Here is a 144,179-nt window from a genome sequence, read left to right as displayed (position 1 = left end):
GAGAAACCATGAGTTACTCTATGAGACGGTACAAGTTAGAAAAGGCCGAGATGGAGGTAAGGCAAAGGCTAATTATTGATCTGGAAGAAAAATTGGTTCGGGCAATAGCGGAAACTTGCACTAGCAAAGGCTGCGGCAGGGGATATTATTGCCGCTAAAGCAGCAGGAAAATATTTGGCCTGGAAACGGGTCCATCATGAGTTTAGTGAACAAGTGGGGCATATCTTAGCTGTAAGAACCCAACAGGCAGCAACTAGAGGGGATATCTCTGAGATTATTTCAGAAGCAGGGGTGGCCGCTACCACTCTAAAGGATATCTGTAGGGTATTTCAAGACTTTTATCAAAATTTATATAGCAAGGATATAGCTGTGGACATTAAGGAGATAGATGAGTATTTAGGATTGGCCCTAATTGAGAGATTTTCTGGGGAGGATGCCACAGCTATGGAGGCTAGTTTTTCTATTGAAGAGATTCAGGGGCAATTAATGATTTACCTATGGTAAGGCAGTTGGGCCAGATCTTATTCCTCTAGAATTTTACAAAAAAATCTTTCCATATTTGAGGGAAGATTTGTGCTATGTAATGATCCAGACCCAGAAAGGACAAACACCCCCACAGTTATGGGGAGAAGCCACTATGGTTATCTTTTTAAAGAAAGGCAAGCCACCCACAGACCAAGGCTCATACAGGCCAATTAGTCATGAATAGCTACACAAAGATGTACTCTAAGATTTTAGCTAACCGCCTCAGTTCCACAATAGGGAAGGTGATCTCACCCAGACAACATGGGTTCATCTCAGGGAGGGGCACGGCAGACCATATTAGGAGAGTTTGCACTTTATTTGATGGCACCGCAGCCTCACGAGACCCTATGGCTCTTATACTGCTTGATGCGGAGAAAGCGTTTGATAGGGTCTTGTGAGCCTTTCTCTGGTCTGTATTGGAGAACTTAAACATTGGTGCAGGGTGCATAAAGGCAATGCAGGCGCTGTATAGGAACCCAAAGATTAGACTTCGAGCCATGGGAGAACAGAGTGACCTAATTAACATCAGGCGAGGAACCCGACAAGGGTGTCCCTGTTCTCCGCTTCTTTTTGCTTTTTATATTGATCCTTTTATCAGAAGAATTGAGCTGAATAGAACCATCTTACCGATACAACTGAATGTGTTTGAAACAAAGATCCTAGGTTATGCAGACGACCTGGCAATCACTTCTGCAGATCCCTCCTCTGCCCTGGATGAAATAGAACATGAAGCGGATCGCTTAGGGGCAATCTCGGGCTACAAGCTAAATCGTGGCAAGACGCAAATTGTGGTCACTGATAAAGTTGGCCTGGTAGATCCCAGAGTGACAAATTCCGCCTCGTATCTAGGGGTAATTATAACATCAGATCTAACCTGAATAGTGGAAAAAAACCTAGGCCCTGTAATTCAAAAGTCGAAAAAAGATCTAGACAGAATGAATAACTTACATCTGACGATGGTAGGGCACTGCAACATTATCAAAATGCTATTTCTCCCAAAAGTTTTATACTTATTCAGGACGATCCCCCTGAAGTTTGTCAATAACTGGTTTAAGGAGATGGAGGGAGTTGTCAACCGATTTATTTGGGCTCAAGGCAAAACGAGAAGGGCCATTAAATTCATGTCCCTTCCTAGGGACAGAGGGGGCTGGGCAGTACCTGATCTAAGGGCATACTATTGAGCCTCGGTTCTCCAATATATGCGTGGGCTTTTGGGTGGCATGGTCATTGATCAATGGAGGGGCGGCGAGGCCATACCAGATGTATATGAGCTACTATTAAATGGTGAAGCCCACAATTGGCTTTTAAGGTTTAGCGAGGCAAGCTATTATAAAAAAGTCAAGTTTAAGACGCTGGGAGCAGCTATAATGGTTTGGACTTCAATTCGGAAAAAGTTGCGGTGGGGAGAATGAATTAATATACTCCTTTATTTAGGAATCCTTCTTTACCAGAGGTTTTCCATGATGGTGTAATGAGACGATGGGATGAGCTCGGAGTCAAAATAATTGGTGACATTACTGATTCTGATCGCATAATTTCTTTCGAAAGAGCACAAAATCTCTATAACTTGGAGCGCAGAGAATTTTTTAAATTCCTGCAGATTAGGTCGGCCTTGGCAAGGAAACAAGGGGGGAATATGGCATTTGAGAAAGATGCGGTTATGGAACGACTGCAAGATCCAGAGGGGTGCTCAATTACACAGATCCATAGTGAACTCAATCAGTTTAAGAATGATGATCTGGAAAGAGTCTCAGAAAAATGGAGGGGGAAACTGAACACTGAAGGGAACGAGTTTGAAGCTTCGCTTAAACTGGGGTGTACGGTCCTAAAGGTGGCGAACCTTCAAGCTCAACATTTTAAAACTATTTTTGAATTATATTTTACACCAGCAAAAATAGCTCGATTGGGCGGGACAAGTGGAATCTGTTGCCCGCGTTGCCAGAGTATAGAAGCTGACACGATCCATATGTTCGCCTCATGTCCAACGTTGGTCCCTCTGAAAATGGCAATAGAGCTTTTTATGGGACGGACTTTTATTATTATTATTATTATTATGTTTCTTATATAGCGCCAGAATCGACCCCCGAAGGGGTATCTCTGCGCTTGCCTTGGGAACCCGACCTGGCTTTTCCCTGTGAGATAGCCCCTACAGGGCATCCCCAAGGTGAAAGCCAGGCATCCCGCCGCGGGTGGGCCGTTGTGGAGATTAAGCAAGCTTAATGCCCAGAGTTGCAGAGTGTGAACCCATGATTAGGTCAGGCACCGAAGTGAGAATTATCGAGTCCATGGACATTTGAGCTCAAGACCCTGCCGCGTTGGGAATTGAACCCTGGTCCCGGGTCTGACCTCTGCTTCAGGGTCTGCCTGCTCTAACCAGTGAGCCACACTTCTCCACTTTGGGCATCCAGATAAGCCTTACTAATCAATTAGTGGTCATGGGGGTGGCCAGGGATGGAGCCCTCGCAGTTCATCATGAATTTGTATTTCTGGCAATGGCTATTATTAGGATCTGCGTAGCTGCAACATGGAAAGACCCTAATCCCCCTACGTTCCAACAATGGGTGTCACAGCTTTTAGCTATATATAGTTTAGAAAAAGGATGGAAAGCAAGGCAGCTAGGATGTGTATCTGGGCTCCAGTAATAAATTGGAAACGCAGGCTGGAGAGAATCTAGCTACATATAGCTATAATTAGTACTGTAACATGATTATGATGTATGATGTTTTTGAAGGGTGGGAAGGATGGGAATAGGGTATTATATACAGTGAACCTGGGGGATTGCTGATTTTGCTTTTTTTCCCCTCTCTCCTCCCATTAGTGTGCGAACTGTATTTAGTATCTATTTTCAACTATATATGATTATGGAATCATGGTGGGAGACTGTTTTGTATGCTATGAATTCCCCTGCTAGTTTTATTTTTTCTATTTGTGTGTATTACTGAATTGATTAATTGATGAGGATTAATAAAAAATATATATTTTTTAAACTGTGCAGTTCATTTAAGATCATCTTAGTCATATACTAAACATTTAGCTACTATGTCTCAAACAGATGAGAATATATATCACTCTCCTTTGATACAAAAAGACAAGCAACCTATTTGCTAGCCAATTGTTTTGTCAATTCACATTCTGTCAGCAATAATACTCGTGGCATAACTTGCTGACACTGGCAACGAAACTAACAAATACATCATGTATAAATAGTATGTGTAAATGCTTGCGTGATAACTTAATTCAATGATGTTTTATAAAGCTTAAAAGTGGCTCGCAGTTTTTGATTTAAAATCATATATTTCATTTTATCGATGTTTTTGCTGTGCAGAAGGTCTCGAAGCCTTCCAATGGTCAATGCAACAATGTCATTTATGTAGCAGTTAAAAAGTGTTGGGGCTTAGACACAGTCCTGTTTGACACCTCAGTCGATTGGTATTTCGGTTGTATGTACCTCTCTTGTGCTGTATCCGATTCTTGTGGTGTTACCAGAATGCAGAGAAATTAAGAGTTTCAAAATGTCATCAGGGATGCTCATTCTATTTAAGATGTGCCACAACGTCGGGTGATCAACTCTATTCAAGGCTGTTTGAAGATCTACAAAAAACAGGTAAAGAGGAGCACCCAACACTGTTTTGCACCCCTGCCCTAGTGGTGTTTTGCTGGGGCTGCCTTGGACATTGCCTACCACTCACCTTAACTTCTGGAGGCTGGCTTGCAAGTCTCTGTACTGTACCTGAATGCCACATTGACTTTTAATCCCATTGGATAATATTGCAGCTTTTTGAACCTTAAAGAATTTCTATTTAAAAACGTACTTACCTGAAAATATTTCTTCTGATGCCTAAACATATATAAATATACGTTCTTTCGATAAATTGGTCTGGAGCTCCTTATTGAGTTGTGTGTCTCATTTACTGGCCAGTGTGTATAGTTTCAGCTGTCTTGCACACCTCTGTAATAAGCCGAAGGCTGCTCGACCACACTATCCCCTAACAGAGCACCTTGGGATTGCCATTGCAAGCCCCATGTCCACTCATAAGAGAAACACTGGACTCTTTACACAATATATCTCATTTTGATATTTCATTAAAAAAGCCATATTTGGTGGTGCATTTGTGGGATACAAGACTTGACATCTGCTATACCACTTGGTTAATAAGTGATTCCACTAAGAAATCAAAAATTAGCGCAAAACTTTTTTTGTTGATTATGGGTTTTTTCTAAAATGGTTTAAATTAACAGTTAAGGCCTTGTGTTAAGTCTCTCAGTAAAACTGTTTAAAGGTTTAAAGATGTAAAGTAATTAAGGCCTTTAGAAAGTACTTAGCATTTTTTGTAAGTTCTTAAAAAAAAGTCCCCAACTACTTTTAAACCATGTCTGAGGCAGGGGCTTCTCAGGAGATCAACCTGCTACCCTATCAGCACCTTAGGGTGCCCCAACTTAAAGAGCCCTGCAAAGCATGGAAACCTGCCATGGGGCCTAGACCCACAAAAGCCCATTCAGGAGCAGTTGCCGGCAGAAAATGACAGGACTCTGGAAAGTAAAGGAGCACCCGCTGGGGTACAGGATGAGAACCCAGAGGTGGATGATGTTGATACAGACTTCACCACTACCCCTTCAGAAAGCAACTCCATGAGAGCACTCCTAGTAGTGCACCAGAAAAGATAGATACTGAAGATGCAGATCTTCAGAAACTAGCCAAGAGAATAGCATTAGAGGGTAAACTCCTTGCTATAGAAAAGGAAAGAGCTGAGCTAGGCCTAGAACCCATCACTGGTGGCAGAGAAATCATAAATAGGGAGAAGAATGAAGCTTTCAATCCTAAAATCTCCAAAGAGATTGTCCCAAAATACTCAGAGGGTGAACATTTTGGCAAATGGTTTACAGCCTTGGTGAGAGCTTGTAAAATGAGGCAACTCAACAAGATATATTGGGGCTCTCTTCTCTAGGAGCTGTTCTCAGGAAAATGTAGGAATGGGTTCCTGGCACTGAAAGAGGCAGATGCTGAATCCTGTGACCTCATGAAGGAAACTCTGATGGAAGACTTTGAACTCACCATTGAGGAATATAGGATCAGGTTCCGGAAGACTCGGAAACCCTGAGTCGGACCTGGGTAGAGTTTGTAGACTTTTCAGTGAAGACGCTAGGTCGCTGGTTGACACGTAGCAATGTGCACAACTATGTTGGGCTTTATCATTTTATTATGAAAGAGCATCTGTTGAGTAATTATGTTCCTGAAAAGTTACATCTGTACCTGGAAGACATAGGTTCACTTTCTTCTCATTAGATTGGGAAGAAGGCAGACTACTGGGTCAACACAAGAATGACCAAAACTACCACTGGTGTAGCACTGAGGGATGTCTCCCTATGGCGACCGAAAAACTGATATCCCCAGGGAAATACCTGACTGGTGAGACATTCACAGTCCTCAATGCTGATAATCAGGCTAAGTTACATCCAATGGCAATGATGTCCTTGGAGTGGGGAGGGGTAACTTGCATAAAGAGGATGGTGGTATCCTCTCCTATTCCTATAGAATGTCTGCTCAGCAATGATCTGGATTCCACAGCATTGTCTGAGGGCAAACAAAAGACCCATGCAGCTACGTTAGCTATACCTAGTGGCTGTAAAAACAAAGAGCACAATGCAAATCCCATGGTGAAAAAGAAGAGTTGGAGCCTGGAATAATGGCCCAACCTTCCAAGAGAAAAGGCAAGAATACTGGGAAACCAGCTTCTGATCAGACACAAGCTCAGGTCCCCTCTCCTCAGGGAGAAGACCCGTTATCCCCAGAGGGAACTGAGCCCCAGGAACTTGGGCCTTAAATGACACAGCTTCCAAACCCCATGGGGGGCCCTCTAGGGAAGATCAATCCCAGGGACAGAGGACCTGCCCCTCTCTTGAAAGCCTGAGATAGCAAACTGCCAATTAGAAAAAGGAGATGCCAGTGGCTCCTAAAGAACCTGTTGGGAGGTGGGACTCCTTTACACTGAGGCGAGAGACCCCAAACCTGGTGAGTGGTAGTGCCTCAGCAGTATAGAGAGTTTCTCCTAATATTGTCTCATGACATCCCCTTGCTGGCCATTTTGCCCAGGCCAAAACGTGGAGTAGGGTAGTCTCAATTCTACTGGCCAGGTATGTCCGAGAAAGTGAAGGAGTTTTGTAACTCCTGTGCCAACTGTCAAGCCAGTGGCAAGGACTACCACTGCTCCTGCAGTACTTCTAACTGTGGGTGACGTGACCGGTTTGCTAGGGTTTTTGGGAGGGGCGTTCTCCAACAGTTAGACTGCGGTAGTTCTATCGGACGTTCATTAATTATTCATAGGCTCCTGGTGGGGCTGTGCAGAAACCAGTAGACGAGATTCGAAGTTTCAAGCATAACGGTCATTCATAGGGCGTTGCAGTAAGACATTTCCTGCCTGCTTCTGCCACTGCTTATATCTTTATAGCCGAGAGGTTTTGTGGAGGTGGCTTGGGGTTTGAGTGATGAAGGGCGAGGGATGGGGCATCAAGAGGAGCAGGTGTCTATGAGTGGAGGAGTTACATCCGCTCTGGGGAATCGCCTAGAGCAAAAACACATGGCTTCCCTGCTCAAATTTATGTGATCTTAGGCATATATTTAATATCACAAGAATTTTTAAATGCATTATTTCAGAATACCAGCTGCACAAAAACCTACTGTGTTTGATTTAATAGACCTTAATATTGCTTGATAGTAATGTGGGATGCAAACAGGGTTCACATAACAACTGTCTTGCTTCTTATTTTACTAATGGCACTGTCGCCAGTGTAGGGGCGGGGGAGAAATGGTTCTAAATCCATGTTTAAAAAAACTATCACTTTTAATAAGTACTTATCAGTGCAGCACTATCATGTGACCTATTAATGTTAATATAAACATTTTCAAGGTGCAGATTGTGCATGGGCTCTAAGAGCTAAGGCAGAACCTTGGCTCGGCTGTCCGTGTTAATTTGTGGTATAATCACCTCTGGGTTAAATAGGGAGTAAAAGAAGTGTCATATGAGATATCATCACCAGGCACATGTCTGCATGCAAATAAGGGAGGCTTTTGCTGCTTCTATGTCGTAGCTCTAAGGCTTTGAATATATGTTTTATTATTAAAAAGCCAGAATGTTTTCTTTCTCCATTTTCCTCTTATGCATTCTCTCTCATTCTTTTTCAATCCTAAAATTATTCCTTGTTCCCTCTTTTGTTTTTGCATTATTTTCTTGCTTTTTCCATTACCAAGATGCTTTTCTCTCCCTTTTAATTCTGTTGAAGTCGTATTCATTTCGTTCAATTTCCTTAAAGTAATCGTTTTGTTTTGTTTAGCATTCGAGATCTCGGTTTATGTTTCTCCTTTGTTTTACATTGTGTTAGTATCTTCAGGCTGTCCGTTCAAATAGTCAGAGGTCACGGCCGACTAAGTAAATGAAAAGTTCTTTATTGAGACCCTTTCTGAGTGTCCCAGTAAGCGCTAAGCAGAGCGATATGTGCATTCCTATCAGGTTCTTGGATCGGTGCGCTACGGCTTCTGCCTGCTAAAGCCGAGGTTCATCTCTCTGAGGTGGGCAGGGCTGCCGTGGCAGCGTCAGAGCTGTCCAATAGGCAAGACCTCCAGAGTCTGCCGAAGAGCACCGCATACACGATCTGGTGGGGGATACCAAATATTACACAACGCCGGCACCTTTTGGTTTCACCAGGATCTTCACTAACTGCTGCCTGGACGTCATCACAGCTTGGGTTTCACCTGGGTCTTCACTGACTGCAGCCTGGACGTCATCACAGCTTGGGTTTCACCTGGGTCTTCACTGACTGCTGCCTGGACGTCATCAAAGCTTGGTTGTGCTTCCCACAGCATAGAGCTTTGGTTTCGACAGAGGACTGGCTCCTCGTTCTAATCAAAAGCCATAAGGTGTTGCTCTAACCCAACTGTGTCCTGTGTGAAGAAATAACCTTTGTAGCAGCAGATTTGGCTAACCCTAGTTCACACTGAGAGACCGGTCTGCCTGCTACTCACTTCCTTTGCGGGTGAAGGTCTTGTTTTGCAGGTTTGTGGATCCCCAAAAATGTGGGCGATACCAGCAAACTATGGGTAATGTGATGGGTTTGCTAGGGTAGGTGGGAGGGGCGTTCTCCAACAGGTAGACAGTGGCAGCTGTATCCGGCGTTCATTAATAAATAGGTTCCTTAGTGGGGCTGTGCTGAAACCAGTAGACGTGAGCATAGCGGTTGTTCATAGCGCGCTGCAGTGGCGCAGTAAGACATTTTCTGCCTGCTTCTGCCACTGCTTATATCTTTACAGCCAAGAGGTTTTGTGGAGGTGGCTTAGGGTGTGAGTGATGAAGGGCGAGGGGTGGGGCATCAAGAGGAGCAGGTGCCTGTGAGTGGAGGAGTTACAGCAGCTCAGGGGAATCGACTTGAGAGTGAAAACACATGGCTTAAGCTGCCTGCACTTTCCGTTCTGTTCAGTTGGGCATATGTGAACAAAATGCCCATTTATCTAGTTTTTAGACTCTGTACACTGCAGCATTGCTATCTCGTTCCCATTGTATGTTTTATGTCCCCTAAACCATGTAGACATGAGCTAATCCCTGATTGGCATATTTAATTGTGCTATAAGGTAATGGTATATGATGTACAAACTACACCCATGGCATGGAAAATAATTAAATGTCACCTGTGAACTGCAGCACTTTTGTGCCATTCTCCATTCTGACAAATGAACATATGGCCTCAGGCCTACTAGTCCAGCCTGACTGCTGTAGTCTAAAACCTACAGTGCAACCAGTTAAAACAACCACTTTTAACAAGGACCCCCCCCCCCCCCATCCCTTTTAAATTTTAGTAAGTTACCCCTGGATATGCCTTATAGCCCACAAGGTATTTAAAAGTGAAGAGTAGAGAAAAGGAATGTCCCTACAGTGAGTAGGAGTGCAACCTGTCCTATGTAGAAAGCCACAGTACAGATAAAAATACTAATAATTCTATTTCAGGAATGGGACCAGCCCTAAAAATAATTAAACAAGTATTTTTAATATTTAGCAAAAATCCAATTACATTTTGAAGTATTTTTTTTTTTATTTATTTCTTTATTTCGGCCAGTTTGGCCATAAAAGATACATATGTACATTAAAAAACAGAGGATCATAGCAACATACATACAACAACACTTTAAGACAGTAAATTTAAAATATAGTACAAGGAATAATTTTTACCTCCTCAATTTAAAACACATTTCATTTTGGCTACAGATTTTTGTAAGCATATACAGAGGTCCTACTCAGAGTATCTGACCATGTTTACTGCGAATAATATGCACAGAGTAGAGGAACCTGCTTATACTAAATACAATAAACTGGGTTGTATTGCTTTTTATAATCCTATATGCTGTAGAACAGGATCTGGTTCCTAAAAGAGTGCACATGGGTTTTAACCATTTCTTTCGAGCCTTCGAGTAAGCACTACATACAAACAGCATATGAACCTCATTCTCCATACAGGGGCTTAAGCACATGGAACAACACCCGCTTTTGACATTCAGGTCTCCCAGTGTTTTCTGTGACCAACGTTCTGTGTTATAGTTCAACATGAGGATCCCATATCTGAACTTCAAATAAAGGGACTTTGCAATAGGTGGCTCTATTTCATCCAAAAAGGATTCGAAGCGGAATTCATCCTTAAAGGATAAAAAATGTTGTATTAGAGACCCAACTCTACTTCCATGTACGAGCTTGTCACTCATGTGAGACCAAAAAGCTTGTTTTACTATTGATTTAGAAAAAGCCGGTAGATTATCAGGATTCTCCCACATTGAGTACAGGCCCAAAAGAGTGAACCATTTTTTGATATGCGCAAGCCACTGAATGGAGTTAAAAGAATCAAGATTCAGCAATTCTTGAAGGCCATTTCTGTACTCTAACAGTTCTGGGGTAGTCCACAACCTAACCCAAAACATTAATGGTCTTATAATGGCAAAATAATCTGTTCTTTTAAAGTTCAAATCAAGCTGGAGGGGTATTAAAGGTGTACTATTTGGGACCCTTACAATGGCTCTCATGAATTTATTGTCCAAACCCTGAAAGATATCTCTTGCCCAAGGTCCCCATATCTCCGCTCCATACAACACAGCAGATTGGATTTTGAATTTAAAAAGTTCTAAAACAGGGGTTACACTCTTGCTTGTGCTGGCGTTCAATCTACATATAATTGGTTTAACGTTGTGGGCATTTGATATCTTACTTTTCTCAATTTGGGCCTTCCAACTTAGTTTTGAATCAAGTGCAACACCCAAATAAGAAAAGTTTTCCACAATTCCTAATTTCTGGCCATTCAAAGTCAGGAACCCTCTGTCCGGTTTGCTGGGATTTAATGCCATACATTTCGTTTTATCAGCATTTATTTCCAAGCCCTTGGTCATGCAATATCGGCTAAAGGAGTTTAAGAGTGCCTGGAGTCCCTTCTTTGTCTGGGATATAAGAATGGTATCGTCCGCGAAGAGCAACGCAGGCACCCTCTCTCCATTGAGCTGCGGGGAATCATTAGTACAACCATTCAAATAATCGGGAGCATCATTAACAAACAAAGAGAACAAGGTAGGGGCCAAGACGCACCCTTGGCGAACCCCACGTTCAATAGGGATATTACGCGTCAGTTCTCCATTTGGACCCCACCTGATGTTTGCATAGTTTCCCGCATGCAGCTCGACTATTTGGGCCAAAAGACACCCTGGTAGGCTTACTTCACTTAAGGTCTTCCAGAGCAAGTTGCGAGGGACAAGGTCAAATGCAGCTCTCAGATCTACAAAAGCTACGTACAAATGACCTTTCCTGATATGCAGGTACTTCCAGATCAAACAACAGAATCTAAATATTTGATCTATGGTACTGGTCTTGCTCCTAAAACCAGCTTGGAATTTCGAGATTATTTTTGAATCCTCCAGCCAGTCATTAATCCGAAACAATAAGTGTTTGGCATAGAGTTTTTGCAGGGTGTCCATTAGACTAATTGGTCTATAATTAGAGGGTACCAGTCTATTCCCCTTTTTGAAAATCAACACAACTTCCGCTGCACGCCAACTATCTGGAAAGCGACAGCTTGTAGACAAAACATTAAACAAACGGTTCACATAAGGAGCCCATACCTCAATATCATGTTTATATAGATCCCCCGGTATTTTATCAGGGCCTGGTGCTTTAGTGTTTTTTAGTTCATTAATCGCCCTTATTGTTTCCTCCAGTGTAAAATCAAGGGGTTCAATAGGAGGAGGAGACCATGGTATCTTGTTATCATCGCCATCATATTGTTTGTAAAGGGATGTGAAGTGGGTCACCCATGTCATTTCATCCAAAAACGTGTCTTTCACAGCTCTGTCTGCGTGCCCCTCATTTGCCACCAGCCTCCAAAAACCAACATTGTCGTAAATTTTTGCAGAAATTAGCATTTCAGCCCAAATCGACTCTTCCCATAGTCTTTTAGATGTTTTTTGGGCACATTTATATACCTCCCTTGCAAGTTTGACTCCTTCTTTTGATTTGCTCTTAATAGCAAGCAAGAGGTTTCTCTTAGCCAACCTGCATGAGTGGTCGTACCATAGTTTTCCGTGGCTTCCCACTCTTATATTTTGTTGTTTTTTCCTTGGCATTTTTGACAAGCAAGTTTTTAGTTCACTAAAGAAAGCATTGTGAAGTTCGACAAAGTGATCAAAGTGGACAGGTAAAAAGGATTGTCCAGCTATAGGTTCAAACGTTTTCTCAAAGAGAGAGTACACCGATGCTAGGGCCTTGCCATCAGACAAAATATAGGGCCATTTTACTGCACGTCTATTATTATTTATGTGTACCTCCTCACACACTTTGCCATTGGTGGTCTCAGTTGATAAAATAGCTGGGTTGGCAGTAATATCACTAAACATTTGCACATCAATGTAAAGTTCTAAAGGATAGTGATCACTTTCCTCCCTACTTGCCACTTTTAGGTCAATCAAATAATGCCAAATACTAAGTGAAACAAGTATGAAGTCTAGATTGCTATTGGATTTCGCAAAAGTTGGTTGTTTAGTCAAGTCCAAAGGGAGGCGGCCGTTACATGCTCTAAGGCCATGATCTGCAGTTAGCCTTAGCAGCTGGACGGCCAAAGTAGAATACTTAACAGATTTTGAGGTTTCAAGCTGGGGAATTTTGTACACTTGGTCCTCGTCCTCAAAAACATCATTGATACCAGAAACGGGTTCAAAATTACAATTTAAGTCGCCTCCCAAAATTACCGGAGTATCTCCAACCACCTTTTTCAGAAAGAGATCCAATGTTTCCAGAGTAGGTGAGACCTTGGAATGGCCAATTGGTCTATTGTAGACATTGACAATGTAACATTCATTTCCATTTGAGGGTACAACTTTTAGGGCCAGAATGTCAGGAGTTCCTGTATCAATAATTTCAACCCTCATGACCAAGGAGATTTTAAGCCATTTTGAAGTAGTTTTTAATAAGTATTAAGAAAAGTTACTTTTAGAAAGTCAGCTTTCCCTGCCTTAAGTTCCTTGAGGCTACTTTGTATACGCTCTCCAGCTTCTTCGAGCCTGTACTTGGCCTGAAGAAGATGCAAATGATGTGTAAAATTCTCACAGGAACATATAATAGGCTGACCTGAATGGGCAAGGGTGACTCCTCTGAACGCCACAGAATATGTAAAGATCAGGCTGTGGGTATCCTGCAACATCTGGCTATCAAATCTTGTTTCACATGTTTGTTGAGCCAAATGTAACATTTGCGTTACTTGCCTTCTGCGCTGTGCAGCCTTCTCCACTAGTCCCGCTCTATATGTGCGCTTGTTAATGTATAAAGCTTCTGCAGTTCCAACTTCTTTGTACTTTCTCTGGTCACTGCTGCTAAGTGCTGACTGGATGAGCAGAGGGATTGCTGGCATTTTCTGTTATGTAAGGATGGATCGGACCATAGTAAAAACACTCCATTCCCCTGCAAGACACATCCTACATATTGTTTAATTTTAACAAAAATTCAGATAATTATAAATGTGCTTTAAATTATCTTTATTATGAGCACACGCGTTCTGTACTTTGAAATCGAGCTGCTACTAGAGTGAAGCTTCCATTTAAGAGAATCCACACCTTTATGCCCAGTAACATCCTCCCGCACAGCGCTGGTCTATTGTAGCGAATCAGCCATTATGAATCACAGTAAACATTGGGTTGCACAAGAAAAGGATAGCAATCCTCCCATGAATCATGTTGCCACAATCGACAACATGATGTTGACAAGTCAAAGTCTTAAGGTGCTCCACCTTGGTGGCCAGTTACCTATTTTCTCTTGCCAAATAGCTGCTGAAGGACAGTCATTTCATTTTCATCATTTCCTACACCAGAGGAGTCACATTCCCATGTTAAGACCTCCGCCCATTGTCTATCTGACACCAAGCTGACCCATGGAAATGGCTTACTTAAAAGTTTCGATTTGGCCCTATCCATTTATTCCTGCTGGAATGGCCTCAAATCCTGTATTATAACCCAACGGTGTGGTGAATTCTTGTGAATAATAGAGCTTACGTTTCCTCCAATGTCCTTTAGGCTTTATGGTGTTAGCGTAACGCAAGAGCAATGCAATCCTTTGACAAACCTGTGCCTCGATTTTTAGAACATGTTTTACATCGGCTAATTCTAAGTAGGGATCATGTTTATTTTTAGTTTAGTTTACTTTTCCTTAGTTTCATTTTGACTATAGGTATCCTGAATAAATTGTTCTTTGCAGCTCTTTTGGAATGCAGCAGTTTTTTGCGACAAGGATTTGTTTTTATTTCTGCTTCACATAACATTAGTATTCAATGGATGTTTCCATTTACCTATTCTGGTTACTTTTGAGTTGAGTATTCATATTTCTTAACCATACCTTGCATCCGTTCCATTTTAAGTCAAAGTGCCATGTTTTTAAAATTGTTCTTTAAAACAACCTAATTATGAGTGTGTTTTAAAATCACACTTTCAATGGGTTTCATCTTCAATGACAGGTTTACATGTTTTAAATCGCATTTAACTTGAGAATTGAGCCAAGTTTGTGTTGAAGAATACTTCAAGTACCTTTCGGAATATGAGGCATATCCAGAAGAGAATCAGCAACACACTTGAAAACCAAACAGGACTTAGCACAGGTGAGTAATGGATACTTTCAAAATGCCAGACTGTTCAAGGTAATGCAGTTCTGCTTGAAATTACCATTGGTACAGGTTTGTATCACTTTTAAATGCAGTTTGTATCTCACAGTAAATAATTTGAAATTAGTTTTGAGTTACTTTGGATTACTTGGAGTACTGAGGGTGGTGTGCCTACATACCACACCCTAAGATTTCTACATACAAGGTAAGTACGACTATTTATACTGTGCAATTGAATTCACTTTTCTCCATACATTAGCAGTTCAACACTTAGAACAACTTAAAGCCCAAAATGTTGTAACAAGGGTTCATATGGGAGAAAAATGCTTATTGGTTTTGGAGGTAAGTACGCTACTCACAAGGGTGAGCTTTTGGGGGTTACGACCAAAGTTCTCCATGAAGATAGGGGGTTCCTCTTTTTGTTTGTGTTTCAGCAGAGAAATTTGGCATGGTGCCGTATCCTACAAAGGTATACAAAGTCCATCAATTTTCAACCACGTCTTGAAAAAGAATATAGAGTAATTGCAGATGCCTCAAATAACTGTACTTGTGCAGCTTATTGATGACCTACGTGCAGCATCAGAGACACAAAAAGCTTGTAAACAAGATTCCATTGCTTTGAGGATGTCGGGATCCCGTGTAGGACGAGCTTCCAGGTTGTTTGCTGGTGGCATGGTTTGACGTAAGTGTGACTAGAGCCAACACCCTTTCCTACGGTGTCCAAGAGGCACAACTAAAGATAGTTCACAATTGTTTCTTTCACAGAAGGCTGGAAGGTTGCCACACTGTGAGTATACGGTGTGGTTCATAATTGACACAGAGTTGGGTGCACCTTACAGTGTGCATACCCCTCGGGTCAAAAGCACTAGGTCCTGATGAAAACCTGGTAGTATCACGCACAGGTTGAAACATGTAGGCCACCACAACACAATCACGTTTTAGACAGAGACACCTTGGTCAATTTAACTCCAAGTTGGTGTCCCCCGCTTGTTTTTAAACATTGTCTTGTTGCTCCATATTAAACTTTTAGGGAGTTAAATAACAACAATTTGTAACCTCACCTTTTCACTCACTTCCACCACTGTTGTGAAGAATCCTGCTCCACTGTAATCAGGTATTGAAGCACACCTACTCGAGTGGGACCCCAATGATGAAGCATGTCACCAACTAGGTTGGTGAGTGAGGGGTCTTTTAAAAAAGGAAGTTTTTCCTTTTTTGGATAGTTACCTTCTCATCTCGTAGATATTTTATATCAGCGGGATTACTCCTTTCTTTTTTCGGTACTCATACCCCAGGGGGATTGGGAGTAACCCCATAAAAAAAACACCCTCTCTCTCTTTTTGTCTTTATAATATGTTTACAGATCGTCAGTATGACTTTTGCGATGCTCATGATTTTGGGTAATTATGGTCACAAAGAGGCTTCATGAACTCTTCAGGAACCCCAATTAGAAATGAGGTGCAGGTGAAAGATTTGTTGGATGCTCTTCAGTTGCCAGTCGAAATTGCAAGTGTTAAATGTGCAGCTCCTCGGAGTGGAAATGGCTACATAGCCATAAGAAATAGGTATGCTGATTCAGTAGCATGGTATTGCGCTTTGTTGACCTGTACATTCAATGGAGCTTTCACATGTGAGTCTGAGGAAGACTCTGTGCTCATAAAGGTGACAGTGATACAGCGGGACTCCAAAAATAATTTCTAAATCAACATCACCATTTCCCTGAAACCTCCGAATACGCATTCATTCACTAGTGGGGCCCATAACACTGCACACATTCTCTGTTCATTTAACTCGACTTCAGGGATTGGTAAAACTACAAAGGAGTCATGCTGTAACATTGGCGGAGTGTCTAAACCTATTTGTCAATTTATTATTTACACCTATAATTTTAAATGATTTACCATGGTTTTCATCAAACACCAATTTTATTCAGACACACCACCATAGGGGCAATGGATCTGCTGGAAAGAAAAATAGGCGTAGGAAAAACTACAAGACCAGCTTTTAATCTTCCATTTTCCTAATTTTTATTTAAAGCAAACTTTTAGTATGTCTGACATTAGGGCATTAATTAATTCTTTATTCAGTAAAAATCTTAAACTTTATTTCAAAATGATCATTTTATTTAAAAGCTCAGAAAATAGACATTTATTTCAGAATTCAGTAAAGTTTAGCAATGAACCGATAGTTCCAAACTCATTCTCTCCTAACATCCCTAACTAAAACCCTCATCTTATCCTTTAGTCCTGCAAAGAAAACAAGCAATAATCAAAGAGTTCTTACATCCAGGATTCGATCTGCATTCCGACAGCACTTCGAGATGAAATCGAAAGGAGGGACCCTTTTAAGCAAAATCAGGGGGTTTATACACTAATTTTCCTAACTAAATCTATCTAAAAAGTATCTAACAACACCAACTCCGGTTCTGATTGGACAAATTTGGGGTAGATGAGCATTTCCTCATCATTACAGCATCAATTTCACGGTGAATCAGCAGTTTCATAAAGAAGCATTGTTTAGGACAGTCTTTGGCCTAGTCACTTCCTTGACTTGCAACTTTAGGTTTCGTTCCCACGTTCAGAACATTCGAATGTCCATGTTTTCGGCAACCATCCTGTCTTCCAGGGTAAGGTAGCCTTGCACCTCCCATCCGAGCACAGGCAGTTCACTCTCACTTGAAGGCTTTAGGCGCGCATGTGCAGTCCAACACTTGCTCACAGTTTACCCGAGCAGCCATATTTTTCGTAGGCCTCAGAGGCCACTTTTGGAACGATCATAGAAACAGACACAAATTCATGTTAAATATGGAACTAAAGCCCTTCTGTTTACCTCCCACCATACTAATGTTTCCCCATTAGTTATTACCTAGCAGGTAAGCAACATAAATGCGTTTTATACTTACATTTCCGGCGACTTTCTGACACAAAAAAGTGTACAATAAGTACATTTAAGCTGCGTTTATTTATATTTAAGCTACGCATTAGTTCACATCACAGTAACAATACATATTAGTTAATTATATTGCTTCATGCAAGCAGAATTAGTATTCCCGAGTGTATAAATGTATGCAACTTATTCTATGGTTGGTTAATTTTCCACATCACACTATTATTAAATATTAACGTTATGGAACATTGATTTCACAAGGGGTACACAAAATTTAGTTTTTACCACCTTTCTCCATCAATTTCCTCATCTGGTGATCCTATCACCAAACATCTCTCAAAATTTTGGAAAATTTAGCAGAACATTATTCGAATTCTTCATATTAGTATAATCTACACTCTAGTAACTTTCTCCTTTGATTCTTTAAACATTTTCTTATGTCTTCCATTTCTATTTCATTCTTTTCTCTTTCCCTTGCATTTAGTTCTTGAATTGTCTTCTTTATTGCCTTTCTAAAATCTCTCCTACCTTTGAATATACGGCATAATCTTATCAGGAAAATCACTATCACTAAAATTGTTATTGGAATTAATATTTTACCTATAATTGAACTACCTATTTCTTGGAACCAATACTGAACTGCTGTAAAGCTTCTACCTAATTTTTCAAGAACATCTTCAACCTCCAGTGGTTCAATTTCTCTATGTAAATCTGTAATATTTGTAATATACTTCTCAATATTTTGACTTTTGTCTGAAATATAAATACAACATTGTTGCACTTTCAATATTCCATAGACTCCTCCCTCTTTTGCTACAATTATATCAAGGGCAAGTCGATTTTGCATTACCATAGCTCTCATAGCAACCATGTCAGTATCAACCATCAGGAAACCTCCTGCAGTGTCTGTTGACAGACAATCAACTATTGTGGACAATTTTCGGATTCTATTTGCGTTAAACTAAATTCCCAATGCTGGTATTAGTGCTCCAAAAACATCATCTATTATTACCAACACACTCTCTCTTCTTTTTCGACTTAAGACTTTGCCTATTTCTTGCTTTCCATTAATACCTCTATCTACATGAAAAATTTTAGGAAAGACCAAGCCCACATAACAGGTCCCATATCAATGGTCAGGTAACCTATAGTAAGCTTTGTTCCCACAAATGAAGTATATACCTGGGAAAACAGGGTAATTTCCTCCTTTAAATCCCCAACCCCTAAAATTCTATAGGTATCTTTACATTGACTTGCACCCACAAAATAATTGTCATACAAAGTATTCCCCCTAACATTGGAGTATCTATGTTTATTGCAAAAATCACAGTTGATGGACAGAATGCAGAACAATGTCTTACATTCACCCCAGTACAAAGATCTGGGCCTAAATCCATCGTTTGCACTCCACACCACCCTAGGTCAAACAATGGCTATATGCAAATCAGCCTTCACCCTGTACCTAATGGGAACAGTCCAGCCCGAATTACCAAGCATTGTCTTTCCTAGACCGGAATCAAGCATCCAAGGACCGGTTTCTGGCTATCAGCCTTCTTCAGCCTGGATCTCACGTCTGAGCATACCCAGCCCACTCGGGGTGAAAATTTCAAAAAACACAGTTGTCTATTCTAATACAAAATTTCCCTAACATTGGAGTATCTATGTTTATAGCCACATTTACATTCTTATCATCAAGATTCTCATCATTAAATGTCCAGTATTTAGATTTTGAATATTTTATTTTCTCACTTTGTTTGTAAGCAACCCTTCTTTCCTCAACCATATTCAAGAACGTTTTCTCTTCAACTCTCATTTTACATGTCAAATTATTATGAAAAGTGTATTCATGTGTCAATTCGTCTAATACTAAGAAATACTCTCCCATCTCTTTTGCAGGTTTCTTTTTGTTCAATGCACTATCAATTTTTAGTTTAGCAAAAATTTCATCCACATTGGAATAGTGATATTCCAGTTTCCCGGTCTGATCAAAAAAACTTGCGATTACACTACAGGTTGCACCATATGTCAGAGGAAGGTGGTGCTAGGTCACCCCTTCTGACACTGATGCTGGCAATTTTACACAAACATAGCAATCATCAACATTCATAGTTTTAATATACTCAAGTAATAACCTTGAAAACGTGTTCTTTCTATAGTCACTGAAGGACTTATCCTGATGCATCTCTGGTCTATACACATGAGTCTCATGAACTTCTACTTTCTCATTTGGCCTAGTTGAACTCACATTTGGCTTTAATTTTGTTAAACTATCTTGAAAAGGAATAACAATAGCTAAAATTATCCCATAGTATTATCAATAATCCCATACATATTGAGCAACATCTAAACCATTTTCTAAAAATAGAACATTTTGTTTTATGGTTACTTACGGCCATTTTCTCTAACACAGTTTCTTCGACCTAGTGTCACCTTTAGATTCCACAGCACATAATTCACTAACAAGATTTCTTCGACCTTGTGTTAATTCTATTCTAAATTACACTATGGTTAATTTTTCTAACAGATTTTCTTGGACCTTATGTCAACTTTGACCTCTTCTATATTTACAATATCCGTCTCACAGGACTTCAGATTTTTCATTTATTATCATATACTTTGAGCACCTATCTCTTTTCTCTAAGTTGACTTCTTTACTCACTTTTCCCAATCATTTTTGGGTAATACAGGTTTTTCTTGACTGCTATTAACTTCTTCAATGGGTGGCAATACAATGTATGCCCACTCGGGTGATTTATACTTCTGGTTTGGTCGTCTTACTCTTTTTGGCCTTTGGACAACTTCTATTTTCTTTCCTAGTGTTTCTTTCTGGCTAGTGATCTCATTCACTTGCTCTTCTGGCTCTTTTGCTTTGTTCACCAATTTGAATCTCAATCCACCAGCTTCTTTAGGCCAATTATCTCCTTTACAGACTTTCTTATTCTTTGGCTCTATTGTGTTATGCTCCACTCTCCAAGCTCTTTTCCTTGGGCTTTTTCTTAATGCAGTTTCATCTGCTCTGTCATCAGTTTCACTTTCAGTTTCTTCAACTGTATTGTTGATTATGATTTTCACAATGTCTTTGTCTTCCTCAGGTTCAGCTTTCTTTTCTGTTACTCTGTTAGGAACACCTTCATAACTGGTACTTGGAATCTCATCCTTATTGTGAATTACTTCCTCTTCCACAGGCTCAGGATTTCCGTTCCTGCTTTCAGAGTTTTCAGATTTCTCTTCAGCTTTCTCCTCTTCAACAACCTTATCTTCGCTTTCTTTTGCGCCTTTACTGGTGTTTGCCTTTACCGATTCTCGATCTTCAGATTGATCTTCAGAATCTGGTATCTCCACAATCTCCCTTTCGCCTTCACCTTCAGACGCAGAACTGGCTTCTGATACTTCCAGATGTCGACGTTCCTGTCGATCTTCAGTATCTGGAGTTCTTTCTGGTTCAGCTTCAGAATCAGTCAGTTGTACTTTCGCCGTCGTACGGGTATTCAGGTGCAGGCACACAAATGGTGTGGCTCTCATGCAACCACCTCTTCAATCCAGCACACTTGACTGCAGTAGTACTGACCAAGACTACCTGGCGTGGTTTCTGCCACCGAGGTACCAAACATTTTCCACTGCGATGTACTTTCACTCAAACCCAGTCTCCAGAGACTAGATCATGAGCTGGATTTTTCTCTTTGGAATTTGACTCAGTTCCCACCTGGTGGAGCACAGAAGGTACCACATCAGACAGGTTTTTGCAGTAATCCAGTATGATGTCATCATTAATTGTCAATAACTTATCAACAGGTACATAGGCCTGCTTCATCACCCTGCCCATCAAAATCTCATGTGGACTTAGTCCAGTTTTCCTGTCAGGAATGCTACTCAGTGCCATCAGGACAAGCGGCAAGACATCTGGCCACTTAAGCCCTGTTGCCAAACACATTTTTGCAATTCTGTTCTTAATATTTCCATTCACCTGCTCCACTACCCCTGAAGCATCAGGTCTGTAAGCACAATGCAGCTTCTGGCAAATGTTCAGAGCTTCACAGATCATTTGCATTAGCTCGTTTTGAAAATGAGGTCCGGAATCTGATTCAATCGATACTGGGAAACCAAAACGTGGTATTATCTCTCGTGAAAGCCGTTTGGCAACAGTTATCCCATCATTCTTCCTCGTGGGGAAAGCTTCCACCCATCGGGAGAACAAACAGATCATTACAAGAATATACTTAAGCCTATTGCAAGGGGCAACTCCACAAAATCCATCTGAACCCTTGTAAATGGACCACCCTCCCGTCCTATGATTCCCAAACTTACAACAGTTCTCCTGTTTGGATTGAATTGCTGACATACCAAACACCTTTGGCACAGACTTTCAGCAATCATACTGAGCTTGGGGTTGTACCAAGTTTGTCTAAAAAGATGAATCATGGCATCTCTTCCAATGTGGGCCTGACCATGGTACATTCGGGCCATGTCTGAGATCATGCTATCGGGCATTACTGGTCTTTCATCTTTGTAAACCCAAATTTCATCTTCCTCTCTCTGTCTGCATCCTGCTTTTAGCCAAATACATTTTTCCTCGGCTTCTGCCTCTTCTTGTATCTGTTTCACTTCCTGCCATGTCTCTACTACAGTGGTTAGCATTAAAGGACTCTGAACATTAGCTTTTCTCGATTGATTGAAATTAGATTTTTCGCACAATGCCTTGCAATTGCATCCACATAATTGTTTCCACAAATTATATAATCCTCACTCTTTTTATGTGCTGAACATTTTACTACAGCTATTTTCTCAGGCAGATGAATTACATCTATTAGTGTTTTCACATATTCAGCATTCCGGATAGGTGTTCCTGCAGAAGTCACATAACCTCTTTGGGACCAAAGCTGTCCATTATCATGAACAACTCCGTAGCCATATTGACTGTCAGTCACTATGGTTACCTTCACCTCTTTCCCAATTTGCATGCTCGTATCAAAGCAACTAACTCCGCTACTTGAGCAGATGAATTGCTTTCAGACAAGATGCTTCCAACACTTCTGCCACCGTACAAATGGCATAAGCAGCGCTTAAAATACCACTCTCCGTTCTCAGGCATGATCCATCCACAAACATCACAAAATCTGATTCAGGTAAAGGTTCATCTCTGATATCTGGTCTGGGTTTTGTGCAGTAATCAAGAACATCCAAACATTTGTGATCAAGCTCACCTTTCACTTCTGCTTCAATAGTGTCAGGTAGCAATGTGGAAGGATTAACATTTACACATCTGGTGATTGTCACATTTTCAGCTCCCAAAATTATTTTCTCATATCGGGTCATTCTGCTATTGGTCATATACTGTGTTTTGGATCTAGTGAGGAGAATCTCCATAGAATGAGGTACATACACCCTCACAGGAAATCCCATCACTATTCCTTCACTTTGCTCCAAGCTTACACTGGTGGCTGCTACTGCTTTCAGACATCCTGGTAAAGCTTTTGCAACAGGGTCTAAAACAGCTGAGAAATACGCAATTGATTTCCTCAGTTTTCCATGCCTCTGAACCAATACTGACAATGCACATCCTTCTCGCTCACTGCAGTATAGTTCAAATTCTTTCTCATAATCAGGCATTCCTAAAGCTGGTGCTTCACACAGTTTCATTTTCAGCTGTTCAAAAGCTTCTATTTCTGTTTTGGTCAAACCTATGGGGTCACTGATGTCTGCTCTTGTCAGTCTCTGTAATGGTTTTGCAATCAATGAAAATCCACCAATCCACTGTCTACAATAACCTACCATTCGCAAGAACATTCTTACCTGTCTTTGAGTTTTAGGTGGCTGCATTCATTGTATCATTTTGATTCTTTCTATGGTGACTTGTCTGATTCCTTTAGCAATCTTGTGACCTAAATATTGTACTTCGTTCTGACAAAACTGCAATGTTGATGGAGACACTTTATGTCCCTCTTCTGCCAAATGATTCAGCAATGCTACGGTGTCAGTTACACATGCATCCTTTGTTTTTGATGCAATCAGAAGATCATCAATGTATTGTACCAACACAGACTCTCCTGGCATGCTCAAACTTTCTAATGATTTCTTTAGCAGCTGATTAAAAATCGATGGACTCTCAGTGTACCCTTGTGGAATTCTACACCATGCTAGGATAGGGTTCTGGAATCTGAACGCAAAAATTGGTTGACTTTCTGGATGCAATGGAACAGTAAAGAACGCATTGCACAGGTCAATCACAGTATACCATTCTGCATCATGGGGAATTTGGTACAGAATTACTGCTGGATTCGGAACAATCGGACAACATGGGACAACAATTTTATTAACCTTTCTAAGGTCCTGTACAATTCTAAATGTTCCGTTGGGCTCTTTCAATCCCATGATTGGTGAATTACAAGGACTGCTTTCTATTTCTCTAAGTATTCCCTGCTTAATCATTTTGTCAATCACTGGAGTTATTCCTTCAATTGCTTCTGCAGTCATTTTGTACTGAGGAATATTTGGATAACTTGCACCTTCCTTTAATGTGACTCTTTCAGGATCAACACCTTTCATCAATTCTATATCCTTTCCAGTGAAATCCCATACTTCCTCTTTCACTACCTCTTTTAGTTCAACAGGAATCTTTTCTCGGTCAAAAACAGGAAATAGCTTGCTCTGTTCTGCCTCCATCATGAGCATTGTCATTTTATACAAGCTATCCTCATCTGGGGTCTGCAACTCTATGCCATCCGGTGAACAATATATGGCACAGTTCATCTTGCACAAAATATCCCTTCCTAACAGATTAACAGGACTACTATCGCACACCACAAATCGATGCATATCTTTGAAAGTTCCAATTTCTATTTCAACTGGTTCTGTCAGAGGAGTTTGTATTGGTCTATTAGCTACACCTACAGCTTGGATGCTCTCTCCCGAGAGAAGATGATTTTGAATTTCCACTGATCTAACAGTATAACCGGTAGCACCAGTCTCCACTAGGAAAGTTATTTCTACATCATTTACTTTTCCGTTGACAAATGGACCAGACTGGTCTACCTCAAGAGTGGCTCCAAGCACTTACTCTTCTTCCTCTCTCAGGCACCGTCAGAAAACAACTTCCTCCGACTCACTCCCAACTTCCCCTTGCAACCAATACTGTGAACTCTAGGCACTCTTTTTACCTGTTCACCTCCGCAGAATCCTGTCTCAGCACTGTATTTCTGCTGATTTACACTGTATGGGAGTGGAGGTTGCGGCACCTGACTGTGCTGAGTAACTACCTGCTGCTGCTGCTGCTGCTGAGGCTGCTGCTGATTTACCTCAGTCTGCACCTGTGGATTCAATGGAGCATTTTCCACATTAACTCTCGGCGGACATTTACACTCTTTCTTCCAATGCCCTAACTTACCACAATTAAAACAGGGGAACTTCTTCTTCAATTCATCAATATTTCCTACTAACTTAGGTTTACCCTTAAAATTTCCTTGATTCCCTGCATTCTTACTCTCCATTTGCGCTACTTGTTGTTCCTCTACCTTTACTTGTGCCCACATAGCTTTCTCTTTCAGCTTTTTCTGCTTTGCATCGATTTCTTCACTGCAATATTTTGCCTGTCTTAATACTTTGTCTACTGAGCTTGACTCCCATCCTATCATGCTGTGTCTAATCATGTCTGAAATTTCTGGTCTCAAACCATAAACAAATCTGTATATGAAGTGGCTCATATCCTTCTCATGTAGTTCAATTTCAATTCAATTTTATTGAGTATATGATTTGGAACTCCATAGAGATCCACATATAACAAAATGACAAAAGAGCAGTATGAAAAACAACATTTTTAAACCAGCTTATTATTGACATGGTATAACAAATTTTCATGCAAATCATTTAATACAATTCTAAAAAGCACTTAAAAAATTTAAAAATTCTATTGCAAAAAATTTCATTGGGAGGACAGAAAATAGCGTCAATGAGAGACCTTGCCGATAAAATGCCCAATTGTATGCATACTGGTCTCACCCACGTGCAACGATAAGCCATTAGGGCAGGACAGACCAACAAAACATGTACAGTATCTTGGACCGAATTATTACAAAAACTGCATATGTTGGAGATACCGTACCATTTGGCCAATAACTTATTCAAAGGAAGGAGATCCTGCCTTAAGAGTAGCCAAAAACGGCGCAAACCATGGGGCATGATCCAAGAGGCATAAGGTTGTAATTGTCTAAATAAATATGAATTAACAACTTGAGTGACCCCCTTCTTTAAAATGGTAGAGTTGCGATACCTTTCGAAGCTTAACTTCCATGTTGCCTGTTTTAATGTGGTTTTTAGCTGTTGCACAGAAAGGGCAAAAAGGGTTGCTTCTTCCAGATCCAAGAGTGTAATAGCCTTCCTAAAGTTCTTTATGAGTAACAAATACTCTTTTAGGGGGCCCATTAACTCTTTTTTGATGAGAAATCTTAGTGTGGCCGGATTTCCCTTAATCAAACAGGCAACCCAGCGAATCACTCCTGCCAAACCCTGAACCAAGCTACTTCTTAAGCCAAATTCTAATTGAAGGGATGCTGCAGTGCAACTGTTATTGACTGATGTAAGATTTCTCAAAAGGGAACCCTCAGTAATATCCAAAAAACCCCATTCACCTAAATCAATGAGTTCTATACCGTAAAGCAAGGTTGCAGGGATTTTTGCCCGGAATGCCTCTAAAAGATGCACGAAATGTCTCTTACCGGTTGATTTATATAAGGCTCTCAGCCCATTTCCCTGCGACTTTGCTTTGCGGGAACTGTTATCTATATGGGGTTTGTTACTCAAGTTCCTACTAACTATTTTACCTAAAAATACATATGATTGTACACTTTCCAATTTTTGACCTCCCAGCTCCCAACTAATGTGACCCAATTTCTGTTTTTTCCTCTCCTCCATACACATTACCTTGCTCTTAGAAATATTTATTTTCAGATAGTGTGCTTCGGAGAATACGTGTAGGGCATGCAGACGGTTATTGAGGCCTTTCGGGGTAAGGTCTAAGACTAGTATGTCATCTGCATACATTAAACAAGAAATGTATGTGTCTCCCAAGCGCGGAGCAATACCTTCACAGAGGGATATAGTGCGGGGAAGGTCACTAACATAAAGAGAAAACAAAAGGGGAGCTAATAGACAGCCCTGTTTGAGACCATTGGCAGAGGGGATGGGCTGGGATAGACCCCTTTCTCCCCCCAATAGTACTCTACACCAAGTATTGTCATGCAAGTCCTGTACCAAGTCTAGAAGTCTGGGTGGCATACCGAGAGCAGATAGTTTTTTCCACAGCAGTGGTCGGTCGACCTTATCGAAGGCTGTGGAAAAATCTATAAAAGCCACATAGACTCTCCCTTTTCTGGCTCTAATATATTTATCGCTTATTACCTGGAGGGCTGTTAAATTTTCCATAGTACCGTGGTTCTTCCTAAAACCAGTCTGTTCAAGTGGGAGTATGTTTGAATGATCCACCCAGACATTTATTCGCTTCAGCAAACATCTTGTAAAGACCTTGCCGATTGCATCCAACAATGCAATCTGGCGATAGTTTTGGGGTGACAGGCGATTACCCTTCTTAAACAGTGGAACCAGGATACTTCCCTTCCAGGAAGGTAGAACATTGCCTCTCAGTAAGCAAATATTAAATACGGGACAGAGTAATTTACTCCATTTGGCCCGACGTTGCTTTAGTATAGAAATGGGCAATTCATCGGGGCCCATTGCCCCAGAGCGCCGCATTTCTCTGATGGCTAGGTCTATGTCTTTTTCTGAGAATAGTACCAAGGGCAGACTAATCTCCTTTGGCCATACTTGTGGGGCCACAGAACTGTTACTGGCATAGAGGGTAGAAACAAAGTCCACCCATATTTGTTCCTCAATTGGGATGGGGAGAGGTCTTGTTCTCAATCCACACCCCTCGCCTATAAGGGACCAAAACTACCTCATTTCACCGTTAATAGAGGCTTCTCTTATTTTTATCCAAATGGCATCCTCTTTTTCTTTACGTATTGTGGCCAACAACCTTCTCCTTTTCCTTTTTAACGATGATATTGTTCGTGCTGTATCAACAGACCTAATTAAATATTGAGCCCTTACTAATTTGTTGATTTCTATATTGAGCAATCTCAGGGGGCTTGGGAGTATTCTAGCAGACTTTTTCTTACTAGAGTTTTTAGCCTCCGCTATTACTGCCTTCATAAACCGTACCAGGAAGGAAGATCATTTATTGCTACATCGAGCATTCCCTCCAAATTTCGTTGTGCTCTTGCATTCCAATGACACCTTCCAGATTTAACGCCGAAGTTTACCCACTCACTATTTAAAGACCACTGATCACATTTAGGAGGCTTTACTTTCGCAGAATTTTGTGGTCACTGAACGGCGTTTCAATAATGCTAAGATCCTTCAGTAGCTCAAATGAGTGAGTCCCCACTATTACATAGTCTAAAATCGATTCACCCTGATAGGATTTATGCGTGAAATTGGCAGGGGAATCTGAGGGGAGTCTCCCATTTGCAATAATTCCATCCATATCTGCCAGTTCATTTAAGAGTAACTTCCCTCGTTTATTTGTTTTAATATTTTCGGGGAATAATGCCGGAGGAATATGGAGAGTTTCTTCTTTGAATTTATCACGAAATAAATTCATGCTTAAATTGCAGATTTTACAATTTAAGTCCCCTACTAGGATTATGGCAATCGTGGGGTCTTTCTCCCTGATACTCTGAAGGTAAGAAAAAACCTTTTTCAAAGTTACATTAAAGCCAGCTTCCGGTGGAACATAGGCATTCATCAAAACTAAGGGTTTAAAAACTTCAGTGTTGCCACGGCTGAATAGAGTTACTGCTTGGAAAAGATTGCAGGGGTTCATATAGTGGGCATAAATCCAATTTAGTTGGTTCGATAAAAGACAAGCTATCCCCCCACTAGCATGTCCTCTCTTATTAATGGTGGCGCTGCCTTCCAATACAAAATAATCTTTCCCTACCTGAATTTTATCTGGGCACCATGTCTCCTGGAGGCATATTATGTTTGCCTCCAGAGACAGGAGGAATTGCATTTTTTCTGGACTATTTTTTAAACCAGCTGTGTTCCAAGATATTATAGACATCTTGTCGCTAAAAATGCGAACTAGACATTTGGTTGTTTGGGGGTTTTCTTGCAAAAACTCCAGGTAGCCAATTCCATCGATGGCTTTTATCTCCGGAATCAGGATGCCGAGATAGCAAAGGCGGAATAACATAGGACACTAAACAAAGGTCCTTAGACTTGCATATTTTTAAATCCGCAAGATCACCTGCCTGTTTTGTGCTACCTGTTGCTGCTTGCAGCATTGAAAAAGGAGACCTTGAAGGGATTAAAGGTTTAGAGACTCTATTTTGTCCAGTGTACCCTAGCAAGGGGATTACATCTATCCCTCTGCTCTGGAGGTCTTCAGAACGTTGCAGGATTAAATTTGCTACTAGTTTAGGCTGGAATTTCACCCTAGTTATCATCCCTATCTCGGTCTTTAATATTAATACCTTGTCTAAATCAGCAGATTGTATTAGTGTCAAATTAGCCGATTCTTGGAAGTATTTAAGTAAAAGAGATCTATTCAGAGTGCATTCAGCATCAAAAAGGGGGGAGAATTCTAGCCACATGGTGTCAATGCTTTTCTCCTTAGTTTCTTTTAACGAAATGCCTCGTGTGACTGCCCCCGCAAAGGATGTTGCTAAGGGATTGAGAATTGGAATTACATGTCCGGAGGGGTTGTGCTCCTGTCCCAGAGGTATCGAGCTAATAGTTCCAATTGTATCCCTATTACAATCAACTGATTGGCAAAAGTGATTTGTAACAGTTGTTATAGGAAGGAAAGGAAAGGGAGTAACTGCTGGAGGTGCGGCCGAGGGCGGGGAAATGATGTTTTCCATTATGTTCTTATTTTCAGAATTGTTATCATTTTCAGCTGCCGCCTGGCGTACCTCTTTATTCGTAGAGGAATTAGGGTGTTTTCTAAAAAGGATTTTCCTCCGCCTATTTTTTTCTATCCGTCTTATTAATTTCCTCTTATTCCTCCCATTCTTTTTAGGATTCTCTAGATTCCCTTTGTTACTATTCTCCTCTAAGACAACTGCCTCCCCATCTCCCTCTCCTTGTTGCCTCTTAAAAATCGGAAAGAGATCATTCCCAGTTTTTGGGGGGGACTCCCCTAAGAACTTTATTTCAGAATCAATATCTATTGAGCAATTTAATGGAGGAGCTCTCGAGATAGGGGTTGGGTGATTAGAGCTTGAGTTGGCTTCCTCTTTTACCGTTTTTGACTCATCTTGGGCTATAGGAATCAGATCCTTTGGAACTACATCATCTAGTGCCATAGGGGCCTGCTCCTTTGGGACTACGTCCTGGACAATGTCCTTCTCATGTCGATTGCCCAACAAAACTTTCAGGATTTGGGTCACTGTTTCTAATACACAGCCCCCCACAAATGTTTCTAGTAATTGCAAAATAGACGACAATAAGTATTCTAATGAAGAAAGAGAATCAGAGATAGGTTTGTCCATCCCATGGGGTTGAAGTGCGTTTATCCCAGTTAGATTTAGGTTGGGACTCATTGAAAAGTTTGAGCGTTAGGTCTTAGAGGGGGTACTACTATAAAGATGGAGGCCTGCTTGGGTTGATGTTACCGGTGTTTTTAGGTCAATCTGAACCTTATCTAGATCAGTATCTATGTATCTTTGACAGAGTTCCTTATCTAAGACCATAGGGGATAGGCCATTATTGAGAGAGCCTCTCAAAGGTGGGGCATTCAGTGTGGGGTGGTTGTCATCATGGGGAATTTTCACATTATGCGAAAGATCGTGTTCTATCTCTTTCCTTGTTTTTATAGTAACTTCTGGAACTAGATTAATATTTTTTTCCTTTGTGGAGAACAGAGGAGGTGAAAAACTATACTCAAGGGGTGTAGGTTCTGCTCTTACTGCAACTAAACAATTATCCACGTTTTCCTTTCTGTTTATAGGCACCGCTCCCTTTGTATTCGATAGCATATCTGAATGATTTGCCTCAGAAGCCTTAATATCCTCAAATATGGTATCCACCAGTATGGCTTTATTCTTACCCCTTTCCCAAAGATTAAATAGCTGACAAGTGCCTTTCAAATGGGCAGCCTGGCTAGTCTTATTTCGAAGGGGGTTCGATTTGGTTTTTGAGCATGTCCTTCCTACTAATATTCTCCCAGACCTTAATTTTTTTGCCATCATCTCACTCAATAGAAATAATAAGAGACAATTAAGGAAAAAATACTATTCAACATGCACGAAGTACAAATACTGCCCCTTTGATCATATGGTTAAAATGAAAGCAGAGGAAAGTAAAAAACAATCAGACTATATCAACACAGCACATATAGGGATCGTGATCCCCCTTATTCTTTACCCATAGAGGGCTTAGGAGACGAAAAAGAGAGCCCCTTCCCAACGCCCATAAGGGCCAAAGTCAGGAACGACCCTAGTTCCCCTCCAAAAGCTTTGTTGGGGGGGTGCAACAATATTAGAACATCCTCAGAGACACTACCCCCTTCCCAGGGACCTGGGCGATTCAGCGGCGGCTCGTGTACCACCACCAGCTGACCCCCGTCTGGATACCGGGAAAGGGGAGGGGCAAGGGGGGTATTGGCAAATAATCTATAAATACCGTATATCCCGCTACGTGAGATGAATATGTTGTGTTGGGATGTTGGGGGACTGGCCTAGCCTAGCCTTCTCGTGCCTCTGAGGGCCTCAGAGGGGCTGCCCTTTGCCCGGGCTTCGCCCCGAGCTCCGTCCCGCGCGCCTCCCGCTGCGCGAGACGTTTGCACTATTTTTATCCTTTCAGGCGGGTGGGCGTTGCCGCTGCGGGAAGAGGCTGCAGGTGTGTTGGTTCGCCTCGCAGTCCCGCAGCGGTGTGGGTGGGGTCCGGGGTCAAGCAGCTGCCCTGGAGCGGGAGCCGCGACCGGGAGACAGCAAGGCAGAGTCCGTCCAAAGTTCCGCTGGTGAGAGCGCCCAATCAGGTCAGCAACACAAATCCCCAGCAAAGAGAAGCACTAGCGCAGCGAGTGCTGCGAGATTAAATTCTGGAGCCAGGCGGGGGGGCGTTGCCGCTGCGGGAAGAGGTTGCAGGTGTGTTGGTTCGCCTCGCAGTCCCGCAGCAGTGTGGGCGGTGTCCGGGGTCAAGCAGCTGCCGTGGAGCGGGAGCCGCGACCGGGAGACAGCAAGGCAGAGTCCGTCCAAAGTTCCGCTGGTGAGAGCGCCCAATCAGGTCAGCAACACAAAGCCCCAGCATAACCACTATACTGTTTAAAGACTAACAGCAATATTTCATAAAATGAATGTAGAGATTATTTTGGCTCTTGTGTGGTCCTGTCTATTTTTTCCCAATCGGTTTCTTTTGGGGGTATCTTATTTTTCAGCCATACTATCACTTGTTCATACTTTCGCATTGCATCTGGTGATGGAGCTCCTGTTACTTTGTCTCTAGGAAACTCTTCTCTTGGCCAGTCTACAGCTATTTTACATTCTGTCCATAAATCTGCTGGCACAACTATGTCAAAGAATCCATCCAAATCGATCCATAAAACTTTTGACACTTTTACAAATCTGTCTACCTGTCGATACCATTCTACTGGTTTCTCTCTCAACCTAGGGAAATCATTCGTAAATGACAATATGTCTTGTCTACTCCAAGGAACTTGTACATATCCTCCTCCAGGTATCTCTCTCACATGGGGGAACTCAGTTATCACTGCCTCCTTTTTCCCTGATCGGAAAAGCTAATGTGGATTTATCATTATTTTCTTCTTTCTTCTTTGCCCACTTAATCCTCCATTTGCTCACATCTCGCCATTTTCGCAACAGCACAATCAATTCTTTTATTTGTGCTAGCCTCCCAGCAGTATTCATGTTCTCAATGTCTTTTTCTGCAAAATCTACTCTATATGATTTCTGCAATGATTTAAATTTTGAAAATTCCACTCCTAATTCACTTGCTAATTCTTCCAACTGATCATACACTGTTTTGGCCTTCCATGTTATGCTTTTACACATAAACATAAGTTTATCATCCTGGTACGTTTTAGTCTATCTGTTCCAATTGTTCCAATAATTAATTCTTCCATATCTACTTTTAGTTTTGCCACATCCAGCACTTTTGATTCCTTGTCTTTTAATTTTAAAGTTTTAATCCAGTCACTTAATTCTTTTTCTGATGGTCCTACACGCGTTTGCGTTAAATCTATTTTATCTACACTTTTCTCTTGAAGATTTAGATTCTGCCCCAATCGGATATCTGTATGATGGACTCTGATTAAAAGTCAATTCAGGCGGATTCACATTAATATTTCGCCTTATTTCAGATAAATCTGGATAAATATGGTCTTTTACTGCCTGTTGTCTGTTGTAACGGAATTGTCAAGCTTGGCTCTTTTATTCTTTGATTTTCGAACACTGGTATTACAGGCCCTATCGTTTCAGGGACAGTTACTGCTTCCATGTTTTTAGTAAGGTTCTGAATCAGTTCATGTGCAGAACGTTCATAGTCAGAAATATCTGGTTGCACATCTCTTCTGTTTTTATTACTTCGCACAGTTTTGTGCGAATCATTCATTTGTACAGGAGTACCTGTAATTCTAGCTTCCACAATTGGAGTACTTGGAATATATCTGGTTTCTACTCTATCTGGCACATCTTTTAAACTTGAATATTGTTTCGGGGTTTCATTATTTCTTTCATCTGCTATTGGAGCATTTGGAGTAGTCCATAAAGAACCTGGTTGATATGGGGGTGGTCTCCTATTTAATATTTCTTCTAATACAGCATCCTCTGGTTCACTCTCACTATAACTTTGGTTCGCTGTCTCTACATTCTTTTTCTTTTCTGTACATTTCCAACCATCATATTCATCCATTAATCTAACTGGATACATGCCATCACACATATTACCATTTCTCCATCTACGCATTCTACTCTCATGTGTTTCTCCCCATAAATCTCGACCTCTACCTCTTGGTCTGATATGCCTGCTTAACCTCTCGCTCTCCAACTCATGCATCTCATCTTCCAACTCAACCAGTGCTTCAAATTGAGTCGGTCTAGGTCTTGGCTCAAGCTTCATCATTTTGTCTCTCAAATTTCTTAAAATTGCCAAATCAAAACATCCACCTTCAGGAAAAGCTAACACACCATCATCCTTGGTATACCTTGCCCAATTCTCTAACCAAACGCATGTATGGTAACCATATTTTGACAACATGTAAGAAGCGGGTGGTTTTGGTGGAGGAAGTATTTTTCCTTCTCTTGTCACAATTTCCTTATCTTTTGCAAAAACATTCTTTAATTTCTTAAACCATGAAGGTTTCTTCTTTTCTTCTCCGTAATAGTAAGACATTTTTCCAGTAATTCTCTGTCTTTCAAAAGATCACGTACTTCCCTGTATGCTGTTTTGCAACACCAACCAATCACAGTGCGGTTTACACTAGCGTACCAATTAGAACAAGATAAGTCTTCTTAGTGCTTAACCAATCACTTTGCTGCTTTTTCATGATGAGCCTATCAGCTCCGACTCTGTCTTGGTCACGAGGACCAATCCCAGCGCGACACTTTTGTCTTCACCAGCGCTCCGGCTTCTGCAGCGCCGACTGACCCCTCATTTACAGGGTTTTTTCAAGAAGCCGTATTTACAAGATATTTTACAAAATCAGTTAGAAACTTACAGAAAACAATACCATTCGCCTGTTTCGCTAATAAAGTGATAGCATTTTTCTCAATCACTCAAGTATTCTGTATGTGGAGTAGACGACGCTTATCTCCAAAGAATTTTAGACTCGTCGATAAAGTAGCACTACCCTCTTCCTTACCCTTTCTATCAGGCAATAACGAAATTGTTTCTCCAGGAAAGCACATACAGAGATCTTTTTCACCTCCTTAGAGACAATCCCAGAGTTTCACCAGAACGCATATTGCAATTTCATTTACACGCGTTCATACAGAAATCCCCACTCATATACACATGAACTCTGTATTTCCAGTAGGCAGCGCTTACCTCTAGCCCACCACAGAGTTCCTCTTTCGTTATTAAAGTAGACGCAACTCCTTTACCCTTCTATCAAGCTCGGGTTAAGTCCTACTACTCTCCCAGCAATAAGTTTTAGTCAGAATACACAATGATCCTTATACTTGAAGGCTAAGATTTTATAGACTGTCCTCACTATACATTTATCCTTTCATACCTAATGTCCCTAAACAGTGATATGCAACGATACCACTGCAGTATACGACCGTACTACTTCTTTCAAACAGACCAATGCACTGTGCAACTTTACTTGCCACACTTCCTCTGCCTGCAGACAGAGGCACTAGCTTCATGCAACACTTGGAAGCTTTTTCTGAACTACATATAACGTGATACGAACTCAACAGATGCTAGTTCTAATTCTGTACATTTTAAACTCTATATAGTGCTTTATACATAATCCTAGCTAATTTCCTTAGCAACCACTACTCTGCTACCAAGAAATAACTGATACAGCGGGACTCCAAAAATAATTTCTAAATCAACATCGCCATTTCCCTGAAACCTCTGAACACGCATTCATTCACCAGTAGGGCCCATAACACTGCACACTATCTCTGTTCATTTAACTCGACTTCAGGGATTGGTAAAACTACAAAGGAGTCATGCTGTAACATTGGCGGAGTGTCTAAACCTATTCGTCAATTTATTATTTACACCTATAATTTTAAATGATTTACCATGGTTTTCATCAAACACCAATTTTATTCAGACACACCACCATAGTGGCAATGGATCTGCTAGAAAGAAAAATAGGAGTAGGAAAAACTACAAGACCAGCTTTTAACCTTCCATTTTCCTAATTTTAATTTAAAGCAAACTTTTAGTATGTCTGACATTTAGGCATTAATTAATTCTTTATTCAGTAAAAATCTTAAACTTTATTTCAAAATGATCATTTTATTTAAAAGCTCAGAAAATAGACATTTATTTCTGAATTAAGTAAAGTTTAGCAAAGAACTGATAGTTCCAAACTCATTCTCTCCTAACATCCCTAACTAAAACCCTCATCTTATCCTTTAGTCCTGCAAAGAAAACAAGCAATAATCAAAGAGTTCTTACCTCCAGGATTCGATCTGGAATCCGACAGCACTTTGAGATGAAATCGAAAGGAGCGACCCTTCTAAGCAAAATCAGGGGTTTTTATACACTAATTTTCCTAACTAAATCTATCTAAAAAGTATCTAACAACTCCAACTCGGGTTCTGATTGGACAAATTTGGGGTAGATGAGCATTTCCTCATCATTACAGCATAATATTCACTGTGTTTCAGCAGTTTCATAAAGAAGCATTGTTTAGGACAATCTTTGGCCTAGTCACTTCCTTGACTTGTAACTTTAGGTTTCGTTCCCACGTTCAGAACATTCAAATGTCCATGTTTTTGAAAACCATCCTGTCTTCCAAGGCAAGGTAGCCTTGAACCTCCCATCCGAGCACAGGCAATTCACTCTCACTTGCAGGCTTTAGGCGCGCATGCGCAGTCCAAAACTTGCTCACAGTTTACCCGAGCAGCCATATTTTTCGTAGGCCTCAGAGGCCACTTTTGGAACTATCATAGAAACAAACACAAATTCATGTTAAACATGGAACTAAAGCCCTTCTGTTTACCTCCCACCATACTAATGTTTCTCCATTAGTTATTACCTAGCAGGTAAGCCATATAAATGCGTTTTATACTTACATATCCGGCGACTTTCTGACACAAAAACGTGTACAATAAGTACATTTAAGCTGCGTTTATTTATATTTAAGCTATGCATTAGTTCACATCACAGTAACAATACATATTAGTTAATTATTTTGCTTCATGCAAGCTTTCTTTCTTTTCATTTCTTTATTTCGACAATATTGTCATAAAAGAGGTCACATTACAATCAGCAATAAAATTAGCACAATCCATTTCATTTCAATACATTAGGAAGCTAAAATTACGTCATGTCCATTGGGCAATTTCATCACAATAAAGTATAAAAACAATAGAATCGATTAAAAACATAATCAGCAAATAGCCCCTCCCTTCTCTAGTAGGTATTCAAGCTCCCTAGATCTGTACATGTGTATACTATATCCCGTTGAGACAAGCATTCACATGTTTCCTTCTAATGTTCCACATGGCTGCTAAAAATTTGGTTACAGCAAAAACAATTAGAGGAGAAAGATCAGTTTTCAATATTCAATAAGATTGGGAGCATTGCCTAATCCCCAGGTTTTTACAGATTGGAACAATCCACTTTTTCCTGGGGGCCTGGTAGGTGTGGCAAAAGAACAGAGTGTGCAATTCATTTTCTGACTCCGCAGAACAACCTGGGCAATATTTAGGGGTAGGTGGGCACCATTTGGACGTGAGAGCTCTAATTGGCAAAGAGCTGTATCTCCATTGGAGATACAGCTTCCTAAAACCAGCTGGACTAATATCATCGAATACACTCTCAAATTTGTAATGGTCTTTCGTTGTAAAAAACGTGCTAGACAGAGTTCCCATTTGGGCATTCGATGAATGAGCAGATAGATTATATTCATAATACAAGTTAACCAGCTGTTTGCACGATAAGCTTCTACAGGCTTGTTCCGGATTAATCCACATAAGTGGGCAGCCTAACCTATCAAATTCCTGTCTTATATATTTTAGCCAAGGAAGTTTCCAAGCATCCGGCAGTTTTAATACCTCCACTAGTTCTTGCCTATAGTTGCTAAGCTCTGGGGTTCTCCAGAGTCGCCTCCAAAAAGTTAGAGGTTTGAGGCCCAGTTCCTCTTTTAATGGTCTAAGGCCCAGGTCCAACCTGAGGGGCAGCAAAGGTGTACTAGATGGCAGTGATACCAACTGCCTAAGAAACTTATTTTCCGTGACAGTAATTGCAGGAGCACCCTGACTCTACGGACTGCGAAGTCTGCCAACGCCTGAAGCCGAAGTCTCGACGGGAGCGCCGTATGAAGCTTCTCTCGGCACGGCATTCCCGGTCGGAGTTGTCTCACCCCCGCCTCTTCATCAATGGCAGGTCCCTCTACTGTCTGGTTCCGCCGTCGATCACCCTTTGGGGCCCGGGCAGTAGTTCGCATCTTGGTAAGTCGAGGCGCTTGTCGCTGAGGTCTACGGCCTCCCCCCCCCTGTTCTGTTGTCAGGGGCACTGGTTCCCGGAACATTCTGGACGTGCGCTCCATACAGTCGCCCCCCCCTTCTATCTGCCCTTTCCAAATTTGGGCGCCAAAACGACGCATGTGGGCGCCGATTGTGCATCATCAGGCGCCAACTGGGCTGCATCCGGCGTCATGTCGGCGCCATTCGGTGCTGAAACTATGACAAGCTCCCCTTCCGAAGAAGGAGGAGACGACGGCGAGGCAAGCTTTCTGCGCCGCCCCAGCGCCGACTCTGCCTCATCCATGCATTTTTGTGCATCCTGATGTGCAGGGGTTTGTGTTACAGACTGCCTTTCCTTCCCTGCCCCTTCCAACGCTTCCTCCCTCTCTGGGGTCCAGATGGCTTGAGTCATGGGGAAGGAACATGTTTGCATCCACTAGTGCAGCTCTACGGTCCTTAAATACAGTGTGTGTTTTGGATCGGGCTACCTCCGCCCTGTGGTACTCTGCAGAGTCTTTGCTTTCTGCCACCTCTGAAGGTGCTTGCGTTGATCTCCTCCACCTCCTCCTGGATGGCCGCGACCTTGCCGAATTCCCAATCCGTACAGCCTTAGATACTGTGGATTCTTTGGGCCTAGCTATGGCGGGCTCTGTTGCCTTATGGCGTCACGTTTGGTTGAGAGATAGCGTCTTCCCTTAAAATATCCGGGAGCGACTGGTTAACTTAACCTTTGATGGGGTTTTGCTGTTTGATGCTCAGGCCGAGTCGGCGGTTCACCGATTCCTTGCGGGCTTTCGTCCTCCCACTTAGGTCTTCCTATTCCTCTCTTCCGTGGTGGTACTTTTTCATTTTGCATCCTTTAGATGCGCTCCGTGTTTAATATGGGCAGTGAGCCTTACGTCTCCCTTTTTCTGTAGTCAAGGGTGATTACCCTTTTATTGGCATACCTTGGATGCCTGTAAATTTGGGAAAATCATGAAAATAACTATATACACTGATAGCCAGTATAGTTATGGGGTTGTGCATGACTTTGGCCAATTGTGGCTGCAAAGAGAGTTCCTGACTTCTTCAGGTACTCATATCAGAAATGGAAATTTTGTGCAAGAATTACTGGAAGCAATCCAGTTACCAAAAGCATTGGCAGTGGTCAAGTGTGCTGCTCACAAATCTGGCGATTACAAAGTGACAGCAGGTAATCGATATGCTGACCAACTGGCCCAATATTGTGCTAAATACAAAATATCAATCAATACAAATTGGGGGTAAGCAGAAACAGCTGCCAACTTATGGTGTTTGAAGACATAAAAACATGGGAAGAACTGAGAGATTTACAGGATGCAGCAGAACCAAAAGAAAAGGAAAGGTGGAGAAAATGTGGTTGTCGGAGGAGGAATGAGGATGGTGTTATTGTTTACCTTGATGATACGCCTGTGTTGCCAGACTGCATGCTTGCTCCTATTGCTAGATTGATACACAGAGATACCCATATAGGAAGAGATGCAATGATTCATGTTTTTAGACAGACATGGCTCAATTCGAAATTCAGAAACATAGCAGAGGCACTCTGCCAGAGGTGCTTAATATGTCAGCAATTTAATCCTGGAAAGAAAACAGTAGTTTTACCAGGTACAATTGGAAAAGCAGAAGGTCCTTTCATAAGATTACAAATTGATTTTATTCAGTTACCACCCTGTCGAGGAATGAAGTACGTCCTCGTCATTGTGTGCCTATTTTCAAAATGGGTAGAAGCATATCCTGCACGCAGAAATGACAGCATCACTGTAGCCAAATTGTTACTGAGGGAACTAATACCTAGGTACGGTTTTCCAGTCACAATTGAATCAGACAGAGGTGGGCATTTTCAAAGCGAAATAATAAGACAAATCTGTGAAGCGTTCAAAATCACGCAAAAACTGCACTGTGCATATCGCCCAGAGGCTTCTGGAGTGGTAGAACAACTGAATGGCACAATCAAATCAAGATTGGGAAAATGTGTGAATCAACTAAAATGGAGTGGATAGATGCTTTGCCCTTTGTCTTAATGGGAGTTAGAAGTATTCCAGACTGGAAGACAGGCTTGAGTCCCCACGAGATACTGATGGGAAGAGCAATGCGGCAAGCATGGGTGCCAGGACACAAACTGATAAACATATCTGATGATTTGGTGCTAAAGTACTGCAAGCAACTGGGTGACCAAGTGCGTTCTATCTCTCATCAGATTGGAGAAGACGCTGTCGCCAGACCAGCAACTCCAGCCCATGACTTGAACCCTGGTGATTGGGTTGTAACTAAGAAACATACTTGGAAGAGTTGCCTTACACCGAAGTGGGGAAAACGAAGACAGGTGATTCTCGTTACCACAACAGCGGTGAAGTGTGCAGGTGTGCCACGGTGGATCCATGCCAGCCATACAAAGAAAGTGACAGAAGAGGAAGAAGAAAAAGAAACTGAGGCTAAAGGTTGTGCAGCTGAGGGGTCTCCTAAAGATGGTCCTGAAGTAGCTGAAGAAGAACAACCGAGCTCCAGTCAAGATGATTGGGTCGTAGTAATCCACCTGATTCTAGATCCAATAAGAACCAGAAGACAAACCTACTTAGATAGAGAGTGGGATAGTGAGGATGAGACAGGAATAGAAGGAGATAATCAGATCATAGAAATCCATGTCAAATCTGATGATGAGGAAGGCCAGGTAGGGACAGAGCAGGTTATCGACACTCCTCCAAAAACGCCTGAGCCTGAAAAGGGACAGATAGAAATTAGAACAGAAGTTCAAGCGGAAGAAAATCAAAAGTTCGAAGTGCTTGAACAGGATCAGATAGATATAGATACATGTGTTCAGGAAGAAGAAATTGAAACAAAACAAAGCCAAATCCAGCATATACCTGAACAAGGCCAGCTTAGTGACCAGGCAGAAGAAACTGACCTAAGACCTGGAACTAGTCAGACAGGAAGGGAAGAAGAAGACACAGAAGCAAATGTGCCACAACTGAACGAGAATAAAAGAGCATTTGAAGAAAGCCAAATTACAGTGCCAGTTAAAAGATTCAAGAAAAAATATAGAGAACCAAGATTTGTCAAAAGGCTGAGACTGAGACTAAAAACTATCGACGAAGAACTTGAGCAAGAAAATCAAGACTCCAGCAAAGCTGACCAGTCTGGAGCAAAGCCTAAGAGAAGAAGTGCCCGAATAAAAAGACTAAACAACAAGTATCAGAGTCCTGAATGGAGTTATCTGGTGTTGGAAGACTTTGAAAATCTTGAAATAAGTGACGAAAGTGATGAAGAATTGATTGCTGATCAGACTGACGAAGAAGTGCAACTAACCTGAAAGTTATCCTGTGTAGGCAACCTGTGTAAAGTTACAAAGAGGGGTTGAAGCTTCTTTTGAGCTAAAATGTCTGTTTCTACTGTGAATGGAAGGCCAAGGCGAAATTGTTGTAAAACATGCTGTAAAGTATGTTTGTGTAGTGTAGCATTAGTACTTATACTATGGATAGGACTAACAATTACTATTTCTTACATGATGCCTAAAGATACTAATTTGTACCCTACTAGATCAGTGACAAAAGACACAGAAGAGCTGCAAATGAAAGATACATCACAAAGAGTAGAAACACAAGGGAAAACACTTAGCCTTAGACAAACTGGAATGGACTTAGATGGATCAGATGAGGAAGGACTACATTATCACAGAATCAAGAACAGAACTCATTTAAATGTTTTTGCAAACTTGTTAGTACACTACGTAGAAGCAATGGAGATAGAAGACTGTTACGTCTGTATGAAGCTACCTACTTCAGTAGCTGAGGGTGTGGCCTACCATCATTTACCACTAACCTATGGAATTTCCTGTAGTATTTTAGCTAGTTTATTCTATAAAAGAGGACCGTTACAGTACTATTACTCTAACTCAGACGTGATATTTTCTGAACTTCCTATACGTGGAAATCTGAATCCTGTACATACTAAAAGTAATGTAACACGTTATATGGGAGAATATTTTCTAACCATAGGTACAATAGATTTAGGTGAAGCACATAGAGATAACTTAACATGTTCATTACATGAACAAGAGAAAATTTTTCTAAATATGGCAGAGAAAAGAAGAGAAAGTTTCCAAAGAAAAGCGAATGATAAAAGACAGAAAACTCCTAAGTGGGCTGAAAACATGGGGAGCACCTCAAATGGTGGAGCAAATGCTGCGTTGTTACTGGATTTCGAAAAGAAAGGGAAACTTTGTCTTCACAGAGAAAAGACTAGTTATTATAATAACATATTCATTGGTTCCAGTGAATGCAAACACAATTACAAGGTGATTGGAGGTTGGGGTTTCAAAAATGGGTCAGAACCTGTGTTTCCTGGAATTTATTATATATGTGGAAACAAGGCTTATTTCAAATTGCCAGATCACTGGTATGGAAGCTGTTATTTTGGAGTTGTCTTCCCAAATATATACCATGTGAATGAAGTCGCTGGAAGCAATGAAAACACTAATGGATTTGTGCGTAGTAAAAGAGAAAGTGTAGGAGAAATATTAGGTGATATATTTAGTGCATTGATACCTGCAGTGGGAGTAACTGAATACACACAGAATTTGCAAATTGTCTACAGTGGTAGATCGGTTATCAACTGACACTGCTGCAGGTTTCCTGATGGTCAATACCGAAATGGTTGCGATCAGATCTATGGTTTTACAGAATAAACTTGCTCTTGACACTCTATTGGCAAAAGAGGGCGGAGTCTGTAGAATGTTGAAAGCGCAACATTGTTGCACTTACATTCCTGACAAAAGTGTTGAAATTAAGAAATATGTGAGAAACATAACTAATTTGGAAAAAGAGCTCAAACCACTGCAGGTTGATAGTGCCTGGAAGAGACTAACTGATGGTCTCTCCTCTGTAGGTAATTGGTTTTCTAACCTAGGAAAGAGTCTAGTGAGTAAAATACTGATGCCAATAGCGGGAATAGGCTTATTCGTGCTCATCATGATAATTTGCTGTAAATGTCGAAAACACAAAAAGAAGTATGCTGTGAGTAAGAGGGGAATGGAACGAAATGTTGATGAACTTGAATTAGAAGAGCTGAATATTCAGATTTATAAAAGGGTGAAAAATTCTCATCCAAATAAAGATGCAGAGAAAAAGCTGAATACAAAGTTTGAAGAAATTGAATTGGGTGAAATGTGAAAAGTTGGCATCTGGTTCCATTAATAGTGATGATAGTAAATATCATCTAAGAGGGGATTGATGGAGCAAGGATTCGCACAATAAGCGACTTGCTTGTATTCAAGAACCTCGAATAACCCTAATTAACTAATCAACCTGTTTGTCTTACTAAATTTCACATTTCTACACTACATGATGTGTCCCAGTAAAGCTTGCCTATGTGTTTACTAATTGTAATCCGCTTGCAGTAAAATGGCCGCTGCTACGCAGGAATTTAGTCGTAAAATGGCCGCTGCTACGCGGGAATTTAGTCTGCGCATGCGTCGGTCATACCCATGTGACGTGACGTACTCGCAGTTCTGGTGGGAATTTGTTGCTCATGCGCAATACAGCTAAAATGGCTGCTTTGTGTTCTCACATGCTCTGAGCTTGCATTGCCGCTTTTGCAAAACTGTTTGTTCTGCACTTACTCATAACGCTATAGTTATTATAAAGTAAGGGATATAGTATAGCCAGTCATGGTATACAGTGTAATCTTTTATTCTGTGTTTCTAAATTGTTTTCGCTTGCTTTTCATGTATCGTATTCTTTGGGCCTGGGAAGTGCTTACTACCCCATCTTGGAAGCCCGTATAGTACCTGTCACGTGATGGGGGAAAAGAAAACCATGCAGCAGTGGAACCCAGCCAGCTGGCAGCCTCGCCCAAGATGCTCCTGGGAATCGACCTGTAACCCAGCAGGACGAAGCTGAACTGTACCTGAATTTGTTACATTTGTAATAAACTGCTGTATACTCTATTGTTCTCCTTAAAACATATGCCATGGGAAACTAGAATGTAAGGGGTGGGTACGAAAACTGAATATTAAGCCTGAGAAAGTCTAAAATTTAGGTGGTGTGATGACTTAACCTCCTCCTTTGTCCAATCAGAATTTGGGGATCCTTACACTTGCAACATTTGGGGGTGGTACACTGACCCGAAAAACAGTATAACTAGCCTAGGTTTAGCTAGAGAAATTGTCCGACTTGTCCGAATAGCTGACCTGTCAGTCACCCAACGTACTCTATAGGTGACTGATACAGAGAGCTGCGGAGCACTCTGTCCGAATTTCCACAGACCTACTCAGGGTTTTGGGAAACCTTAAGAGCTGGCGAAGCAGTTTGCTGGGAGGTTTGAAAACCCAATCGGGGTTATTGGCAGATTCCTTGCAGAGAGGGAGTAGCGCATGCGTTGCAACCGAAGCTGCGGTGTTGGTCGTACCCTTTGGTGAACCCGGTCCGGATCCAAATTCTGGGGTTATCCTGTTCTGACTGTCCTTGAGCTGTACCTGTTTGCCTACTGGCAACCTAAGTCCTTGAGGGTCCTTTCCCGTCTTTCCAAACTGCCCCGTGGCCAGGGTTGGTCTTCACTCTATCCTAGGTAAATATAAAGTCTGTGTGGGTGTTAGTTTATCTAAGCTTCCTGTCCTAACGTCTCGAATAAAGCACAATTGCATATGTTCCCTTTTCTTCCCTGTCTCTATATAAATGAGATTTTCATGCATTATTTGTCTATTAGCATGTTCCAATTTTCTACCTACCTTTAGTAAAAGGCTAAATCGTTTTCTTATATAGTCTATGTTCCATTCTTACCCTCCCTATAGAAACTAAGCACATCTGGATAAACCAAATTTCATAAGTTTCATTTCCTTTGAACTTTTAGTGAATTTCGAAAGTCTACTTTGATTAGCATGTTCTCTTTCTTTACGCGCCTCTAGAGAAGTTGTGAAAGTCTGTTGATCTAAAATAGCGTGTTCCTTATTTTCTCCTTCCCTTTATTTTTCCGATTTCTAAATGATTCTTAGCCTTATTCATAGTTATACAATATTTCTAATTCTAGTTATAGATAGTTTGATCTGTGTTAATCTTTTGCTCATGGCATATGATGAGGATGATGATTAGATAAAGGTTTTCAAAACTTCCTGAGTCTGTGGTTATTTTAAAAAGTACAAACATTATTCAATTTGTATATGTTTTTTGTGTGGTCTACTTATTCCACAGCTAGCTCCTTGATCCATTGTGATCTTAGGTACCTGTGACGAGGATTGGTAAGTCAGGTACACGGGAATAAATAGAAAGGAACTGAATTGCTGATAGTAGAGTGTAGGTTATCCGATTAACGTGTAATGAAAATATTTTATGGGCCCAAGTGTGCATATTTGGTAATAAAAATTAGTCGGGTGACCTGCAAGCTCTATCAGCGGGATCTCTGCTGCTGAGGCCCTGTGTCTGCAGCCGCCGCCGCCCCGAGCGTGGGATACCCCTAGGACCGAGCTCGGGCATGGGTTCTTGGGCACCTGTAGCATGATCCTCCTCTCATTCGAAGCTTTGCGCCTCCAATAAGCTAGCTCCGGTCCCCAACCGTCTTCCAGCCCGTTGATGCTGTTGCTGTACGCGGGCCGGTCACCGTTTCTCGTGCCCACATTGATTTACGCCTTCACTATCACAGAGTTGCTCCATCTCTCCGTTACCACCCGAGTCCAAAACCCTCGCCAGTGCGCACCCCAAGCCTCCAACAGATGCCAGCGTTGATCTCAGCGTGCTTCCAGCTCTCCGGGAAGGTCGCAGTCTCTAAGGAGATGTTGATGATTTTCCGGAGATGGGGTGCGATGGTGGTGCAGGCTCTGTTGAAGATATGGTGTGTGCATGGATCTGACTGAGATCCGGAGTGGATGGAGTTCATGATTTTGATGGTGTCGTCGTCGTTTATGTTGGCCCAGGAGAGCAGGGGGTCGGTGCAGATGGTGGCAATGGGGACAGAGGTCTCAGTGGTTGTCGGGGTGGTCGTGGCGTTGAAGCTGTCATGTATGTCTTCCCTTAAAGGTCGGGACCACCGTGGCTGACAGATACTCTTCTCTAAGTAAAAGATTAAAAAGGTTTACTTCTGAGATTAAAAGGTTAAAATTATCACCTTTGCTAGTATGCTTGAAATGAATCTGTTTCTTTTCTCTGGCTGGGCCCGGTCCCTTTCCTTAGCACAGGTGTCGCAAGGATGTAGCTTAAAATGTCCCACTAACAGAACTATTGGTGAGTAGGACCACTCTAACATGGTCTTTTCATAAAAACCACTAAGCTCTGTCTCCAGGAGTATCTTAGAAGAGGGCGAATTGTAAACATTAATTATCAGGATTTTATTATAATGGGCGAACGAAAGTAAAACTCCCAAAATATTGCTAGACTCAAATGTTACCAATTCAGTAGTACACTCTATTCTCAGGCTTATAAACGTTGCCAAGCCCGCCTTAGCTCTCCTAAATAGGGACAGCTCCACCTTAACCTGGAAAGCAGTAAACCCATCCATAAATAGGTTCCCATCTGCATCCCACGTTCCTTGTAAACATACTATCCCAAAAGTTTTGCAATTATCCATCCCTCGATTATCTGCACATATATAGTGTGTATTCCTGCAATATTCCAACTTAATATGGACATGTTATTTGTATCCTCTTTGTAGGTATTCCCTCCCCTGTTACCCTCCCTGTCTTGTTTTGGACAATCAGGGGCCTATCCACTGTTTGTTCTGACTGTGATGGGTTACTCTCTTCACTGGGTACTCAATCAGTACCCAATCATTCATCTATTCATGTCTTTAAACATTCCAATCAATAAAGACGCGAACATATTCTGATGCATGGTCACATTTCTGACCCCTGGCTTGGCCCTTGCGACCACAGACACTGCATTTATGACCCCGGGCAACAGAGAAGGCTAAGGCAATGCCAAGAACAGAAAAGAGGGTGAACTGTGCTGTTATGTGCACTGTTTACTTTCTGCAGCTCCAGCTGTGATTTGAGGCATTCAACTCTTAGCTGGGTAAAACAAAAGTCTGCAGCAGCGCAAAGTATACTCTGCTGAATAAAATGGGAAAAAACACTGTTTCTCATTTTTATAATTGCGAACATATAGTAAATTACTCTTTTGAATAAAAATCTCACCAATATGCTGTAGTGAGTTATAGTTCCTCAAAAGTGATGGTAATCAAAATGCATTAGAAATGCTAAGAATCAATTTACGTCAATTACATTGTACACATCGGTCCACATAAAGAAATACTGGTGCGTTTTTCTGTAATTTTCCATTACCTTTTATGCTTAAGGAATATAGAGAGAAACTATTAATCATGAGTATGAGGTATAAATAACACGGCACTATATTTTCCTCCTTCAATAAACACATACATTTTTGTGCAATAGAAGAATAGATATGTGTAATTTTTCTATCATGTGAGTACCGAGTTTAAAATGTAGGGTGTTTTTAAAATGGACATTTATTGGTGTTAACTTATTTATCATATAATTTGCATGCACGAGTGTCTTAACTTCAGCAATGTCAGTTAATGTGATGACATAGAGATTAAGGTCATGAGCCCACGTCCTGGGCATAGGGTCAGATTATATGATATCACTTCCTGTGATGTCATTGGTTCAAATGGAAGTTATGTGATGTCATTTACGCATCCGCTTAAACTGGCTGCATTTTGGTCAATTGACACCCATGTTCTGACATACCGATTTTACAATGCTTATTCACTACTTATTTCATCACCCACTTCTTCCTAAATCCCGTCCTTCCCATTACCACCCTCATTGGGAGTATGGTTTTAGCCAAATGTATTCAAAGCGAAGCAGTTACTACTAATTACGACTGTCACCACAGCCATGGCAGTGAGTCCATACATACTCACCAAGGACCAACTTACCCACCCACTACCCTTACACAGTCCACGTCACCATCCATAGACTTCACAACTGATTACAACCTACAGTATCCCCCCATAAACACTGTCCGTGAATACCTAATAAGTATTGCTGCTTGCGTGTGTTCGTAGCACTCAGAATGAAACCTTATCGTCATTGCTTTAGATGTTCCAAACCTGTCACGCACAGTCCCCCTAAAATTGTCAGCCCACGCCCTTCTAGAAGCATGTGACCAACAGCACACCGATAATGTAACTGTGCAACAGGTATACATGTGACAAGCTATTGCCACCGACCTTCCAAAGATGGCTTCTTCCAGTGTCCAACCCTCTTCTTCCTTCCTCTATATTGATTGGTTAAGTCGTCGGGTCTGCCGCTGCTATTGGCGGAGCAAGGGATTGGGCCACCCTGCTGCCGGTGTGGAGGTGGCCGTTTTGGGGATGTTGAGAGCCGTCATGTCCGAAGAGGCAGCAGCGGCGCTTAGAGCCGTAAGGAGCAGGGTACAAGCGGCGGAGGCCCGAAGACCGCGGGTAAGATATTGAGGTGGCCGAGGGCCTGGGATATGGGTAAAATGGTGTTTTGAGATATCATGGGTTATACGTAGTAAGAGTTCAGGAGTAGTGGGGGCGGTGAGATCCGAGAGTTATAAGCAGCGGCCGTAGTGCGACCAAGCAGAACGCTAGTAAAGTGTTAAATGACTTAAGATACTGGAGGATAAAGAAAGCCCTACGGTATGGCTGTTAGAAAAGCTTTAGAGCCAATGAGGCGTAGCCACCATGTTTTGTACTTTGGAATACCTCCTACCTTCCTGCCAGCAGCCGGGGTTATTCCGGTGAAGAAGGCGGGGTGATGGGTGCTTCCAAACTGACAAGTGGGTTCAGGCCTAGCATGGCACCTTCAGCTAGTTGTCTTTTTAGCTAATAGCACTTTGCATGCTGGGATATTTGACAGCAGTGGAAAAAATGCACACATGCCAATAACCCTATTCAGGCGGGAGACTCCCGCTTTTAAAATAAAAATGGCTTTCTTTTGAATGTCTCCTGGCTGAAATCGACTGCTCCAATATAATTCAAAGGAACAAATGCATTCTCCGGATTTTTTTATTTTTTATTATTTCAACCGCCCACTTTCCTTTTTTTAAATGTTGACACCTATGAAAATGCAATATACTGTTCGAAGAAATAGTGAATACTGCGGGGCAGATTTACAATAACTGGCGCATCCCCAGAGATGCGCCAGTTATTGTGCGCCACAGCTCCGCCAAATGCGGCGCACCATGGGGCAAAAACGGCACAGATGCGTGACGCATCTGTGCCGCAAAGGCGGCGCATTGCTGGAGTTGCGTTGCAAGCGCGATGCAGCTCCAGCAATGCACTGGGGGGCCATATCTGTCCAATGCTGCGTCAAGCCTTAAGCCTGCTTCAAGCAGGCGCAGGGTTTTGACGCAGCATTGGCCTAAAAGTGCCTGCGTGAAATCTTGTAGATTTCACGCAGGCACTTTTGCGAGGCGCACCTGCCCCGGAACGCCCACCCTGCGCCGGAACCCCCACATGTGGAGCAGGGCTTTACAACGTGACGCATCTGCCTAGATGCGTCACGTTGTAAATGGGTCGCAGGGATGCGCCACGTTTACGCCACCTTTGCGTGACGCAACAGCGGCTTAAACGTGGCGCAAATCCCGACATAATCTGCCCTTAGGGTAGTGGTTCCCAATCTGTGCGCCGCGGCACCCCAGTGTGCCATAAAAACTACCTAGGGGCGCCGCACACCAAACGCACAGTTAGGGAACCAAATTCATTTGTTAATCCCGTCCTATCAATTGTACTTGTTGAGAAAGTCCGTGATCCACAGTAGCAATGCACGCCTGTACACAAACAGGGAAATACTGCTGCGGGGCCGCCGGGTTGTGCCAGAGTCACTCCTAGTGTTTGTATACAAAGCTTTGGTGGCAGCTGCTGCGGGGAGACCTGGGCTGAACCTTGCAAGCTGGGGTTAAAAGAGCAGGCTGAGTTGATGGAGAAAGAAGCCTGGGTGGAGAGAGCGGCTGACAGCAGAGGCTTTACAAGGGGAGCAGGGAGGAGGCGCAGACGTCACCAGTGGAAGCCTTTACTGAAGTGTTATTACATGTTCTGAACACAGTGATGGCAGCTATGGTAGAGCTGGAGACTGGATAGTGTGTTTGGGAAATAAACCCTGCCTTTAAAGAAGCCTTCAGTGTACAGCTGCTTACTATTGACCTGTGTTTTTATGAAGAATTCTTTGAAGCTTAACGATTACATAAAAACTGGATTAAAACACTGATTAAAACACTGACTAAAGTACTTCATGTGCACAGATTCGAAGAGGACAGACAGGCACGCCCCCTCCCCCTCCACAGAACTTGTTGGGTACACAAAGATGTTGGTTGCAGGCACCTTAAACTCATGTTATTTTAAATTGCAGCACATTTGCAACATTTAAACATGCAAGAACATATTTACTACCACATTTGTTCTTTTTGCAAATTGAGTTGCAGCAGTTGTATATAGATCCTGCAAATGCCCACTATTTAACAAAACAAGCATTTACAATGCAATGGTCTTGGCATCATTAAAGGTAGAGCTATTGGCATTGCTCATGAAATTATTTTTTTCTTTAAATCATAAATAAATGGCATTGTCATTTACATTGCCAATAGCTTAATCGTTAAATAAATGGCATTGTCATTTACAATGGGCAACTGCAAGACTTTGTTTGTAATGTAAGCCATGCTTTCGCAGTACTGTTGAATTTCATTATCCTCGCCTTGTGCTATTTTTCAGCTGCATATATGGAAATCCTTATAATAAAAAAATTACCACAATTCATTTAAAGTGATTAATATATGTAGTCAGTGGCATTGATCCAGCCCTTCTTTGGACATATATAAACAAATCAACTACCCAAGAGCGTGGCCATGTAGGGATTACTGAGTTAAGCATACTGCAGCGCTTTAAAATCTGAGTTCAGTTTGATGAGGATCCAGAGAAGGGATGGAAGAGGTTAACTGCATGATTGCGGGGAATTTATGTTTTGTTTTCTTGAGCTCAACCAGTTATAATCAAGGTGACACAACCCAACTTTGAGTCCTAGCATTACTCAGTGGAGCTATAATTTGCTGAGGTGTAGGCTTGGGGCGTGAAAGAAAAGTCAATATTGAATGTGACTCCCAGGTTGAGGCGAGTTTGTACTGGTGCCAGTGGCATGCTCCAGGTAGTTGGGCAGTCGAAAGAGTGGAGCAAAAGATTTGGAGTCTTAGGATAGGAGATTTTGATCAATAGCAGCAGGACAGGGTTTCTTGCAATAATTTCTGAACACGTGTTAGAGCCCAGAAACTAAAATTCTTTATAAATGATGACTCAATCTACTATCACACTTACCAATTAATACCAGGCCCATAAACATAGTGAATGAGGTGATTGGATTCTATATGTTGTGTAACTTTTAGCAATAAACTATCTACAAAAACAAGTCCAGCTTGTCATTTTGAAAAGTTTTTTTTTTTTAAATTCATAAGTGAAAATCTTTAATAACTCACTTTATTAAAATCAAACATTTAGTTTTATTAATTCAAATCACATTAATCATTGGCACAATGTAAGCTGTCAGAATTAATCAAAAATGACGAATTTAAGAAATCATTAGCTTTTTCTCCAAGTTAATTTCCAAACCTGAAAGGGAAACAAATAATAAACAGTTGCATGCTTACACTCTCCCAAGGCAATCCGACAGCGCTTCGCCCCTCTGGAAAAGAACGTGCCAAACCCCACAAGAGAGCCAATTTTATATCATTTTTCGCTCTCAAAACTAACTAAATGTTATTATTTTCAAAAGTTCAGCACTGTGATTGGTTTATGGCCATCAGGCCACCTCAGCTACCAGTCCAGAGAATATGCGCGTCACCATGCCATTGTCCATCTAAAGTGACAACGACTTCCGAGGCATTTGCAACAAAAAGTTGCCAATCCACTTCCACCAGAGCTCGGCAGATTCACGCTTGTCACTTCCTCGGCCTTGAATAGGAACATCCAGAGCAGTCCATGAAATAAACTCCATTTAAAAAGTCTTTCTTTAATAAAAAGTCTGAGCCACGAGAAGAAAGTTCAATAACCTCTTGCAAAGTTTTTTTTTTCTTTCTACGTGCAGCTTGGCTCAGCTTCTGCTCAGTTCAGGCCGACCAACTTTACTCCAAAGCAAGAACTAGGCCTCAGCTCACTCTTGAGCTATTATTTAAACAAACACAAAAAGAGTGATTAATTCAAGTAAAGCAAACCCTTGTGTACCACCCAGTCCCTTATTAATTATTAATTAACCCACTAATAAAAACATTTAGCAGAAGCAAACATTTAAAGCAGCACATAAAATAACCACCATTCTTCATGTAGTCCAGCTTTATGTTTCTGAAAGAACAAAAAGATAATTAAATGATACACAGACAGACAATACACAACATAAGACTTACATATAAGCACATATAAAAGCACATGCCATGAATGATCAGCTGCATGTTAATGGTGACAAAGACAATAGGACAAACATAATAAACAGGACAATATTAATAATGTGTTACAAAAACAGACTTGCAAATGCACAAAAGCACATATAATTAGTTTCCCGCGTGTTCATGTGTGGTGCAAACTTAATCTAGGTTGGATTAATAAAATAAATCATGCAACAGTGCATTAATTAATCAGTTAATGTTATGGGAAATTGAATCCACAAGCCAGAATAAAATATTTTCTGCAGCCTGCTTTATCACACGCATTAGACAAGCCAAAACTGGATGAGCGCCCAATACTCCCCCTTGCAGATTAAGAAGTAACTGGAGATTGAGTCAATGTATGACATAAGAGTGGTAGGTTTAGAATCACTCTCTTGTCCATTTATATAGTGAAAGCAATATGTAATATCCCTGGTGAAAAAGTGCGAATAACCCTGAGATGCACAGGTCGATAATTGAATTTGAATGCAATATTATAACTGCTGACAAACACGATTATCAAATTGCTTGCCAACTGGTTTGCCACCAGTAAGAGATTTATGTACAAAAAGGTTGCATAGAAAACCGCGCATTTGCAAAAGGTCTAAAAACAGCTGCCTACTGAAAAACTAGGCAGGTCATTATTTACAGATGTGGTGGGAAAGCAGTGATTGAAGTCATTGTGACTCACAATTGGAAGGGGACGCCATTTCATTCCAGGTCCCAGTCAGACGGAATAATTAGAATCCCTTTTGGGTAATGGCACGGATGAGCAAAATTCAATGGAATGGAATGCTTCCCAGAGTCCCAATGGTTAAAAATCAATTGCTCATTTACAACTAGAAAATGAGAAGTCCTTCTAAAGCTGTAACGTTTTCACTTTTTCCAAATAGGTCGTCTGGTCAAAAAGGAACAGTGCTTAAAAGTCACTTGCTAGGTTCTCTTGGTATTCGAAGACCCACAAAGCAAAAGAAAACAGAGCATGACTTTACAAAGTAAATAACATGAAAGCAGAACAGGATGTTCCCACCAAGAGAAGGTTTTTTAATTAGCAGAAAGTAAAATTTTAAATTGGAACGAGGAAAAAATAAAGACTGTGTACCTTTTTTCACAAAGATTTAGCAATAACTTGAAACAAAAAACAAAAGACTCACCCATTGTTATTCAACGTCTTAAGGATCTCTTCTTCTCAAGTGATTTCCGATAATTCGATGAAATGGGCGAATATCGACCGAAAGTTATCCATTTAATTGGTTAGGACTCGCCGACTGCCCTTGCGAAGACACGCTGGATCCCAAAAGGTTGAAATGTGAAGCAAACCAATATTTACGTTTCAGTTCACAGGGTGTAAGGCGGGTATGATCTGTACAAAAAACAACTGTATGAGAGGGTCTATAGGGGAAGCAAGGTTAGGGTATGATCTGTACACTTTTCTCGTCAGGCAGGTTTTGACTGAGGTTTGCAATTAAACCCGATATTGTGAAATATAATTTACAAAGCACTGAAGCTAAGAGCAGCACAGGCAATCTGGCATACTTCGACCAGATGTGAGAAAAAAGAAGCGTAGAGAGGCGTGCCCTTTAATCTGGCCTTGAAATAATAATGTTAGAGAAGCTGGTCTGACATGAGCTGGGAAGGGGCTAATAAAGTAAACAAAAAGTGCACGAGAGTGTCTGTGGAAAAGTTGCAGAGAGCATGGACCTCTTTGGAGAGAAACCGGCGTTGCTGTGTTAACAACACTGATTGACAAAGTAAACAAGGAGCGACTTTCACAACGGGGAAATAATGTCCGCTTAGCAAAGGAGCGAACAGATCGCCAGGCTTCTCGTAGGGAGGGAGGCGAGGACAGAGCAGCGCCCGCTCGGTGGCCCGGCTCTCACGGCTCCCCAAGGCCCGTCTCGCTTCCCAGCAGCCCGGGCTCTCAGCCCTGGCGACGTCATCAGCGGGAGGGGGAGGGAAAAAGACCTCACTCCCAAAACAAACCAAACCCTTACAAAATGCTGCCCACCGATTGTCAGCTGCATAATGCAACCCAAGCATCAAAAGATGCATCTATGCACAAGGATTTCTGTTCACCTTGCCCCCCCAAAAAATGAGCAGTATGCATGATACAAGAATAATAAATACTACCCACAGCATGGTAGTACAAAGCTTCAAACATCAAACCAACCCATATCACTCAACCAGAGACTTTCCTTCTAGTTAAGAGCACAGCAGTGAAGAGACACTTTTCTTAGAAAGGTTAATTCTCCCAACCCGAATTTAAAGGACAACTCAGCAATCCCTGCTGCATGCTGTGGGTCAATAAAGTGCAGCGTCACAGATCTGTGCAAAGCGCCGTTAGCAGTGCTGCTAGAAGGCAACGCTTCAACTCGTGAAGTGAAACGTGTCTTCATGTATTGGAATACCATTACACAGAGGTGCATAGTGAGCATAGCCCCCAGATGGAAACCTAGAGAGTGCATAGTGGGCCTAATCCTGGATAGAAACCCAAGAGGCTCAGTGTCGGATGGAAGACACTACAGTGAGCCCAGTGCCTGGAGGCCGGATAGACCCCTACGGAAGCACATAGTGATCCCAGTGCTAGATGGAAACTTAGCACAGAGCATCCGAAAACAAGGTGTTTTAAACTAAAAAAGTACCAAGAACAGTATAAAAACAATATGGATCAAAGTTCCGTTTTTGAGGCTACAGGTTAGGCCCAGCATCGGCTCCCCATGTTCTTGGCGAGCGACTCCAAACTACTAAATATATTACCAAGTCTCTCTTTGAATGTCATTCGTTTCTCAACTACTCCAAGCACTGAAGAACCACAAACTACCAATGTTATGCTCTCGACAAAACATTCTTACTCCGCGTTTGTCACCACTTCTTGCATGAACCTCCCGCCTGATTAAAACACATTTTTACCTATTAAGCGCACCCTCCCACATGAAGCACAAACACCAAAGAAGCCTCACTGCTAAGGGACCTTACGCTCACAGCTATTGGGGTGCTTGCTGCGGAGCAAAGACTGCTGGATCGCGCGGCTCTTGCTCGAGGCTTCAACGATAACAAACAGCACTCACCGACTGTTTAGGGAGGAGGCGGCGGCTCCTCTGCTGCGGGCAGGGCTGCTAGGCTTCTCCGGTCAGCGGCGGCTGGGGACGGGCTTCTTCTCCTTGCCGGGCAGGAGCGCGGGGAGACCTCCCGCCCGCTTCCTGCCTAGCCCACTGTACTTCCGGGTCGCGGCTACGATTTTCGGATGTCCTGGGCTGCGGCGGTAATGCGGGGCTGATGAGGGGTAGGCTCCCTCTTTAATTTAAATAATCAGCGGGGTGAGCACCCGATGGGGGGATCTCCACGCCGGGACTTCTTCTGGCGGCGGCGGTGGTCGGGAAAAAATGGCTGCCTCAAACCTTCCGAAATTTTTCGGATTCGGGGGCGTGGTTTTTGTGCCCTGAGTGACAGACGACGTCACAGGGCTAAAGAATGCAAAAAATCACGCCCCCGAATCCGAAAGAGACGGAGCTTCGTTGGAGGGACGCCTCTCTCCTCCAATGGCTGGCCTCCTTTTAGGAAGCCAGCCAATGGAGGAGAGACTGGCGAGGGAGGCGTGTTCCAAATCCCTACTAAGAAGCATACGATCTCCTCCCGGAAGCTGGCAAGCCAGCATTTCCGGTCCTCGACCGAAAAAGGCACTTTAAACAAGAGTTTTCCCTTTAAAACGAATATGTTTAAAATCTTATAGTTTAAAAACAGTACTGCTTACTGTTTTATATTTGGTAATTACATGCTCATTCATTTGTGGTCCAAACTTGTGCCAGTACTGTGCTTAACCTACTTAGAGCTGGAGCTCTGCGTTATCACCTGAGCCGTTTCTGCAGGGGATCACTTTCTGTGTGTCTCTGGGTCACAGCTTTTGCTTCTCTCTGCTGTATGGGCGACAGTGCCCCTGTATAGGTCCTACCAATCCTCTTGCAGTAACACCACAGGGCAGTGAGTACCTGACCCAGATAACAAAGAAAACTACGGAGAATATGTCCTGGCAGCATCTTGGTAAAGTGAGTAACGCACTGCACTGGACAGGGATCCCCACCCGCCCAAAAAAAGTAACATGAAGGGGAGCCGCGGCCAACGGTCAACAGGTCAAGGGAGCCGGGGGTCAAAAAAGTTTGGGAACCACTGACTTAGGGGTTCGCATGTGATCTACGATCATCTATCTGGCAGCTCTTGGTACAAAAAAAACGTATGTGTATTGTATTCTTGAGGCTGCGTTTAGTAAAATATTATGTTGTGAATGGTAAGCGAGCAATAGTATTTCAGCAGCTAGTTCTGTGCATAGTAAGCGAACAGGTCCCCCTGACTGGTGATACATAAACGAAAAGATGTGAAGTGAGGTGCATGACAATAGGGCAGTAATACAGGGAGAAACAAGACACATATTTCCAATTCTTCACTGAGCAGAAGTAGAAAGACTGACCTAGGGGATGGATGTAGGAATTAGGTGACCACAGGGAAATAAATGTGGTTAGGCATGTTGTTTATTTCAGGAAACTTGAGGATCATGGCTTAAGAGGTAAATTTTGAGTGAGGTTTTGAAATCGGCTAGGGATCGTGAAGTCCGGTTATCAATCCTGGGCTCGTTTTTAATTCATACTGTGTATAATCTAGGTACAGTTTTACCTATCGATCATTTCAATCTCAAAATTGCAGTAATGAGCACTGCAACAACAGAGAGGCTGCCCCAATGGTTAGAGCGGCAGACCCTGATGCAGAGGTCTGGCCCGGGACCAGGGTTCAATCCCTGCCTCGGCGGCTCTTGGACTCAATCTCCCCGGACCTGATAATTCTCGCCTCGGTGCCTCTAATCATGGGTCCCACTCTGTGACTCTGGGCAATAGCTTGCTTAATCTCCACAATGGACCCAGCAGCGCGTGGATGCCTGGCTTCACCTTGGGGGTGCCCAGGAGTGGACATTTCACAGGAAAGCCAGGAAGGGTTTCACAGCAGTATGAATACAGCGCTATGAGACCTCAGGGTAGAAGTGTGCTATATAAATACAAACACATTTACATTTACAATCCAAAAGGAGAACAGCACTCTGTGCAATGTATCAAATTGCTGGAGCAAAGTTACCCACAGCTCTCAGAACTCTTTTCCATTCCCCTGACACTCTGGCTCCTGCATTTTTTCTGCATTTCTGAAGCCTAGAGCCCAGTAATGGCTCTCCAAATGAGAAGAGGTACGAGAGAAGGAAATATAAAACTTATTCCCATTGTAATATATCTTGTACTGTATATCACAAACTCAGAAGTACACTCAGGCCCTCACCTATGACCAAGGCATCGAATTGTGTTTTCTTCATCTGCAATATTTGTGCTGTATGGTTGGGAACACCTCTGCAGTGTTTTTCATGTAAGGCAACGGTGACGTTATCTGTCGTTGTTATTTTCTCCCAAATTATATCAGATACCCTGCACTGCTCTCAAGTTCCATGATATAAGCATGAGTTACAGTTTCATAGTGTGTTTTCTTACCGCCAGTCTTTGTCAATGTTGTGCCTCCAGTCTGTCCTAGAGCGCTCAGGAGTTGCTACAGCTGCCTCACGAAACGGTCTGCCATCTTCCTTACATTTACATATCCGAGTTAAGTTCAGTGCAATGTTGGAGTAATTTGCAAACCAGGCATACTCCCGTTTGTCGAGAGAGTAGAATAGTTGTTCTGTCAAACCATTTGGAGAAGTGCATGCCAACCTCCGTTTTTGTGTTGTCTCAGAATTTGGATTAGCAATTGTGAGGTGTCGATTTTTTTTCATGTGTTCACTCTTTTTGTTTCTGTGCATCCGTTTTTACTTCAGTTTGACATAGTAAATATTTTGTTGGATGATTAATTAAAATGTTCACAATAATAAAAAGAAACATTACAATGTAATAAATATTGTAAAGCCACAGTGCAGTTAGAGTTGTGATAGAAGAGGTAACACGATTATTTGCATTAGTTGATGTTGTGCCCTTTGCTTCAACCAAACTTGTGTAACCACTCGACTGGAGTACATCATTACACATTATCGTGCATCATTTTAAGCAGCAGTCAACAAACAGATAGTGTCTTTCTAGGGAACTATTTGCAAATGTGTGGCCGTCGGTTTGGCCCAAGGTGCATTGATTTTCCAACACCTTTTGTACAACCACCTGTTCCATTTCACTTAGTGCAAAAATGGCAAAGAGATAAAGGGTAAGATCAATGTAAACTGCTGGAGTTATGGCAGCATGTCAAGCAAGCAGTAAAATACAAAGTTTTTCGCTAAAATACTAATATTATGGCAGGATTTCAAGTTCAAACCATGGTGCAGCATGTTTAAGGTGAAGAAATTCGTCCAACACCTTTCCTACAGCCAACTATTTCACGTCACTTAGTGCAAATATGAAAAAGGGTTAAGGTGCAGGGTTAGTTCTAGAACACAGGTGTTATGGCAGCATATCAAATTCGACAGCCAGTTTTTACATCAGCTGTGACTGCAACCTATTGACTTGACCAAGCCGCAATGGGTGTTGTTTGAAGAGTATGCAATATTTTTTTCTAAATTAGCAAAACTGTTTGAGTCAATCAGCTGTACGCTGGTTCCCTACTCAGCTGCCAATTTTACACATATGTTAAAGATAAAGATCTAATATGCACTTTTAAAATTAAAACCTGTGTGCGTAGGCTCCACAGCTTTCAAACAGTAAGGTGCCAGATGTTCCACTGTTAAAGAAATGTAACATATACGTTTTGCATGACAGATCTATCAGAACCAAATTTGCAGTGTACAAATAATCCAGACTGAAAAGGTTACAGATACATGTACTCTTTGACCTTTCATGAGAGATGATTTAATAGCTTCCTAAACTAATGCATTCACCTAGTGTGTACACTGTTGTTCTAGGGATGTGGGGGGGGGGGGCCCAAGGGGGGATTACTGTGTACCTGTCCATTGTACATTTTGGAAAAGGTGATGGACAGAGTTTCTGAATGATGCAGAATACTCCTACCCAGTCAAGAGATCAGGGCTTGATCCATCACCGTTTTTTAGCTCACTGCACCATCCCAGCTCAGAACCTGGCTACATGCATATTAGTCTGTTCCTGTCCCAGTGCATGATGGGAACAGGGCAGACCAAACTACCAAGCCAATTCTTCACCAGAAAGGAGACAAGCTACCGGGGACCGGTTTCTGGCATTTCAGCCGTCATCGGCCCGGCTTGCTTGAATCCTGATGGTGCAATGAGCTAGGGATTCACGTCTGAGTATACCCTCCCACACTTAGTGTGGATAAAATCAATTTTGTCCATTGTAAATACTGTATGTCTGGGTACGCCACAACCTGTAACACCCTCACTCCCCTAGAGAGTAGGAGAAGGTAGACTATTGGGTCCGTTACTGTGCATGAGACTTGGTCCTAAAACAGCTAGGGAAAGGTTTTCTTATATTTTTGTTCAGGAATCTGAACTTGGAGGGACATGGATGTATATATGATCCAAAGGACTGACCCAGGTGGGCAAAGCATGGTCCCACCCGTGGGAATATTTAGTATACTTGCACCCTCTTCAAAATGTATTATATAGATCACCAGAAATATTTTGTTCCGTGAGGCATTATCCTAAACCAGGACATGCATCACACTAGTCTCTAAATAATCTAGGAAAGTGTATGGGATTTGCTAGGATTGGTTTCAAGAGCACTACCAATATAAATTCATTACCCTTTAAAACACATGGTTGATCCACTGGCAAGAAGAAAAAATTATAAGTCCCGTATTTATGCCAGGACCCGTGGGTTGAGTTGTCCACTGCTTAGATGTACATTTCTGCCTCCAGCACTTTTTTCCAGATCTGGGAGAGCACATTTCCGGAATGTGTAATACACCTCTCCAGCAAAGAATCCTACCTGAAAGAGAAAATTGCTCCTAATAGGGGCTGCTGTAGATTTGCAGAGTTCGTATCTGCTGGTGACAACATGCCTGCTGTTCCCTTTACTGAGTTACCTGGGACTGAGAAGAGCCTGAGATCAGAAGGAACTCCTGCTCAGAGAGGCTGAAACACTGACTGGCTTCCGCTGAACTAGCTGTAAAAGTATCTGCAAACTTCACTGACATTTTGTAACATATCCCTTCAATTTTAATTTGCAGATCACCAAGATAGCTCCTTGTGGGCCCTGCTTTTATGTTGTATCAAGTCATGCCAGTGAACTAGTATCAACCGACCACTCGCTGCGAGAGGTACCTTCACTCAATTGCTTCACAGTATCTCATTAAACACTGAATCTTGGAGCCTTCCATCATGTCACCAAATGCAAATCTGCTGCTTGATGTTTATTGCAGGAGTGTCAGTCCTGATTTTGACGTGTTTTTGGGCAGTCTAGGACGTTCTCCAATACTTTCCTGCTAGGTGAAATAGTGTGGTTAGACATACAGAGTTGATTCAAGCAGTTCTTTTTCAACCATTAAAAGGCCATGGATTTGGTTATCCATTTAGATTTTTGTTGACTTTTTGCAAAATTGCCCCAAGCATGTTTTCATATTTTTCCCAATTTTAATTCATAGCTGCCAAGGGACTATGAGTGACACTTTCTCGCAAGCAAAATCAAGCAATGAAGATGAAGGAAATATTAGAAATTACTTCCCACTGAGCAACAAAAAGCTCTAATTGTATCTTAAAATTGCTTCAAGGCACCAGAAATGGAAGGACACTAATGGGACACAGACTGCATGAGAGCAGTGCTTAGCAACAGAAGACAGGCCCTATAGGTGCTCAGAACATAATCTCAGCCCCACCATGCAGATTATGCAAAATTGGTAGTGAGTACGCCAGGTTGACTGGTGATGGCAGTTGGTCAGAGAATTGCTGCTGGAGGAAGTTGCAGGATGTTATTTAACTGTGTGAGAGAGAGCCCTGTGATTAGTTTGTTGTGTCTCTCCCTGCACAGAGAAAATGGATCTCATCAGCCAGTTAACTCATTTTCTGTAGTTAGGGGGTGAGTGCTCTGGTTTCTGGATGTTATGGGCATAGCAGACAGGTTTTCAGTTTGCCCATGTGTGTCATTTATAGGCTTTCAGGGTATTTATGAGTAACATTTCACTGGTTTATGTTTGACACTTTGTAAGGAATTAAAGAAAGCTATCAATAGTTTTCTTCTTGCAATTTTACATTTTTTCATAGCAACGTCTTATAACCAGCCCTTCTCATAACCCATTGCCTGCAGTGCAAAGTAAGAACCCGTTTGACAAAAGCTTCACCAATATTCCTTCTCCTTTACAGGCCCAAAATATGTTAACTATCTTGATAGCTGTAGAAGTAGTTACTATTTTAAAGCAGTGCCACTCATTAAGACCAAGTCATGAGATAACTTAGTTCCGATAATACCAGTCTTTGATTATCCTAATGTCCCAAAAAGTGTTCTTTTGGACAGAAATCAATTCTGATTATTAAGGAGAACCCCCAACCATGGTATTACGTTTTAAATTCTGGGTATTGTGTTTCTCCAGACCAATCACTATAAAACTATACGGGCTACTAGTATGATTGTCATGTGACTCCTACACCCTGTAGCCCTTCGTCTTATGTAAAATGTTCTATGCAGTGATTTACACACATATTGATTGTCTCTGTGTAATGTGTGTGATGTAAAGTACTCTGACACCCTACAATGGTACGAGTGGTGCTGCAAATCAAACTAAATGCATCTGAGAGAAAGTGGTTATGGAGACTTGGGGGCACAGTTAAAGGGTGGCAGTGAGGGAATCCATGGCAGAGGTGGTCATTGGGGGGCACTAACAAACATTAATGCACAGGACACCACCAGTGCTATGGCTGGCCCTGCCCTTGAGGCCAGTCTGCCTCACCCATAGGTACCTCCATTGGCCTTGTTTCAGAAGTAGTAGCTGCAACTCACCAGGGATTGGTAATGCAGGATTTGCATGCACACCAAACTAAGTTCGCAAACTTCACAGACTCCCTGCTTAATTCACAAGCACTTTTAACATGTGCTGCCTGCTGTGGGGCCACTGGAATTAATTATGCAGCAAAGGATGACAACATTATGCCGTAGTGTTGACTAAATTATGCATTAAAAAAAGGCTGCAGCGTAATGCAGTATATTTTCAGATATTTTATTATTTTGACGTGTGTACACATGCTAACAGTCTCTGGAAAGATGTTGCCTTATTAGTACCAGTGTAACATACAAACACAGCAGTGCGAAAGGTGACCAGTCAACCTTTGCAATAGGCCATCCACTCTGCAGCAACACAAGTCACATTTTATATTAACTTTTGATATGTTTGAGCTACAAACAATTTATTAGTTTAAATAATCAGATCATGCAGCAGATCTTGCATTATGAGGCAAATATGGCAGAGCATAATTTTAGAGGAAACATTTGCAAGCTAGGATATTTTGCCATTCATGTTTGAACTGCTGTTGTGGAAAAAGGGAGAAGTGCTGATGACAGAAACTCCATGGCTCAGAGACAAATGGCTTGTGTTTCCACATTTTATCGTATTTGGTACATTCTGTGATTAGAAGCATATCCCACTTTGTGAATATATTTCAATGTCAATAACTCAGTATAACCTTAAATAATCATGTGTATCCATTGGTTGATTAAACTGGGCAGTGAAATGCCAAACAAATACTAAAAATTGGGATGTCTGCGCATTCTGGTTACACCTCTGGCTCCAACCACAGATCCAATCCTTGGGTTATTCCCGCCTTCGGATTCTCCGCCCACTGTTCCCCTACTTTTTTTCCCCCACTTCGACCACTGTGTAAGACTCAGTATCCCTGGACCTGTGATGTGCCGCCGCTGCGGGCCCCGCAAGTGCCACACATTTACGGTGCCGGGCTTCCGCATAAGGGAGCTGGCCATTATTGTATCCCTAAACGTGCACATGTTGTCAGTTTGACATTGATTACACGTATAGTGACTAAGTTTCTTTTCAAAAACATAGCTAACATTTGGACCTATACATTTTATTTTGTATAAATTAATTGAATGTGTGTAAAATTTAGCAATGCCCGGGGAATTCTAGTAAAGGGAGCACCCATTGGCGAATCACTAGTGTGTGTGATTGCTGCATTATTTCTTACTAACTTTGACGCTGTGCTTTAACTTTGGATAAAAGTTATCATGAATTCTAGCACCAAGAAGCCAATATTGGTAAATATGTGTGCTACAAATAATCCCTAACATACACTGTGCATACAGTATATTTAATCTGGTGCTTTAATCATAGGCTGTTTTAAAGTATTCTGATGAAAATCGAATCGTGCTGAAGACAGCCTAGATTGGTTTTGGATCGAGGACCCGGAAATATGCACACCTAGCAGGCGGAGATAAACCACCTTCTCAGAGAGTTTAGCATTTTCCCTACAGGTGGTGTTTGTTGGCCTGTGGCTGGGTCAGTCGCATGTCCTGGATGCCTGGCATTTAATTGAGTCTATCTCAGTTCTGCGCACCAGTGTTTCTTGTGCCACACCTGGCACACATCATGTCGGAGATGGTGATGACGTTAACATTTTGCCCCCCCCTGGAAAAATGCGGACGCCCATGGCCCTCGCCTGACTTCCCTGTGGTGCCCGCCACAACGAAAGCAAAGTCCTCTAGATCCATACCCGCTTTGCTACACAGCGGCTGCGAGGCACTACAGCACCAATGTATGTGAGCAGATACGAGTAGGCCCAGGTGCCGGCCAGCTCGGAAACCAATTTAAACACTTTGGGCCAAGTGAGCATTTCCTTGCACCCCGGCCCAGACAAGAGGCAGGCTGATTCGGACTACCTGATAGTTCCGACACGCTTATGCTGCAGACTCTGGATTCACGTTGTTGCGGAGGACGGGGGCTCGGCTGATCTCAGGAATTGTTTTTTTTTATTTACCACTCATGACAGGCTGCTCTTCTACGCAGAATTACCTTAGACACAGTACGATTAACAAATAAAGCCTGAGTAAACTCAGTGAGTGTCCTGGGTCACTCTCGGCTCCCCGCCGGTCTGGGCTGGCAAGTAGTTGTGTGAAGGTGGCACGCCCGGGGTTATTGCAGCACTGCGCACCACAGAACCAAAACAGTCAGCCCTGTGCACATGGCGAGGACTGACTCAGATGAAGTCCCCGCCATTCTACCTTACTTAGTCTTCCTTCAGACGGGAAGGACAGTGAGTAGTGCATCACATCCGGATTATAATCCATGTGACACAGTGACTGACGGCCAATAGTATCCACTGCTGAGAGGGCAGGCCCCGCTCCCCCATCGGTAATTGGCAGCAGTGAGTCTGTAAACCATGCGGCACCACTCGCCAGATTTGTTACACTGTAGCGCTCTCAGCCACACCAGGGCTGAGAGCAGATCATTGCTCAGTCTTTAACTATTTATGAACTCGCCTCAGCAAGCAGCTGCGGGCAACACGCCTTTCGGAGCAGCAGAGTTGGGGCACAGGTGACGCCGCTGGCGCGCTTGTGAGTGGCTGCTAAAATGCGTGACAATGCATTTCAGTGCGGTGATGCGGAACACCGCACTGAAATGCGTGAGCGTCACAACCGTTGCGTGATGCTTGACAGGACTGTTAATTGTATTGGTATTTGGTTATCTGTAGTTCATGCACCTCCTGCATTTGTTTTGTTACAGATACCGAGTTAATTTCATGGGGAGGATTGATTGGAATTTGTGGAAGCCCAGTCCCATTAAACATTGAAATAATGGAATCTTTCTTTTCTTGCCGAACATTCTTATTTCCTACGCAAATATTCCAAAGGACATTAAATCACTACTTAACCTTCTGAACTTGTTTGATTAACAGATATAATTGGATGAAAGTTCACAACATCTGATGGTATTCATCATCATTGATGGTCCATTCCAGTTCAAGCATATCCCAGTTGGCACGGCAAGCCCATCATCCATGCTTCAGTATATCGCGTTGAGTCTACTTGGGAGCCAATAAGGCCCAGTGGTGTCCAAGGATGTTATTTTAAGTTTTGGTAAAGAGGGAGTATACATTTGATGACCCTGACAAATGCTGGAAAACCATAGTTTTATGTTTGGGTGGGGGGTGGACGCAGATTTGCTAAATGGAAGGTTGAATATACGGATCACTTTGTTTAGGAAATGAGAATGAAGTGGCTGGGGATCAACAACAGCCAGGAGTTTCTCAGATTCCGAGCAGTTGTACTAGCGATGGCGCCAGATTTTTCGGGGATTCAGGTGATGGACATCATCTTTGAGCAGCGTTGCAATAATGCCTCTGGGTCAGAAGGACAGAGTTAGTAGGGGCAAATAAGTCCCAAAGGCAAAGAAGCATAAGAATGGGGTCAGGAGGCGCTCCATATTATTGTGATTTTCCTGAGCCTAGTACAGTGCCACTTGCCTTGCAAGGCTATATTGTGTGTGGCTTTATCGAAAGTCTAGGAACACAAGTGATGAGGCATCACTACAGAACTGCTGCTTAATCTAAGGTTGTTATAGGGAAAGCCGAAATTAGGTGTGTTTACCGTAGTTTGAGGTTAAAAATAACTTGAAATGGTAAAGGGGAAGGTAATTTTTCCTTAAAGACAGGTTTTATAACCTAAACTGAGTGAAGCCTCTTAAATTTTCTCATGCAGAGCAATGTTAGAAGTGACTTGATCAAATGTGAGAATACTGTAAGGGCAGATTTTTTTTTTGTATGTTCAAAATATTGTATTATCATTATTAATATTATTATTTTTTTTTTGTTGCAGACAGTTAATGACAAAACAGAAAATTTTACAGTGGTGGCATATACAACAGATTAACGCGAAGTTCAAAAATATCATCATAATAATATCTATGTACCAAAAAGTTCACAATTGTCATAAAAACAGCAAAAATATAAGAGTGAAATAGGGAACAAACAAGGCTACTCCTCAAATATTAGTCATACAACAATGTCAACAAAAGAAAATTAATGTTAATACCTATTTTAAAAATACGTTATCATATAATCATCAATTGGTTTCCATAACTGTTGAAATGAAGATGTCTTTTTTTAATGGTCCCTTATAAGATAATAGGGCACCAGATCTAATAAAAGTGACTTAGGACCACCACATATGGACTGATATTGCATCAACTTATTTCCAACTGGAGGTAATGGATTTATTAGTAATGGAAATAAGAGAAAAAAGTTTAGAATGGGACTACAGGTGGACGATAAAACATAAGATTTACCAATAAGCATGTTTATAGGTAAAAACCTCAGAGAGAAGACAGATTTTAACCCATTGGCCGACGGCAGCACTACCTCCCCAGTGCTGCCGTCGGACAATGGCCGACGCGGCCCCGCCCGCGCACGAAAACCGCCGCACCGTGGGAATTACCGCAGCGGTTAACGGATTAATAATGATGTCCCAAACATTTTTCAAAAAGTGAACTATTACTGCGCATTCAAAGAGCATGTGCTTTAAAGTACCAGCCTAACATTTGTAATTCCAACAAAGTGATAAATGTATAAGTTTAGCCTTATATAATGTGGAAGGAGACAATAGACAATTGAATAAAATAAGTGGTTGTTTGAGATAAGGATGCAGGAAACCGCCCTGAGATATTTATGGTCCATATTTGTCGCCACAAATTTTATGAAAAATTCAAAGAGTTCTGCTACCGAATCAGAGTTTTTAATTTGGGGAGGCATATTTGGGAAGGTGTTAAGTAGTACATTACGAAGAATTTCATATTTCAGAGCTTCGTTATTGAGTAACATGAATATAGACTGTAGCTCTGAGAAAGATAACAAAGCATCATTTTCATAAATATCCTGAAGAAATAAGATACCAGCCGATATCCATAATTTTCAAAATTAGATCGTACGATTAAACTTTAATGTAGGGTTGTACCAAAGAGAACTCATAGTAGAATCTGAAATATGTGATGAGAAAGAACCATCTAAATCAGTAATATTCAATTTAGTGGATGCTATGATGGGCGAGGATTTAAAAAAAATATTAGAATTGGACATAAAAAGAAGTGATGGGAGAGGAAATGGTGACACTAGGTTACGTTCTACCATTAACCATTTGGGGGAATAGTTAGGGTCCGCACATGTAAACCAGAGTGGGCCTGGTTTTAAAATAAATGCCATATAGTATTTGAGAAAAGCAGATATGCTAAATCCTCCATTAAGTTTGGAAATTTGGAAATAAGTTTATCAATTGTTTTGTAGACTGATAGAGGCAATTGTATGGGGATCACAGAGTATAGAAGATAATTTGGGCTAATATCATTTTAATGGTCTTAAGTTTCCCCCACCAAGATAAATGAAGTGTGGACCATTGACTAATTTTAGCTATAATTTTTGTAAACCAAGTATCACAATTGAGAGTAATGGAATGTTTGAAAGGAAGTGAAAAAAGTATACCTAAATATTTAATGTTCTCCTTTTGCCAGACAATTTCAGTATTTCCCAATACAGAAAGTGTGCAAGGGACATTCAGGGGAAAGAATTCTGTTTTATGAGTATTAAAGGTATAACCAAAAACAGTGGAATATTCATGTATAACATTTAAAACTGTGGGTGTAGATGTGGCTGGGTTACTAAGATATAGTAGGACCTCATCTGCATAAGCAGACGTTTTAAGGTTGACATTAGCTAACACTAATCCTTCAATATCAACGGGATTTCGAAAATGGGCGAGAAAAGGATTGATAATAAAAAAAGAAGAGGTGTCAATGGACAGCCTTGTCAAGTTCCTCTGTAGAGAGGAAAGGGATTAGAAAATTGACCATTATTTACGAGTCGAGCATAAGGGGAACCATATAACGTTGATACCATTTTTGTAAAATTATTACCAAAATTAAAAGAAGATAGCGTTTCATAAAAGAAATTGCCAATGAACTTTACCGAACGCTTTCCCTGCATCTAAAGCAAGAAGACCTGCAGGAGAAGTAAAGTTAGGGGCTTTATCAATATAATGAAAGAGGAGTTGTGTATTATTAACAGAGAATCGTTTTGACATAAAACAAGATTGATCTATGGGAATTAGGAACGACAGAGCCGGAGTTAACTTGGTAGCGAGGATTTTTGCATAGGTTTTTACAATCTTGATTTATTAGGGAAATAGGACAGTAATTTGAAACGTTAGTGTGGTCTTTATCAGGTTTAGGTAAAACTACAATTGAAGCTTCCGTAAAAGAGCCTCTGAGTAAACCGGATTGGGCGAATGTAGTAAAAAAATCGATGAACTTCTTGAAGAACAACATCTACATTCATGTGCCAACTGGAATGATAAACAAAAAAGTTGCCAGTTTGTAAATGAAGTGAAGTTACTGTGTGGTCTGAAATTTCAATGTTTCCAATAGTAGGTTGAGTTATAGACTTTACTAAGTCTCTAGACACCAAGAAGTAATCGAAGTGTGAATGAAAATTATGAGAAATAGAGAAGAAGGTGAATTCTTTCTGAGTAGGGAAATGTAGTCTCCAGATGTCAACCAGCTAAGTGTTTTTAAACAAAGTTCTGAGGGAATGAAACGCTTTGGGAGGTGTACATTTGGTCAAAGACAGCCAATCTAAAAGGGGGCCACTAATCAAATTAAAGTCAGTCCCCCATAATTAAGGAAACTTTACCAAGGTGGAGAATTACAGAGGTGAAACAAGACCAAAAATTAGGGTCATCAGCTGTTGGTCCATAGATATTAATTAAATGTAAAATTGTATTACCAGTTTTTGCTTTGACTAAAAGAAATCTACCTTCAGAATCAGATTGTTGATCTAAATTTATAATTGGAGATTGTGAGAAGTTGGCCTGGAATATGATGTCCACAAATTAAAGTGAGCAACTTGTACCCGTCCAAACAACCCTTATTTTGATTTAAGAGGTCAAATATAACCTTAGAAAGCTATCCAAGTGGTAGCTGTGGAGAACAGCCTTCAGGCTTAGTCTTCAAGCAATGTTAAGCAGCTTGTTTTACCAGAATGTAACCTTATTTTATTAGATAAATGAAAGGAGAACCACTCAGTAGTTATAAGAATATATATTTATTATTATAACACAGCTTAAATACCTCAAAGTATCTGCTACACGCAGATGAACACACAGCACACCATACTGTAGTTCAGAAACAATCTTAAGTAGCAATAATACACAGTGGGCTCCAGGGGAAGACCAAACCATATGTTAAAACCGTGGTATAAGAACCACGACTCGAGTCAAGACAGGGTCTAGAGGATGTAGAATTGCTGGGACCCCAAGGAACCACTCAAGGTGAGTAATTAGGGTATCCAGGAAGGACGGGTGCAGTGTGAGAACAGGACCGCATGCTACGTACAATTCAATGGGAGAGTCGCAGTTGCAGTTTTAATGTTTAAGGACCCTTCCCAGTGGATTATGAGGAAACCCTTTGGAACATAGAAGGTTGGAAAGCCACCCCACCCGTGGATACTGAAGTACCAGGGAAGCCGGGTGCATAGGGCTGAAGTGGCGTCTGAAACCGCAGTTGTTCTTAAGGGAGTCTTCAAAGAAATGCCACTGCTGGAAAGAAGAAAAGTGTCCGGTGGAATCCGCAGGTTCTTTCTTGATGGAAGGAACCTGAAAGCAGAGGGTACAGAGTCTGGGTCACTCAGGAGTGACCAGGGGCTCGGTATACAAATGCCCACCGATGTCTGGTGTGAAGAAGGAGACCTTGACTCTACAGCTGCAGGGACCAGGAGAGGCCGGATACGAGCTGTCCCATGAATGATGTCGAGTGCTGAGGAGTCGGTGTCCGGCGGGAGCACCAACGAGCCTTGACAGCGACAACCCATGAAGAAAGTCAAAGAAGGTTATGGTCTGGCCCAGCAAGGACCAAAGGACTCTCCACAGCAAGGGGAGTCAGAGCAGGCCTGGAGCAACCAAGGGAGCCTAAGAAAGCAGTGTTGTCTCTCAAATGGACCCACAGGCTCGAGGCACAGAAGTTGGAAGGGGACCTCTAGCAGTTTCACAAAGACACAGCTTGAAGGACACAGACTGCGAGGAGGTCAGAGTCCTTTGTATGAAATGTGCCCAGAGGTTGGGGCATTCGATAGCCCAATGTACGAAGTTGGAGATCACCAACAAGCATAATCAATTGCAAAAGTACTCGGTGCACAGGGTTTTAGTTTGTGTTCCCCACGAGTGATACTGGCCTCAAACTCAGTGAGAGGGCAGCTTGACCTCAAGGACAGAAGGAACCCACCTCCTGTGTTGCTGGAGCCTTCGGAGTCCACAGGAGCTCAGGATCAGCAGACTGGTTGGTTGCGTTACGGTGCCTGCAAACGGAGGGGAGTGACTCCTTCACCCCAAGGGAGATACTTCAGTTGTCCTTGATGCTCAACAGGTCCTGCACAGAACCTGTGTGGTGCACTGGCATAGACGATGCTTTCAACGGAGAGGGAGATGAAGTTTGGCCCAGGCGAAGTCCAGAGTGTCCAGACGGTCGAAGGTCAGTGGTTTCTTGTTCAGAATCTTGTCCACGTCGAACTTAGGTTTCTACAGCTAGGTAAGCCCTTTTGTACCCACGGGAGAGGGTTGGACAGATTCAGGGGACCCTCCCAGGGGAGGGTCAGGACAGTGGGGAGTTTACTCCCATGTCCTTTGTCCAGTTTTGTGCCAGAGCAGGAGCCAACAGCTCCCAGAACTGGTTTGAACTGGTCTATCCACAGGAAAACCAAATGTGCCCCTCGTACAGACTTTCAGGCACTTGGGAAGTGTACCCACCTAGCCCCAATACACTAAATCCTGTCTTGAAGAAGGTCATACCTCCCTGTGACAGGATGCCTATTGTGCAGCCTTTCTCTGCTCGAGTTTGGCTCAGCAGCATGAGGGCAGAAATGTGTCTCTGGTCGGCAGCATCCATTTTGTGCTGTCTGGGTCGAGATGGCTGGTACTGGGAAGACCAGGGACCCACGAAGGTTGCTTCTGAGGGGTGGAATCATACCTCCTACACCGGTTACCGATGTGGAGGTATGATTCCAAGGTGTTTGATACCAAACACGACATGGTTTGTTGCAGTCGTTTTCGAGTTGGCATTGTACGCGAGCGTATAATGCACCTTTACCTATATGTCTGGCTGCGTCACCGACAACCCTGGAGAATGGTATCCAAAGGCTGCAAGGGCTCTGCTCATGCAGGGGCACCCTCTTGGCACCCTGCCTTCAGGGCTGTCTGGGCCTGCTATAGGGGTGACTTACAGGTTCTAAGTGTAGTGACCTATAGACATAGTAAACCTATACCTAAAGTAAGTGGTGCATGAACGCAGCGGGCAGGGTGCCTGACTCCAGACTACGGGGTTCGCCGTTTGATCACTGGCGGCAGGTTAGCCCAGCACCATGTGACTCTGGGCAATAGCCCGCTTATTCTTCCCGACGGCCCCCAGCGCAGGGACACCACTTCGGAGGTAGCTGTGCGCTTTATAAATACTGGTATTTCATTTTAATTTCATTTCATGCACAATATTACACAGGCTGCAAAGTCAGGCCTGTAATTCCATTTTGCATGGCCTCTCATGGGTGGCATAATACATGTTTCAGCCCATGGGAGGCCTCTGGAGTATCTGTGCCCTGGGTACCTGTGTACCATATACTAGGGACTCATATGGGTACCCCAGCATTCAATCTGGAGTGTACCAAAGTACATGACATAACATTTTAGGGAGAAAGCAGATAAACTGGGTCTTGACTAGCAGTATCCCAGTCAGATTAGTCAAAAACTAGCAAAACACCAGGCAAAAAGTGGATATAACCATGCAGTCTGATCCTACCTTCCTACAGAGATTTAAAAAGAAAAAGAACAGCCACACCATTATTTTTAACTGATGCAAGGGAGGAGATAGTCTGACCAACCCATTTCCTTTGCATGGTTGCCAAAATGCTATCAATGTGAGTCGCTTGCAAAAAACAAATGTCAGCTTTTTGCCTATGTAAATAATCAACAAACATTTTTAATCTTTTAATTGGATGTCGTAAACCTTTTGACATTCAAGGAAACAACTTTATGAGAATTATTCATATTCTATGAAGTGAAACAAGCAGAAAAAATAGAGAAAGGGTAAAGGAAATCAGGAAATATGCAGGAAGGATTGTAAGAGACCAAAGAAGTAAACACAAAAACATAGACCAAATAAAGAAACAAATGTATCTATAAAAAAGTAAAGAGCATACATACCCTTAGTGAGACACACACATGCGTATAAGAAGGGCAGAATTTTAAGTTGTTGGCGATTGCAACTTTTACCTACCGTTCCCTAGGTGGGGAAGACCTGGGGGTAAAGAACCACTATAGGCTTGGGGAGGCAGAACCCCCACTGGTAAAATACCAGAGAATGGAATTCCAACAAATTGATAATGAGATCTTCCTTGTCCCCCATGGAAAAGAGGTTTTGGGAGGGGCTGCCGACCGGAGGGAGGCCTGTTCCTCCCGGGGGGGTTTGGGGCCTGGGGAGGGGGAGGGGGAGGGGAGGAAGGGGAGGGGTGGATAGCACCGTAAATAGGCTGGTTTTGGGCTGGTTTGTTTCCCTTGGGCTGGTTGGGCTACAGTTTGGGCTACAGTTTGGGCTACTTTTGGGCTGCTGTAAATATAATCTGCCATTTTAGGTCACTGGCCACCATTTCGGTGGCTGTGACACAGCAGCTGGTGAAGGGGTTTCTTTGGGACTTTGCTTTCTTTTCCCTCCCGCCCTCCCTTTGTTGGTGTCAGGTGGAGGACTCTGGTAAGGTTGTGAATAAGGGGGTGGGTATGTGTTGGCAGGTTGGACGGTTTCTTGGGAGCTGGTGCATCAGAAGGGTTTTACTGTACGGGGTCTTGTCGCTGGAGCAGGTGCTGGTGTGTTGTTTGGTCGTCAGGGTGGCGGTTTTTCCTAAGGACTAGGAGAATTTAGGAGGTCTGCTCTTGCCGGGGGGGGGGGGTGTAAGTTGTAAGTGTAAGAAGTTATTTAGTTAGGTAGAGAGGCAAGTTGAAATTTGCTAATTGGTCATGTTTTGTTGTTTGGGGGAACCATGGTTAGGGGAGGGGGTGTTTTTTTAAAATTTTTATTAGGAACATTTTACTTAGCGAGGTTTAGTTTTGTACTGCACAGGCCAAGGGATTTTTTGTGAGGTGCACCTGCTTCCAATAAAGCGGCCTTTGTCACACCTTAAAACGAGTCTGTGGTCGGTGCTTGCCCACCCCCCCTTCCTGGTGGGCCCCAAATGTAAACAAGGGTTATTGCTATGATTTCTACTGTTCTCTAGAATTGTGGCAGTAATAATTGAGATGAAACAGTGTCTCTGAGTAAGTTACCCTATGGTGGAACACCTGAAGATGAGGGCAGACACTAGTGCAGTATGGAAGTAGAAGCTCATTTGGTAAAGGGGAAGAGAGCACTGCTCAGGGGAAGAAGAAAAGGAAGGAATGAAGCGAGTGCTGATCTGTTCAGCAGGAAGCACCCAAATGAAACATTTCCACACTCGGAATCCAGAATAAAGAGACAATGTAAACCGCTTGTGAGCGTTCTGGAGCAATGTTTAGACGTCTTGTTTGTCAGTTTTGTGATTCGATCCTGCTCATCATCTGGTCACATAGTTCGGAAGGATGAGAAAAATGCTTTGGCATGGTTTTAAAAATGTCGAAAACCAACCTAGGAGCATCGACTTGGAATTGCATTTGTTTGTGACTAGGGGCTGTTAGGCCAACCACCAGGGAGAGTGTTGGAACTTTCTGTGGTTTCCCGTCAACTAATCCTACTATTAACCCTTTAAGTGCTGCCGTCGGTCAACGGTCGTCGCGAGCACTACCTTGCCAGTGCTGCGCACGACCGTTGGCCGACGGGTCCGCACCCGTTATTCGAACGTTCAGCACTGGGCGCTGAACGTTCGACGCTGCTAAGGTGTTAAGAGAGTTGTTCTCGTAAATAACTACTTATAAAGCAATAGATCACTCATTTCTAGTGGCCCTGGTTTTCACCCGCTCACCTGACCAAAGGTTTCCATGCACTTCAGTGAAAATAATGTTACCACAATAGCTTGACCTTTCCAACAATAAACAGCCCGCTAAGAGGGTTTGATTCTATATTTTAAATTAATAATAAATAATCCATCGATGCTCGATTTCCATAACGGGTAGATGATGCATGGCTGAACTTACCTGCTGAAAGGTGTTTTGGAATTATAGCACAGTGGTGGAGATCTTGTTCAATTTTGAAAATGTGTTGGGGTCTATTAGGCTAGACAGTTTATTGGGTTTTCATCTAAACTGGAATTGAAAGCATTAAGATTCAACTTCTGCCACCTAAGCAGCCTCTCTTCAGCATATTATCCCTCATGAATGACTAAAAGTGAGATTCATATGTATTTCTGGAAAAAACAGAAAAGGGTTACAGCGTAGCATTTGAGCTTTCCGTGTTATTTGGGCAGAACTGTATGCACATTTTAAGATCAAATTTTAAACTGATGTCACTTTGCTTAAAATTCTCCACCACTTTCCTCTGTTTGATTGTGAACCCACAACCAAGTGCAGTGCTTTCACGAGTACTCACGTGTTTAGTGAAAACGCAGCTTTCTAAGAAATTATCCAAGAGAGGCAGCAGATTTTCAGGTCCTTTCCCATAAATGATGCTCGTTACAAACAGCATTTGACCTGCCAATGGAAGTGTCTCAATACTTTCTTCCCTATTTTTAATATATATTTTGATTTCGCACAACCTTCAGACCTCATGCGATGATAACGTGATGTCAGTGGATGCTGAGCTACGCTAATACAGGGAACCAGGAAGTTCATATGTGATCGTTTTTGGCACAGAAGGCAGCTGTTTCAGTTGTTTGTCCTGCTTAAAGAGAAAGGGAGAGATGGAAAATAAGATGGTTTCCAGGATTATGTTGACAACATGCTTATCAGTGTGATGACTTAAGGGAAGTTGATTTTGGAAATGTTGTTTAATATATGCTATTTGCTTCCTTCTCTTTTGGCAGCATTTACCTGCAATAAAACCCCGGCTTGTAGCTGTCAGTAAAACTAAACCTGTTGATATGGTGATTGATGTCTACAATCATGGACAACGGAACTTTGGTGAAAACTATGTAAGTGCTTCTGAATTAATATCCATTTTTGATTTTGTTGTTCTAATTACTCTTCACTTGCTAGTTAAGTTTTGAAGCCAAATCTATGCATCTGATTTATTTTCCAATATTTGAAAACGACCTCCTTTCCACCATGACTGCTCTTAATTTTCTAATTGGAACTAAAATATTGGTTTGACATTTATTTCACGAGACAGTCGAAACGAATCTCTACCTCTGAATAGGTTATGCACCTTTGTCTGGATGAAGACTCTACAAAAATATTCTAGTGCGTAGAGGCTAAAGAACCTTCACAGTATTGCGATTATGCATATGCTCAGCCTGTTAGTCATTACCAACGAATATTACGACGTGTGTATGAAATAGCTCTCCATTCTCTAAGGTCACTAAAACTTTAGGCAGTTGGTCACCACTTGTTTCCTAAACTACATGCTCTTCATTTTCTAGTTGCCCTTTCACAAATGTTGTACGACTCTTATTATCTGTCAATTGGTCATATATAGGGTAAACATTTCACTAAACGTTTCAATAGTGTTTAATTAGGATTGCATTATCATTGTTAGCATTAAGAGAAGCATTAATTCAGATAGGTACAAGGCATACCTACATATCGAAGCTTAAATTCATTTTGTCTTTGATTCAGTTTATGTACAGACCAAGCATGGATCCCATTATTTATTAAAATTCAAGTAAGCATTAAGGCAAATGCACATTATTTCAACATGCAAACCCCAGATAGTTTCTCTCATGCTAAATGTTTTCACTCAAAGTCCACCCAGTTCTCATAAACAAGATGGCAATCTGTTTTTAGACCCTCTTCTCAGGTCGGTTGAAAGGCAGTGCTAATTTAGCCAGAGACAAATCCTTGAATGTGTTAATATTAGTTTTTTTTTGTCTTTTAAGATTTGCAAGTTTTACCCGCCATGAGCCCTATTTGGAACTTTGCAAAGAAATCAATTTGATGGGAATGTTGCGGCTGTTCTAAATGTGTTTTTATTTCTAAAAGCTAAAGCAATATGCAAGGCCCTAGCATACAACTTTGCCAGTTTTGCTCTTAATGCATTGCCTCTTTTTGTTGGGGTATGCCAATGCTTTAGTTGAGGCCACCAGTCCATGTTGGTTCCTGTTTGTTGTAGTTGTGCTGGTCTCACTAATCAAGTTAAAGATATCAACTTCATTTTTAGACTCCCATTTCAAATCCCCTTACATTAACAGATCATTTAAAGAATTCACATTTTGCATTTTTGTGTATATCTACTCATTTGCCAATATTTCATTTTTTAAACAGGCAAGGATCCCCTGGCTAGGCATCGCAAACCCCAGGTTCAGAGCTGTTGCCGTAGAATATATTCGATACTGAGGGAATGTTTTTGTGAAATTAGCCTCATCTCGGTCCACACAGCCTTTACAACACAGCTGTTTTCATGCATATCTTTAACCAGTCATGCATTACAACGCATTCACCGTTACCATACATGCTGTTACAATGAATTACTAAATGTATGCATTATTTATTTATATTTATATTTATTTATTTATAACAACATTTGTAAAGCGCGAACGAAGGCCCTCGGGCATCTCGGCGCTAAGTAACTGCAATGTTTAGCCAACAAGGGGAGCTGAAGTTCATTGATTAAAAAGCCAGGTTTTGAGGTTTTTGCGGAACGACCAGAGGGAAGTACTGGTCTTGATTGAGTGAGGCAGTGTGTTCCACAGTTTCGGTGTATATGTGTGTAAGGATGTGAACCGTTACCACTCCTAGCCTTTACCACGCATGCCTTTCCAATGAATTACGTTGTAAAGGTATGTATGTGGTAAGGGTGCTGGAGGCTATCTGTGTCATTGGAGGAAACGGAAAGACCCTTCCACTTCCTCTTTATGGCTCAAGCCGTACCTCAGAAGAGCTGGAGAGGTGACATCGTCGAGAGGTAAGGGGGATTTAAAATTAATTTGTCTTTAATATTTATATTAATGTTTTTTTTATTATTTTATTAAGTTGATTTAAATTTATTTGGGGGGGAGTTGCATATGCTAGCCTTTTAGAAGGAGTGGGGGCCGTGGGGTGGAGGTCGCACAGGGATCTGTTTCTAGGGCTCAGGGGAGGCATAGTATTTAAAAGTTTCTTTTTTTTGTCGATGATGCAAATCACAAACTTCATTCAATAATTCACAATTTATTCCTAAGCCTATATCCTGATTCACCCTTATTTATTTATTTTATTTAAAGAGTTTTATATAGCGCTGGCTAGACCCGGAGGTATCAGAGCGTTTTACATGAGAATCAACAATGTAACAGAAAAAGTTAAACAATTACACAATAAATCCCCAAAAAATAGCCAATACAGTTAGGAGAGGAGAGAAAGGAGAGAGAAAAGTAGTGGAGGGGGCAGGGGAGGTGAGAAAGAGGAGGATATGGGAAGACAGAGAGACGAAAAGAAGTCTGTCTAAAGACCGACTGGGCAGGTGATGACCAAGGAGGGAATCCACGACCCATCTCACCTATAGCTAAACCAGGTAGCTCCATCGGGCATCAGACAAAAAAGTTCAGTCTCAATACATTGAGAGAGGGGAGAAGGAGAGACATAAATAGAGGGAGGATGCGGGAGGAGACGACAGGAGGGAGGAAAGGAAGTGCAACAATGTGGTTTAACAGTATAACAGAAAAAGATCAACAATTACACATTACATCAATCAATCAGCAATACATTAGGAGAGTAGAGAAAGGAGAGAGAAAAGAAGTGGGGGGGGGGGTAGGTGAGGTGAGAACGTGAGGATAAGGGAAGAGACAACCGTAGAGACGAGAGGAAGTCTGTCTAAAGACCGACTGGGTAGGTGACGACCAAGGAGGGAATCCATGGTCCATCTCCCCTATAGCTAAACCAGGTTGCTCCATCGGGCATCAGACAAAGTAGTTCAGTCTGAAGTGTCGAGGGAAGAGGTTCGCAGAAAACAGGATGGGGGGGAGATACGGCAGAAAGACGAAGGAAAGTCTGCCTAAAGACCGGCTGGGTAGGTGACGGACTATGGGGGGGAGAGTCCCAAAACCCATCTCCTCTATAGCTATCATGTAGCTCCACCGGGCTTTGGCCAAATAGCTAGGTCTCAATGGGACACATTTAAATAACACAGAGGGCAAAATAAATGGAGCGTAGAGGGGAGGGAACAGGGAAGGTGAGAAAGGTAGGATAGGGGAAGAGACAACAAGGAGTGACGAAATGAAATCTGTCTTATGGTCGACTGGGTAGGTGACGACCAAGGAGGTAATCCACGGCCCATCTCCCCTATAGCTAAACCAGGTAGCTCCATCGGGCATCAGACAAAATAGTTCAGTCTCAATAAATTGAGAGAGGAGAGAAGTAGAGATATAAATAGAGGGAGGAAGTGGGAAGAGACGATAGGAGAGGCGAAAGGAAGTCTGGCTAAAGACCAACTGGGTAGGTGGCGTCCAAGGAGGGAATCCCCGACCTGTCTCCCCTGTAGCTAAACCAGGTAGCTCTATCGGGCATCAGACAAAATAGCTAGCTCTCAAATGACGCAGGAAATTCACAGGTAAACAGGGTGGGGACTAGGGCAAGAACAGGTGAGGGCAAAGGTTAGTAGCAGGAAAGAGGAGAGGAGTAGAGCAGGTAGGGGTAGAGGGAAGGTAGTTCCGTAAAAGTTCCCATGAATCTGCTGCAAGGCATTCAAAAAGCAGGTCCATTTCTTCACAGGCGCCATCTTGAGGTTAAAACTCCGGGAGAGAATTACTCCAGAAGTCTTGTGTTGATATGACCGGTAGGAACGGCGGCCACAGAGTCAGACGCTCCCGACCATTCGATGTCCGGGGACAAGAAAAATCCAAATAATGTCCGGAGACAAGAAAAAGTTTTGATAATAATTCTGATTAGTGCTAATTTTAAGTTGTGGGGAATATGGAGTTTTTCTTGTTAACAAGCTTGTTCCCAAAGTTTCCAGGTGTCTGTTTCCGAATTTGAAGGGTTGCTAATGATTAATGGGCCATTTGAAGAGGTCTGCCCGTTTTGCAGGGTGTTTTTGCATTGGTATATGGAGCAGTCTTCTTTTTGTTTCTAGTGTTTTTCTCAATTCCGATCTCAGGGGGGCTCCATCTTAGGTGGGTTGAGTGGTGTGTGTGCACTGACCCTCGTTAGTCCGGTTCAGCTGCTTGCTTTCCTCGGTCTTCTCCGTGTGCCTTTATTCTCCCCCTCACCGCACTCTCACTGACCTTCAGGCCTAGCTCGCGTGTGCACGCGTGTGCTTTCAATCACAACGCGTTACAGTATCGTGCACCTGGTTTTCCTCGTTTGTGTTCTCTTCGTATCAATTGCCTTCCCTCTTTTCCACCCAAGATGGCGGCTGCTGTTTTGGGCACCTTCTGGTTTCGGTTTCGCCTTTGTTCTGAGCGCCCCTTCCTCTCGCTCCTGTGCTGTATTTCCTCCTTACTTTCACGCCCGCTTCCGTATCTTCTTCCTTCGCTCTTTTGCTCCTGTTCTGTGTCGTGCCTATACGTGACCCTGTGCCTTGGGGTTCACTTGCTCGGCAGCCACGTTTTACTTTTTTGAGCTCTTGTTTACTTGTGGTTGTGCGGTATGGTCGTTTTCGTTTCCGATTTGGGCGTCGGTCAGACGGGGCTTGTTTCCTCGTAGTGCTACCCTCTTACGCCTCCACAGCACACTGTTTTGCTCGACTGTACTGCTTTTCTTCCCCTAGCTAAGATGGCGGTTGTCGTTCTATTGTGCGATGGTTTCTGGTTTCGGTTTTCACCAAACATAATCCTTTGTTCTAGCCCCCCTCCACCTTCCGTTCTCGCTGTGTATGCAGCCATTCCCCCTTCTGCAGTTTTTTCCTTTGCCCGCCGACAGATGCGCGCCGCTATGGGCTCTGGGTTCTCTCCTACCCCCCGCCCTTGGCCGTCATCGTACACCGGCGCTCGCCTAATTGTCCTTCTGCTATTTGTGCCCTTGGGTTAGTTCAAGGTCTGGGGCCATTGTGGTTCTGCGCGGTCTGCTTTCTGCTGCGCTCCCTTCTCACCATGTGTAGGTCGAATGGGACTTGCGTTGTTGGATGTATACTGTTCTGCGTACCACTGGGCGCTCTGTGCCTGAGTGTCTTTTCCTCTCATGTGGTTCACATATTGCGCTTGTGAGAGTGTTTGGCAGCCTTCCTGTAATCCCCAGCAGGGTCTGTCTTCACCACCGTGTCAGTAGTCACAGCAGGCTCTTCTACTCTCTGCCTAGGGCCACAGCTGTTGTGTATCTTGCACGTGTTCTGCTCTTCCCCGCAGGGGGCCTCTTCAGGCTGGGCTTGTCCCTTCCTTCCACTCTTGCATCCGTGCTCGGCAATTAAAATGGCGGCCCACAGCTTTTAACCGTGGCTATCTCTGGGACAGGTAGGCTGCTCATTCCGATCTTGCACGTCTCCCTCTCTCTGTCCTCTGGGGAGTCTCTGCGCTTACACTAGAGCACTCTCTCTCTTCCCACACGCTCCTTGGAGAAACCGCTTCCCCCTCGTTTGCAGTAAGGAATCTACTATTGTGTGAATTATGATGGAATAAAAACCCTTATTTTGCATAGAAAATGTTGGTTGCTGCACTTTAATATATTAATTGTATTAATTACTGTGAGCCAACAGGATATAGGCTCAGGAATAAATTGTGAATTATTGAATAAAGTTTGTGATCTGCATCATCAACAAAAAAAGTCTAGGACCATTGTTCTTCGTACCACAAGTAACCCAGGTCCATAACCATTTTTGGGTCACCCCATTTTTCATAATGGTAGTATTTAAAAGGGCTGGGGGTCATGCTGAGGTTTGTTTCTGGGGCTCAGAGGAGGGGTATTTCTTAGAAGGGTGGGGTACCGGGGAGGAGGGGTCACGCAGGGGTACAGGGGAGGGTTTTTTTTCCCTAAAGGGCTGGAGGCTGCGGGGGGTTGCAAAAGATTCATTTTAGGACTCTGTGCAGGGAAAACCTTTACCACAAATATGCCCTTAACATTCATGCTTTTACACCAAAATGTGTTGTAAAGTTCTGTGTGGTAAAGGCATATTCGTGGAAAAGGTTATGCATGGTGGAGAAGTGTGGCTCACTGGTTAGAGCAGGCAGACCCTGAAGCAGAGGTCAGTCCCGGTACCAGGGTTCAATTCCCGACGCGGCAGGGTCTTGAGCTCAAATGTCCATGGATTCGATAATTCTCGCTTCGGTGCCTGACCTAATCATGGGTTCACACTCTGCAACTCTGGGCATTGAGCTTGCTTAATCTCCACAACGGCCCCCCGCGGCGGGATGCCTGGCTTTCACCTTGGGGATGCCTTGTAGGGGCTATCTCACAGGGAAAAACCAGGACGGGTTCCCAAGGCAAGCGCGGAGATACCCCTTCGGGGGTCGATTCTGGCGCTATATAAGAAATATAATAATAATATTAATGGTAATGATGGCATTCACATTGGAAAATATGCGAAGTAACGGCATGCAGTGCAACGAAATGCATTGTAACCTCATACTACCGTTTAAAATCTTATGAGAAAACTTGAACCTTAAGATAATCGGCAGCATTACTGTAGAAAATCTGATATACTTCTAACAGATTTTACCCCACATTGACGCACCTATAGAGGAAGCGAAGCATAAACATCCAGTGGCTGAATTGCACAATGTGAAACCAGAAAACCTGGGATTAATACCGACTACACCACTCTACCAAACTGTGTGATCCTAGACAATTGTTTAATTTCACTTTCCCTCCATTTTCTTCATTATCATATAGAAAAGGACATTGAATAACATGACTTCTGGATGTGCATTGTTCCAAACCTTCTCCTGTGGTTGATTTAATAATCTGTAATACTTTTCATGTATAATAGGGACCGAGCCCAAAGAGTGAACTTTACAACTGAGTTGCATCTTAGTTCACTATTTACATTATTGTCAGGTTGGTGTAAATTAATGTTTGAAAACGATTGCTATAAAAACATACTTCTCAATCTGCTGATAGAATGTTATAATGTGGTGTAAAGGTGAAGCTGTTCTGCATGTTAATTAAATTATAATATTTTGCCACTTTTTCTGCAAGATGTATTTTAAAATAAAGGTGTTTCTAAATTTAGGCTGTGCAGAATAACCTAGTTTATTTATCTTATTTCTTAATGTTAGTGCTGAGTCGAGAAAACAGTACCCCAGTGCTGCTTTTGACCACGGAGCTCCATGTAAAGGTCAGGAGGACCGCATGCGGTCCCCAGGCCGTACTTTAAGTATCACTGGTCTAAGGTCTCTACCTGTGACCCTTGACCACAAACCCATTTGCTTTGTTGATTTGTATTGGACTGGATAATAACATTTTCAAGACTTTTTATTGCCTGACCCTGGCTCACGAAGTCCTGGCATTAGATGAAAACCCCAGCAGTACCAGCTTTTGGGAAATTCCCCAGTTTTGGGATGGGCTGATATCCTTCTGCCACTTATAGCTACGAAAATCTGTTGTTACTAGTTGTTACGATCACGGCCCGTGTCTCTCCAACCCCAGTTGGCGAGGATCAGCGTGAGGTACACTAGTCCTTCTGCTTCAGACATTCTTTCTCGCTCCTGCATTTATAGTGAAGTTCTGAGGGCAAAATATTTCAGTGCTGACTCGGGCATCATTGATTGCTGGTGCACTCCCAATTCTCAGTACAGTAGGGAAATAGGCCTCTATCAGGTTGGTACTAATAAGCACACTTTGTTGGAAAAGTACACTGCCACACTTACACTTAGGCTCACCGGACAAACCACAACAGGAAAAAGTCTACCACTTCCAAAGCATGGCTCCATCTTCTAGTATATTCCTCTGCCATCCTCCTCCTCCCAGCAGCCACCTTTTAACACAAATGTTAGGCACACCAATGTCTATAGACCTTGAGGACGTATCTTCTCTTTCCTTTGGAAAAAGATATATCTTTAAATAATTAATGTATTTCATAACAGTAGTTTTTAATTCTTTCTGTTTATTCAATTCTGTTCAGGTCCAGGAACTGTTGGAGAAAGCGTCAAACTCGAAGGTAAGTGAAATTACTGTTTTATTATAATATTCTAGTTTCTGCAGCATCTGTTATTTCACATCAAACCCAATCAAGGTTTCATTTTGAACTACCCTCTGGGCTGACTTCCAGCAGCACCTTTCTCCTGTGGTACAGTTTGCTGCTGTTGGTCATGGATAATGCACAGAAACCATTCTGTAATATGAAGGTCATCTGATTCAGGAAGGTTGAGTGAGTCCTTCATAATCAGCGGAAGGACTGAAAGCTCTTAGAGCAAAAATGTTGTAGACCTTGATTTGAGCAGATACTGGTGATGAAACTGGTCAGAAAGTCTCTAGAACATATTTCGTGGTTCATTAAGCAATACAGGTATATATCTAAAAACAATCCTTGGGCTTCAAGGCCTGTGACAACGTTAGTATGCATGAGTGGTTACATTCTTAGCCGCAGATGCAGATTTCAGAAGAAAAGTATGCTGTGCTCAGACGCTATGGTGGTGCTGTTGCATACAAACATTCGAGGCAACTCATTGAGTGATTGGTTCATTTGTGCATGGATGTGTGGTTATGCAGCTGGGTGGAACCGAGGTATGTTAAAGGGATCAGCAAGTCAATATGTGCTGGCGGATCAACCATCAGATCATTTTACCCGACTTTAAGAAAATTGATCTCTTATTTCAGATTCTGTCCTCGTGCCCAGAGATCCAATGGCATTTTATAGGTCACCTACAGAAAAACAACATCAACAAATTGCTTGGTAATTTAGCTACTTTACGTTTCTTCTTTTTTTGTGTTAACATTGTAGCTGTGTGTGGTGTTTTGTTAATCATGGCTAATAGTACCACATTTTCATTCCTCACAATACTTTTCTGATTTGCTTATTAAGCAATGATTGCTTTCTGTAGAGATCCTCTCTAAGTGTGTCCTCCGTCATTTCATGTTCTATGGTTCAGCATTTACTTGATTGGCAACAGATTAATGTAAAACACAACCAAGGGGGTATATTTTGAGTGCAGACATAAATGCATGATTTACAAAGTTGTTGTTGTGAGTATGTATGACTTTCTCCTTGTAGTACTCCTGGCTTACTCTTTAGTTCAGGAGCTAGGAAGGCAGCTTTCAGGAAGACCATGGCAAACTGGGGTTACTGGGATCACATTGTTAAAACTGGGCCATTTTACCACGGGGGTCCTAGGGTTCAACCTTACCATTGAGCTCAGAATGACCACAAAGTACACCCATTTAGCACTTGACCCACAGGTTATCAGCGCACACTTAGGGAGGTAGTGTGGCGTTGGAGACTCTTAGCAAAAACACATCTGATAATAATTTTTCCCACAATGACATTGCTGTACATAATCATTAGAGGACTTTGCAAGTGATGCTGATTGTCTTTTAGATTACCTTAGTTACTAGTTACAATCTTAATGGGTTCCTCTGAACAAGCCTTTTGTGACAAGTTAATTGTCCCATGGCCCTCAGAGGTGAATCTCAGGAGTATTGTCCATGAGGAGCTTCTATAGCCTACATCACCCTTCTGCCTTAGAGTTATCAATTGTCGTCCCCAAAAATGTGATCTTCCCTCCTCATTCCTTTGAGATCATAATGATAGAGTACCTTCCTGTCTTTGGCTTTCACTCTGCTGCACCTGCAGTCTGTTTCTAGTTGGCATTCTTGCCATTCTAGTTGATGTGCACTTGGTATAATCCATCAAGTTGGACTCGTCTTCTCTTGTCCATGGCCCAGCCACATTGGTTGCAGTCCACTTTAGATGTGGCGGGGTAGGCTTAGTCACATCATTGTAGACCACACCAGTACTGGCATTGAAGCAGCTGTGCAGTGATCACGCTGCTCGGGGATTTGGTGAAGCCTGCTCATTTGTTCTCCAGAGGTCCAGGTATACCACCTATCCAAACAAAGCTAAGAGACAACTCAAGCTACAGGAGTCAGTCATGTAATAATTGATGTCCTCGTCCATGAACAGGGGTGGCCCTCCTCGAAGGCACAGCTCTGTCAAGTGCCCCCATAACTGTGGTCAGAAGTTGATGAGGGCCCTTGAGTGTATTTGTTAGCTTCTAGTAGTTGGATCGACCACTAAGCACATCAATGATCTTCATGAAGGCACCTCTGTCCTAGTCAATTCGACATGACCGCCCACATTGCAGGTGCACCACTCGGGTCACCTGGACCTCACATGTCTGAGTGAGCGGTGCAGGTCCTCACTGTGATACAATGGTCACAGTTCCCCACTGCCATAGCTTCTGTGCTATCTTCCTATTCCAGGCAGCATTTTCCTCCTACAAGGGCACCTCCCCGGCAGTCCGTCATCTCTTTATCTTTAAAGCAGACTCTGAGGCAGCTTCTCCTTGTAGGCTTTTTAACTTCCCCATCTTCTAGTTCTGAATCTGGCAAGAGAAGATGGCAGCGGATTCCTTAACCCTGGAACACGGAAAAGATCTTATGTCGCTACTGGTATGCGACCCCTGGTTCTGGTAGAAACCTCTTCACACACTGAAAGTGTTTGTCCAGTCTTTTTAGCAAAGTTGCTGACAGTAGTGATGTTTTCTAACAGTCTGTTTTGAGACCTGTTCTGAGGAGTTCAGATCCTTTTTCTTATTCTGCTCATACTAAAAGCCTGGGCCTTTGTTACAAGGTGCTAGTAAGAAGTTGGTGTCGAATTGGAAGCCTCTTGTGAGAAGTAATCTAAAGCAAGGATACAAAATAAGGACGCTTGTTCCACTTAACCATTTGTTAACCTGTGGGAGGTAATCCATTCCCATGAACAATGGGCCTGGAAATGACAGGGAGACTCCCCCACCTTCACAGGGACACCATTTCTTCTCTCCTTCACACCAAAAAGTCTTCCTACTCAGACGATCCCTCAAATGTTCTGGAGGAGCCCTGCAATCCAGAAAGGCTCTCTGGGTTTTCTCCCACCCTCCATAATGGGTACCACTAGGATGTGAAAAACACAAAATGGATTCCAATGTAGAGGTGGCCACATACATCACACATACTCCACTCGCATCCTGTGTTCATACAGAAAGACATACATGAACTGCATTCATATCGTACATAGGTGGGCACAAGATGCTGTTATATGGGATAGACAGACCAATTCTCCCTAGTGAGGTCACATAAAAAAGCCTGCTTTATAACCATAATTATCACTGCAACAGTTATCAGTCCTCTAGAGCTTGGCAGGTTGACAGGGGTCATGCTCGGTAAGGAGGGTTCACATGGTGTTACTCTCCACACCAAAGATGGATGCTTTAGGACTCTAGCAGTGTTAGACATATACCGCTAGCACACATGCATAATTGTCATGTGTGCTGAGGTGGGGGTCAGAAAACTACAGCTTGCCATATTGAATTCTGGGCAGAGGTGCACGCTTGCCAGAGCCATGTAGAAAACCTTTCTGTTCCTAAAAGGCAGGTGTACAAGATCAGGCCAGTGTAAAATCTTTATAAAACTGGCCCCATATGTGCAGAAGACCATGTTTGTATAAGGCCTCCATTGCATGACTTGAACATTTCCACTCTAAGTTTTGCATACAATGATCCATCTTCGGGTATCAAACTAAACAAACTGGACAATGGTGAGCACTACTTGTATTCCTGTGTCCCATTTAAAGAGTGATGATAGGGCGGCAAGAAGAGCTTGAAGCAAACTCCTTTTTATGAAAAGTGGAATAGCCATTCCGAAGTGTTGACTATCTGCACACCATAAACAAGTTAGCACGTGCTAAGCAGTCCACTTTTCTTGTCTGTAATTGTGAAGAGGGACCAGGTTATCTGTTTCTTGTATGCGATTGACGTTAACCCCATTGTTTGTAACTCTGCCCCTGATATATTCTGAAGGCCATCAGGTTTTATCAAGGTGCCACACTCAGCTCTGTGAACTTTTTAATCTCTGTGAGACCAGTTTTTTTTAACTAATTCCATAAACTTAACCAACTGGTGGTGCACAAGATTGTATTGTGTGAATCAGCCGCAATACCACACTAACACTGGTTTGTTGTAGTTCACCATGGGCAAAGTTAGTGAAGGATTTAGTTTTTGGCATAGAAGAGGATGGCAGTGCAAGCCTTCAATAACAGTGAAGGTTATCACAAGTGTTGTGTAAGACTCTTTGGAACGGAAGCCCTTAATGGATTGTGTATGTTGTGCAGTCTTATCTTCGGTCTGTATCTGAGCATTCCAACCCTTCAATAGATGTGTGCTCTGTCCTTGAGATATCAAACTATGAAACTGAGACATCAAACTATGGGATTGCTCTTTTTTTAGTGCCCGTTCCCTCAGAGACTGCGTTTGTATGTTTCCCTAACCCAAAAAGTGTTTTTATTGTTGTGGTCTTTCTCAGTTTTTTTTGGTTTTTTTTTTTTTTAAGTTCAACATGAGCAGTTACTCAGGAGCCTCATCATGAACTCTTATGCAAGTATGCTCACAGTGAAATCGCACATCATGCAAAAAGTGAAGTAGTGTGGCTCACTGGTTAGAGGCGGCAGACCCGAGAGCAGAGGACGGCCCGGGACCAGGGTTCGATTCCCGGCGCGGCAGGTTTCTGGACCAGGGTCAGCGGACTCGATAATTCTCTCGCCTCGGTGCCCACTCTGATCAGCGTTCACACTCGGCAACTCTGGGCATTAGCTTGCCTCATCTTCACTAACGGCCCCACCAGACCGCCGGGGATGCCTGGTCTCACCCTGGAGATACCCATTAAGGGACCATCTCTCAGGGAAGCCAGGAAGGGTTTCGCAGCGGTCGAAGCGCCTTGGGACCCTATGGGTAAGTAGTGCGCTATATAAATGCCTATACATTTACATTTACATGCAGTATAAGCAAAATTGTCCACCAATTTCTGTCGGCACTTATGAGAATTAAAACCTGCTAATTTGAACTCTTCTCTGTATATACTTTCAGGTCTACACTGCACCCTGTGATGTTTGTTTTAGCTATGGAACTGTTGATATGTTAATATGTCTAATTAGAGCATCTTGTATGCTCACACACCCAAAGTGAACCTGTAAATGTGTGGCGGTGAAAGCGCTTTCAAAAAGGTTTTGCGGCTTTAAATATACTATATATGTTGTGTTTTTTGCAGGTGTCCCAAACCTCTTTCTGTTGGAAACAGTTGATTCCATTAAACTGGCTGACAAAGTGAACGCCTCCTGGCAGAAAAAAGGCTCACCTGAAAGGTTGAAGGTGATGGTGCAGGTGAATACAAGTGGAGAAGACAGTGAGTATCCCTGACTGAACGGTTTCCCTAATCACTAAATGGCTCCACTTGTCGCTTCTGCTCTATAGACATGTTTGGCGTTGCAACTTCAGAGCCCCATGCTGCTCTATTGTGGCCCTTATAAAATCACTGCTTTACAACCACAGAGGGCCATGCAGACTCAGTGCTGCCATCTAGATACCACTGGGTCACAACTTCAGAGGCCAACCACAGAGGCCCATCCACCCTTAGTGCGGCCCTCCTGATATCACTGCTATCTGGTATGGACCACACGGCTGTTATTAATGCCTCTTTACACAATACCACTGTTCCAAGGCAAGGATCTTGACACAACTCTGTGCATCTGCAGACTTGACTAGCTCTACCTGCCTATACAACTCACCACCCTGCCTAGAAAACCTCTTATTCTTCTTATAGGCCATCCACCTCTGGGCGGCAGTTTTGGGATTCGGTGCAGGCAAGTCAGCTGCTTCTCTTCTCTTGAGACTATTGTCCAACAAGGGTTAGTTGCCTGTATAGTTGCCAGGAACGTATGTTAAAACAGTTGACCCAGTGGGAAAGGTCAGAGATCATTTGCTTAACTCAGGGATGTGCTGCTCCTATCCCGCTTTCTTCACCTTGTGAGGTATTGCTATTGTATTTTCACTTCATCCCATCAAGTCCTGTGATGTCCAACAGCCCAACCCTGTATTTTTTCTCCCTGCCTTTGGATGTTCTATTTCATTTTAGCTGCAAACTGTGGCGCTTCAGTAAACATTTACAAACCTATTGCAGGAACGGTAAAAGATTTAAGGCTAGGACATTGTCTTAGCTTGTTATATAACTGTTATAATGTCTTTCAACATAAAAGTTACTTATTTGCACTCCTACAAGCTGCATATCTATAATCTGCTTTTTTCTTGAGAAACCTAAAATACAGTGCTTCAACAAAAATCCTGGTGCTACAGCAACGTGTCCGCTGCTCAAGAACCCTCCAGTAAACGACTGTGAAAGATTCTATATACCAACCCTTAGGAGCCGTTTACGATCTTGTTAGGAATCTCTGCTGACCGAATCGGCTTCAGAATAGTTTCCGAACTAATCGGGTTCTGCAAGTCCGACTGACCGATTACGATGCTTCCGTACATTGTTCGATCGGATTCCCATTGACTTTAATGGAAGCCTGTGTTCCGAACGAGAACACAGGATGCCATTGACAAAAGAGGTTGTTTGTGAAAACCATGCACCATGTGACGGGCTTCCCATGGTGCCTGCCACATTGTGCATGGTTAAACAGGGGGTTCCCTAGCGCACCCCCAAGGGCCCCAACCGAAGACCTCCGGGTGAAGGGGGCCCTGCTACGGGCCCCTGAAGTTAGATTCTGACAGCCGTTTCGTGTCGGGCAGACAATCAGAACGGTTGTCCGAATCGGTCATTTTAATCACTTGTTCGGAAACCGTGTCCATAGAGCTGTACGAATTGGCTCAGAACGACTCTTTGTGTCCCAATGTCATTCGGAACCAATTCAGGGAGCCCGAGCGGTTTCCTTGCATTTTAATTGGTAGTCCAGAAAAGTGTCCGATTCAGTCGGAAACATAGGTTCCGAATCGGATTAGCCAAATCTGATAAACCCGTTCGAAGCCTTCCCAGACGCGATCGTAATCGACCCCTTAGTTGTGTGCGCAGCAAGTCTATACCAAGTTGGAATGCAGCATCTTTCAAAACTGTTACTAAGCAATTTGTTGTCATTAAAGATTGTATAGCAAATGGCACTTGTAAACGAAAAGAAGCATTAAGACATCTGCCCATTTTAGGCAAAGGAAAAAAGGGTAAAGAAAATATACATGTAAATCTTTATATAACCGAAACCCCTTGCCGATTTTGTGCATATAAGAAATATTACTGAAGAAAGGCAATCACAAAAGGGGTGACTGGTTACAAACTTAAAATGTAAAATAATGTAGAATGTGACCAGTATGGACATCTTTGTAAGTCCCTGAATTGAATCCAGATTTCAGGTTGTTGATCAGAGCCTTATGGGCGACAGTGTTTAAGGCTGCAGAGAAGTCAAGCAGGATCAGGAAGCAAGGGTTGTTCTGCCATTGAGAAGTAGAGCATCTTTGACTACTCGAGGTGTATCTGTCTCAGTGCTGCAGTGTGGTCTGAAACATGATTGGTAGCACTTACTGATGTGCTTCTGTAACTAGATAGCATCTGCTTTCTCAATGATTTTCCCTATGAAGGGGAGGTGTGCAGTAGAGCAGAAGTTGGTACAGTCTACTGGATTAGATATTTTTTTAAGTAGGTGAAGGATCTGACCTGTCTGAAGGGCATCAGGAATTTTTCTTGGCTTAGGGAGGAATGCACAATGTGGATGAGGGTCACTGGAGGTTCTGCTTGGAGCAATTTAATGATTGAAGAAGGGAGGGTATTGTTCTTATAGCAGGTTGCCTTGATAGGGTTCATGATATTAGAGCGATTAATATGCAATCCATTTGGTGGTGAGAAGATGGGGGTATGGCTGAAGGCAATAAATAATGTTGGATTTTATTTTGTCAATATACTCCGTGAAGAAGAGGTTGATGGCGTTGCATTTGTTGACTGAAGCAAGGACTGGGTTCTGGGAGATGGTTTGTGCGGTGTTTTAGTGCCTTGAAGAGGGTTTCACTTCTGTTGGTTGGCTCTGTAGTGGTGATCTTGTAGTAAGAGACTTTAGCTGTGATGGTCAGAGATTGGTGATTAGAGCAGAGTGCTTTGAGGATCCTTTGGTCACCCGGGAATTTTGATCTTCTCCATTTTGATCTTCTCCATTTCTTTTCCTGTTTCCTGTTTTCGTATGGTACATCTATTTTCATCAAAGTCTTTAGTGTTCCAGGGTATTCATAGCCTTGTGGATTTGGGTTTTCAGTTGGGCATGGTAATTGACATGAGTTCTTAAAGCAGAGTTGTATATGTTGAGGAGAGTATTGACATCAGTGGTGGGCAGGAAGTGTCTACCCCGCCACCCCACCAATGGACGTCTTTGATGGACAAATAGTTTATTTTTCTTCTCTTCCTCCTTTATAGTATATGAAATGGTGCAGGGTATGTTGAGTGATGGTGCAGGGATCGGTCCATTCCAGGGCCACCAGTCTTTGGCAGTGCATATTCTGGGAGCATTATAGAATGAGCTGCATTGGGTTCTTGAGTGGTTTTATTTTGATTGTGTTGGGAAGAGGATAGAAGACTCCTTCATGTTTTTCTTGTTGGTGTTGCAGGAAATGTGTTCTACGTTCCTGCTATATGTCAAAATTGAGAGACTGTGAATTTAGCCCCTTGCCCGTGTCCGGAATTCCGCTCCTGTGCTGGACATTCCAACCGCGGGCGTGGTCATGACGGCTCCCGGCCGTCATCAGCACTTGAGCACTGTGACGCATGACGGACGGGAGCCGTCATCAGCACGCAAGGGGTTAATGTGCGAATATTGTGAACTCTCATAATTCGGACTTTGACGGAGGCATTATTTTAAGTTAAGAACAAATGTGAATTCGCTCCTGGGCATACTCCCTTTAAGATCTTGATTTGATCTGGTAATTATGACATAACAGATGTCAGCGAGACCACATATTATGTGATGTTGTTTAATTCCTGAAGAGCAGCGGGACATTATTTAAAGTTGTCCTGGCCAGATAATAATACCAATAATGTATTTCCTTCCTTTCATTTTTCAGGTAAACATGGCCTCCCACCAGCAGACACAGTGGCAACAGTGGATCATATCATCAAGAAGTGCCCATCCCTGGAGATGGTTGGGTTAATGACAATCGGGAGCTATGGACATGACTTGGAACAGGGGCCAAACCCAGACTTTCAGGTGAGATACAGCACAGAAGTATCATATTGTTTTGTTGAATTTTATGGAGCTTCCTATTACTGGTGTTTCCCAGAGCGCTATGCTGGGCAGTTGAGTAAGTGGTTACCCTGCTTCTTTGTCATAGTTGGAGATTCTTTGTTTACAGTGCAACCTATCTGGGTGTCCTGCATAAGAAGATGCCGCTGGAATTGCAGACGTCTGCAAAGTCAATCTTAAAAAATTGGGTTGATGTAGACGCTCTTGAAGCCACCAATAGAGTGCTTGATAATGGCTCTGTCTGGACATCTATCTATATATTCTCCAGTTGTGGATGTTCTGTAGGCTCCTCTGCTTTCCAAGGGCCACACTGTGTAGGGAAAACCGCGTTAACCCATTGGATCCATAACATAGCTTACAAAAACGTGGCAATGTTATATATGAAATATTCACAGGCCGGAGCTCACTCCTACTCTGTAACATAATGTAAATGCAATGCCCTCCAGCAGATGCCCACACCCTAGCACTGTATCCCATCCATTGTGCTTCGGTAAGCTAAAACCATTCTTTCCCCACACATCTCTACCACCTTCCTAGTCTCTCATGTTTTTTTCTTCAGTTAAATGCATCCCCCAGTCACTAATTACACCCTGTAAATTGCTGCTTAACTAATTATGTTTTTGTTTATGCCAGTGTGATTACATGCACTTGTGATCAGTGAAGTCCATGTTTATGGTTGTTTGTGTCTTTTGAAGCATGTTTTGAATTTTGTAGAGCTCCCAGTTCTTGGTGTTAATCTTGTTCAAGCAACACTTCTTTAAATAGCAGCCCTTGTAAACCAATTTCTTAGCAGACGTTTTAAGAAAAAAGTATATATTAAAGGATGAGAAATATCTGATTTCTGCATTTCCAAAGCCAATACGTCTAACCTCTTTAATGCAGGCGCAGATCTATTGGCTTTCCCAATACTTGTTAGTTTCAACATAGTGTATTGCCATAACCATTCATGGATAACAGACACATGGGCAAATATTTCAGAAAGTTTTTTTCATTTTTAGTTAAACAAAATTCCAAGATTACGGCTGTACTTGACCACGCATTTGCATGCCCCAGTGACAATCTTTGAATGTTTTTTGTAAAGTTATAAAAAAAAAATTCAAGATAGCTGCTGTGCATGATCACACATGGGCGAACATCCTAGAATAGTTTTAGCCATGCACTATGCCAAACTCAACAGCAGGCCTAGTCTGTTTAGTTACACAAGATCACATTCACCGAGTTGGTTCACATCATTGAAAGGTGATGATACAATAATGCCGCATAGACTGAGAAGAATAATTATATTCCTACTTGAAATCCAGAACTGAGTGGGCCCTCACACACAAGGCACAATCTGCAGTTATGGTTACTCCAGGCACTTAGTTCAGGTTTAAGTGGTGTACAAGGTCTGAACGTTGATGAGCCTGTTGCATACATATTTGTGTAGTCTGAATATGGGAGGTCACCTCAGTCTTTTGTTTTACCACTGTTAATATTATAACAGTGAAGCGGAGCAATGATGACTTCATGTCTCAGAGCATACACTGGCCCACACCTGGGACTTTTGCTTTTACTAACGATTATGATATATTTGGGTCCAGCTGGTTCAGACTTTGGAAAGCAAAAATACAACAACATGTTTAAGCTATGCCAGGGTTTGTGTATAGGCTGGGTGTCCTGCTTCATTGATGTGGGACGGCAAGTATTATATTTCTGTTACACCAATTGTATATTGTATTATTGGTACTTACTTGTAGGTTCAGCTTCTATCATTGAAAGCATGGGCTCAAATCATTGCATGTAAACTTTTCCGGAAAAGGCAGGTCTGAGTGCAAGTGTCACATGTGAAATGGAGTACGAATTGGGTCTTCCACAAATTGTAGAGTAGAGTGTTGCGAACATGTGATTGATTTAGATGGCAGATAAGCTTCCCATTAAGTTAGATGCAAGGCGGCTCTACTACTCACAGATTGGACATCGTTTTCAAGCGATGTGTGGCTACCATGCTCTGGTGCGGTAGGATCTGCAATGCCTGAGACGCATGCTGTTGAAGTGTGCACTGGAGGGCAGACATTTCACAAAGAGAGCAGAATTATCTGCGCTGATCTAGTGAGCTCTGACATTATGAAAGTAGTTTTCTGTATGCAACCCCATCCGTTGTGGAAGGATAAAAATCAACCAGTAAAAGCACTGAAACTTCAGTGCTCCTGGGAGGAACAAACACAAGAAAGGAAAGCTATGGATTAAGGAGCAGGTAACAGAGGAAAATAATAGACAAGCTATCATGAACAATGTGCTTACTCGAAGCCTACTGTGTAATTTTTAGTTGTCTCTAAGGCAAGGCTTAAAAATGACTATCACGTGAAATAATTGTACCTTAGTACACATGTCAAGCAATTTATTAAGATAACCCAGCATTGCTTCAAAAGGCAGACAATGTGTGCTTTATTAAGCACCACAAGAAGAGACTCATGAGGTAGGATGAGCTAAATACTATCTAGAATGAATCTTAACTGCTGCCTAGACTGGCTTAAAAAATAGCAAGAGTAGAAAGACTGTTGGTTTTGAGCAAGTGGTGATCTGCCAATGGTTACCAAGTGCAATGACGTTGCTGACAAGTGATATGTGAGCTCATTACAAGACTACTATAAGAATATTTAACAAATATTGGGACAGCATACTATATTTCCGAATTCAGGAAAATCCTAGGCCAGTGAAGAGCAGATTGGAAACGTACCTTTGAGCATGGACCAGGTGCATGTCTGGTGTAAACATGGAAATTCCTGAAGCTAAATAATAGTTTAGGTTTATAGAGAACAGATGCTAGAATCAAAGCGGTTCCAGATCAGAAGATCAAATCACTTGACCTGGGATTTCAGCCCTCAAACATGCGGATTGGTGGCTATTAATTATAGCTCCTGCATCTGAAGCTTAAAATCCCCTCACTTCGTCTCCGAACGCTGTACGATGCCACCTGTAACAAAAGACTGACCTGGATATCCCAAAAGTTCTCTTTCGCTTGTCCTCCGATTTGTAGGCCTAATAAATCCAACATGTGATATGTGATACGACATTTATATAGCTCACTACCACTCCAAGGAGCATCTTGGCGCTTAAACTCCACATCTGCCAGCAGATGTATGCAGCTATACTGTCCCCACTAGAAGGGAAATCCAACAGATGATAATGTCTAGACTATCCCTACTAGAAGTGAAATTTATATTAGTGCTTTGCATCCTGTGTCTGACAAGGTATAGAGCCACGTTTTTAGAGATTTTCTGAATCTTTGCTCAGTATTGATCTCACAGAGCTGGTGAGGTAGCTTGTTCCAGGCCTTTGCCCCGATCACTGCCAAGGATTTACCTCCCTTTGTCGCCAGCCTGAATTTGGGGACAGTGAGCAAGTTGGCTGTAGTTGACCTAAGTTCCTGAGATGGATGGTATTGCGTAAAATATTTGCGCAGATACAGCGGACCCTGATGATGAAAAGCCCTATAGGTAATAGTCAGGACCTTAAACAGAATGCGCTTATGACATCCTGACTGCTGTCCATGTCTATCTTTGAAGGTCAAAAAAATGAGTTGACATTAACAGTGGCTGAAAAATAATTTGCTTGCTTGTACCTTGGTCCCCTTTCTCCTTGTTGAAATATTGCATGGTTTTGTTCTGTATATTATAAACCCAAGTTTTTCTTGCTTCTGGCATATGCTACTTGTGGCAGAGGCTCCTTGCCTCAGTAATCATCTGTTAGTAGTTTGAAGCATCAAAAGGAGGAACAATTTTAGTTTCTCTCATTATGGCAGTGGATAATAATGCTGTGTTCTCAGTACCCTCGCTGGATTGCTTCAAACCCTGTTCTTTTTTGAGGTTGTAATTGCTACCAAGAGTATTTGTTCACGTGGGGATGGGTGAGGCATGGAAGGTATCACCTTATTTATGTCAAAGTGCCATTTGAGCGTTTTCCTCCGATTTGATCAACAAAAGTGTCTACTCCATAAAGAATACATTGATTGTAGTGTAATGTGTGTGTGTGTGTGTGTGTGTGTGTGTTGTGTGTGTGCGCAGTCCTTTAACTTCTGTGCTCTGTCTTTCAACTCTTAGATGCTCTTGTCTTTGCGGGAGGAAGTGTGCACAAGGTTAAATATACCTCAAGCGAATGTGGAGCTGAGTATGGGCATGTCAGGCGATTTTGAGAATGCAGTAAGTACACAGTTTCATTTGCTTTTCGTTCTTGCCTTCCCTCCACATATAGTTTCAAGAAGTTAGCAATTTGTTGGCTCCACTAGCTCCTCAGGGAACTAACTGCACTTTCCAAAGCAGGTTATGTTTTAGCAAGTTAAGCAAGAGGCTGTACCCTGTTCTTTGGTATACAGCGTTTAACTCTATGCATGGGGAACATTGTTCAAGTCTTACAATGAACACTGACATTTTACACTATTACTTGCTTCAAATTAATAGGAAAAAAAAAAGAAAAAAACTGGGAAAAGTACCTTCGCAGGCAAAGGATTTTCAACAAATCACAGGAGCATGAAAACACTAACACACCAGCTGGTGTAACCGGGTGCCTAGTACACCACTTTGATTTGGTTAAAGCGTCAAAAATGATTCCTGTTCGTGTTGTGATATTTTTGCTTAGAAAAATCCTATATATGGTCCAAAAGAAAATGTCCAGTTACAAATGCCACTGACTTAGAACTTCAACAGTCTTACTATCCCAAATTTATTTGGGTTACACATGGTAAACTCCATAAGCCCCAAAAGCTAACTGACTTTTTAGGCGAAAGAAAGGACTGTCAGGTGTCGCTCACTCCTCTCCTACTGAGTTATGCTCTGTTAAGTGGGTTATGCAAAAACAACAGTTGATGGACAGAATGCCGAACAATGTCATACATTCACCCCAGTACAGAGATCTGGGCCTAAATCTATCGTTTTTTTGCTCACCATGCCATTCCAGTTTGAACCCAGCCATATGCAAATCAGTCTTGACCCTGTGCCCCATGGGAACAGTCCAGCCTGAACTGCCAAGCCTGGTCCTCCCTGGACTGGAAACAAGCATCCTAGGACCGGTTTCAGGCTTTCAGCCCTCATCAGTCAGGATAGCTTGATTCCAGCGGCATAGAGAGCACGGCACTCATCTCTGAGCATACCTGTCCCACTTGTGGTAACAAATGGAAAAACAACAGTTGATGGACAGAAACCGGTCCTAGGATGCATGATTCCGGTCCAGGGAAGACATGGCTTGGCAGTTCGGGCTGGACTGTTCCCATGAGGCACAGGGTCAAGACTGATTTGCATATGGCCATGTCTGAACTGGGGTGGTGTGGTGAGCAAAATAACGATGGAATAAACCCAGATCTGTGACTGGGGGTGAATGTTTTGCCAATGTGCAACATTCCGTCCATCAGCTGGTGTGTTTTGCTGTTAAGTGGGTTAAGCATAAGACAAGCTGGTCACAGAATCTCTTGTCTGCGGGTGGTATACACAGAGCCCTGCACCCTGAAATCAGTAAGTGCACACAGTAGCTAGTATTTCACACACAATAATTATTTGTTATTCATTGTTTATCTAAAAGTCACGTATTTTAGAATGATTGCAAGTATTAAAAACAGCTTGGCAGTTTTTGCACAAATGAGGCAATTTCTATGTAAGCCCCAGTCATTTCATTTTCATTTCAAATAACTTTATTAAATTCAAAAAAAGAATCATAAAAGTATACTATCAAAATAACAAGTATCATACATTCAATCACAAATCGTATTTCACAGTTCATGTTCAAAGTACCAAAATTCACAACGAACACTGACGGGCTATACATTACAATAGTGAGGTAGATCATTGAATAGTACTGGTTAAAATCTTTCACGTTGATCTCCCAAGATCTTTAAAAATGTTTTTTAAAGTGCAGTGCATTCTCAATATACAAACTATCATATTTAAAAAGACATAGTATCAATAAAAATTCATAGTTCATAGCATAAGCCCCAGTCATATTTCATTACACATCACTATCTAATCCGTCTTACGGCACAGCTGTACAAGTTCTACTGACCATGCCAAATCATGTCCCCATGCTCCTTATTGTGCCTTCGGGAATTGGGAGTCGGCACCTGTATTGAACTGGAATTTGAACCCTGCATCTTATTCGAAATATATGCAAAATCTCACTGCCACCTTTCTTCCTTCTCCTTAGGAGACCAAACACTTGGAGGTCTGTTTCTTTGCAGCCATATTTCATCTGCCATGCATATGAATAGCGTGTGCACCAGTGAATGGAAATTTTCCTCCTCTGTTTTGTTATAACGAATTCAGAAAAAATGATAATCCATGCATACATTTATTAGCTGCACTAAGCCTGGTTTCTAGACTCTATGCTTGCACCGCACACTGCTTCCATTTTAAATTTATTTATTTATTTTATCAATTTATAGGGCGCAACAGCTACCCAAAAAGGGTTTCCCGGCGCCTAGACACAGCTAAAATGAGGACAGAAAAAGGAGGTGACTGTTAAATGGTTATTGTTCATACAGCCAGGTCTTTACAAGCTTTCTGAACCTACAGTAGTTTTCTTCCTTCCGGATACCGGGGGGAAGCGTGTTCCACAGGGAGGGTCCAAGATAGGCAAAAGAACTGCCACCTGTTCTTGCACGTTTAAACCTTGGTATGCAGAAGCAAGCTGCTGTCTGAGACCGGAGGTTTCTCTTGGGCGTATAGAGGCAGGCAAGGGATTGGAGGTATTTTGGTGCTACTCCTGTTTTTATTCTGAACATGTAGTTCAGGGCCTTGAAACGAATTCTGCTCCCTATCCTGAGCCAATGAAGATCCCGACGACGGTTCGAGACTCCAGAGTTCTTCGGAATATTGCAAAGGAGTCTGACCGCAGCGTTTTGCGCTACCTGTAGTCGTCCGATGACCGATTTGTTTGCACCCAGATAGAGGATGTTGCCGTAGTCAAGCCTTGATGTGATAAGGGCATTGACTACGGTCTTTTGTGTTGATATTGGCAACATCCACAGGATCTTCCTCAACCATTTAGCTATGGTGAGACACAGGCCAGTTACTTTACTGGCCTGTTTGTCCATGGATAAGGCATTGTCCAATATAAAGCCCAGATTTCGAGCATGGGACACCGGGGTAGGAAAAGTGCCCATCTGGTCCGGCCAATGCGCAGGGTTCCAGAGGACTTTGTCCTTTCCCAAAATCAGTATTTCCGTCTTGTCGCCGTTCAGTTTTAACTGGTTTGTTGTCATCCAGTTCAGTATTTTTAATAGTCCTTCCTTGAGTAACGATGGGGAGTGGGGACAAGATTCAGATAGGGAAAAAATGATTTGGGTGTCATCGGCATAATTCATAAGCGTTAGACCTAGCTTTTCAACAAGTTCTGCCAGAGGTTTAAGATAGATATTAAAAAACAGAGGGCTCAGGATGGACCCCTGAGGCACTCCATGAGATGCAGGTAGGGTGTCTGACACGGCTTGTGCGGATGCGATCTGAAAAGTTCTGTTTGCCAGGAAGGATTTGATCCAATCCAGAGCTTTTCCTCTTACACCATTTGTATATAGCTCTTTAATAAGCGTTTCATGAGAGATGGTGTTGAACGCCGCACTTAGGTCCAATAACACAAGTGCGACCGTCTGGCCTTGGTCAAGAAGTTTTCTAATGTGTTCAGTGACACCTAATAGGGCGGTTTCAGTCGAGAAACCAGCCCTAAAGCCAGATTGCGAAGGATGGAGTAAGGAGTTTTCTTCTGCAAAAGTGGCTAAAGTAGAATGTACGTGTCTCTCAAGACACTTAGAAAAAGCAGGAAGCAGAGATATCGGTCTATAATTGGCCAATATTTCTGGGTTTGCAGTTGGCTTTTTCAAAAGAGGTGTGTCACCATGGCATGCTTCCACAAGGCTGGGACAGTGGCGAGATCGAGGGACGAGTTTAAGAGATTGGCAATAATTTCCAAAGACTGGTCATCCAATTTTTTAATAATTTTAATAGGGATGGGGTCCCTAGGGGAGCCGGATTTGACAGTTTTTAGGATTCCTTTCAGATTCTCTAATGAAAGAGTCGGCCAAGATTCCAGTAAATTTTCACCCAAAGCAGTGGGTTGAGGCAAAATTGGGTCAGAAGGAGGGGGTGGGTCGGAAACAGAAATTTTAGTCTTGATGTCTGAGATAATGTTATCGATTTTCTCAGTAAAGAAACAAGCTAACGCCTGACATTGTTGAGTGCTTAGGGGGGTGCAGCAGCTGTAGTATGTGCGCCCGCCAATTCCTTAACTTTGGAAAAAAGAGTTTTAGGCATGTTAGTTGCTTCGATAATAGTTTTTGAAACAAAAGCAGCTCTCGCTTTTGTACAAGCAGCATGTATCCTGTATCCTGGAGACCTGGCTCCAGGATACAGACACAGCCATAATTAATCTGGCCTGTCCCCCAGGTTACTCACTTTTTACATGGAACCGGCTGTCCAGAGGTGGAGGTATTGCCCTAGCTTTAAAATCTACTTTTGCGTGCTCCTGGACTGGTCTGCATATTGCAGGCTGCGAAAGCGCCTTGTTTAAGATCACTATCAGTCCTCAGTTCACGCTGTCTGGGATGGTCGTGTACCGCCCTCCTGGCAGCGATGTAGCTTTCAGGGGAGCTTTCCCTGAGGCAGTGAGTACGCTAGCTAGTGATTGCGCAAATTTCTGCATCATAGGCGACCTCAACCTCCACTTTGACACCCAACAGACCGCGGCCGTCAGTGGTTTCCAGGCGGATATGGAGGCCCTTCAGCTGACCCAACTTGTCACTCAACCCACGCACGTGGCAGGGCACATCTTGGACCCATTCTTTACCAACTTATCGGATGTCCAAGTCTCGGCTATTTCTCCAGTGTATTGGACTGACCATTTTTTGGTGTCCATATGGCTACCTCTCCCCGTAACCCCTACTATTCCACCTCCAAAGTGGGTCCCGCGCGGCATTGGAATAAGCTCAGGCTTGAGGATCTTCATCGCATCATGGCCGAAGAGCCACTTGGCCCTCTGTCTGATGCCAGCCTGGGCTACGACCAATTTTGCAGCTGGATTACTAAGGCGCTTGACAGACTGGTGCCTGTTATTGCAAGTAAATCCAGCTCCAGGAAGTCGAGCCCTTGGTACGACAGTGCTCTCCGCGTTCTGAAGAGCTCGTGTAGGCGGGCAGAAAGAGAGTGGCGGAAGGCGTACGATGCCGTTAAAAAAACCGCGTACTTGGCCGCGGTTAAGCTCTATCATCGAGCTATCTGTAGAGCCCGCGCGGCGTTCTACGCAACGGAATTCCGTAATAGCCATAATCCCTCGAAGACCATCTTTAAAGCCTTAAAAGACTTGATGGCTAAGAGAGTGGCTCCGCCTGTGGATGGTTCCACCTCACAGTGTGAGATTTTGGCTGCCTTCTTTCTGGAGAAAGTTAAGAACATCTATTTGTCATTTCCCAGCATGACACTACCACTTTCTCCTAGGAACGATCTCTGCAGCCGCCTGGTATTACATTCTCTCCCCGCTCTCTCTTGGGATGGGTTTGTTAAGTTGGCACAACGTGTCAAGTCCGGCTCCCCGGCGGACCCACTCAGACCTGCTCTCTTTAGAGATCCGTCCTTTCAGGGGCGCACGGCAGTGTGCTCATTAATCAATCTTTCCCTGACTTCAGGCACTGTTCCTGCCAAGTGGAAGCAGGCGGTGGTTTCCCCGATCCTGAAAAAACCATCTTTGGATCCTTTAAAACCGGAAAACTATCGCCCAATCTCATTGCTTCCCTGGCCGGCCAAAGTCATGGAGGCCCATGTTAATCTAGCCTTATCTGAGCATCTGGTACTGGCCAATGTTCTCGATCCTACGCAGAATGGGTTCCGTGCTGGGCACAGCACGGAGACCGCCCTTCTGGCAATGGTGGAACATCTGCGGAGTGTGTTGGATGCAGGTCAAACGGCAGCGCTTATTTTATTAGATCTTAGCGCTGCCTTTGACACAGTGTCCCATCGCATCCTCCTACACCGCCTGGAGAACATCGGCATTTGTGGCCCCGCTCTGCAGTGGTTCCGTTCCTTCCTCAGCGATCGCTCCTTCTGCGTTGCCACCCCTCCTTTCCAGTCCAAATTCCATCAGTTGGACCTGGGGGTTCCCCAGGGCTCCTCGCTGAGTCCCACGCTTTTCAATCTCTACGTGCGGCCGCTGGCTGATGTCGCCAGGCAGTGGGGCCTTACTATGGTCTCATATGCCGACGACACACAGCTAGCGGTCACGATCAGCGGGGACGCCGAACTGGATGCCCCCAGGTTCCGCGATGGGCTGAGAGAGGTGGCCAGCTGGATGAATAACAACTGTCTCCAGCTGAACGCAAAAAAAACCGAGGTGATGATCGTGGGAAGAGGAACGGACTGCTGGGGGGACAATTGGTGGCCAAAGGAGCTCGGGCCTGCCCCCATACCGGTGATGGAGCTCAGAAACCTGGGAGTATGGCTCGACCACACCTTATGTTTTACCACCCACACTAAGAGAGTGGCAGCTTGCTGCTTTGGTGTCCTACGCGGACTGAGGCCGGTGCTTAAATTTTTCGATGCCCCGACGAGACAGTTGGTCATCCAAGCGACGATCATCTCCCGGCTGGACTATGCCAGCTCGCTCCTGCTGGGAGCTAACCAAGCTGAGATCGTCCGCCTGCAGCGCGTCCAGAACGCGGCTGCGAGAGCAGTGGTGGGCCTGCCGAGGTCATGTCCCACGTCCAACACTCTGAGGTCCCTACACTGGTTACCAGTGAAAAGCCGAATCCATTTTAAGGTACTCAGCCTTGCTTTTAAAATTTTAAAAGGATCGGCTCCTGAGATCCTCAATAATCTTATATCCCCTTATGTCCCGACTCGCTCTCTCAGATCCCTAGGACAATCCCTTGTGGTTACCCCGCGTTTCAGGCTTAGCCGGATGGGCGGCCGCTCCTTCCGTGTGAGAGCTGCGGCTCTCTGGAATTCGCTTCCTTTGGAAATCCGCCTTTTAGAGGATCTACTAGCATTTCGCAGGGCCGTGAAAACCTACCTGTTTTAATCCTTTTATGTTGACTCTCACTTTTTCCGCGTTGTGTTATGTTCACCTTTTCCATGCGCCAGGACGCTCCTTCGCTGGAGCAGCTGTGCGCAAAATAAATGCAGCTAACATAACATAACATAACATAACAGCATGATAATGATTTCTAGCTTCATGATAGCTTCTTTTGGCATTGGGGTCGTATTTTTTACGCCATATGCGTTCTAGTACTTTGCATTTTGATTTTTCAATTTTAAGGCTGTCGTTAAACCATGGGGCCGGAGGACGATGCCTACTACCTTTGGTGCGAGTAGAGGGCAGACAGTTATTTGCAGCATTTGTTAGCCAGTTTTGTGTTTCAATTGCTACGCGGTCCATGTTGGAGTTTAGGCTTGGAGGGTTATATTTTAGTGCCGCATTTAAAGCATCGATGTCGACTGACTTCCAATTTTTCCTATAAGTGGCATCAGTGTTTTGTTCCACACTGGGGGAGGGTGGGAAGGTAATACTAAAATTAATGAGATGATGGTCGGACCAGCCAGAAGGTACGGTGGCGATGTACGTGAGTTCCCTGATGTTAGATATTATGGGGTCCAACAAATGGCCCGCTATATGAGTAGGGCTGGAGTTTATTATAGACAAATTTAGTGCAGCAAGGTCTTCCAACAGATTATAACATGAGGGGATGGTGGGATCTTCAACGTGTAGATTTAGATCACCCAACAAGGAGAAATTGCTTGATGACATATAGTAGGGAGTGATAAAATTAGCAAAGTTTGATACCCATTGAGAAGGGTTGCCTGGAGGTCGATAAATCAGAAGGCCTGACATAGTAAAATTGGGGTTCAAAAAATTTTTGAAAAGACCCGCTTCACAGTCAGGAATTGGTACAGATTCCAAAGTACATTTGAATTCTCTGTTAAAAATGATAGCAATCCCGCCCACTACCTGTTTTTCCCTGTCTATTCTGACAATGGCGTAGTTATCGGGGAGGGCAATACCAACATCTGGGCCGGCGCTGTCATGCAGCCATGTCTCAGTTAAGAAGACAGCGCTAGGACTTTCTTCGGTAAGAAGATTGAAAATATCATGCTTATGCTTAGGCAATGATCGACAGTTTGTACTGTAAAATACGTATGTTGGCGGCACGTTTTTACGTAATAGTTTGCATTTCCTATGTCTCCTAAATGGGTCGGGGTAGGGTTGATATACGGTGGTAGATAGTTTACATTCGGAGCAAACATGAGTTCCGACTTTGTGAAGGTTGGACAGAGAGCAATTCGGATTGGGGGTAGGGTGCAACGCTTTCAGAGCGGCAGATGTTCTTACCAGCCTAGGAGGAGCAGTGGGAGTGGGAGCCTCGGCCTCGTGCCCCGTCCTGGCACGGACGGGCACAGACGGGCTAGTCTTTGGCGTGTCTTCGGCGTGCTGAAGGTGTGCCCGCTGCGCTCGACCGCTGCGCTGTCGAGTGGTGAGCATGGTATAACGGGGATAGAGGAGTGGGCGTGGCTACGTGGGTGGGCGTGGCCCCGAGTCACGTGGTGCAGCGACGCTGAGGAGAAATTGAGGTCTTCCCCTCCAGGCGCTGTTTAGTGCAAAGAGAAAAGGTAACTGACTCAGTGCGTTTTAAGTTGTTTTAAAATGCGAACATGAAAAACATGAAACAAAGTGCAATTCACAAGATTAAAAATAACGCTAGTTTAGTGGCAGCACAGACACCCCGGCTTCCGCCTCAGGGTGCTTAGCTGGTCAACACCGGCTGAGAGCGAGCACGGCGCTTTTCTAACTTCCTGGAGTGGGCGTGGCTACGTGGGTGGGCGTGGCCCCGAGTCACGTGGTGCAGCGACGCTGAGGAGAAATTGAGGTCTTCCCCTCCAGGCGCTGTTTAGTGCAAAGAGAAAAGGTAACTGACTCAGTGCGTTTTAAGTTGTTTTAAAATGCGAACATGAAAAACATGAAACAAAGTGCAATTCACAAGATTAAAAATAACGCTAGTTTAGTGGCAGCACAGACACCCCGGCTTCCGCCTCAGGGTGCTTAGCTGGTCAACACCGGCTGAGAGCGAGCACGGCGCTTTTCTAACTTCCTGGAGTGGGCGTGGCTACGTGGGTGGGCGTGGCCCCGAGTCACGTGGTGCAGCGACGCTCACAATGCACAAACCGTAATCATTTAAGCAGCGCCTTGAGACCCTACAGGGTGAGTAGCGTGCTTTACAAATTGTTTGATGAATTTATTTAAGCAGAAAACAATCCTGTATTTTATTCAGCATTACTAATACACATGCAAGTCTTACAACGTATGTCGTACTTAGGAGCTCATTTAGAGCCTGTTGGACCAGAAACCAAGCTAAAGTTTGGATGGTTAAGTTTAAGACTGTTTAGGGAAGCCCAACACAATATTGTCTATCACAATTTTGGTGTACCTCAATATTCTTACTCTGGGTAATTTTAGTCTTGATATTCCATAGTAAAATCGTAGATTGAAGAGTGTGTTGTGGGTGGGTGGAAGGCACTGGGTTCTTTAAAAAGTTTGGGTCGAGAGGGAGTTTTAAAAGCAGAACGCGGTGAGGGTGGGTGGCAGGACACTAAGCAAATTGTTTCTTTAACGTTGGCGTTCGGCATTTTCATGAGGGCTGTGTGGGAGTGTGGTAGGATGCCGGGTATTTTTTAAGGGTGCCATGATAACCAGAGGGTGGTCAGGGGGGTGGCACAACACAAAATTTGACATGATCTAGGGGCTGAGGCATGTTATGCCATGTTGTGTATGGCTCCATCTTCAAAACTTATACATGGTAGTAGTGGACCCAAACTGGACAATTACTGCACCTCGTACAAAAACTCACAGAACAATTGTATACACAGAGGTGCTATTAAAGTTCTTGCACCCTACTACCAACGGTGACTCTTGTGCATTAGGAAACAAATGTCCAACCAATACACATTCAATAGAACTGCATTCAGCACCCTCATAGACTGTTAATCTAGCCATAAAATTAATGGATATTTATAAACGGGAATACAGTATTCAATAAACGTTGTCAATCCTTGTAAAGAAACATACAAATAATGTTTTCTCTCATGAGCTAAAATAACAAAATCCAGTTGTATCTCTAAGCTTTTCACTGTTAGTTTATTCTGTACACTGACACTTTCGGCAAAGATCAGCCAACATGTGTTTCCTCTTTAAATACTTTTTCAAGGCAGGAATATAGATATAATACATGTTTCTTGATATTTATACACAAATGGTGGCTAGACTGCAGATACTTGTAAGTTCATATGTTAAAATTCTAAACATGTATAGAAATAACCCTAGATACTTATGCCATTTTAATATATCGAAAAGAGAATTTAATTGCATGGAAATAAGAGTATACAAAGACTGAGAGAGAAGATTAAAGAAAAGTTTTCAGTGATTGTAAAGTCAAGCCTTCACCAAAAGTAGTGATCAAGGTGAATTCACCCAGCTGGGGCAGTTTTAATAGTATCCCATACACCCAGGAGTTCTGTATTCCTGATCCTAGTGATCTTCATGTGTTGTAGCAAAAAGCCATGAAAGCCCATGTATAATGGCTGGAACTATTCTGCTAACCCAAGTGTCTGGAATAATGAGAATAAAGGAAATCCACTTTAAAACTGGAGATGAAACTGTAGAAACGTGCAATAACGCTAATGTTAGCGGTTCACTTACTTCAAAATAAATAAAGCATATCAGTCACGATTCCAAAATCAAGTCCAGGCTCGAATCAAGCAAAAGTATATCAAGCAACAGGCTGTTATCTACAAAAAAGTCCAGATTATGTCATATCAGAGAAGGATCACAGATGCCCCATAATCACCCCATAGATCCTGTTCAAAATCAGGATCATTAAGCGGAATATAACGCAGTCGTGCCCATCATCAGGCAAACATTAACACATGAAATATACCCATGCATACCCCAATGTTCTACGTTAGAGTATATAAAAACCGAAGTGTTCGAAGTTGAGCCAGTCAATAAAGTGAACTCTACTTCGTTACGTCAGAGTGTTCAAAATGAATACATAGTAAATAAATACGCAATATAAAAGTTGGTTCTCAAACCATGGGTGCACTGCTACGATGAGCCACATTATTTAAGAAGTATAGCGGAAGTCCATGGTAAGCTCCCTCGCTGCAAAAAAAAAAAAAATGAAGATAGTTATAGACTGCTTGTGCCCTAAGATGTGTAGAGCTTCTGTCTCATTAGCAATCTTCAATCGAGCCTTACGTGAGTGCACTTGCCTGGTATCACCGCAACAGTATCCCGAAACACGAGTCTGTACTGGGGAATGAACCTGAACATCCATCTTTCTATTACATATGTAGAGCGTCTTGGTCATGTGACTCAATTGTATCTAGACAGTCCAATTTGTCAACAGCTCCATGAAGTGGAACAAGCAGCAGCGCCATATTGAAATGGTTAAGTCTTGCATAACGTAGAGATAACAGGCCACAAAGTCTGCTCGTGTCCACTACTTGATAAAGGTATACAGGAAATTAAACTTACCAAATGTCTCAAAAAGACCCTAAAGTAGGAAACTAAATCATATTGTAAAGATTCAAAACAGTCCCATTTGAAAACTACTGATAGGTGAGATAGGTGATTCCAGTTACCGCCATGTTGGAGAGGTTAAAGTCCAATATATCGTGGTCTTAGTGTATACAATGCCTCGCATATCAAGCTAAACGCGTCTCGGAGTAATTCAAATTTATCCAAAAGGGGTTTTTTTTCTTCCTAGTGCACATGATTAAAACTATACGTGAGTAGTACAGATTTTGACTAAAACTTTTTTCAAAGCTACTACATATCCATCTGATTTAAAAATTGCCTACATTCTGCAGGCATTCAAAACCATCATTCCATTGTGGGTTTCGTGTAATCCATAGATCTTCAAATATCCATTCAAGGCTGCAATATTCTGACTGTCTAAAAACACGCCAAGTGTCAAGTGGTAGACCTATATTGTCTCTGGTTAAATAGAGACATGGTATCGTCCACTAACCCAATTGTGTGGGAAAATAGACAAAGAAAAGAGATGAAGGTAAATATCATATAGAAAATTCTTTGGTACATGTTACTTTCAGGTAATAAGATTGATTAAATGAATCCACTGAGGTCTTACACCTTCTTATTTACACATAGCAGGAGACATATTGCATGATGGCATGACTAAGTACAGAACATTGGTATTTCTCTTTCTTAACATACTGGTACTATCTTATTGTACCCATAATATTCCAACTAATACATCAAACACATCACATATAATTTCCAGTTAGATATTATTCTGTGATCATATAGTACACCACATATTTGGTGTTGAAGTGTATAAAATGTCTTATTTGATAGACCTGTCCTGTATTGTAGCAAAAGCTCATTGTTTTTTCTGCTGCATACTGGCAAACATTGCATGAGGTGCACCTATAAAATCCCATGGATCTCTTGGGAAACCAAGATTTTGGTAGTCCTGTCTTTTTTGGATGAATGTAGGATGGGCATTGAATACTTTTAAGTGTCCTACCTCTACCGTATGTGATCTGTGGTTTATTAGCTATATACTTGTTTAAGCTGTGGTCCAATTTCAGAAGGTGCCAATGCCTATGTAAGATTTTAAAAAGTTCCTGACTATGTGAATTGTATTGCGTGATGAGAGCCACATTACATCTTTGTCGCTTTTTCTTTTGTCCCTGTTCTTAGGAGGTTTGAGAGTGATCTCTTCCTTATCTTGATTTGTGCTTTATCCAGTGTGTTTCTATCGTATCCCCTAGTTGTAAATCCGAATCTCAGACGATCTGATTACTTTTCAAAGATCGTGTCAATGCTACAATTCCTTGTCAAACGCATCATCTCTCCAAAAGGGATTGCTTTGATTTGCATAATAGAATGGGCACTATATGCATGTTGTTCAGAGTTCCAAGCATTAGGTTTGTGGTAAAGTCTATATGTGATCTTTCCACCTTCTATATACAAAGGGATGTCCAAATCGTCAATCTCCTTCCTACTGACGTGTAAATCCCAAATTGTACACGTTGTTATTGAGATGTGATCCAAATTCATTAAGAGTTTTGGCATCTCAACTCCAAATCATAAAGATGTCATCTATGAATCGTCCCCAATAAATAATTGATCCTGTCCTGTTGGGCGGACAAACTCTCCATATATGGTGTTCAAAAAATCCCATATAAATATTAGCAAAAGCGGGTGAGAATTCTGATCCCATAGCAACTCCAGATGATTGCCTAAACCAAATACCATTATGCATAAAAAATTTGTTTTTCCGAGGAGGAACTACGTCAGCAAGCAAGATGGCTGCTTAGGCTCCCGGCTCCGCCGACCTCCGTAACCCGTCACGATATCCTGTACATTATCCTGACTTTACGCCTAGTCTCTGTGTGCATGAACTGTTCCGCACTCCGATGGTGAAATCCGGAAACTTTTATCGGCTTGTTTGACGAAGTTCCATCGAGTTGAAGTTTGCGGCCTACTCCAGCGGCGAAGCCGGGGCCTGGAGTACTTTCACAGCCGGGCTGTAGTGCAACAACATCGGCCAGGAGAATCGGGCTGGGTCCGGTCGACCGGAGTGGAGGCTTTAATTCAGCCCGAAATTGACAGCGATCGTTTTTATTGCTCACCATCGACCGAGGGGTGAGTCAGCTTGTTGCTGGCTGCGGGTGGGGACCACCGTCCCGCGGACCCGGTTTGCGCCCGCCAGGGTCCAGTGGTTCGGGGTCTCTGGCCTGCGGCCTTAACTGGGTTGACCCCTCGCATTTGCACGTTTGTGGTCCTGTCTGTCCCCCACCTCCCCAGAATCACCCGGGGAGGTGATTGTGACTGATATCGGGCATGAGAATATGGATCGAACGGTGCATGAGCCATCGCTGAGGTCAATACTGGCAGAACTTTGGGCATTTCGCTCACATGTGGATACTTTGTTGAGCAAATTGGACACGCGCCTATCTGAGATGCTCCTGGTGGAACCGGGCCCAGCCTTATTGTTCGAACAGGAATCTACAGCCATTCATACCACTGCCATTTTGACTCCGTGCGAGAACCCCGTGAGGAAACAAGTATTGGAACCATCGGATGGTGCCCTGGGGGACGGTGTTCTAGAGGATGTCATGGTATTGCTGAACCTTCCACCGGCTTTGGAGATAACGTCAGGCGTTCCCCTCCCGGAGAGTTTTGTTTGTGACTTTCCATTCATTTTGTGGTCATTTTCTCCTTTCCTAGTGACGCTACGACTCCTGTGCAAGACACATTGGGACTGTTCAACTAGGAGGGAGAGTTTGTCTGCGTCTGCAGTTCCTGTGGACTCACTGCCTGCCAGTAGCCATGGGCTGCTTTCTGATGACTCTCTTCTTCTTTATTGCTTTTTTGTGTGCCTTGGGGTCTCGCTGGGAGGGGTTCGTGTTCTTGTTCGGAAGGGCCAAGGTTAAGATCGACTGGGTCGGGAAGGGTTGGCGTGGCTTTCATAAGTGTTGGACCTGCAACTGTTTGCTCTAAGAGGCTGGGCGGTGTCTCACGGTACCCTCTAATTTCTTCTATATTGTTGTCTTAAACTTGTCTTTTAGTGATAGGGTTGGCTGTTTCAGGCGGGGGGTCTAATGGGGCTGGGAGCCCACATGGATATGCCCTCCTCCGTTCTTTCTCCTACCTTTGGGGTTTTAGTTATTAGGGGAGACAGGCACGCTGCTAGTGGGGTCAGGCTGTAGCCATTTGCAGGGGTGCATGGTGGGGGGGCTGGAGGTTTATTTTTTTTTATTTTGCCTTTTTTATTTTCTATGGCCTTTCTTTCTCTTTCTTAAAGGATCAGTATAGCTACGAATCATTCGGATTCTTATTGTGTGCTTGTATTTCGTGCTTACGCTCCTATGATATCCTGATTCCTGGGTGGGCAGGCTCCGAGTACTGGCGCAACATGGAATGTATATTGTGTGCTCTTTTGTACCGATCTATATGCTCTGGCGCCAATTCTCCATTATAGTGGTTATTACATGCATATCCTGTTTCTTACCCTGTCCACCGCATTCTGTTTGATTGTATGGCACCTGATCCTCTCTTATAAAATATAAAATGAATCCTCTGTCTCATCCTGGAACCCAGTTGTGCAATCTAATACAAGTTTTATCCTGAATCGCTGACGGACCTCTGGGTTGTCGGCTGATGAGCTGTGTCATACTGTGATATCGGAGATTTTAATTTGTCTAGAGGCCGGCCCCCGCGGTTGTAGGCCCATACTTGTATTTTTACTGAATGCTATAATAAAGGTTTTGAAAAAAAAAAAAATGTTTTCCAAAGTGAGACGTGTAAGATCCTAAATCATCTGAGTGTGCTCATATAATGTGGCATCCCATTTAGACAGAAAGTAAGTCAGACCCTCCATGCCCTTATCCAACTTGATGCTAGTATATAAAGCATTGACATCACCTCCTCTACTTTAACATTCTTGACCAAACTTGATCGTCCAATTTGTTCAATAGGTCCTTTGTATCTTTAATGAATACTAGTAGGTTTTGTTCTATGGGCTGCAAAGAAATGTCAATATACTCCGATAATGCGTAGCTGATCCAATCCCTGAAATGATGGGTTCTACCTGGTGGAAAGGTGCAATTCTTTTGTATCTTAGGTAGAGTATAGATACTTGGGGCACTTGGTGATGGACTACAAAGATATTTAAATTCCATGTCTGTCAACAGGCAGGAGTTCCTCCAATAACTCCGTTCCTATTCAATAGGTGATGTTATCTCTTCAAGTGGATTATGTGGTACTCTATTGTATTCATTAGTGTCCGCTAGTTGATTATCAATTTCCTTAATGTAGTACTCTATTTTCATTATAAGAATGTTGCCCTCCTTGTTTTCCTCTTTGATTGTCACTTTGGTGTAACCTGACAGTTGTTGTAATGCTGTACGTTCTGTTATATTGCAGTTGTCTCTAAAATTGCCACGTTTGTGGTGTAGTTTGTCTTCTAACATATATAGATCCTTTGTTACAGCCTTATAAAACAAGTTAATAAAATTCTCTGGTGGTAACATGGGTACAAAGGTAGATTTTGTCCTTAGACCGATGTCAGTCTTTAAATTTGTGGCTATGTCTAAATCCTGCAAAATTTCACCAATAGTCGGTGCTGTCCCACTACTTTCTTCCAAAGACAACAACATTTGTAGATCTTGAATATCTTTAATCGTTTTGTTGCATTCAGAGGCAGAGAAAATAAGAATTGGGCAAGGACTATGATTAGCATCAAAATATTTCTTACGTTTTAATCTGAAATCTTGAAAGTCTCTAAAGACGAAACGAATGTTGGCTGATTTTTGCTGCAAGTGTCAGTGTACAGATTAAACCAACAGTGAAAAGCTTCTAGAAACAATTGGATTTTGTTATTTTCGCTCATGAGAGAAAAAAGTATCTGTCTGTTTCTTTACAAGGATTGACAACGTTTATTGAATACTGTAGTCATGTTTATAAATATCCATGACTTTTATGGCTATATTAACTGTCTATGAGGGTGCTGAATGCAGTTCTATTGAATGTTTTATGGCTCCATCTTGACTCCTGCCCTGCATAGCTGTTGAAAGCAGGGGCAAGTAAATTGGGTAGGTCATGCAGAACGTAACATTGGGGATGGATAAGAGTGGTTAACAGTGTTGCTTTGAACCTCTATGTTCTATGTGACACCATAGGCAACTTGAGTTCAGCTGTCATTGCCTGTTTGATGTCATTCAGAATCCCTCGTCAAAATATTCCCTTGATTCGTTGTGGCCCACTTCTATTTCTATTTACCTTTGGTGCGGCCACTGAAGTAATGTGTTAAAACAGGGCCATAATGGACAAAATGTTAGTCTGCGTTTAACAGGTTGTCTGTGACTCTTTTTATTTATTTTTTATAGTAAAGGTCAGATCATTAGAACTTTAGATATTCCTATTATTGAAATGGGTTCATCCTGATTTGCAATACATGACACGCTTCTAAGAACTATAATCCATTCTGAAAGAAAACGCCCTCTTTTTTTGCATGGTTGTCTCCACTTCTTGCTAAACTGCTGATGTACTTTGAGTGTGCGCTGGGATCCTGCCAAACAGGTATCCGGGCCTATGTTATTTCCCTAAAACTGCATTGAAAACCGCTCTATTGGCTCGCTCTGGTCACGGTCAGTCCCTTGTAAATGGTACCACAGGTACCAAGGGCACTGGGGCCAGTGAAGGCCTCTAAGGGCTGCAGCACTTAGTGTGCCATCCTTCGAGGCCCTGTACCTTTACTCGCACACACTGCCCATGCAGGCCCCGTGTTTTGGTGCAGAACAAAGTGAAGAGTCGACATGGCATACATCCCTGTGTATACAAATTAATCAAGCAGCAACAATTGCCTGAAATAACTGTGTGCACTACTTGTGCAATGTTTTCACACTTTTATCGCAATATTTAGCTGAAATTGTCACATTAATCAATTGTGTTTATCCAAAAAACAACATAGTGTTCAATGCATGTCCAAACACATTTTCATTGTTTTACAGGGACAAAAACACATTGACAAACAATTTCAATAGGTTTACACCATATATTCTGGTGCAGGATCAAAAGAAATAAAGTACAATCTTCTTATTTCATGTTTCGCTCAATAGAGAGAAGCCCTATGCATTTCGGGACCAACCTTCCCTTCTTCAGGGGACACTGTAAAATAAACAGGAATAAACCACTAGATTACTACCCGATTATAGTAACCAGTATTTGTAGCTACCAAGTTTAATGACAGCCCCCAATAGAGATGGTCAACAAGTTCATGGTGAAGGATACCTTAACCATAGAATACATGCATAACATACGATTCAGGGGCAAGCAGAATACAGAGCAGCTACAACTGTTTGCGGCTTTGCTGTGTGCACAAAATCCATCGGAGTCACTCTGGCAGTGGAAACATCATGGACACCAGAAATTTGAAACTAATGACATGGAACATCTCTGGTCTTCAAGCCAAAAGGGACGACACACTTTGGCTTGAAATAATAAAACAACATGATGTGGTTGCTTTACAAGAAACTTGGGATACCGAATGTAACTTCTGGGTAGAAGGCTATGTATCCTTTTTCGCAGCAGCACAAAAGTCGCATAGGGGTAGAAGTAAGGGAGGCCTAGCGCTCTTAATCTCAGTAAGCCACACGGGGCGATGAAAATTATAAATGCTAACTCTCCTAACTGCTTAGTATTAGAGGTTTTGATGAATACGGGGGAAAAAATCCTCTATGTAAATTTTTATAATTCAACAGAAGGTTCACAAGGTAGTGAAAATATTCTTATGTTGGCCGATCTCTTAAATGATTACAAAAAGAGTCAATCTACATTTGTTCATTATATACTTTTAGGTGATTTTAATACACATCTATGTGAACTAAACTGTTATCACAGTGTTTGCCTGGAAGATGATTATCTGACTCACCCGCACTTTGAACACTCCGTAAAAGGGGGAGCCTTAGAAGAACTGCTGATAAATCTTGATATATCAGAACCCGTTTTTGAGAACCCTAAAGATAGAGTGGCAACATATAGTGCCAGGGGTAGTAACACTATCATTGATTTCATTTTTGGGTCACCTAGTATCATTAAGAATGTCATTTTATATAATGCAACTCAGACGGCATTTAGTGACCACAACCCGGTTATTATGGAATTAATTAATAGTAACCCTACCATAATAAACACTGGTCAACAACCGATTTTTCCCACAGCAATCCGGGCTCATGACCAGGGCAGACGAGTTAAATGGTCTAGGATCATTGCTGATGACTTTTTTAATGATTTGTGTGACAAAGTTAGCCTAGAATTGAATATTTGCAGAGACCCATTGACTTCTGGAGGGAACGTTATAAAAGCCTTTGAAGTAATATGCAAAAATGTTGCTCAGACACTTACGTGTAAACCTAATAACAAGCCACGCAAAGCGCAGGGGTGGTTCAACGCAGAATGTTCCAAGGCACATAAAAACTTACTAGAAGCCTTGAAATGTATACCGCGTAATACAGTAGAAGTGTCAAAACTCAGGAAGGAATATAAAATAACGACTGAGGCACGCAAGAGAGAAATTAAAGATAAGGCTTGGGAATCACTATATGACAAACTAACACTGAGGGACAGTGCCAAATTTTGGTCTATAGTGAACTCACCTCTGTTTAATGGCAGAGAAAATGACGTATTGGAGGTTAACATCACTGAGAAACAATGGTTGGACCATTTTGAAAACATCTATGGCAGTAAGATCACCATAACTCCTTTCACCCCCATAGATTCTTTAATCACAGACACCCCAGTGAGAATCACTGTGAAAGAAGTACAAAATGCCATAGAAAATACAGCTGGCGGTAAAGCCCCTGGCCCGGACGGGGTTCCCGCTGACATGTACAAGGCACACTCTCATGTGTGGTCCGTAGTCCTTGCAAATGTTTTTAATCTAGCTTGCATGGATAAATCTAATATACCTACCTCTTGGTCACACTCTATCATTATTCCAATTTTTAAGAAGGGCCAAAGGGGTGACCCTAGGTGTTACAGACCGATATCGTTGCGCGACTCGTCATTTAAGATCCTAGGCAAAGTCATTTTAAACAAAATTAATAAGTGGGAAAAGGAAAATGAAATCTTATGTAACACCCAATATGGGTTCAGAACGGGGAGGGGTACTGAGGAACAGTGTCTTAATCTGTATATGACTATTTGTAAATATACTGTTGCTGCTAGGGGGTCAATCCATCTGGCTTTTATGGACCTGTCCACAGCCTTCGACCTAGTTAATAGGTCGAAGCTGTGGACAATTCTTCTGGAGATGGGTTTGGACCCTGCACTGGTAAATTTCCTAGCCTACTTGCACAGTGATCTGACTGCATCAGTGCGTATGACAATAGATGGTAAATGCACCGCTGGGTTTAAATCAGCGAGCAGGGTAAGACAGGGGTGCATTTTAGCCCCCATGTTGTTCTCATTGTATATCAACTCACTGTATTCAGTTTTATCAACAGCTACACCAGATATACCTAGCATGGGTGGGTCCCCTCTGCCCGTACTGATGTATGCCGATGACACGGTCCTCATTTCCAGAACCCCAAATGGATTACAGTTACTCCTAGACTCTTTTGGGGCCTCTATGCAGAAATTAGATCTGGTAGTAAATATGGAAAAGTCTCACGTTATGTCGATTGGGAAAGGAAAGAAAACTACAAAAACCTTGCGATGTAATGGTGTGATATTGTCTAAAGTTAAAACATTTACATACCTTGGTGTAATTTTCGATGATTTGGGCACCTGGACCCCCCCAGATTGCTAATAAAGCGATGGCTGTACGAAGGTCATTTTCAGCCATATTGAGCTTCGCAAAGAGACTGGGAGGGAAACCTACTGAAGCCATACTTTCCCTGTATAGACCCAAGACCCTGGCCCTGGCTAGATATGGGGCTGGGATTTGGGGATATAAGGATCTTGCCCCAATACAGAAAGAAGAGAACAAGTCCATGCGTTCCCTATTGGGTCTACCACAGTCCACACCCTCTTTTTCAGTCCTTTCGGAATTGGGGCAAGGACATATTGAGGATGCCCTTAACCTGGCCCCACTACTCCTCTGGGTGAAATTATGGTTGAATCCAAGTCTGACTCTAAATCGGAAAATTATCAGCGACTGTATGGGGAGAGATAGAGTCAAAGACATAAAATGGCTGAAACACATTAAATCCGTAGTTCCACAATTGGGCCGCCCGGAATTGTATTGTAATCCGGAAAGGCTGTGTAAAGACGATGTTACATGGATCAAAGTCCAATTTATGAACTATAGAAACACCCATCGTGAAACCCAGGAAATCGAGAAAACTACAGTGAGGGCACACTACACAGTAATATCAACCATGGCTATTCAGCCTTATTTGATGGTAGTGAATAGGCCATATCATCGGTGGCTACTGACGAAATTCCGTTTTAACCAGATGCATCTCCTATTGGGTGAATATCTGAAATGGAATAAGCCTAGGGATAATGCTCCTTGTAAATGTGATGCCTTCACTGATCAAGACTTGACACACTTTGTATTTTTTGTCCCTTTTTTATTGAGGGAAGGAAAAAATATATTTTACCACTTCTGAGGGACAAGGGATTTAAGCAAGTGAAACCCGCATTGCTGTTCCTACAACTCATGGAGACCCCTATCGTGATGTTTGGGGTTGCTAACTTTTTGGTATCAGCAATGCGCGCCAAAAGGCGTAGATTACTGAATACTTCTATGACGGAATGAATTATGGAATAGCCAAGGTGTAGATTAACTTTTTCCATCATGTGTTGTTCATTTTGCTCCCGGTTGTGTTCAGGCTTTCAGGATGAAGTAGCATGGTATTGAAACTTCCTAACTTCCTATATATCTAATCCGATGGTTTTTTTGGGTATATGAATTATTGCTAATGTTCTAAATTTCTGACTTTTTTCCCACACAATTGTTCTTAACCGTTTTTAATCGTTTTTAACAACTGCCTGTAATTGTATTGTATCATTGATTTGTGTGTATATATGTGTATTCTTTTATAAATGTGTGTGTAGTATACTTTTATGATTTTAAAATAATCGAATAAAGTATTTTTGACTCTGACTCTGGCAGTGGGAAACAAAGACGCAACAATAGAAGCCATTGTAGATCCAATGTGAATGAGTATCGTGAACAACGAACTGAAAGGGAGTACGCAACGGTGCTCAAAATTATAGACAGGTGAAATGTGTGTTCAACGTGAGTACTGTAACCCATGAAAACAGTGCTTGCTGTGAAGCTGAAACAACAATGATCATTGCGTGAAAATTAACAAGTTTGTAGGAAATTCCTCAGGTGCACGCTGGGACAAAAAACACTGTGTTCTGTACTTACTAACACGCAAAAACTGCATGGAGGAAGAGATGAGGGAATAATAAAGCTGTTGTGTCCTAAAAGGACAACCACTAATATTTTAAGGCTTGGTCTAGACAAGCAATGTAGTACACAGTGAGTGTAGAATCATGCATTGAATACCTGTAACATGTACTGCAGCGTTCGGTGAAGTCTAAAAAGCCTGGCCAAGAAAACACTGCGTCAGCACCCCGGAATCATGTAATGGTAAAAAGAAAGTGTATAATCGCCTGATAGGCTGCGCACATCGAAAACTTGAAAGTAATCTTCCTTTCAATACCAGCAGTTGCACGCACTGGAGAAGACGCTGACTGCTGGTCTTTTGAAATGAATGCTGGATGGATACCCGCCAACTAGGTGCGAGTCACTTGATAGTTACTCCTCCCATATTCTGAACTGACTAGTATCTGAACGATGATGGCAGCCATATTGGAAGGTATATGTCGGGAACCACAGAGATGGTGTGTGGAAGTAGAGGAGGTGATACGAAAAATAAATCGATGTAGTGCATCGCTCCTCGGCCATAAAAATATGAAACCATGCTGTACATAAGGCCTAAAACGTGTTAACACTGTGATGATATAATGTAAAACTGCTACGAGTTTACCTCATGGTGGCATAGCAAAAATATATAAACAAGGAGATGCTCAAATAGTGACCTTAAGATGATCTCATCTACCGAAGGTGTCATTAAAATTGCCATCCCGTAAGACAACATTGGTTTTGAACAACTAAAGCACCATGATCGAACTAAAAGTACATGGGTTAATCGTACATGAATCTTGAAAACGAGTGTCAACTCCCATATAGAAAAAACATATTGCAACTCAATGTTGATTTACGCGCAAATACCCAAGTTGTTGATACTAAATGTACAACAGTGCTGTTCTTTGGACATGTCAAGAATATGTGAAGCTGTGTGTGTAGTGAAACACTGGTGACTATTGTGTGATCGTGAGGAACGTGAAGTGACTAACAGAATGTGAATGCGATAACACGGTAGGAAACATAAAATAGTACGGGGCATAAATGGAAGGCTTTAGGCTACATTGAAATGTTTATAAAAGCAACTAAGGTCCAATTTGTCGTTGAGACCCAGTGGCATCATTGTATTGAATTTTTTGATCCAATAGACTTCTTTTTGGGACAAGATTTTGCTGGGATCTGTCCCTTCTTTAAATTGCACTTTTTCCGGAATCAAAAAACGGACTTGGGCTATATTGTGGCATTGTTTCAACCAGTGCACTACCAGATTGGAATTAGTGTTCTTTGTTCGAATCATGTTTTTGTGTTCTCTAGTCCTTATTTTGATTTTTGTTCGGTCTTCCTGATGTAAAGAAATCCGCAAGGGCATTTTATGCAATAAATAACGTTGGTTGTGTTGCAATCAGATGAAACTTGCAAGGTAATTTTTTCTCCAGTTCTGGGATGTGTGATGAATTTCTGTTGCATCACGTTGTTACAATGGATGTAATTGCTTCATTTTTTCATGCCTGTATGGTTGCTGCGGCATTTGTTCCTTTTCATTGCTAATAGCTCTTTGATATTTTGGCTTCAGGTGTAGGCAAGTAATGGTGGTTCGAGAAATGAATTACCGAAGTCGGGTTCCTGTTGTAATAATTTCCAGCTTTTATTGACCACCTTTTTGATGCTTCTAGAGCTGGTGGAAAATGTAGATACAAAAACTATGCAGTTGATGATTGGTTTTTGTTTGGTAGTTAATAACTCATTCTTGTCGATGTTTTCAATGCGTCTTTCTGGACTATTTCCGAAGGATATCCTCGTTGTAAAAATGTCTGTTTGGTGCGAATAATATCCTGGTCGTATTTGACTCTGGTAGAAGCAATCCTTTTTATACGCAACATCTGAGAGTATGCTAGATTCTGAAGAAAAAACCTAAGAGTGGAAACTCTGGTATAATAGAATGCTGTTGCGATCAGCGGGTTTGACAAATACATTGGTTTCAATTCCTACTTCATTCTTCTCGACTAGAACATCCAGGAATGGCAATTGCATGTTACTGATAGTGTATGTGAATTTAATTCTGTTGATTTTGGTGTTTAACAGCATGATGATGTTGCTCAATGCTTCTTCTGTTTGAAACCAGATCAAGAAAATGTTGTCGATGTATCGACATTACATCACTAAATGTTCAATCTTCGTTGATGTGTTCTTGTTCAAAGGCCGCCATTTATGTATTGGCATATGTGGGAGCTCCCCCCCAAACTCTATGGAGGTCCCACTGATTTGTAGTAATAACTCCTGTCCCCAACGGGAGCGGCTGTGTTGCAAACAGAATTGAAGAAATTCCAATAAGAAAACTTTGTGAATGCAAATTTGAGGCTGTTGCATCAGTGCCCATTCAATGGCATCTATCCCTTCTTAGAGAGGAATCGAGGTATAGAGTGAGGTCACGTCTGTCGTACATAGCAGCCAATCTTTGATGTTGGTGGTGTCCAGATTTTGTAATCGCGACAAGTCAGTAGTATCTCGCATGTATGATTTCCATAAGTGAACGATGGGCTGTAGAAATTGGTTTATGTATCTTCCCAAAGATTCAAACAGTGACCCACACCCAGACACAAGGGGTCTGAAGGGTGGGTCAGTTGGATTTTTGTGTATCTTTCATAGCATATAAATATGTGGTCACTTGGGAAATTCTTTGATCAAAAAGCTTCAAGTCTTTTGAGCAATCCAATCCATATCGAGAGCATTATCAAGAATTTTGATCAAAACGTCTCTGATTTCAATGGTAGGCTCATGGTCCAATCTGAATTATGTAGCTTCATCAGCCAGATGTTCTAATACTTTGTTTTGGTAGTAAGTGTTGTCCGTAAATACAAGAGCACCTCCTTTGTCCGCTTGCTGGAAGATGAAGTTTTTATTTTCAGATAGTTGCTTCAAAATAGATTTCTCTGATTTGGACGAATTTCTTCCTTTGCGTGATTTGAACTCTAGTTTGAGCTCTTGTTTAACCAGATATTCGAATGTATCAATCATTTTGTGGGATACTGGTGCTGTAAAGGTGCTTTTGGGTCTGAATTCCAAATATTCGTGTTCATCTTTGGATCTTTTATCAGTGAGAATGTTGTCAAAAAAATTGCATAATCTTACAGCCTGCATACACCTACATAGTGCGATCTCTGTTTCATGCATGCTGGTGTCGTATGTAGGGACGAACAATGTTCTTTTAGTTGAGAATGTGCAATTGTTTAGGAGTGAATTCCTGTGATGAAATATTGTTTACAATATTTTCTGACTCCGTAAATTTGGCCTGCTCTTTTCTTTTTCCTCTACGGGTTTATGCCGCGCCTCAAGTTGGCTTTCCGCCGATATTGGGTCTGGTGGTTGTGTTGGATGTTGGCCCTTGGATAAAAAAGACTCCGTTTGACTTGTGACACCTGTGTCCACGTTGTCTGAACTTGTTTGGCTTCAGCAAACCGGTTTCACCTCTGGTTGCATCTATATTCAAAAGAGTTCTGTCTGGATCTGATGCTTTCTTCAGATGAAGTGTGTGTATTCTTGTATGGCTTACGTTGTGATTACAGATCTGCCCATGTGTATACCTCTTTAAAACGATAATCAGTAGTGTCTTTCTTGAACTTTTCTTGGTTTGCGTTCTTGTAATTCTCCAATTTGTTGTTAATCTGTTCCAATGTTTTAGACCATTCTTCTGGTCCCAAGCGATTTGATAATTCTTGATGTGTGTTGTGGATTTCTTCTTCAAGTGCCCTCATGGTCTTGGACAATTCTTCAACAATAAGTAGAATTAGGTCTCAGGAACACTTGTTAAGCACCGCATACCATTTATTCATGAATGGTTTATTAAATTGAAACCGGAACAACATGGGTTTTATAGCTAATCTTAAGCCTCTGGGAATCCTTTTATCCTTTTGTGCTTATGATACTGAATCAGAGTGGATGCATGAAGTCTCTAGTTTAATTCTCTTCGTGAAATAAATTCCAAGTGCTTCAGTTGTTGAGTGACTGATCCTTTGTGGTTATCAAAAGATTTGGTAGCTTTAATTAATGCCTAAATTTCTGTGGCTTGTTCGGAAGTGTAAGCTTTGATTTCTGCTCGATTTTCCTTGGTATTGGCTACGCTTTCAAATGATGGCATGTTTTAGGGTGGTGGGTGCGATCACTAAGGGAAGGCAGTTACTCTTGGAACAAATCAAAGTGATGCTAGTGACATCCCTGCGTGCCATGCCTACGACCCACTTCCATGGCATAGATCAGCCACCCCAATAGCTGGGTGCACTATACCAGTGGTGAGGATGCAGGTGCATGAGCCCTGTACCCCTACAGTGTCTAAGCCAATTCTTAGACATTGGAAGTGCAGTAATGCCATTAACAGTTTATGGTGCTGGGAGTTTGTCATTACGAACTTCACAGTACCATAATGGCTTTACTGAAAACTTGGAATTTCGGTATCAAACTTCTCAGCACATTAAACTCACACTGATGACAGTGGGTAATTTAATGAAAAATCCATGCAGTGCCGCTTAAAATGCCCCCTGAAAAACTACCTAACACTGGTGTCTAGGCTGAGTGGGTGATCACCAGCTGCCACCACCAGACCTGTTATTGGACCCCTGGGTTGACCGCCTGCTGCTCACGGGGGTCTGAAACACTGCACATCCTGGGATGATGTGCTAAGCCTGCTCCCGGACGGGCAAGGTCCTCGAAGGGGAAGCTTCAAAGGCTTGCCGTCTTTGTGAGCTTCCTTGTGCCTTTTGCTGCTTCCAGTAACTAGGCCCCACCGGTTCTGACCCCCACTTGGGACGGAAGAATCTGAAGGAAAACCAATTGAGTAAGGGAGGTGTGACTACCTTTTCCAATCCCACCCCTCAGGTGGGGGGAGGCAAGGTAAAGCACAACTCTCAGTCTCTACCATCTTGCAGATGGGGGCACCCAGCCAATCCGAGTGAGGCATATGCCTCCCTCCCACTGAAAGGTGGCATAATTGGTCCCAACCTTTACTTACCTGTAACGCCCCTAAATCTAGTATTTAGGGCACCCTTGACCCTTGCCTCCTCAGACAAGAAGCGACTAAGAAGAAAAGAAGGGCCAAAGAAGCTGTGTCAAAGCTGAGGAGGGCGCCCTCTGACTTGATCCCAGACATTCTGGCCTTACCCCACCTTGAACCTACAGAAGCAAAGTCCTGGTGTGTCCTTCAGCCAGCAGCCTCAAGAACCCAAAGGACCTGCTCTGCCTTGCACCCCAAAGACTTTATCTGTGAATACCAGATTTGTTCAACCACAGACTCTGGTTTCGGGCAAATTCGCGAGTCTGTACCACTTTGCACTCTACGCCCCCAGTCCTAGTGTGAGTGGCCCAACACCACGAGGTGATCTCTGACCTGCCTAGACCCTTTCTGTGCGCCTGCAGTCTTTCTGGAGGATCCCTCCCCTCCCGACTACGACCAGAGCTGGTAAGAAAACCCGATGCCTAAAGAAACCCCTGCACCCGACGTCCCACGGCCTTGGGTGGCCCAACCGACGGTGTCCCAGCATCCTGAGGCATCCAACTTACCTCTTCAGCCGGTGGTCACCTCCAGAAGATCTTTGTCCCTCAGCCTGCAGTCTTTGTCAAAACCAGAGAATAACCAGCGAAACCAACAGGGCAATCGACCCCAAAAGAGCACACTGCACCCATCCTCCCCTGCGCCGCTGTTGGTGTACTTTGGGTCCTAACTTGGATCCCTATTTGTACTGAGTGTAACACCAGGAGCTTTGCTCCCACAACCCTGTGGCCTGCTCATTAAGAGGCACCAACCGGAGGCCCCCTATCCCCCATTGGATAACATTGGGCCTCAGCACTCTGCACCCGTCCGCCCTAGTGCCCCTGAGAGTGCTTTGAGAGTGTATCCTTGCCCCTGGGGGAACCCTTGTTCTTACCCTAGAAACTCAACCCCCGAGACGGAGTACTTACCTGTTTACCGATAACTTATTTCTCTCCATAGGAGTACAATGACTATTTTCCTTTGAAAAATGTTCTAAGTGTGGAGTTGATTTGTATGAAAACCTGAAAAACTACAGCTGTGCAAAACTTATTTTACTTTCCTTTTCTCTATGAAATGTCCCAGTGTGTTATCTAGTTATATCACACTGAGTAGAAAAAGTAACTTAAAAAAGTAATCTGAAATGTAACTGAAAAGTAATTTTGACATTTTTAATTTACCTGTATTTCAATAAATTGCATTTGAACTTGCATTCCTTTGTAAAACACTGCATAAGATTTTGCAAAGCATTTATTACACTTAACTGGGCCAGGCTTGGCTTGGTTCTAGAAATAAAATAAATTAATATATTTATACAAACAAAATTATTCTGAGTTCAGTCTTTGAGTGTGTGACATCATTTGCTGATTGAGAGTGTACAGCAAATGCTTAACACTACCCTCTGATAAAGCCTTACTGCTAGCCCACAATACCACAAATAGAGAGGTGCTATCTACTTTTACCTCTGCCTACCTTTGGGGTTCCCCTGGACTCTTTGCACACTATACTCATTTTGGTATAGTATATTTAGAGCCAGCTTCCTACACATTCTATATCCTCTTAGTTTTCCCTGTTGGGCTTTCAATTACAACCTATCACATCTGGCTCCTGCCTCCAACTTTCTTTGTAGGAACTGAACCTTAAAGCATGACCTTTTTTCCCCCAGTTTTTTTACTCTTGTTATTTGACACCTGTATCCACAGACCAGTATATAGCCCAAGCTTTGAGTAACCATCTTATCGCAAAAATCCCCTTTATACTACTTTCTATCATTAGCCATATTGAGACTGAGAATAAAAAGCATGAACTTAAAATTTACAGAGAAGTGGCAAGATCGGGTTAGATTTGCTCTGTACAGCCTCTGGTGGAAATTCTGATTGACCAGTGGTTTACACTGAATTGAGGTATGGTATATGTTTCATAGACATTGGACTGTAGAAATTAACTCTCGAAAAATAAAAGAGAAATGTTGCTGTTAAAAAAAAATGTACGTCTCTTAGAAGAGGAAGTTCTGAATTTTTACACAGTCTGAACTTGCAAAATAATGTTTCAAACATGCAATGCTGAGCCTCAATGATGGTGTAATTCTTGCTTGTACTTTCATAATTTTAGTCATAAACCACTATAGGAGCTTTAAAAAAGTGATACACCACTATAGGAGCTGTAAAGAAGGTGATACAGCACAGTGCTTATGTGCACAAAAGTGTAAAAGTGTGACATTTTTTTACAACAGCTACTGAAATGGTTACACTCTATAAATAGCTGATAGGTTCTCAAACGATGGCTCCAACAACTCCTCAAGAGACAGTAGCTCAAAAGAAGTATTGTGTTGACCTTTTGACCGCGAAGAGGAGTTATGGTCGCGGGGTAAACCTCAGGACAGAGCAAAATACATTTAATCAATAGAAATATAACAGTGCCTCAATTTGTCTCTGATTATGGGCAAGTACCTGAGTGCCAGTAGCGGTTCTAGCCACCTGGCCTTCATAGACTTGTCCAGTGCTTTTGACTCCGTTAATCGGGAGAAATTGTGGGGTCTGATGAAGAAAATGAGTATTGAAGAAGCCCTCATCTCCCTTCTACGTAGGCTTCATACTTCCACTACAGTTACCATAAGATATAGGTCTTGGGAGGGGGCAAAGGAAGGGGTCCATTGTCTACCCAGAAGGTGTTCGGCAGGGGTGCATGTTAGCTCCATTTCTTTTTTTATTATATACTAATGGCTTAGAAGCATTTTTATTTGAGAAGGAATTAGATTTTCCTAAAATTGGAGACAACCTGGTCCCACTATTATCTAATGCGATGACACAGTGCTAATGGCTTTGACAGCTAATTTTTAATAACATTATGAATTGGGACCCCCCCCCCTTATTACTGCAAGGGTCCAACATACTAGTTTGGTTGTGGAGGGGTTATTCCGCTTTGCCTGCAAGTTAGGCCACAAGCCAGTGACATAATTGTTTCCTCTCTACAAAGCTAAATGCTTATCTGTGGCATCTTATGGGGCAGGAGTTTGGGGTTACCACAAAAGCAGACACTTGCAGGTCTTGGGAAATCTATTTATAGAAAGGCTATTTTCGACCCCAAATAGTGCCCCACACTTTTTTGTCATCATGGGGCTGGACTATCTTGAAAATCAAATAGATTTTGCCCCTTTGCTTCTTTGGGCAAAGATCTGGCTATCTGAGGACTTAATGTTCTGAAGGGAAGTCATTGAGGACTGTACTAACTTAGATAGTGCATTGTCGATCCCTTGGCTCCGCTTTGTGAAGGATACATTTCATGAGATAGGCCTGGGGCACTACTATGACAATCCTGCATGCATCCATATGAATGCGAAAGCCATTATAAAAGAGGCGCGTTATTCTGGGACAAATAAGTGCGGCTTACAAATGGTAGTGACGAGTCCCTCATGTTTGTTCACCGCAGAACAGTAATTGTATCTAACTTTTACAACCAATTCTCAAACACAATTGTTTTTTACTAGATTTCGTCTAAGCTCCTTGCACTATTAAGTGGCATTTCCCAAACAAGCAGGATGGGTTGATAGATTAACGCCTTTTCCATGTGACAATTTGGCAGATCAGAGCACTTTGCACTTTATGTTGTTCTGTCCCCTTCATAAAGAGCCGAGGGGAAAATTCTTAGCCTCACGTTTGAGGGAAACCCGGCCATGTACCTATATAGATGGTTTTAATTTTATGCATTTGTTGTCTACTTTGCCTATTTGCACTGCAGTCTCTAATTATATTAAAGTTGCAATGCCTATAAGAAAGCTCTATGAGTCAATATAGATTAACAGAAGTTTTGTAAGCTTTTAATAACAATTATCCTCATTCATAAAATGTTATGGTTGACATTATAGACTATTACATTGGGTTTTTGGCATTATAGTTTATATTCCCTATCAACATTTTTCGAATGCCATCTCTTTGATTTTTATACTGATTTTTTTTATATGCCTCTGTAACTATGCCATATGAACATTTTATTGCAGAAAGTATGGATGTAAAACTTTTATGGCCTTTCAAACCGAATAAAGTTATTATTGAATTTGATATTCAATAGCAACCCTAAAAAGAAAGCAATAAAATGGTTTGTTCAAGTGGCGTAGCAAATCCCTTCAAAAACTGTCTTATTACGAAAGCTTTGTGGTCCGAATAGTCTACTGTAAAGGCATGGGCTATTTCGATGTAGCCACATCCATGAACAATGCCATTTGCGTGTTCTCATCAATTCACTTCATCTGATGCATGGGGATTTTCGTAAAAGTGAAGTAGTGTCTGCGTACTGAGTGCTTAGGGTGAAAATTACATACAGGGGGTCCAAAATGTGAATAAAGTAGATATTGACTCAGCTAGTGGATGGAGAAGAATTTGTTAGGGACAACTGCACAAAAGGAGCAGATGAACTAAGAGGGGCAAGATGGGGTGTATGCACACAGATTTATAACGGGTAATTCATATACAGGCAATGTTCAAAGGGGAGAGTGTGAAAACAAAGGGGTCATGGCATGGCATGTTTTCCTCATGTAACCAGCCTTGTGGGCTCAGAAAGGTTTTTAAGGATTGATGTAAGACCAGAGGTGTTACCTGCATGTATTTAATTCCCACATCGACTCACAGTATGAGTTTGACAGGAGACAAAACTTTAAGTATACAGGGCTCCTTTGCATGTACAGCTGCTTAGTTCTCAAGTGATCATTGTCTGATGCTGCAGCATAGAAATATTGCTGAAGTTGGCAATGCTGTTCTTTTTATACCTAAAATCAAACTCTATCATCCTTAAGTACAGTGTTTAATGGAGTGAAATTCCAGTAAGTGCCCAGGTCCCAATTTAGCGCGGGAAACCAGCTTTATAATGCAGTCATTACATTACCTTTACATAGCAGTCATTACAACGCAACATCCTTTACATAGCATGTCATTACAACGCATGTCATTACAACGCATGTCATTACAAAGCAGGCATTGCATTGCAAGTCATTACAATGCATAGTACCCTTACACTATCCAACACTTACCCTATTGTTGCACTCACTGGAGTTAGAATAGTAATTATTACCCCTATACTATCCAACACTTACCTTAAATACGATGTAATGGTATGCTTTGTAAAAGAACGCGTTGTAAAGGATGTTGCGATGTAAAAACTGCGTTGTAAAGGCGTGCATTGTAAATGTATGCGTTGTAACGTCATACATTCATTTAGCACACACTATCAGGCACATGCATCAAAGGATTTTGCGATCGCAAACGGTGCGAATCGCAAAAATCAGCCGTTTGCGATCGCAAAATCTGCTTTTTGGTTTGCATGAAGGGTGAAGACCCTTGCAATTTGAGAATTCGCAAATATTTGCGAATTCTCAAATTGCGATTGCATTTAAGGAATCTCAAATTACCAGGAGGTTGAACCTCATGGTAATTTGCGAAAACTTTGAAAAATGCACTTTTGTGCATTTTTCAAAGTTTCATGTTGTGCACACACATTGCCCTAAGGGCATGTGTGTACACAACATATGTGCACAGATTGATTTCAGGGGTGCAACAGGGTGTTCTTTGGACACCCCTGCACCCTTGAAATCGCATTCTCAATTTGCGATTCGCTAATTGCTAATCGCAAATTGAGAATGTCTTCCCATTCATTCCTATGGGCCTTTAGGCCTATAGGAATGAATGGGGAGGTATTCCTTAAATGCGACTCTCAAATTGCGAGTCGCAATTAAGGAATATTAAGAAATCGCAATTTTTTTTAGCAATTTCTTGATGCATTGCATTTTGCAATTCCTTAACTGCGATTCCTTATTTTTCGCAATTAAGGAATCGCAAAATGCAATATTGATGCATGTACCTGATCTTCTGCATGTTAAGTTATATGGTGGGTTGTGACCACCTAGGGTGTCAACTTTTGCTTGCTGCCTGCTGTGTCAGGACCGATAGATTGTCCTGGACAGTCAGTAAAACTACACCAGGCTTTGTTATTCCAGGCTCAATGGAATCTCAGTTTGGCAGTTTTGCTTAGATGTGTACTGTTTTGTGCAGGTCTGCTCACAGGCTCATATTTTTTGAGAATCAGCACTTGTTTTTCCTCCCCAGACTTTCACTAACAACAACCGATAGAAAAACACACAAGGAGAACAGAAGTAGGAAGAGTGTGAAGGAAAAACATTGATAAAGGGAGAAAGCAGAAACGAAAAGAAACCTGAAGGAGTGAGATAAAGAGCGAGGGAATGCCTAGTGGATTAAGAAGCATAGGGTGGAATCCAGGCTATACAGCATTTGTATACGGCACCCCAGCCCTCGATTTTGCTGGCTTCTAAAGTTCGGGCACCAGCACTTATTCTTTTACAAATTTAGCACAAACTACAGACGCTAGCGCTATTTTCATACGTAGCCCTGCAGCATGGCAGGTATTTGTGATCTGGCAGAGATTGGCAGCTTCATTTATGTTTTTCAGATCATAAACTTTAATACAGGCTTCTGTCTGATAGAATGCAATTTTGTTTTGTCATTCAGAGGACAAATACATTTATCACACCCCTCTGAAATTGCATTGATATTTGTAATTGCAGAATACTTACATCTTAATTACATTTCTTAATCTGTTGATGTTTTAAATTGATAAAACGTGTACAGGTGTGTGCATCTAACTTCTTCACCTTCGCAGCATTCCACTAGTATGTTGTTTCTTTTTTACTTACCAAACTATGGTTTATGTAGCTGCCAATAGGAAATATACAGAGGACAAATGAGTGCTAACCGCACACAGCTATGAATACTGGACAGGGAAACGCACTTAAAAGGCAACTCTGTAAATCCAGTACAAGAATGATCACATTGACAAGGTATTTTACTGTGGAATGCTTTAGGGAAACCTGAAAATAAGTGGAATTACAGGCAAACTCTTCTAAATTTTGAAGATAATGTAATTACGCACTGGGAAACAAAAGGTAAATAATATCATTCAACTAAACTCTAGGTTTCTAATATTTTAAAATAGTTTTTTCTCTTTTTGTTTCGTCAATTAATGTTCATGTCTTTTGTGGTAGCTATCGATCTATTTCTGTGGTTGCTCACTTGTTGATAGACCATTTTAATTTAATCTGAACTGCTTCTCTCTACATTTGCAGATTGAGGTTGGATCCACAAATGTTCGAATTGGAAGCACAATTTTTGGAGAACGAGATTATCCAAACAGTCCCAAAAATGACCGCCATGTGGAGCAGGCACAAGACAAAATGGCCGGGCTGGCAGTGGAGGAGCGCTGAAAGTTGTGTTAAGAATGTGGTGTAGGCAGTGTGGATCAGTACCTAGTTCTAACACAAAGAAGCCAATGTAATGAGTCTAGACTTAGCCCTCTAATTGCAGAACTTTAAAAGCTGCGGCCCTGCAATGCTGTGGGCATTGTAAGCACTGCAGGTCTACTTGCTATTGCCTGAAACAGTTTCTTGAAGGGTTTTAGAATCCTTCACATATCATTAACTTTGGGCAAGTAGGGGAACCTAGGAATATTTCTGACGTCTCTGGTTCGAAAAACTTTAAAAGATCATTACTCTTTTCTGTGATGGCAATTGTACTTTTTGAACTTCATTATTGTGAAAAAAATCGCTTTCTAATCAATAAAGTGACATGTCTGATATTTAAAAATATTGTACAACTATTTATGAAATAGTGTGCGCATGTTCTGGTTGGAGTATTAAGTGCCTTTACTTTGCTTGATGTCTCCGGCTTAGCCACCTTGTATTTTCACTATGAAGACAGTGTCACACTGTGAAGGTCTATACAATGTGTTACTTTCTTTTTGGAATTACTGTCGATGGATGACCTGGTTAAATTAGACTGATGCATATTTTGCCGGTGAAAACATTTTTATGGAATGGGTGAGCAATGATGGCTGTACCAAACAAAGCATAGTGGAGGAGGTATTCAGAGCTAGCGGTCATGCTGTTTTTCTTTACCATTTAATTGGAAATGTGAGCTGTGGCTGAGCATTGAGGGACCCATCTTCTGCAGCAGCAAAATTGGGGCGCTGTCCATATTCAATGGAGACCAGAACTGCCTCCTGCCCAGGTGTTATAATCACATTCCTATGTTCTCTCAAGAAAAGGCGATTTTCTGGCTTACTAAAGACTGTACTCTCACTGTTATCTAACATATATTGTTGAATCTATTATTTGTGACTCTAGCCTTACTTGTCCAGGGAGGCAGAAATTATATAGTTCCTTGTTCAAGTATGCCAAATGTAAATTCACAGTTGTCCATGCATCCCATCTTTTGTAAATGTAAAAATTGGACTCCTTCATATCAAATTATTTCATTTCACATCCTGTGTCTACAAATCTCTGGGGGAATCTCCAGTCTTCTGATATGAATAATTCATTTTGTTTTTAATCAAATGTTTTGCTTTTAGGCATGACAAACTCTGATATTTCCAGGACGTTGTGTATTTTCCTTGTGCACCCAAATCTTCTGTCCCCTTGCATAATTCATTTAATTATTGTTTATAATACCTTTACCAAAGAAAATGACGTGCTTTAAATATGAGATAGAATTGTGAACGAGTATGCATGATCACAAATCGGGCAAGCAAACTGAGTTTGTCCCTGAAGATGCTTGGACAAAGGCTAACCGTTTTAACTCTGGAGCACACAGATCTCTTTTAGGTCCATTCTTATTTTTTGAGTAAAGCAGAAAAAATCTTGCCTCCGAAATGTCGGTGTGAATTTTTAGCTTCTCTTCATAGTGAGGTTTCCAGCTAGAAAGTTATTGTTGTGTTAGAAAACTAGATGCCCATTCAGTTGTGTAGTTCTTTTAAATATACTTGTTTGATGCGATGAAGTGTGTTGAAGACCGTGTAACGCACCTTAAATAAAATGTAGACCGGTGATAGATGGCTGTGTAAGGTAACATGGTTTGATTGTAATTTGAGCACCATGAGAGGAAACTAGTTATCCCATGAACATGGGGATGGCCGTTCACCCCATGAAAATGGGGATGTCTAATTACCAGACAGCTGTTTCTAAAGCCAGAGGCTAAATTAAAGGTGTCGCTTAAAAAAAAAAAAAACATGCAAAGTTCCAAGCAAGATATTCGATTTTAATGTGCTTGCATCCATAGATCTCAATCTTAGGTAAAATCTATAGAGGATCTGAGGTGGAATACAATGAGCAACAGAAATGACTAAATACATGTCCGTAATACGGAAAATGAGGACATCCCCTCCTAAATGCCCATTAGACAGCAACTCAGTCTCTTGATATCCACCACTGCAAGGAATGTAAAATAGTTGATTATTGTTTGAGGACTAAAGGGATGCCCTTTGATGTTTTGATCTAATGTTTGAAATCAATTCTATGACCGATCAGAGAGTCATTCTGTGCCAGACAACACCGGAGAAGGAATCCAACCCGTATACACCTCACAAGCTACTGCAATGGGGCACACTCGATTCGAAGTTCACCAATTATAAACTCAGCCAAGGAAGATAAGAACACCTCGAGCACATAACTTTCAAGCCCAGGTATTTGTGGACAGAATGAAAAGGATTTACCTTTAGAGAACCGTATTGAAGGCCGTGAAAGAGATAGTTCAGGATAAATTGGGAGACAACTTGTCCTGTGGGTTGGAGATATGTGGCCTCTTAACAGAAAGTTAGCCCTTAAGTAAAGCCAAGTGCAGTTTTTGAAAAGAGTCCTTCAGCTCACATGTCAAAACTACACAACGTCTTGAAGGATGATTGTGGGCATAGAGTAATGGCTGATAATACTAAAGAAGCCAGCTCAAGAAAAGCCATTAAAAGCTCAAGTTCTTATAATGACCTTTCAGTTATCGCTCAGCTAAAACAGTACACTCAGCAGGGCCTGTACCTAAACCCAGAAGAGTGAATTTCAATATAGAAGACCTTTCAATTAAGAACAAATGATTCAGGGCAATTATGAAAATGTGAGTAAATAACCCAATCCAAACGAGAATCCTTTATCACAAAATCAATACAAAGCTTATCATTAAAAAAAGAATTTCTTGAAGAAGGTCCACACGAGTAATATATGGTCAGCCTAAATGTGTATTGAAAGTATGCTCAGTCAAATGTATCAGTCAGTCAAAAGTATATTTATTTAGACCTTGGTCTTTTTAATAGATTGAAATCACATAACAATACGATTATAAAAGACGTTAAAACAGAACCAGATTAACAATATCTAAAAGGATGAAATAGTAAAAGAGGTAGTAATCCATTTACAAGATGAACCTGAGATTAGCGCACTAAACATCAATCAATAAATACACTATTAAGTCTTCATGCACAGTGTGTAAAAATCTCCAAAGTACACTTCACATCTAAAAACCTCATTAATCAAAAATGTAACTGCTTGACTTAGATTTAAAAAGACATATTTCCTAAACATTGGTCTTAAAATACTTTGCGTGTAGATAAAAACCATAAACAATCTGATAAAATATGTGCAGCATTACATTTAAAATTCAACCCACAGGTAAATTTTTCTTATTATCTGAGAATCTTCTTGGCTGCTGAGCTTTCAAATGCAAGGTTCAGACTGACTCTAAATGTTCAAAGGGCAAGCCTTAAAGATCTATTGGGCTGAGCATCCATACAAGAAAACGCTTCACCATTCTTTTACGATTACCACAGATATTGAGTGGACGAATCACTATGCAAATATTGCATAGCCGTTTCTCTAGCCTGATTTTTAATTATTGCCCACAGCTCATCCTTAGGTTTCCTCCCAGATAAACTATTTTCCAGTGTTTATAGATGTCCTTTTCCAAACTAACTTCCATTAGCATTAATTTATCAATTTGATCCCATCTTAATTCACTGTACATAAGATCTTTGTGACTGAGCATTAACATTTTTCAGTGAGGCTATGCTCCAAGCGATTCCAATATCTAAACGCCACTGCATAGGCTAGCTCCAGAGTTATTTTGGCTTCCATCCTTGCAGCTTGAAGTATCGCAGAGGGCGACAAGGAACAGTTTTTTTCCCCACATTTATTTTATTTTTTACACATCTGCCTTCTTCAAGATCCCATTCAAATTTCCCACTGAGACAAAGCAGTGCTACTCTCCTATTGAAATGGAGTATAGCATTGCTGAGTAGGCCGCTAGGTTGGTCTTAAAGAGTGTCCTCCGAATTCTTTATTCAACTTCCTAAGTCCACTAAATGGCATGATTGCCTTTGCCTGAAGGGATTCAATGTGGCCTTTTCATTGTAACTTCTTTTCAAACTACACCCCTAGATATTTATATCCATTAACTACCTCAACATCTGCTTTATCCAGGTAACATTTAAATTTAGAGTTTCAATCAATCATTCAATCAGGGGTTTTAAAGTGTGCCACTCACCCTTGAGGGTCTCCAGGCGCTGGGGTGCAGGGGAGGGGAATGGTGTAAGCAGGTCTCTAGGTCATTCGAAGCGCCATGTCTTGAGGTCCTTTCTAAATTGGTGCAGAGTCGGACTTCGCCGGATGCAGTGGGGGAGTTTATTACAGATCTTTCAAATATTGCATAGCCCTTTCTCTAGCCTGATTTTTAATTATTGCCCACATCTCATCCTTAGGGAGCCTCCTAGTTTTCCTTTTACGCATATGTATTCAAAGTTTCTTCTTTGTACAGTATTTACCAAATACATCTAACTTCCTCTGAAAGACGATTTCTGTCATATCCTTAATAAAAAGGTCATCAGCATATAAGGATCACGTGACGTGGGAACCAATAATTTTAGAACAAAATTATTCACAGTTCTCAAAACTTTAAACAGATCCGCTAAATATGAGCTGGTGCAGAATTGTCCGGAATATTCATATGCTTCAAAGGTCTTCTGGAACACCATGAAAAAGTATTTTTTTCTGGAACAGTCTGTAAACACAAGTTGTTTTTCATTGCAACTAATCCGGTATCATTTTCTGTCGCAACAAACTCCTTCCCCACACCCAGATTTGTGTCTTGCTTTAACAACACAAAAAAACAAAACCGAGAAATTACACATTTCAAACTTGTTTGCGATATTTCACACAAATGCACACACGGCACTGCCAAATAAAATGGACGCTGGAATTCAACAAGTGGCTCGTACTAACAAAATTCAGCACAAATCCACTTTCTAAGTCCTAGTGAAAAATACAACGCAAGATGTAAAACGGACGTATCTAATATGGGTCCTGCAGCATCGATAAAGAAAGCGCCACCATACCAATCCCGCTGGTACCCAAGAAATTGCACATACTGCCTAGCATTCGAGCAAACTACCTTTCGCACAATCCAACAACTGCACGTCTTGTGTTGATCTGGAGGCCAATAACCCTGTCCATCCACTACCACCACAGAGACCTGACCAAGACAAACAAGCAGCACTGAAAACGATCGCTTTCACAAAAAAAAAAAAACGGCAAGTGGTGCGCGTGCATGCGCCACTGCCAGCATATGTCTTCAATTATCACGGCCGCCTGACCGCGATAATTGAAGATATATGGCCTTTGGTGCACGTAACAGACACCAATAGGCCATGGGCGGAGCAACGCGACTGCCCATGGCCTATTGCACGTTCTGTTTAACAAATACATGCACGCAAAGGCCAATGAAAATTGACCTAGGAAATAAAACGCACGAGCTGCGTGGAATTTCCAGGTCCATTTTCAAAACCCCAGGAAAAGGACTCTGGGCTGCGCGAGACTGCTTGCGCTGTGTACGTATGCCTGAGACCTTAAAATAGGAGTGGATCAAATACATAACCTTGCCGTAATCTATTTTTGATTTCTATTTTTCCTGTCAATGCTACTTTTTGTGTTTACTTCCACTTGTAGTATATTATGGAGCTCAATGGGGATCCCATAGTTTGCTAACACTTGCCACAGTACTTCCTGATCAACCGAATCAAAGACTGAATGAAATTCCACAAAGCAACAAAATAAATTGCTTCTTAAGTCTATCAACTTTTGTGCTAGGGACCATAATTTGAAACAGTGGTCAAGTGTGGAATGCCCCTCCTTGAAACCTTTCTGTTAAATGGGGATTATAGTTTTATTTTCTGTCCAAAGCTCAAAGTAATTCAAAAATACCTTTCCTCCCACATATAGCAGGTTTTATCTGTCCATAATTTTGGCAATGTATTACCACTCCTTTGCTTTTTATAAACTGGATTTAAAACTCTGCCCTTCCTGTTTTCTGCAAATAACCCTGTTTTTAGTACTCTTTGAAATACAAAATTAAGCATCCTGGACCACCAGTCCACATTAGTTTTAAATATAACTGCTGCTTTCGTTAATCTCGGGGCATTAATTGTCTTTATGACCAGCTGGGAGAAAACTGCCCTTATTTCTTGTTCAAATATAAAATAACCTTGGCAAGGGGTATCGTTGTACCCATTTGTGTTTGTCTCCTCCAGGTAGATAAACCATGCTTCACCTACCAGGCACCTCAACTTTCCTGTATCCTTCCAAGCCATGCCGGGGGGTTCAGAATGTTTTATTGTCTTTGAGGTCAACTGCTTCAAGCATTTGGCATGAAAAGCCTCCTTCTTTATAATGAATTCTCTTTTATAGTCCCTTCTAATTTTAGTTTTTAATAGCCTATATTTTTCATCAAACGACGTGTGTTCAGATTCTCTAAGTTTCTATCATCTCCACATATACTAAGTTTCAGCTCTATATTTAAGTAAAAGAATAGCCGGTTGGTCAACATTGCATGCCCCTTATGAAATTTCCTAGCTGGGCTATGAGAAGGTGCCTTGCCATTTACACTAAGTAAGCCATTGGAAGCCAAGAAGTGGAACAACGTAGCATCTATGTTTATGTTAATGTTTACGGATTTATAGAGCGCATGGCTGCCCGTGAGCGTCCCTGCTCTGGTGATAAAACAGATGGGATTGAGAGGGGGAATTAATTAGGGGAACAGCCAGGTCTTCAAGAGTTTACGAAACAATGGGAGATTAGGCTGAGCCCGAATGTCGATTGGCAGTGCATTCCACAGTTTGGAGGCATTGTATGAAAAAAGACGGCCTCCAGACCGGGCCCTCTTGATCCTGGGTATTGAAGTCAAATGAAGGTGAGTGGATCGAAGAGTTCTGTTGGTTTTGTAGGGAACGACGAGGTCCTTTAAGATGGGGGGGGGGGGGTGCCTTGCCATGCAGAATTTTGTGGATATTGCATAGGGCCTTAAAATGCACCCTTTCAATTATGGGTAGCCAGTGGAGTGACCTGAGGGCTGGTTTGGCTGAGCAACGGTTGTTAGTGCCCGTAAGAAGCCGGGCAGCGGTATTTTGCACAACCTGAAGCTTCGCCGTTACTTTATTAGGGGCACCGAGGTATAGGGCATTGCCGTAGCCCAGTCGGGACAGAATGAGGCCCTGAATCAGAAGCTTTTTAGATTGGGTAGGGAGTAAAGGTAAGATTTTTCAAGAAGTGCGTAAGAGACTAGCAGGCTCCGGCAGTTTTTCTGGCTTGGGTGTTAAGTGTAAGGCCTTCATCTAACCAAATCCCCAGACTTTTGATGTCAGACTTTGGAATTGGAGGTGGGCCCATACAAGGGGGCCACAAGGTGTCCGGGCGAAAGTATGATTGATTGCCCAAGACCAGGATCTCTGTCTTATTGCTGTTAAGCTTAAGATGGGCCCTGTCCATCCATCTAGTTATATCCCCAAGACCGGAGTAAAGATCTGTAGAAGGGTGATACTGCTGACTTAGTGATACAACAAGCTGGGTGTCATCAGCATAGGTCAGGAGATTAATACCATATTGGGTGACAATCTTTTCAAGGGGGGACATGTACACATTAAAAAGCGTAGGGCTCAAAGAAGAGCCCTGAGGGACGCCACAGTGTGCAGGAGTTATCTTAGAGATGAAATTACTATCTGCCACTTGAAATGAGCGGTTATGTAAAAAGGATTTGAGCCAGGACAGGGCCAGCCCTGAGATACCCAGGTTCTCGAGCCGGTGGACCAGCGTAAGATGATTCACGGTGTCGAAGGCCGCACTCAGATCCAGAAGGATCACTGCCACTGATCCCCCTGAGTCTATGATCTTTATGGCCTCTTCCACAACCGCAATCATTGCGGTCTCCGTGCTCTGGACAGGGCTGAAGCCCGTCTGTGAGGGTTTCAGTAGATCGTTTGTTTCAAGGTAGTCAGATAACTGACGGTTAATGTATTTTTCTGCTACCTTGCTGACGCCTGGTAAAAGGGAGATTGGCCGAAAGTTGTTCAGTTCCAGAGGGTCCAGATTGGGTTTTTTAATCAGTGCTTTAACGACGGCCCTTTTCCAACTTGGGGATACAGTGCCCTGCGAGAGGTTAATCAAATTTGCCATGGGTGCAAGAATAACGGGGGTCACTAATTTTAAGATGTTCAAAGGGGCAGGGTCTAACGGCAAGCCGCTTTTAATTGATTGAAAGATGGAGGAACGGGAGTCTTTTGTTATAGGAACAAACCTATCCAGATTGGGCTCGGGTTTCTGTGACGTTAAACTAGGACAATCTCGTAAGTCAGGGATGCCAGTAGTGTTGTGCAGGGAGAGATGGTTCAAGATTTTTTGGATCTTTGAGTCAAAGAACTCGGCTAGCTCATTACAGCGACTATCTGAGGGATCTACGGGGCAAGGGGGTCAGGGGTTTTTAAAAGCTTTTTCGCAATTTGGAATGTTTCCCTCGACGAGTTGGCAGAAGATTTAATTTTTTCTTCAAAGAATGAGGCTTGTGCCGATTTCAAAGCCTTTTTATAATTGAGAATCATGAGTTTATAGTCCTGCTTCTTGTAGGGATTGAAGTCCTTCCTCCATGCCCTTTCAGACTTTTTACAAAGTTTTTTTAGGAGTCGGACTTCCTTAGTAAAGCAGGGCGAGGTGGTTTTGCCACGGGGCTTACAGGTGGATGTTCTCGGGAGGACTATATCCAATGAGTTTTCAATCCATGTTTAAAACTTAATGTCCGCTGATAAGAGATCTGTCTCACCCGTTAGAGGTGAGAGCTCCAAGATGAGCTTCCATTCTTCCGGGTCCAGTTTAGACCATGGACGTGCAAGCCTACTGGGGGCTGGTCTGGGGCGATGGATGGCCGCGAATCACCAACTAAACGGTATAAGAAAGTGGTCTGACCACGGAACTGGAATAGGTGTGGGTACTTTGATGTAAGGGATGTTGGAAAAAATGGGGTCCAAGAGATGCCCCAGAATATGAGTGGGCTGGAGGCTCCCCAGCTGAAGCTGGTAAGTCGCTAGGTCCATTAACAGTTCGGAGGCTAACTTGTCTCCGCCATTGTCAAAGTGGATGTTTAAGTCCCCTAGAATCATAAAGTTGGGGAGGGTAGTGGCCAAGGCCAATGAGTTTTCCAGCAGTGAACTGCAAAATTGTCCCATAGCACCTGGTGGGCGGTAGATAAGAATACCCGAAAGGGATTTGCACGGAGATCCTTGAATGGTAAAATGGACTTTTTCACAGTCAGATCAAAGACTGCCGAGGAGTCGGCAGGAAAGATGTTTTTTTTAAAATAAATTATGGCAATTCCTCCTCCCTTTCCCTTTGATCGGTCCAGATAGATGCTGGATGATGAATCCCGGAGGTAGGGCCTTGACGATGTCTGGGTCAGAGTCAGGCCCTAACCATGTCTCTGTTAAGAACAGGATCTCCGGCCGAAGATCCTCTAAGATTATGTGAATTTCCTGCACATGTTTCGGCAGAGATCTGCAGTTTAGCAGAGCCATGTTCAAAACAGTATAGAGGGGTGGGCTAGGTTCGTCGGTAACTAGCCTATAAGGGCAGTGGAGGCAATGAGTGACTGGGCCATCCATTGTGATTGAATGTGCACAGAGGGGTGGGGAGAGCTGTCTCAATTGAAACAATGAGTCCCTAGAGTATTCTAGGGGAACCTGGGGGCCGTCCACCAGGGGGCTGGTCTCTAGGCTCGGTCTGGCGCAGACGGGCTTACCTCCGGCGCGCCAACGGCGTGCCCGCTGCGCAGACGATGGGTGGTGTGCATTTTGTAGTGTGGTATCCTAATCTCCCTCAACACTAGACCAGCGACCTTCGCTACCCCTAAGATGGCGCCTATGCTGACGCGCTAGAATGCCTGGTCCCGCGTCTCAAGTGGCCCAAAATTAGCCTGGAAATTGAGTTGCCTTAATAGCTAGCAGGGCTAATACTATATGCAGACATTCCTTTATACAAAATGTCAGTGTGAGAAGTTGGCCTGGTTTATACTGTACACTAATTAAAGTGGGCACCGTGCACCAGTCCAAACAACCCTCATGGTGATTTAAGACATCAAAGATAACCTTTGAAAGCTATCCAAGTGGTAGCTGTGGGGAGCAGCCTTCAGGATTAGTCTTGAATGAATGTAATGCAGCTTGTTTTACCAGAATGCAACCTTATAGTGTTGACTAAATGAAAGGAGAACCTCACAGTAGTTATAAAAACATGTATTTATTAATATAACACTATCTAGTATGACACAGTATATCCTACATTGGAGATAATCGCAAAGCACACAAGGGGAGGGGCACCAAAGCATATACTAAGTAAGTGGTATAAGAACCACGACTCGAATCAAGACAGTGTCGAAAGTACGTAGAAAAGCTGGGACCCCAAGGAACCACCTACGGTAATTTGATAGGGACCCCACATAGTTTGTGTGCAGTGCGGGAACACAACTGCGTGCTCCGTACAAGTCTATGGGGAAGTTGCGGTGAAATTTTTGAGTTTGAGGACCCTTTCCAGTGGACTTCGGAGAGACCCCATGGAAGACAGAAGGGTGGAGAGCTACCCAACCCGCCAATACCGAGGTACCCAAATTACCTTTCCCATGGAAGCCGGCTGCATAGGACTGAATTGGCGTCAGAAACCCGCTGTCGAACCCAATAGAGGACTTCAAAGAAGAGCTGCTGCTGGAAGGGAAAAAAGTATCTGTTGGAATCCAAAGGTGGATTGTTGTCGAGGAGTACCTGTAAGCAGATGCAACCGAGTCTGGGTCACTTGGGAGTGACCAGGGGCTCGGTAGGTGAATACCCACAGATGTCTGGTGCGTCAGGTTAGTTGATGGAGTCTGTAGGAGAGTAGGGTCTGCTATCCTATGGTCACCCCAAATTTTTGCTTCACTGGTTTATGACTTAATGTGGCTGTGGGCCTGCTAATCAGACCCACAGCCTGCTGTTCTCTCTCTAAATTACTGCCAATGCACTCTAGATGCATTACGAATTGGATACTGGTTCACCTTATAGGCCTCTGTAACAGTGTACCATAGGTACCCAGGGCATAGGTGCATCCAAGGCCTGCCAGGGGCTGCAGCATGTATTGTGCCACCCCTGGCCTGGCCTCCATATTTGAAACAACTGGCTGATCACTCAGCTGGGGTAAGTTGGTGTAATCACCTCTTGCTTAGATATAGTATCCCTATATCTAACCTCAACTGGACACATGTTAACCTATAAGCCATTCCTGTGGAAGGCCCCTGCAATCCTGGGGGCAGAGTGCGTGGTTTCATGTGAGATGGTGCTCTAGCATGAGCTGAGCCTGTCTGCAGCTGTCGGGAACAACTCCCTTAGCTGTTCCGGGATATTGCCATACCATATACTCTTAAGTGCATTATAATCCTCGCGGTTATATGCTAACTTTGGTTTGGCTTTATCAAAACATGTCGAGTAAGGTGTCATACGATTTGGAACACTATCCCCTCAACAGTTCTGTCGACGGGTATAGCATTCCACCCTTCTAGAGGGACACGACATGTACATAGCCTTAACCCCGGTTAAAGTTAACCAGAGCCTCAGCATCACAAAATGGATGCTGCCACCACAGACACAAGTCTGACCTCCTGCTGCTGGGAGTCCTTCCAGCGAGGGAGGCTTGGACAAAGGGTTTCCTGCCTTGGGAGGTGCGAGCACCACCCCAGACAGGATTTTGTGTATTGGGTAGGACAGGGCTGAATAGAATCAGACATGCCCGGGGCACACAAGGTGTCCCCGTGCATAAGCCAGTCCAAACCGGTCCTGGGACTTTCCAGACCCAGGCCTGGTGAGGAGCTGGACAAAGGAAAGGGGGTGTAACCGCCCCCCTTCCTGGTCCCACCCAGAGGAGGGACCTAGCAGGTGATCCACCCCTCAGATTGGGAATAAGAGTGGGAGCAGTGCCATAGCACCGCAGATCATCCTGAATCACCTTGAAACTAAGAAGACGACTGGACTTCGACATTCTGCTGCAAAGAAGACTGAAGAGCATCTCCTTTGTGGCCTAGGAGTGGCCACCCTGTGAACACAGGCACCATCCAGCAACTCGACGTCTGCTTTGCCGCCGCCTCCTGCCGGAGCCCGAGCCCAGAGCCTGACAAGACCCAGACTCCCAGACGTCTCACAGCCCGATCCACAGTCCCTGCAAAGAAGGGACCCGTGGAGGCACCGAGAGACGTGGAACCAGACCTCTTGAAAGACCCCCGAGACTGGAAAGGGGCGACCACTCGGTCCCCCCGAACGTATGGTTGGGTGCCCCGATCCCCCCGGGAAACCATTTTGGGCGGGAGGCGTGGCTCGGCTGGTATGCCCGAAGTGGCGTAGCCGGGGCGCGCCTTTTCCCGCCCAGGAGGGTTTGTCCTAGACACCCGCCCGGAAGACCATGCCCAGTAGGCGTACCAGAGGAGGGTCCCCGCCTTCCCGCAGATAGATAAATAGAGCGGGAATCCGAAGAAGCGTCCTCTTGTTCCTGTGCTCTGAAGGCTGCACCCACTCGTTACTCGTGAGCCCTCGACGGAACAAGCGGCAATTTTGAGAACTTGTAATCTTGTTGTTTCTTTTTCAGTTATTGGAGTACGAAGGATCCAGGACTTCGTTGATCAACTAGAGCGGAGTACTCGAAGCCATGGCCGGCAAGAAAGCAGGAAAGGGCTCCGAGATGGAGAAGGTATTACGCCACTTATCGAACCGAATGGCGAGCATGGACCGAAAGCTCGGAAAAGTTGACTCGATCGGCCGGTGTTTGGCCGAAGTTAAGAAACAGGTTCGAGGCATGTGGGCTGCTGAATTCATATCTGTGCATAGATCACCGCCTAGTGTTGGGTCCGGATGATTGCACATTGTTGTCCTGGAAGAGTCTTTGAAGTATCACGAGATAGGTGGCTCCTCCCCTGGACTACAGTGCGCATGGGCATCGACTCCATCCCCAGATTGTTTTTTCCGCCATTTGGTTCGGATGTGTTTCGGGTCCCTCTGTCGGAATCGATAGTTGTTTAACTTACTTTACTTAAGACCAAAAGGTCTTTAGGACTCGCGTCGGTATTGTCTATCGTTCGGGTTCGTTTGTTTCATCGACTCCGAACCAACTCTGCCCTTCCGCGTGCTTTCGGCGCGGACGGGCCTACACGACGCTCCAACCTACTTTCAACATGGAACGAAGTCCATTTAAGAGGTGCCCGGTGTGTGCCTCGAAGTACCCCCATATCGACGTGCACCCGGTGTGCAATAAGTGCTTGTCGCCGGACCACGACGAGGCCAAGTGTATGGCCTGCTCCAAGTTCCGGTCAAAAACGACACTCGAGCTCCGCCGAGCTGCAAGACTGCAGGCCCAGCGATCGGCGCCCCCTCCGACGGACATCTTCGACACGGAGGATGTCGGCGACGACACTATCCAGGATATCACAGAATCTAACCCGGCGTCGGAGGTCGAGGAAGACTACGACGCGGAAGACGAGGAAGTCGTCGAGGAGGTAGGGGACGACGACGGGGCCCTTGCCACCGTAGAGGATAGCTCTGAAGAGGAGCTTCCTCACACGGACTCCGGGGCCAGCCACCATTCTAAGGCCCAGGCCGAGGGATCGCCTTCGGGCCTTACCCAAAGCCTTGATTCCCGTCCCACAGCTCCGCCTTCCGGCCCGGCCACGGACATTGATACGGCACCACTCACGGTACAGAAACCGAAAGTGAAACCATCGGTCTCGACGCCAGACGTATCGAAACCAAAAGCGCAAGTCGCACTGGTCGGGTCG

General features: G+C 42.7%; 1 protein-coding gene across 1 annotated transcript; it reads left to right on the top strand.

Moving 5' to 3' along the window:
* Positions 1–48,015: 48,015 nt before the first annotated feature.
* Positions 48,016–130,853, top strand: LOC147683583 (pyridoxal phosphate homeostasis protein-like). The gene is made up of 8 exons (XM_086943982.1): positions 48,016–48,164; positions 75,060–75,167; positions 83,159–83,194; positions 83,854–83,929; positions 88,276–88,410; positions 92,100–92,242; positions 96,358–96,456; positions 130,337–130,853. Exons 1-8 carry the CDS (start codon positions 48,075–48,077, stop codon positions 130,472–130,474), a joined length of 825 nt encoding a protein of 274 aa, XP_086800108.1. The 5' UTR covers positions 48,016–48,074; the 3' UTR covers positions 130,475–130,853.
* The last annotated feature ends 13,326 nt before the right edge of the window (positions 130,854–144,179 follow it).

Source organism: Lissotriton vulgaris, chromosome 11, assembly GCF_964263255.1.
Source record: "Lissotriton vulgaris chromosome 11, aLisVul1.2, whole genome shotgun sequence".
Classification (NCBI taxonomy): Eukaryota; Metazoa; Chordata; class Amphibia; order Caudata; family Salamandridae; genus Lissotriton; species Lissotriton vulgaris.
This window is presented reverse-complemented; position numbering and strand designations above follow the sequence as displayed.

Coding starts and splice junctions, on each gene's coding strand:
- LOC147683583 (XM_086943982.1), top strand. CDS start 48,075: ATGTTGAGAGCCGTCATGTCCGAAGAGGCAGCAGCGGCGCTTAGAGCC. Junction 83,195..83,853: donor AGAAAGCGTCAAACTCGAAG/GTAAGTGAAATT, acceptor CTCTTATTTCAG/ATTCTGTCCTCGTGCCCAGA. Junction 96,457..130,336: donor CAGGCGATTTTGAGAATGCA/GTAAGTACACAG, acceptor CTACATTTGCAG/ATTGAGGTTGGATCCACAAA.